We start from the raw sequence: 144179 nt of genomic DNA on the forward strand, positions 1-144179 counted from the left end.
CAACTTTGGGAGGGGGTTTACAAAGGGACATTTAAGGAAATTGCAAACATTTAGGAAATACAGGAAAATTATATATTACCAAAATACACAATGATGATAATTGAAGTTTTGGTACATCATCACTTTGTTACAATCATGTTTTCACCATCAAGTGTTGATTACACATATAATTAAGAATGTGCATACGCCTATATTATACAAAAGAAGAAAATAGGTTACTTTGTACTATGATTGATAGTTATGGGGAGAAGGACATTGACCATGTGGTAAGGCTTGTGGAGAGGCCATCAACACAAAGTTACAAAATGGGAAAGGAACCATTCAAATCATGTGACATCCAAATTATTACTCAAAATCATGTATATAATTGCTATAAGTATAACTTTAAGGACCAATTCTAAAGCTAATTTCAATGGTTTAAGGGTAGGATAACGGGGATGCTATGATATTGAATGTTACGAATTGAAGAATTCATGACAAGTAATGAGCATTTAGATGAAGAGAAGAATGGTTTAAGGGTGGTTAATCACACTGGCACCCTGATCGAAGGACAAGAAATGAACATAAAACACAATTGATGCCCCATACCACTAAATATTTTACCTTATGTTCTACATTGAAAGGAAAGGAAAGATGAACAATTTAAATAGAAGAGAGATTTGTCCCACCAATCAAGATGCTATTGAGAATCCAGTCCCTCCGAATGGGATGGAGAGCCAGTCGAACCGGCCTAAAAATGATCGACTGAAGAGCTAGAAGATAGTCGGCTTGTGCAAATAGGAATTTGGATATTGCGCAATGAGTCGGATTGTTAGGAGGACTAAGGACCGACTAGGGAGAGATAAGCCGAATCAGTCAATAACAAACTTAGTCGAGGCCAAAAATCAATTGATTTCAATTTGACTGATAACCGACTCGGCTAATAGCCAAATCGGCCGAATCGACCGAAGCCGACTCAGGGCTATATTTGGAAATAGCCACATTAGCCCTAATGTGCCTATTGTGGGCTATATTTGTAAATAGTCATATATGTGGAGAAACGCGCGGAATATTGCTCGGCCACAACCGAGTCTTCAATAACTTCAATGAGAATCAAACACAGAAATGGAAATGGGGAGAGAGCACACGTACACACACGGACAATAGAGAGTACACAAGATGTTTACGTGGAAAACCCTAATAGGGGAAAAAACCACAGGAGCCCACAAACTCCAAACTATCACTATATGAGAGGAAGTACAAAGTGGAAACACAAAGGCAACGACCTCATGCTTGCGATCTTCACCAGATGGCGGTTACAACAGAAAGTACTCATAACTACTCTCACGCTCTCTCTCTACAACAATTATGCACATACAACAATATGACAACAACACACTTACTTATGACAACTACTTTACAAAGTGATTGCCCTAAGTCATATTTATACTTATATGAACTTAGGGCTGTTTACAAATATAGACTTCCCTTCCGGTTCTCATCGGGTCCAATCGATCCGGTTTTCGGATCTCTTTCGGTTCTCACTGGGTCCTCTTCATTCATCACCAGATCCCATCTGGAGGGACCGATTTCCCAACAATATATGAGCATGGTTATAAATATTGCTAGGGCAAAAGTGCATTATGATTATCAGTCACGGGTAATTATATGTATGTACAGAGTTGATTAAGTGTGTTGAGAGAGAATGTGAGTGTTGTAGCCGTCTACAAGACGAAGTAGAGCTCAAGATGAAGTACAGTGATTCTGTTTGGAGTTTGTGGGCTCTCGTGTTTTTTCCCTTTCTAGGTTTTCCACGATAACATCTTGTCTCGCTGTCTGTGCCTTTTCAGTTTTCTATCTTTGTTTTGGCTATCATCTTCTTTCATTTTGTATTGGTGAACCGATTGTAGTTGACCTCATTTCGAACAGATGCAATATGGTGTAAACATAACCTTAGGGACTAATTCTAAAGCTAATTTTAATAGTTTAAGGGTAGCACAAAAAGAAAACCAGTTTTCCTAGGACATGGGACAAACCCATAAGAACCGATGGCACGTGGGAACATGTGATGATGATGTGGATTATGCAAAGAAAGAAAAACATGAAAAGGCCAAGTTTTTCTCGAGACTATGGTCAAGGTTATCACTAGAAGAGAAATAGAAAATTTGCAAATAACAAGGGATAAATCAAATGGTATGATCTAGTCTTTGAACTCTAATACATAATTGATGGTTAGGAAACATGTTACTCTTTCTTACTTTGCTTTTGCCCTATGTACCTAGCGTTAAATCCTAGTTTCCAAACTATCCAACCCTTAAACCATTAAAACTAGCTTTAGAATTGGTCCTCAAAGGATCAATTCTACCCTTATATGAAGGGACACACCATACCATGTGCCTAGCCACAATGGTTACCTTATGATAGTTGTCAAACTAGCTAGCCTTGGGTTCTTATCTTTATATTTGCTCCCAAGCAATGTTTACATCAATACTAAGCTCAAACTGACCATTGTATTAGGGAATGGAATATATTTCCCGAATCTTTTATAAGCTGCCAAGTTTCCATATGTACATTGAAGATTTTATTTCCCATTAAATCTATATCCATCGATGTCCCTTTCAACGTGTCTATCTATAATTCATAATTGTTTTTAAAACCTTCTTAATTTATTGCTCTAATTCATTCCCTCTATGAAATATAAAGGCCTTTGCTTGAATAATCTAGAGATCCCCACCAAGTATGCCTTATCCCCATGAATGATGATATTTTCTCCTTTTCCTTATGTCAATGGTTGTTATATTTTGATACCACTCTTTTCAATGTTTTACTTTGGTGTGTATAATTTCATATCAATACCAAAGTCAATATGTGTCCAAAACATTATTTATCTATGGATTTAAACAAGTACATGTATGAACATTTTACTAATAGCTATAAACTAATAAAATTGGGTAAATTGGAGGAACAGAAGGAGAGCGATGGTGGGGTTTAGGGTTGCAGGGAGGGTGTCGAACGCAACAGACTCCTTTCTCCTAACGCGAGTCAACATCATAGGAAGCGATGGAGGGGTTTAGGGTTGCACAGAGCGCCTCGAATGAACCACATCAATGCTGAGTTTCCCTATCCCTACAGTGTAAGGTGTATCTTTTTTATTAGGTTGTAAGATTAATAGTAGAGCATTAGAGGGCAAGGGAGCCAAAGGGCAACAGGCTACAAAAGAACATGTTGGCGAAGAAGCCATCCGAGGGCAGTAAAGCATCAATGTCATCGATTAAAGTACCGGCGGCAAGGGTGCCGACCGTGCGGTGGGTGGAGTCGAGGTATGCACTACAAAGGATGATTAATGGTCGAGAGAAGCAACAGGTTGGGAATTTGGAATACAAGGAAGCAAGTGACGCATGGAAAGACGTAGGGAAACATATTAATGGAGGAGCCGGTAGGATATGTAAGGAATTAGTGAATCAGACAGATAAGAGGGGATGGATGGAAGAGGGGATTAGGGCTCCTTCCAGCAGTACGGCTGCAACCATCTTCACAGTTGATGGCAGTGAGGATTCGCGAGTGTGTGGAGAATAAGATGGTTGGAAAGTATATGTCCGGAAGCAAGAGGCTAGAGGAGATCATTCCAACCTTGCATTATGGCAAATGGACGAAGAGGGAGTAGAAGAGGGGCAACGGGGACTGCAAGGAGGATTGCCTCAAGGGATGGTTATTGTGGAGAGAGAGGCCATGGAGTACACATTGCAAGTGGAAAATCTTTTGCAAGAATGTGGTCAGGCACATAATGCATACCTAAGAGGAAATCTTGATAAGGATCTGGAAATGATGGAGACTTCTGAGATATTAGATGTTTTTTTGTCCGAAGAAGAAAGTACAATCCTAAATGCTGAGATCAAAAGATTAAAGAAGTGTTCGTTCATTTGTAAACTACTTGGTGGTAGGCCCAGTAGAGGTATGGTCCGTGACATGCTACAAGTAGCTTTAATGGATAATATGGGGAGAAGATTGGCACAATTTATCCTTCAAAGGCAACCATGGTAGACAAAATCAGAGACTCCCCTAAGATTAGGGTGCTTGTGCAAAGTTTGTCCACAGTTCCCTCTCTAATTAGGGTGCATGAGGTGGAGGCAAGATTGATAGATGTGGAAGTGGAATACGAGGGTCTACTTGGCCAATGTTTTTATTGTAAAAAAAAGGGCCACATTGCTAAGGAATGTCCAAGGAAGATTAATAGTAATGTAAGGGGGGAGAAGGTTACGGGGCCGCTAGCTAAGCAAGAGAAGATAAGGGAGACAAGATTGAGTACCCTCAATGGGGCTGAGAAGGCGAACATTAGTGCAAATGGTTGGACTTGTGTTTTGGGACGCAAAACTAGCTTACAACGAGAAGTAAACACGGATACGTCTCAGGTAGATTTGAGAAATTGTTTTGAAGTGTTGCAAGAAGAGGAGCACCTAGCACAGGATCCAAAGAAAACTATTGTTGAAGAGGTGGTAGCATGTACACCTGAGGTCCTATTAAAAAGTGCAACACTTAGACAGGAATCTACCATGAGCTCTTGTTCCTCCATTTGGCAAAAGTGGAAATATGGGATTGAGAGCAATGAAAGACTGGTTACGTAATGGGAGGTGTCAAGAAAGCTCATCCATCACTCCCGAAACTCAGAAGTTGCAAGCGTTGGGACAAGGAAATAAGGAGGCAAATTTTAGAGTTCCAATCAAATTTGTTAGGTCAAAAATATTGGAAGGGGACATGTTGGACAAGGGATATAGGTTTAGTCAACAGGCTCTCACAAGACTGACTGATTTGTCTCATGGGGAAGCCCTAGGGCTAAGGGTTTATGTAGTTGTTGCTGAACAAAATAAGCTGCCGGCTATAGGCTTCTCTTTTGATCTAACAAACCTAGAGGTTACAACCAGTAACATGCCACGGATCACCAATCTATAGAAGTCAAGGCGCACAAATACTTTAACAACCTGCCTATCACCTGGAATGGAGATAATTGGATGTTGATGTGGCTTAATGCTGGGATGATATGTGGGAGTTTCGATAATTCTTGCATTAAAAAGCAGCTTCTACTATGCTTAAAGGAGACGGTAGACTCCCTTGATGAGGTGTTACACTTCCATGAGGAGGAAATGGAAGAAGCTACACGGCAAGATGTTGTTTTAGGATGGGAGAGGATCAAGGTGGGAGGTTGGGCATGGGCTCGTAGGGAGGGACTATGTCCGTCTTGGGAGATTTCACAATTGATCTCATGAAATTAATCACGTGGAACATACAAGGCCTAGGCGGCAACAAATGTATGTTGGAGAGGAAGAACCTCAGCCAAGAGTTCAAATCCCCAAGCTTTAAGGGGATCCCAGATATTTTTCTCTTGCGAGAGCACCATTTGAGTGTGAAGAGAATCTTGAGTATTGGCAATCCTCTTGTGGGGGATTGGCATACATTTTGGTCCCCAACGCAGGGTGAGCCTGGTAGAAAAGGAGGTGTTTGTACATCTATCAAGAATAATCTAGATATTATTGTTGTGGGCCAGGGCACCATAGTAGAGGGGCGTGCCATCTATGTGACTGTCAAATGGCAGCAATCTATCATTGGAATAATAAATGTGTACGAGCTGTCGTGAAGATTTTCAGCAACGGTGTGAAAATAGCATGGAATGTACAAAATCAAGTGTGGTTCTTCACACACAATATGAAACAATAATAATAAAGATATTATTTATATCTTGGTATGAAAATATGGATGTCTTCAAGAGCTTCCAAATGCATTTACTACATGTGAAATGGATACCTTAGTGTCAAGTTATGTGAGTGTGAAGTTTGAGAAGAAGAAGAGAAAAACAAAAACTGTGAGATATCCCACATAGATAGGACAAATCAGGATCCCATAGTATATAAGCAGAGCCAGAATTTATTACTTTTTGTCTATGAGTGGAGCACAGAATGTTCTTGGGCTAAACTGTGTCTTAACTACTCGTAATTGTTTTGGGTGACCGGACGACGACGAAACCGGCGACGGAACCGAAACCCAAACCGAACGGTGACGGAACCAGAACCGGACAACGACGACGACGGAACTGGAACCGGTCGGGGATGGCGATCGAACCGGGACCGGCACCAGCACTGGAACCGGACCAGATAGAACGGATCACCGGGTCATATGCGGACCGGATAGACGGATCGATCGGATAGGTTGATCGCGATGATTTCGGTGGGAAGCGAACAAAATATCTAGACTAAAAAACCTAGTAAAAGTTTGTATACAAAGGGATGCAAGCAAGGTTTGAACCTTGCACCTCCAAGATAGAAGACAATAGACTGACCACTAAGCTTAGTCATTTCCTTAGAAATATTTCTTCTATCATTATACTTTTACATGTAAATTCTTATATTAGAGCTTGATTGAGTGACATGGTTATCATGCATCACATGTAATGCATGAGCGGCAAATGGCAAACATGCATTCCATGCATTGTATGCATGTCTTGTACCCTCACATGCATCATATGCATGGGGGTGTCTATAAAAGAGTGGATGAAGAAGAAAAACGGAGCAAGGTATGAATCAAGAATTTAATAAGAAGAAAATTCATTATCCAATTGATGATATATCTTGTTCTTCAAATCTAAGGTCAAGAGTTCAATCTTAATCTCTCTCTCCATTTCAATCTTTCTCAATCTGTTTCAAAATTGGAATCTTAATCTTAATCTCTCTCTCAATCTATCTTAAATCCTTTCTCGCTAAAGCTAGTGCAAACTTTGAATCCTTCTGATCCAAAACCCCGGCGGTTCCACCTCACGATCCGCATGTAGCACTACGGATCGTCACGACAGTGCCCAATTCGACAGCAATGCGAGCCCTTTTTTGGAGGCAATTGGCTGATGGCCTGCCGATTGCAGATACGTGGATCCTCGTAGGGGATTTTAACATGACTTTGCACATATACGACAAGGTTGGTGTCAAGATTCGAACTCTTGACATGACCATGTTATAATATAGTATCATGGGTTAACCAATATATCTAGTACACAGTTATGTATGTAATTGGTCCCTTGTATCATGTGCATAGTTGCTCCCTTGTAGTATTTACACTTGGCACATGCATGCATACCTACATGCTCTATTGTAGATTCACATGCGTGAAACAAGTATGCATGCCATGTAGTATAAATAGAGGAGTTCACCTTGAAGGAATTCAAGGTGAACAACACTAGTTATGGAGTCCTTTTGTGAATACTACTCATCCATTTGTCTATCTTCTTCTTGTCTCTTCAGCTTATGATCTATCCGTGACAGTTTGTTCACCTTCCCATCCTCATAGCTCTCCCTCTCATAAGCCATAGCTATGTCCGACTCAACTAGTGAGTTAGGCCAAATAATGGTAGCTTTACGACAACTCCAGCTTGAAAATGAAGCTCTTTGAAATTCTTTACAAGAACTTCAAGTCGGTGCCTCCCTATCCTCACAACCCTCGAAGCCTAGTCTCCCACAACAACCTAGCCTAGAGCCCGATCTTCTATCAACATCTAGCCTAGCTTCGTCGCATTTTCTTGAGCCTAAGGTTAGCCTCCCAGAATAATTTGATGGAACGAGGTCGCGTTTCCAAGGGTTCATCAACCAAGTTTGACTTATCATTCGGCTATAACCTCAACGTTATGGAGATGGTCTTCGACAAGTCGGCCTTGTGGGCACCCTTCTCTCTGGTCTGGCCCAAGCTTGGTTTGCACCATTGGTAGAAACCTCTTCACCTCTATTGGAGAACTTTCCCGCCTTCCTCGCCGAGTTAGAGGCCACATTTGGAGAGACAGACCGACGACGTACAACTCTTAACAAGATTTATGCACTTGAAGAAGGTTTGCGTGCATCTTCGGTCTATGCTTCAGAATTTCGACAACTAGCATGCGACGTCAATTTGGATGATCAAGCTTTAGTTGATCACTTTTGGCGCGGCCTTCAAAGCAATGTCAAGAATCTTCTCTTAAAATTTCCGGAGCCCACCTCGTTATCCCAAGAGATTTCACAAGCAATCCATTGTGACAATCATCTATTCAAATTTCGCTAGGAAGAGCGCCGAACTTGGGTTCCACCTCATTCACTTCCACAACACGCCCCGGTCATATAACCCCAACCATCCCCCCCACCGATTGCGTCACACTCCCCTACTTTGGCAAATGCTCCTGTCCCCATGGAAATTGATTAAGCCCAATTTTGGCCATTGACTGATGTCGAACGACAATTTCGGTGGGCTAATGGCTTGTGCATGTATTGTGGCGCCTCCGGTCATGTCGTTCATCATTGTCCTAGGAGTAATCGCCCACAATTCCATCGAGCTAACGGACCCCACCATTCGGAAAACGACATCGTTTGGTTGCAATAGGAGCCATGCAACTGGACATCTCCCCTCGCCCACATTCTCTTGGTTCCATTGCCGGACCATCAGGCAATTTCACATTGGAGGTATGGCTTTCATTTAACTCTAATTCCATTCAGTCTGTTGCTTTACTTGATTCTGGGGCATCTTCTTGCTTCATTGACATCGCGTTTGCCCAAGCACATGGCATACCTGTCGTTGGCCTCTCAAAACCCATTCCCGTTGAAGCCATCGACGGGTGCGTCCTCTCGTCAGGTGCAATTACTCAAGCTACAATCCCATTAGGGCTTTGTGTGGGCTCACACCAGGAGGAGCTCGCCTTTTACCTCATCGCATCTCCTCAATATCCGATGGTCTTAGGACTAACGTGGTTGGAGGCGCGCACAATCCAATAGTGGATTGGTGCAACCGCTTGATCACATTTAGCTAGCTAGGATGCTCGTGCAAAAGTATGAAGGTAAATTCAGTTTCCCATCCTTCGGAGAAGGTCGATTCTGATTTGACTACCCCATCATCAGTCCAGGATGGGTTTGTTAGTGGCGCCGTTTCTAACACACTCCATGTTATTCCCGAAAAATACTAACACTTCTCCGACGTATTTGAAAAATGTAATTCTGATCGTTTTCCTGAACACCGGCTCTACGACTATCCGATTGATCTTCAAGAAGGTGCGTGTCCACCCTTTGGTCCTCTATATGCGTTGTCTGCACCAGAGTTGAAGGCCCTTCGTGTGTATCTCGATGAGAATCTTGAGAAAGGATTTATTCAACCTTCTAAGTCACCAACCGGGGCCCCCATTTTATTTGTGAAGAAGAAGGACGGCTCTCTACGCTTATGCGTCGACTACCGAGGTCTCAACAAACTCACTGTGCGCAACCGCTATCCGCTACCTCTGATCCCCGAACTCCTTGATCGGCTCCAAGTTGCGCGTGTCTTCTCCAAAGTTGATCTGCGTGGAGCGTACAATCTAGTTCGCATCAAGCCGGGGGATGAATAGAAAACCGCATTTCGAACACGGTATGGGCATTTCAAATACAAGGTAATGCCTTTTGGTCTTACTAACACTCCATCAATTTTTCAACATATGATGAACGATATATTCCGGGAATATCTTGATCATTTTGTTGTCATTTACCTCGATGATATTTTCATTTTCTCGCCAAACATGGAGGAGCACACTCGCCAAGTCCTAATAGTTCTTGCCAAACTTCGCGAGCATGGCCTTTATGCCAAAGGTGAGAAATGCGAGTTCGACCGTACCTCGATCGAATTTCTGGGCTACATCATCTCGCCCACTGGCATCACCATGGATATGAAGAAGGTCTCTGTCATTCAGGCCTGGGCGACTCCAAGGCAACTTAAAGATGTGCAATCCTTCCTCGGCTTCGCGAATTTTTACCGTCGCTTCATCAAGGGGTTTTCCACCCTAGCACAACCTCTTATCACTCTCACCCATCAAGGCACTCCATTTTTATGGACCTCGAAGGCGCAAAATGCGTTCGACTCACTCAAACACGCATTCATCACTGCCCCGGTGCTACTACATGCCGACCCCACAAAACCCTTCCAAGTCGAAACCAATGCCTCTAACTTTGCCATTGGTGCCATCTTATCCCAAGCATACGACACCAACCTAATGCACCCAGTGGCTTACTACTCCCGGAAATTCACGGCATCCGAAATCAATTATCCCATATACGACAAGGAGCTTGCTGCTATCATTGCTGCCTTTGAAGAATGGCGACCCTACTTGGCCGGCATACAACATCGTGTCCAGGTAGTGACTGATCATAAAAATTTAGTTTATTTTTCCACCACTCGTACTTTGAATCGAAGGCAGGCCCATTGGTCGACATTTCTCACCGACTACGATTTTGAGATCGTATTTCGACCTGGTGACCAACATGGGAAGACCGATGCCCTTTCTCGCCAAGCTGACCTTGCACTTCGCCCTGGGGATGCTGCTTATGCTCAACCATCTAGATGTTTGTTGAAACCTGACCAATTGCATCTTTTTGCCACTTGTATGTTGCAGGATGATTCATTACTCCAATAGATCACTGATGCATCCAAGACCGATGCGTTCGCCAACGAGATTCGAGATAGTCTGCAAAACCCCTCCAAGGCAACCAAAAGGAAGGATCTTGACACCTTCACCATACAAGAGGGTTTGCTGTTCCGAGATCATCTCTTATACGTCCCAGAGGGCCCATGTCGCACTCGGGTGTTGCGGGAATGCCAAAATGACCCACTTGTAGGTCATTTCGGGGTCGCGAAAACCCTCGAGCTAATCTCTCGGGGGTATTGGTGGCCACAACCATGGAAGTTGGTCAAAGAATACATAAAGAGTTGTGAGGTTTGTGCTCGCTCCAAAGCTATTCATCATCGGCCATACGGCTTACTACAACCGCTTCCATGTCCTCGTCGTCCCTGGGCCTCTTTCTCCATGGACCTGATAACTGATCTACCCTTGGACAATAGCTATGACTCGGTGTTGGTCGTTGTTGATCAGTTTACGAATATGGCTCACTTCACTCCATGCTCCAAAACCATTTCCGGAGAAGGAATTGTGCATCTTCTACTCAACAATGTGGTACGCTTGCATGGACTCCCCAATGATGTCATCTCCGACCGCGGACCCCAGTTTGTCTCTCACTTCTGGCAGCGCGTACTACAAACTTTAGGCATCCTCTTATCACCCCCAAACTGATGGGCAAACGGAGCGTGTCAACCAAATCCTTGAGCAGTATCTTCGGTGCTTTGTTAGTTACCAACAAGATGATTGGGTCAACTTACTTTCACTCGCGGAATTCGTCTACAATAATTCTCTCCATGCATCAACTGGCGTCACTCCCTTCTTTGCCAACTATGGTTTACATCCTCGCTTCAACATTTCCCTTCCTACCACTTCCGTGAACCCTTCGGCGGATGATCGTGCTCGCATTTTGGAAGAACTACATCATGATTTATCCTTGGAGCTTAGTCTTGCTAGTGAACGATACAAGCAGCAGGCTGATCGCCATCGATCTGCCACTCCACACTTTGTCGTTGGAGACATGGTCTGGTTGTTACGTCGACACATCTCTACTACTCGTCCATGTGCGAAACTTGATTACACGAAGTTGGGACCATTCCGTATCATCGAGTGCATCAATCCCGTCGCCTTCCGGCTCGCCCTTCCATCCCACTTCCGGATTCATGATGTTTTTCATGTCTCCCTCCTCGAACACCATTATCCTTCACAACTCCCAGGATGTTAGGCCCCTCCACCACCACATGTGCAATTGACGACAGGGGAGGAATATGAGGTTGACCAAATCCTTGACTCGCGTTGGCACCGTCGACACTTGCAATACCTTGTCCTATGGAGGGGTTACCCCATGTTTGAGGCCACGTGGGAACCATAGGAAAATTTACAAAATGTCCCAAAGGTCGTCCAAGATTTTCATCACCGATATCCCCACAAACCAACGGCCGATTTGGGAAGGCGGCATCAGAGGGGAGATAATGTCAAGATTCGAACTCTTGACACGACCATGTTATAATATAGTATCATGGGTTAACCAATATATCTAGTACACAGTTATGTATGTAATTGGTCCTTATTGTTTTGCTAACATCATTGCATAGTTGCTCCCTTATAGTATTTACACTTGGCACATGCATGCATACCTACATGCTCTATTGTAGACTCACATGCGTGCAACAAGTATGCATGCCATGTAGTATAAATAGAGGAGTTCACCTTGAAGGAATTCAAGGTGAACAACACCAGTTATGGAGTCTTTCCGTTAATACTACTCATCCATTTGTCTATCTTCTTCTTGTCTCTTGAGCTTATGATCTATCCGTGACAATGGGGGGCATGCATACGGGGGTGCAGGGGTCAGAGTTAGTTGCATGGGATTTGTTGATGGGCAGAATGGGAGTGAAAGAATTGTGAGGTCTAAGGAAAGAGAGGTGAGATTAAGAAGAGCGATAACGACTGCCCAAAGAATGCTTCAGAAAAATCCCAAGTGTCAATGGTCGAGATCAAGTTTGGAGGTTGCTAAAGAAACACTACAACAGTTGATTGTGTCTAGAAATAAGATGGTATTTAGTAGTTAAGCAACTTGGTGGAGTAGGAATGGGGACAAGGTGAACCGACAATTTTTTAAGTTTAAAAAACTGAGAACAAACAGTAGCTACAATACTAAGCTGATTAAGAAGGATGGTTCACTGTAAGAGGATGTATTGGAGATCATGGAGGCAGTCATAACTCACTATAGTGGGCTACTCTCAAATAGTTATAGTCTCTCAGACGAGTCGTCACTGACAGAATTTGTATTGGAGGGAATGCAACCAAGAATTTCAGAGGTTGCACAAGTTAAGTTGCCAAGGCCTCTCTTAGAAGAGGAGACGTCAGACGCTTTGGCAAGTATATTTAGCATGTCTTGTCTAGGCGTCGACGGATTATCAAAAGATTTGTTTGAAAATTTTTGGGAAGTGATTAAGGTTGACCTTGTTGCTAGTCTAAATGAGGCATGGGATGTTGGGTGTCTCCCTGAGCATTTTAAAGAGGGGCTAATATTTCTAATTCCTAAGGTACATGGTATAGTAACGGATGTGAGGCAATGGAGACCGATTATGTTGCTCAACACAATCTATAAGATTTTTGCAAATATTCTGGCCAAGAGGGTCAAACCCCACTTGCATGCGCTAATTAATGTTGGACAAACAGGATTCATGGAAAATTGATGTATAATTGATAATGTGTTGACCTTTTGGGAGGCGATTGCCTTAGCAAAGAAAACCAAGCAACATATTTCATGTCTCATGCTTGACTTCGAGAAGGCATATGATAGAGTATAGTGGCCTTTTTTAGATAAAATCATGGAGCGGTTGGGACTACCCTCAAAATGGATATCAGCTGCGTTGGCCCTTTACAAAGGAAGCCTGAGTAGGGTGTTGGTGTTAGGGCAACGGGGCCCATTAATTCCATTATGCAGGTCTGTCCGGTAGGGGTGCCTATTGGCCCCCTATCTTTATTTATTTATTTCAGAGGCATTCTCTTTCTTTTTAAATAGACCAAATGCAGGAATTCGGGGATTGGTTGTCCCACATGCTTGCAAGGACTTGTTGGGACTCCATGTATGCATGTTAATAAATAGGTAATTAAGCAAGGGTTAATTAGTACCTAATTATGTGATTAAATTAAGTGGAAGAGTAAGTGATATATGTGTGTATGTGTGTGAGAGGAAGAGAGAGAGAAGAACTCTTATGAGCAACACAAGATGGGGGATGATTAATTCTATATTAAATTAGCATGATCATCGTCAAATACAAAAATACCCACGATGAGGTATACATACATCTCATGTGCAAAGGTGCACATGTGTGAGTAGAATATAGGTACTAAGGTGTAAGTCCTATATTAAATGTACATAGGAGTGGAGGATCTAGAATATCCCACTTAAGTACAAGGTCCTATTTAAGGCGTTATAGTCAACACTTCTAACTAGATTCTATCTAGGTAACTACGAAGTTACATGGTTGACTAACTAACTAAACTAAGTTAAGCTTGATCTCTCAACAATGCAGATGACACTATGCTCTATCTCCAAGGCAATGATGCTAATTTACAGCAGGCTGAAAAACGGATTGAGTTATTTTGTAAAGCATCCGGTGGGAAAATTAATTGGAACAAAAGTAGAGGGTTTTGGGTAAGTCCTAACTCATGGCCACTTTGGCGCCCTAATGCTAATTTTCAATGGGTCCCTAATGGAAGGGTTGTTAAATATTTGGGCTTTTTGGTGGGAGTTGAGATTAAAAAAAATCATCAGCTTGAGAAAGTGAAAGACAAAACTAGAAAAAAGCTTCGGTTATGGGCATTAGTAAAGCTTTCCCTTGTAGGTAGAGTGGTTGTGGTAAACCACATTTTGTTGACCACCATGTGGTACTCGTTGGCATGCTAGATGTTAGATAAAGATTGCATCAAAAACATTAAGGCAATGGTGAGAGGGTTCCTTTGGTTGGGTAGAGACCACGAGATGGCGTCAGCTAAAGTGGCCTGGAGTTGTTTGATCAAGGCGAAAAATCAAGGTGGACTTGGGATGGTCGATCCGGTTCACCAAAGTAAGGCTTTACTCACTAAGCTCTTGGTGTGAAGTCTCCAACCTGAACCAGAATTGTGGAAGTTGCTTCTTAGGGACAGAGCTAGACTCTGGTGTCCGAGGAATGGCGGCCCTTGGAAGGCAAAGAAGTGGTGGTTGTTCAGTCCAGGCCTAAAGTTAAAAGACCCGACTAGCATGGAGGATAGGGTGGCCCGCACCATTATGAGGGCCTGGTCAAGTTTAAGAGAGGGGTTGGTCTTAATGTAGCCAAAAACGATGGAGGAACACCTCCGTCAACCACTATTCTAGAACCCCAGGATTCTAAGCGATGACAATATGATGCTTGGCCAGAAAAAATACTTGCCATGGGAACAAATGGTAGGGTACAATGTTTGTTAAGTAAGAGACTGGGAGGTTTTCAAAAGGAAAAGAAGGGAGGGTCTGGTTGGTGGTACTAAGTTTACTAGCATGCTGGAAAAGGGGGTATGGTTTGGGTGGTTTGTAGGTGAGGGCGATGCACAAATTATCCGGGGCAGGTGCCCATCTAATGAGTATCGTTTGTGGGGCAACTTAACTGCTTTGGCAAGCAATGGCCAGTGGTTGGCAGTGCGAGTGGCAGTGTTGGAAGGTAAGAAGTGGCAAGTAAACCCGGACCCAAGGAAGTTGTAATTTGATTGTAAGCTTTTGATAGTTGACAACAAACCCGTATGTGAGTTGGATTGGGACCCACTAGAGGCGTGGTGACAGAAACTAGGAGCAAACAAAATGGAATGGCCTTTCGAGTACACTACTAAGCTAGGAAGGCAAATCATTGGCTCTAAATCTATGGGTGCTTCTCTAACTTGCAATAGTTGGAAGGATAAAGGCATTTCTGATGACTTGTTGAAGTCGTTTTGGAGGAGACTATGGGCGTTCGATATGCCAGAAAAAATAAAGCTTTGGTTGTGGCTTCTTAGTCATAAAACGATACTAACACCTTTGCATTCACAAGTGGAAGGATTGCGCATTCCACTTATAGATTCCTTTTATAATCTTGTGATTTTAGACAATTTCCAAAAACTTGATACACTAGTATCACATGTTTTAAATAGCATGTAAATTTTGCTAATTTTTTGAGATTTAACAAATTTCAAAATGATAATTTCTAAAATTGAATAGTTTAGGGATAATGTTTAAATGTTGATGGTTTGCAGATATGAAATGTAGTTAACTTAAAGAAAATCACAATTATTGTTAACTCAAGGCACAAGTTAAGATTAATGGTTTCACTGTCTTGAGAAGATTAAGGTTACATCTATTGTTAGACTTGAAAATGTTTCAAGTATAAAAGGTAATATTGCAATCCTTAATGTCATCATCTATAAATTAGTGCTCATTAACATCCATAAATTCACAACTCAAGATATGTAGACAATATTTATAAACAATTTTGATAAATCCACAACTCCTAAAATGTAGACGATATTCATAAATTGTCAAACTTTAGATGTGAACATTAATATATCAATTTGAGCATAACACATAGTTATCAAGGTATCGACAATGTTATAATCTCCTCCCTTATAAGAATTCCCCTTCAAAATTTGTGAAGTAAATGGCATTTGCAAAGTTCAATTACCATCAACACAATTATTAATGGTTTTCTTCTAATAAATGAAGCACATATTTACCATAAGGTATCTTGTTGTGCAACATACATCTTTAAAAAACCTCTTTTATTTGAAAAACAACAAGAGTTTTAAACATGAACACGATATGTTGTATTGAATTGACGTAAAAAATAGAGTTTTCATCATAACTCTATACAATATATTGAATTCATGTTCAAAGTTTTTTTACCGGATTTAAAAAATAATAATAATAATAAATTAAGCTTGAGTTCATAGAAAAACCAGATTTTTCATCACAATTCAATACAATGTATCGAGTTCATGTTTAAAGTAATTTTTTCTAATTTTTAAAAAAACATTTTCAATTTGTTTCAAATTTTTTAATTTGTTTTCAATTTTTTTTTTGTTTTTTTAAAATTTTTAAAATTTTTAAATTTTTTATGGAAAAAATAATAATTTTAAACATGAACTCGATACATTGTATCGACTTGTGATAAAAACTCGATATGGCGTATCGAGTTCATGTTGAAAAGGCGTATCGAGTTCATGTAAAAAAGCTAGCTTAGTTCATGTCATGATATGGTAGGACTCGATTTTATTTTGGTATTTTTTTTTTTTTCTAAAAAACTTTGAGCTTTAATAAGTGATGAAAATAATATTTTATGTATTACAATGTATGGTCTAATGGTCAAGAGCTTGACCCATGTAGCATAAGGTCATGGGTTCGAGTCCTACCATATCATGACATGAACTAAGCTAGATTTTTTACATGAACTCAATTACGACGTATCGAGTTCATGTTTAAAGTTTTATTTTGGATTTTTTTTTAAAATAATTACATTTTTTCCTATTTTATTTTGGTATTTTGTTTTTTTTTCTAAAAAACTTTGAGCTTTAATAAGTGATGAAAATATTATTTCTTGTATTACAATGTATGGTCTAATGGTTGAGAGCTTGACCCATGTAGCATAAGGTCATGGGTTCGAGTCCTACCATATTATGACATGAACTAAGCTAACTTTTTTACATGAACTCGATACGCCTTTTAAACATGAACTCGATACGGCGTATCGAGTTCATGTTGAAAAGCTAACTTTTTTACATGAACCCGATACGGCGTATCGAGTTCATGTTGAATAGCTATCGAGTTCATGTTTAAAGTTTTATTTCAGATTTTTTTAAAAAAATAATTGCATTTTTTCCTATTTTATTATGGTGTTTTGTTTTTTTTCTAAAAAGAAATTGAGCTTTAATAAGTGATAAAAATAAAATTTTATGTATTATAATGTATGGTCTAATGGTCAAGAGCTTGACCCATGTAATATTAGGTCATGGGTTTGAGTCCTACCATATCATGACATGAAAAGTTTAATTTTGGATTTAAAAAAAAAAAAATTACATTTTTTTCTATTTTATTTTGGTATTTTGTTTTTTTTTTCTAAAACAAAATTGAGCTTTAATAAGTGATGAAAAAACCAGAGCTTTTATCACAAGTCGATACAATGTATCAAATTGATGTTTAAAAAATAAAACAAAATCAATAAAAAATTATAAAAAATTGAAAAAAACTTGAAACAAAATTGAAAACAATTAGAAAAAATTACTTTAAGCATGAACTCAATACATTATATCGAATTGTGATGAAAATTATGGTTTTCTAGATGAACTCAAGCACAATTTATTATTATTATTATTTTTTAAATCTAGTAAAAAAAACTTTGAGCAAGAATTCAATACATTGTATGGAATTATGATGAAAACTCTATTTTTTACATCAACTCGATATAATATATCGACTTAATGTTTAAAATCTTGTTGTTTTTCAAATAAAAGAGGTTTTTTAAACATGAACTTGAATCGTACTAAAATGTTTGTTTTAACAAAAGAAAAAGATGCATATCGATAGTGCAAACAAGTATGTTGTACAACAAGATACTTTATGGTGAACATGTGCAGCATTGATTAACAAAAAACTATTAATAATTGTGTTGATGGTAATTGAACCTTGCAAATGCCATTTACATGGTCCATAAAGTGTTCACGTGGTTCTTAATCACTACTTAATGTTAATCTTTATAGTTGGAACGAAGGATGACAACACAAGTATAACTTAGAGGACAAGGAAACTTGCAAGAACTCAAGAGAGGGATATTAATAGCTACACTTGTAGATGGCCATGACCTAGGGTACCAATTCTGCATTGGTAAAGTTTTGGACGTGATGATGTATTAAACGTTTGTAATACATCTATCATTGACATTAATGAGGTGGATATCATTATGTATGACTTTACACAAACAAAAGTTGGATGTATAAGGACAACAATGATATACATAATAAAAGAGATATTAGCAAGTCGAGAAGATATCTCAGATTGAAGGCGAAGAAGATTTATTGCACAAAATTTGGAGATACCATTTGGTGAAGACAATGATTTGATTGGTACATTGGAAGATGAGGAGGAAGAGTCACAATTGTATATTATCTATAGTAGTGATTCTCATGAAAAGAATGATGATAGTCATGCAAATAACTCCCAAATGTATTTGTTGTGCAACTATATGTAACAAATTTAGACAACATTTTATCGAATGGAATAAAACCGTTCATTGTTTTGAAATATTCTACTTTGATTTCTTTAAGATCTAAAAACTTATTAGTTGTCATTTTTCTTTAAAAATCCACAAAGTTACTTTTCATATTTTACCCAAATTTGGCATTTTTCAATTTTACCAAATGGTGAAATTTTCAACTTTTTCATCAAGTTTTGGAGAACATGTGATACTAGTATCAAGATGTTTTGTGAAATGGCAAAAAAAACCCCAAAATCAAACGGAACATTCCTTATCCTTCCACTTGTGCGCAATCCTTCCACTTGTGAACGCAAACGTGTTTACTGGTGGGGGAGTGGCTGAAGTGTCGTGGTGGTGAGGCTAGTTGCAAGATATGTGGACACCCTTTGGAATCAATTCCTCACTGTTTTTGGAATTGCGGAGAGGCTATTAACATTTGGGGTAGAAGTCTCAAGATAGTGGCAGCATGCGGCATGAATGGGAGAGTGGTATGGGGGTCCGTACAGGGACTAAAGTTAACAGGGGAAAGCTGGGCTGAACAATTAAACCCCCATGGTCATGGATTTATAGTGTAGGGTGGCAAGGTGTTTCAACGTGCTGGAGTTCAACCTGGCACTAACTCGGAATTTTTTGAAGAGATATGGATAATGGTGGCTTGTTTATCGGTACGACACATTTGGACCAGGCATTGTAAGTTTGTTTTTCAACAGCAAAAGATCCCTAGCGGTGAGGTGTTGTTAACTATCTAGTTCGAGCTGGTATCTTGGCTGCGGGGACAGTATGACTCGATTCAGGGGGAATCTGATGCAGCTGAAAGAGCTCGATCAAAGTTCTTACTGAAATGGGGTAGTTCTCCTATGGTGGGCAGATCATCATCAGGGCCTAAATGGAACAACCAAGCACCCCGATGGTTGTTTCCCCCAATGGCTTCCATCAGTGCCCAAGTGATGTAACTATGTATAGATATGGTACAAATTACTAGGTTATAGGAGTTGTGGATACTTTTGTTGTAAATGAGGTGGGGACTATGACCACTTTGGTGAGAAGACCAGAGTGAGGATTGCTGAATTTTTTGTGGTCTATGATGTACCTGTTTGCTAACTAATGCGAAGTACTGTTTTTTGTGGAAAAAAAGAAGAAGCTATAAACTACACATGGGTTTAAACAAATTCTCCTGTAGCTAACTTATTAGAGAACATATACTTGTGGGAATCTAATGCTCATCCACTCAAATTTTCTTCCTTTTAACAGAACTCCATATCATATTTATGTGTAAGCTTTGTATAAAACATAAAACAACAACTAACATAGAAACAATGAATATAATATCACCTCATATTTTCCAAACCATGTGCGTCACATGATACACGAGTTTATGCATGGGAAGTTGTGATCCCTTGAGGAAAACAAAGTTATTTTGTTCATAAGAATAGGAGTAATTCTCGTAAAATAAACATGTTAATCTAGACATTTTGTGCCCATGATTGATCCAATATCTTGGGATCTTTTATAACTTAAACCAAGCTATTTTGTTCATAAGAATAGGAGTAATTCCCGTAAAATAAACATGTTAATGAAGACCTTTTGCGCCCATGATTGATCCAATATCTTGGGATCTTATATAACTTAATTCCAAGGTTCCATTACTTCAGGGATTCTTATATAAATTTACCATTAATGTTTTTGCATTCTTACATACAAAATAATCCAAATATCATACACCTTTAATTGTTTGACAATTTTATTCAAATGAACGTTCTGTACAAGGGTACAAACACATCATCACTTCAAAATGAGATAATGAGCATTCATAACTTACAAGATGACAAAGTTATTCCCAACAATGAGGTTTTCTTATCGCTTCTCATGGAACATAATTAATATGCGAGCAATGTTCACATGTTAACATAACATCCGAGATTATATAAAAGATTGTTTGGAATCATTGTTGTTGTAGTTCGTTGAGTCATAGTAGCTCATAAAAATGAAGACTTAAGAGGTCCAATATTGGTTAGAAAGCCAAAGAGAGTCGGCCTTGACAGCTACACCATCTTGATTACGGTGCCAATAATAATATGCATGTGTCCTATTCTTTATCTCAAACATGGCATGTCCAAAGCTAGCCTCCCGGAATGCTGAATATGCCGGTTGCGGCTCGGTAAACCTATAAAACAAACCCATAAAGTCATATATAATGAAATACATGTTATGGACATCTCAAATTCAAATTCAAATTCAAAACATAGAGGAAAACAAGAGAATTACTCTCCGGCAAGACCCTCGGCATTTCCACCATCCCCAATCACTATGTAAACGGGTGCAGAGGGGTTTGCTTTTGGGGTGCAATTCCCATTCACAATGTTGTAGTCAATGTTGGAAAAGCGATACTGCATAAAAAGCTCCCAATTTAGTGAAGATCCAACCAAAAAGTTCAACTTCTTTCTTTGTCAATTCAAAGTTTTACGTTGAATGGCATGAAACCTTAGGCTTTTATTAAAGCAAAACATCATGTGTTGCAATATCAAAGCAATACTCACTGTTCTTTCATATGCATGAACATGGCCGGCAAATACAATGTCCACCTTGGCTTTTACCAACCATGATTCGAATTGGACACGCATTGTTTCACCCTCCATATAATGATATTCATTGCTATTATACCATGGGGAATGCAACAAAACAATGAGCCACGGGGTCTTTGTCCTATCTACCGAAGCTAGCTCCTTCTTGAGCCAAACATATTGTGGGGTATATTTGCCTACATAAAAACTCATTGAATGTGAGCCTACACAAGTCTATTCATAGTTTTATCAAATATGGTAGAGAAGTGTATTATAGTACTAACCATATGCTGAATAAGACGAAAGAACAATGATATGAGCAGATGCTCTCTTGATGGAGTACCACAAGGGTGATGTGCTATTTGAGGCTTTATATGGAACTCGAAAACGGTTCAAGTACGGCTTGAATGCATCAACCTCTCCCTAATTGACAAAATCACCAAAAAACAACCATTGAATTTAAAGGACAATTTGAAATACCCACAAGTGCTTATTTATTTTCCTAAATTCCTCTCAAGTTTTTGTTTTTTCCCAAATGCCCTTGGTTTAGTCCCTCTTGTACAAATAAATATGTTATTGGTGTGATTGTAAGGTCAGGTTACCCCAATATGCACTTTTTAGATTGTTTATAAACATAGACTAACCAACTCAGGTGCAAAATCAAGTTCATGGTTTCCAGCTGTCCAAATCCAAGGTTGATACGCCGTGCTTCGTTCGACAAACCGGCTCCAAGTATCCCATCGGTTGTTGTCATGGAATGGGTAGATGTCTGCATAGGAAAAATCACCTACGTATAGAAGGGTGTCACCATTTGATTTCATGTAATGGTCAAGTGTTTTGTTGGAATCAAATGTTTGACCAAGGTCACCTATAAAAAACAACGTGTATGAGTGAGTTGCTTGTCACTAGTATTTCTTTGAAGAATCTCATCTACATCTCATCACTATTATCATAGACAAAAAAAGAGTGTACTCCTTTGCACATGTTATGAGTAAACACCAAATACAAACTTTCTAAGGGATTCAATGACTTCAACATAAAACATAACCCTTAAGTTTCATTAATTTAAAAGAAATGGATTTTTTTTTATAAATTTTGATTTTTCATACCAATAATCCCAAAAGTGTAGGGAGTATCAGGACCAATAGGTGGAGGTGTCTTAAACCAAAACTCTCGAGCAGAGGATCCCTCACCTAACTTGTAGTAATATTTTGCATTAAGCTGCAAGAAGATGTCCAAACATCAACAATGAAACTATCAATTAAGACAACAAATCTTTGGGTTTTGAGTCTTATTAGTAACAATTGAGCATCAAGTTGCAAATGTGTACACACCTTGAGGTTGTCAATTCTACAATGATGAATGAAACCTGATGTGTAGTTGTAGAATGTGTATCTTGAAACTTTGCCTTTTTTACTGTAACTATACTTTCCTGATTCAAGGCCATACTGTACAACACTAGATCCTGGTTTTGAAGGTGTAGTCCATGATATAAAGACTGCCTTTCCAATGAGGTCCCCTTGTGTGATATGAACCTGAATTCCAAAAGGTTTCCTTCAATGTATAATCAGAATAGTGCCCAGTATATACATTGGATAAATAAACACAATCAAAACAAGATTATCAAATATGAATCTAAATATTGACACATGAATAGCTCAACAATGTACATTATTGTCAATGTCCATAACAATGAAACTCTTATTTCTGCTTATAATGACTATAAGATATGAACCAAAGAGGAAATAAACTATAAATTAGAATCATCGAAAACAAAATGGAAACATGAATTTTGACACATCTATACCTATATACATGTAGTCTTTCACATATAGAATGCACAGCTTTCATACATTACATATGGTACATGGTTTTGAAGATTTAATAATTTTGGACCCATGAGATTTGGTAGAAGTGATGAACACATACTTTATGTACAATATATTATAGGATGAGATAAAAAAATATTTGCCTGTTGTGGAGCATTGTAGCCTTGGGGAACTTTGAAAACGTCACTATCCAAAGGCATGTCCACCGTTGCTGCTAATTTGCGTCTATATGAGCTTGTCACCCCACCGTGCACGCATAGCGTGAAAGTGGACACAACTAACATTCCGTAAAACATGAGAAGAAGGTGCTTGTTTGTCATTGTGTCCCTAAAAAAGGAGACAAAATATGTACCTTAGGATACATGGTTATGCCATATAAATTTGAAGGCACTTTGAGCTTATATTTTTACTTCCATAAAAGAGCTTAGTCATTGAACATGAAAGACATGTCTGTCTCTAAATTGCAAGAGTTTAGTCTTACCCGATGGAGAATAGAAGGAAGATGGGCAAATAGAATTACTAATGAATTGATTACATGGTTGAGGGATAGAGCTCTACTTATATAGATTTGATTCATCCTATATGTAATATATCCACAAGTATATTCTAGCACAAAAAGTCAAACTATTAAATAATTCTAACTTTAAAGGAAGACTAAGTGACAATAATATATCAAACAACAAATTGTCGAGCGATTCCAAGCCTAATGGAGAAGCCTCGTAGAGCATAAACAAAGAGCCAATTTCCATAATGTGAAAATGGAAACAATTGTAATTTGTAAAATGTAAAGAAAGTAAAAGAATAAGCTTTTTACTTCTCCTTCATTTCTTAGTCAATTTCTTAGCTAGAGCTTTCCTCTCGATCTCGTGTTCTTTCATCGTGTTAGCCCTAATCTTGGCCTACTTCCATATGTGTCAAGTTTAAGGCCACAATGCCTAAGAGAGTATCATAGCCATAGTTCGTGTTTTGTTATGCTATCAAGTGGTGTTTACAATTTTCTAATGAGCACAAAGTGGTCATTGTATGGGATATATTTTGTCAACCCTTTTTATTGCCATGTATCTATGTGCACGTTGAAGTGTCATTTTCAACGTGTTCCATTCACTATACATAACAACTTATCCTCACATCAATCTCCTCCACAAATATGCTAAGTATATTCAAGGAATCCCTACTAAATATGCTTCATGGCCACGATGGTTTTCTCCTTTTCTTGCTTCCTTGAGAGTTTTTCTACAATGGATTCTCTTGGAAGCAATCTTTTCAAATGGCCTTCTTCTGTGTGGATAATTTCATTAAATCCATTGAACATGATCTAAAGACATATTTAAATAAAGTATGTATACTTTACCAAAACAATAACTTGTTAATTTACAACTATACTCTTGTCAGCATGCAACATTTATTGGTTAAAATTTTGTTTCCATTAATTTCTTCATTCCATATCAAGGTTATAAGCTCATGGAAAATAGTGCTTCCTTGGGTAAAACAAAGTTGCACCGAATTTTAGAACTAAGTAAATTTGTTTGTCAAAATGGCACACCCTCAAGATTTTGTGAGCATGGTTGGTTCACCCACCTTCAAGGTTCCAATGGTTTAGAAAATTCTTATATTAAATTCTTTTACATACAAAGGTTGACGTATCATATAACCCTATGTAGTAAGAGAACCGGTATTCATTCAAATATATTAATGTTCTCAAATAATAGTTTTGTACAGGAAACCAAGAAAGTCATCTTGAAGTGAGATGACATCCATTACTCGCGAGTCGCATCATCTAATAAAGAGATCCATAAATGTTGAAATTTCGGAGTGTTTTTTACATGGAACAAGTTTATTGTGGTTGTTTTGAGGCATTTTGTAGTTGCATTTCATTTGTGACATCCCATTGATGAAAGGGATTTTCCTTATGAGCTCCAATATTGGTTGGATAGCCAAAGAGAGTCGGCTACAACAGCTTCACCATCTTGGTTGCGATGCCAATAATAATATGCGTGTGTCTTGTTCTTTATTTCAAGCATGGCATGGCCAAAGCTAGCTTCTCGGAACGCGGAATATGTGGGTTGAGGCTCGGTAAATCTATAAGCACAAGACCATTATATCACAAAAAGTTGCATAGACAAGTGTTTGGCAAGATTGGTCTTCATAATTCAAGGGAAAACGGAACATTACTCTGCGGCAAGACCTTCTGCATTTCCACCATCCCCAACCACTATGTAAATGGGCGCGGATGCGTTCGGTTGCGGGGTGCATTTCCCATTCACAATGTTGTAGTTTATGTTGGAAATTCGATACTAATACATCGATACATTTGTAGTGTTAAGTGATGATAGAATAAAAACTTATAATTTTCTCCTTGCAATCCAATCTCAAATCATGTTAAGTGGTGAGAAATATTTGCGAATCGATATTGATGAATGTAAAGAAAGGCAATGAAATGATGGGTTGATGATTACTCACCGTCCTTTCGTATGCGTGGACATGGCCGGAAAACACAATGTCCACCTTGGCATTCACAAACCATGATTCAAATTGAACACGCATCGTTTCGCCCTCCATATAATGATGTTCATTGCTATTATACCATGGGGAATGGAACAAAACAATGAGCCATGGAGTCTTTGTTCTATCCACTGAAGCTAGCTCCTCTTGGAGCCAGGCATATTGTGGGGTGTATTTCCCTACACAAACATTTACATTGTGTGTCTATGAGTCAGGTCGGTCTATTCGAAAAGAGAAAGAGAGAACAATTAGAGTTGTATTAACTTACCATATGAGGAGTAGGATGAAAGAACAATGATATGAGCAGATGCTCTCTTGATGGAGTACCACAATGGAGATGTACTATTTGAGGCTTCATGTGGCACCCAATAGCGGCTCAAATACGGCTTAAACGGCTCCGTCTCTCCCTACACAATCGAAAACAACAAGAAAGTGATGAAGGCTAGGATCTCATTGCAGAAGAAATAATGGAAAAACAGCTAATAATCTTTCTCTCCCTACCCCAATTTATATGTATAAATAAGATTCACATATGCAAATTAATCACTTCATATTGTTAGCATATTTGTGTATACATGAATATGGTATGCAAAGTAACACAAGTATATGCATGTACATACACAAATTCAAATGCAAATGTAACCACTTATTAGATTAGAGTGCATACACATCCTACAACAAATTAATCACTTCTCAAATCCCAACATGCATATATATATATATATATACATACATACATGCATGCATACATATGCAGATGATCTTAGCATGCTTGCATACATAGTTTTGAAAAACTAAAATAGTGTCGATGGTAAAGAAGAAGTTACCACTTTAGGAAGAAAATCAAGCTCATGGTTCCCAGCTGTCCAAATCCAAGGTTGATACGCCGTGCTCCGTTCGACAAACCGGCCCCAAGTGTCCCATCGCTTGTTGTCATGGAATGGATAGTTGTCTACATAGGAAAGGTCACCTACATATAGAATTGTGTCGCCATTTGCTTGTATGTAATGCTCAAGTGTTTTGTTGGAATCAAATGTTTGGCCAAGGTCACCTATTTAAACAATGACATGATTGAATTGTCAAAAATCTACATCCCATCACCGTAACACCTAAACATTAAGTTGTGGTTTAGGATTAGGAGAACCCATATGTTCAAGAAAGGAAACATTTAAAAAAGAAGAGAAAGGAAGGAAAATGAATGGAAATTTTAACCAAAATTAAGATGGATGATGAAGCATTACAAAACATACACCTCTTCATATGAGGGGTTATATTTATTTTTCCTAAAAGTAGAATATTTAGATATGATGATATTAATAATGTTGATCTAATTAAAAACAAAAATGTTTGGCCGAGGGTTCGGGTTCGTGCCGGCCTATGAAGGAGGTGGCACGGGCACAACTGTTGTTTGTAATGTAGTTGTTTCCTCATCCATTCTGTTTATAGGAAGAGCATACAGGGATGTTGTCGTGGTGTGGCATGCGAAGATGGGAAACGTGGCTGAAAATGGGATAAGAGATGAGGGTGAGAGCATGAATGAAAAAGTACGAGAGAGAAAATGTTCCATGTAGAAAAAGGGGCAAAGAAAAAGGGAAGAGAAAAATATGAAATGAATATAAACTTATTAAAAAATTAATAAAATTGGATGTCCTAGTGGATAGAGTCATTTAATTTTTGCAAGAGGTAGCGTTTGACTCCTTTTAGAATGGACGTCTTTAATAATATTCTTTATTCACTTTAAATATTGAGAAATGGACATTTGCATTTAATGCAAATGTGACGGCCCCGCTTCCCCCTTCCTCCCCATAAAAGGAAGTAGGGAGGACTCATTTTCTTCTTCTTCGCTTTAGTATTCCTTGAGCTTTTAGTCTTGAGTACATTTGGGTTTTCTTGTGAGGGTTTCTTCCTTCGTTCTTCCTTTCCTCCTCCCATCTTTCAATGTTCGTGTTCAGTGTTTGTTGTTCGGTGTTCGTGTTCAGTGCGGTCCTCATTGGTGGTTCGTGCGTTTGGTCGTTCGGTGTTCGGATACAACCTTCGTTGAGGAGAGCATACACTATTTTTGCTCCATCTGCCTCCTTACTCTTGTTGAGCTTGTGGTTAACTAAAAGTTAACACTTTTGTAAACCCCCCCTTTTCTTCCCTTGTAATCGAAAGCCCTATTTTGTAAAGGGGCACTCTTGTGTTGTAATCGAGTGTTTGTTTTGTCAGTAAACCTTACTCCCAAATTTTGTGTGTTAACCTTCTTCTCGTGCGTTCGCTTGTCCTTGTGACTTGGGATTGATTCGGGCACGCCCATGCCCTTTCACAAAGGCATCTAGACATTCATGCCTTGTGTGTTAACCTTGTTCTCGTGCGTTACCTTGTCCTTGTGACTTGGGATTGATTCGGGCATGCCCATGCATCCCTTTGCTCCATTTGTTATGAACATATACAAAAAGTCCAAGACTCATAATAAAGATTCGAACCCATGACTTCCTCAAAGAGGATGTGCAACTTCAACCACTAGGATACATTATATTAGATGAATTCTTTAAAATTCTTAGATTAGATCAATAATAACAACATATAATATTATGAAATATTACCACCACAAGACTTCCTTCTCACTTTTCATGACGATCCTAAATCTCTTACTGAGGTGATTAGTCGAGGTGTACGATGTGACCATCGATTATTTGAGCGATACTTTGAACTTCAACAATGGTCTCGACCTCGATCAGAGCAGACATATGCATTGGTGACATTGCTACCTACATCTGGAACTATGCAGGTCCGTATTTCTAACCCAATAAGTGGCCCTACTCCAATGGAAATTGATTCTACATGTCGTTGAGGACTTGTAACAGAAACTGAAAAACAAAGACGTTGGGCTAACCACCTATGTTTATATTGTGGTGGTCCAAGACATATAGCGATAAATTGTCCTCATTGACCTAGGCATCAAGTTAACTATTGAGCGGACAAACTCCACATGATCCAGATCGGCATTCGGAACCAAGCGTTTGTTGAAAAATCGTTTGGTCAAATCACAATAAACGAACTGTGCTGAAATACGAATCACAGATATGCCAGAAAACATGACAACAATGGTGCATAGAGATTTAACGTGGAAACCCTAAAACGGGAGAAAACGACAGGAACAAAGCTTCACTATGTATAGTGGATATACAACACAAAATGTTACAACACTCCTTCGAGTGTATCAGCCACGCAGGGCTCTTGGCTTCTGCTATTACGCACATAGTTATGGCGCCACTCTCACTCACTCTCTTGTCTCACACGCTCTCACGCTACTTCTGTTCTATACACACATATGCAACATTTTGCCCTAAGTATATTTATACTTATACACTGTATAGGCTATTTACAATTGTAGCCACTGCTACATATCATTACTATTATTGCTATAATAATAATAGTCGAACTATTAAGCAGTTGACTCTTTGTTTTCGACTCTTCGACTGTCGGCTATTTCCGAAACAGTCAGCTCCTCCTCCCATTGGAGGGACATATTCCCAACAAACTCCCCCTTCACTCCTGTGGGAGGGAGTTTGTCAATCCTGTCTTTTGTCAACAGACTCTAAGTCTGTCCATAGGTAGGTTCTTCGTGAGCATGTCAGATCCATTATCATCAATATGGATCTTCATAAGAGAAAACTCTTCTTCTTTGACTCTCTCCCGCAACCAATGATGCCTTCTCTGTATGTGCTTGGTCTGGGAGTGGTATGCAACATTCTTGGCAAGGTGTATGGTGCTTTGGCTATCACAGCGAAGCAAGAACTCCTTTTGCTTCATCCCTAATTCGTTGAGAAAGTTTCTCATCCAAATTAGCTCTTTGCCGGCCTCTACCGCTACCATATGCTCTGCCTCTATAGTCGACAAGGCTACAGACTTCTGTAGTCGTGACTTCCATGACATTGCGCCCCCTGCATAGGTGTAAAAAGTAGCGTGCGGAAGCAAGTATGAAGACAGAACAGAAGGAAGAACACTCAGGTTTAATGGAGAGCTTGAGCTTACGCAGTATACGCAGGAGAGACAGAGAGTAAGAGAGAGAGAGAAAACACAAGAACTATATTCAACAACAACTCAAATCTCTATTCACCACTCTATACACATGTGTGTTCCATGAACACTTTTATACAAGTCCTCGAAGGACTGACCGAAGTACTGACGGTACTTCAATGCTCATTAAGAGCTCCTACACTAACTCCCAAACATATTCCTCACGGAATATCTTTCCTAACGGCCTCCCGGTTTACGTACTCGGCCTAACCGATCGGTCCCAACCGATCCGGTCCTTGGCTTCTTCAGCCGATTCGGCCGATGTTGAGCTTGTCTCTCAACACTCCTCCTCAAGCTCAACTCGAGGCTCTTCGGGATCCTCGGGCTCACAGTTCCGGTTTCTCCTGGCTTCACGCCTCGCTCGTGCTCCTCGACCTGTTCGACTCCGCGCGCTTCGACCCTTCCAGTCGGCTTGTCTGCTCATGCGGCCCTTATAAGGTGTTCTGTTGTTGCGGTGTTGACGCTTCTCCTACTGCCTTTTCTTCCGCTTGGGCCTCGGTTGATTCAGCGTGTCTGAATCAAACATCCGAACCGATTCGGCTACCTCCGATCGGTTTTCGCTCTCGTCCGAGTTGGCTGTCTCCAACTCGTCTTCGGTCTTCTCGCCCTCGGTGGCGTCATCTTCGGTGGCGTCATCTTCCCCATGCGTGGTTGGCTTCGGCTCTCTCCTTCGGTTGCTCCCCTTCTGTCCTCTTCTGAGCTTTTCCGCGGGTCCGCCCTCGGCTTCTTCAGTCGATGAGCCAACCGACTCGGTGTCGCGGTCTCCGTTCCTTTCCTGCTGCCTTGCTTAGTCGTTCAGGACTTTTCTCCCCCTCAAGTTTGGCACGTTGTCGTGCCTTTCGGCTCCGGATCGTTTGCGTGAGTCGGGTGGGAACCACCGGGGTTTTGGACTAGGAGAAAGAAGAATATGAGGCTAATCTAGTTATGAATATGAATAGATTATAAGAAAGAGATATAGAAACTTGTGGGATTCACAAGGTTTGATCTCTTTTCTCAATCTACTCTAATCTATTTTAAATTATTTCAATTTATTACTACGATTTAGATAAACTAAAACAATTATACTTGTGGGATTCACTAACTGTGTCGTGCCTTTCGGCTCCGGATCGTTGCGTGAGTCGGGTGGGAACCACCGGGGTTTTGGACTAGGAGGAGGAAGAATTTGAGGCTAATCTAGAAAGAGATATAGAAACTTGTGAATCCCACAAGTATTACATTAATCAATATTTATGTAAGAATATGAATTTAGATTGAAAGAGATAGATTATCTTAAACTTCGTGAATCCCACGAGTATATTTTATTAATTGGTGTTTTAGGAAATATATCCAATTTGCCAAATATTTCACACGCCTATTACATTGTGCTCCCCATCCTTATGTAGTGATGGGAGAGACTAAGCATAGCTACATGCTTTTTTTCTAATATGTTCATGCACACTAAATGTGCATGTGATGCTTTTCTAATCCTTGCTTTTATTTGCTAAATATAGTGCTCATGCACGCTAGATGTGCATGAGTCACTTTTTAGTTGCTTGCGTTTTTCTATAAAATATTCACGCACTCTAAAAATGCACGATTTACCTTTTAATAAAGGTAGGCGCAAATAAAGCAGTTATAGTTATTAAATCTATTTATAGAACACTAAAGATAAGGTAGCATAATGGTAAAGTTGAGGTTTGGCTACGTGGAGGTACAAGGTTCGAATCTTGCCCTATGCACGTGATATGCAATTAAATCGGTTATTTTATTTTTACTTTTTCACGTAGTGTACGAAATACACTACGACACTCGCCCCCTCCGAACCCGCACATCCTCCGGTATGTGCCGAAGTTGCCGATGCTCGTTGTCTCCCCTTCATCCTCCGTTTGTCCCGCTATGTCAACTTTGTCTCTCCATTTTGAGTAGACCCATTCTTTCCACCCGAACCATTGTCGCCATCCGATCCACCATATTCTTTGTTCTCTCTCGTCATATTCTTGGCCCTTGTCATTCGTGGTAGTGTCTTTTACTGGCCTCTTTCTTGTCTTCATCAACCTTGACTTTTTTCCGGATCGCTCTCGTCCGATCGACTTTCGGTTTGATCGGCGTCCGATCGGATTCATATTTGGTCGAATCGGAATCGGTTGTTCGGTTTCGATTGAGTCGGTCTCCTTCCGGCCTTGTTTCGATCTATCAGTTTCGGTTTTGGTTGGCTTTCTTTTCCTCGTTTTCACCAGCCTCGACCGGTCCAACCCCCAGTTGAGTTGGATTAGCTTCTTTCCGGATCGGTCTCGTTTGTGTCGTCTTTCGGCCGAATTCTCTTCCTTTCGGTTCGGCTTTCTTTCGGGTCGACTTTCGGTCGAATCCTCTTTTACCCGGTTCGGCTTTCTTTCGGATCGGAATCCTGTCCGGATCACCTTCCATCCGAACCGGCTTCCGACTTTACCTTTCTTGCCGCCACCTCCTGTCTCTCCGGTCTCACGTTGGTTCTCGAATACAACCGCCGAAGTCTCTAGAATTAGTGGGTAGGAATCCTCGGTATTATCATCCTCCATTGTTTCACCCATAGCCATATTCTCGGCTATCTCTCCGTCGTATGCATCGACTTCGACCTTTGTTTTCTCTCCGCCACCTTCCGTCTCTTCGGTCTCACGTTGCCTTTCAAACGCAACCGCCGGAGTCTCTGGAATCAGTGGTGGGGAAGTCTCGATATGGCAATCCGCCATTGATTCGTCCATAGCCACCTCCGATTCGATTTCGTCTTTTGTGGCTACCTCCTTAATCACATCCGCTTCACACTCTTTATCTGCATCAATTATGCAAACATCTATTATGCTTACCCCTTTTTGACCCGATGTCTCGGGCACTTGTATCCCGAAATTTCCTTCTACACTTGAATTATCGGCCTTATCCTTCGCCATCGTTCTTTCACAAGACGAGTGGGTGTCTTGTTCCACTCTTTCTCCCGTGGTACCATCATGTTGTATTTCGGCCTTCATATTGGCTTCATCGTTTTTCCTCAATCGACCATCCTTCATGGGCCATGTCGTTGTTGACAAGATTCTCAGCTTCCTTTCATCATGTCTTCGGCATACCCTTTCGACTTTGGCCCAATCCTCGGTAAGGCCGTTCGCACCGTCATCATCTTCGAGTTCGATCCCAATGTCCATCCTTTCTTTCCGATCGATCGATCTTACGAACATTAAGACTTTATCTTCTCCCACCAATCTTCGTTCCCGCTCCGAGAGTCGAGCAAAATGATGCTCGAACTCTAGGAACGCTTGCGTTGCACTTCGGTGAGTCTTCTCCGACGCCACCCATTCGTCGAATTCTCGTCGATCTCGTCCCGTCCATCTCTCATAGTCATATGCCTCCCATAAAGCTTCTTCAAAGGACTCCCATGTCGAGTTTTGTTGTTGTATCTTGTGGATTCTCTCTTGTAGTTCGTCCGAGGCCACCCGACTAAAGGATATCACTTGCAATCCTTCCGGTATCCGATATTGCATCATCTCCGCCTTATATTCACGTAGGTAGCGTGACACACCCTTACCGTTGAATTCCCTGTTTCGTCGCAGAAGCCGCTCTACTGCCGCCTTCATCTCCGACATCGCACGTTGTTCTTGTTGCATCCGCTCAAACAGTATCATCATCATGTTCATCGCCTCTTGTTGATTCTCCATCTCCTTGCCACCCGCCTTCACGTCGGGTTCACCAACTGTGTCGTGCCTTTCGGCTCCGGATCGTTGCGTGAGTCGGGTGGGAACCACCGGGGTTTTGGACTAGGAGGAGGAAGAATTTGAGGCTAATCTAGAAAGAGATATAGAAACTTGTGAATCCCACAAGTATTACATTAATCAATATTTATGTAAGAATATGAATTTAGATTGAAAGAGATAGATTATCTTAAACTTCGTGAATCCCACGAGTATATTTTATTAATTGGTGTTTTAGGAAATATATCCAATTTCCCAAATATTTCACACGCCTATTACATTGTGCTCCCCATCCTTATGTAGTGATGGGAGAGACTAAGCATAGCTACATGCTTTTTTTCTAATATGTTCATGCACACTAAATGTGCATGTGATGCTTTTCTAATCCTTGCTTTTATTTGCTAAATATAGTGCTCATGCACGCTAGATGTGCATGAGTCACTTTTTAGTTGCTTGCGTTTTTCTATAAAATATTCACGCACTCTAAAAATGCACGATTTACCTTTTAATAAAGGTAGGCGCAAATAAAGCAGTTATAGTTATTAAATCTATTTATAGAACACTAAAGATAAGGTAGCATAATGGTAAAGTTGAGGTTTGGCTACGTGGAGGTACAAGGTTCGAATCTTGCCCTATGCACGTGATATGCAATTAAATCGGTTATTTTATTTTTACTTTTTCACGTAGTGTACGAAATACACTACGACAACGTCGAGGTGACGCAATCCGAGCGCACCTGAGAATTGCCGCAACTTGTCCAAACCAAGAGGCTTGGTGAAGATGTCGGCAGTCTGCCGATCTGTCGGAACGTTGTCGTGAAGGATTTGCTTCACGATATAAAAATAAACTTGAATATTGTATTAAGTAACATTTGAGAGACTTGAACCCATAACCTCACACACCAAGGACGAAGCATATACCATTAGGATAAGTTATTTTCTATAGTTATATTTTTATCATACTTATGACATGTTTCTTCTACATTAGAGCTTAGATGAGCATGATGGCTATCATGCATCACATGTAAAGCATGTGCGCCAAATGGCGATCATGCATCACATGCATCACATGCATTACATGCATGCCATGCACCCCCATATCATCATATGCATGAGAGAACCTATAAAGAGAGGCAAGGAATTAAGGGATGAAGAGGGGGAAAATAGGGTAATCAATCAAGAGAGAGTGAAAAAAATAATATAATCAATTGAAGAAGACTAGCTCATTGGGTGGAGAACCTCTCGTTTCGAAGTTGAGGTCGTGAGTTCGAATCAAGGGTCGGTAGAGAAAGGGTTCATCTTGCTACCAAACATTGTAAAGTTGGTAAAATCTTGTATTCGTAATACATATCATATACTTTTTTGTCTTAAATCATACTTTGTCTCTATCTTGCGTCTTGAATCATACATTGCCTCTATCTTTTATCTATACTAGTCTCTCTCTCACACATATTACTTTAAACTATTATTCTTCATATCCTTTATCTTCCTAACATTTGCGCGCAAGCCTTATAAAAGTTCCTTCAACTCCCCTTAACCTTAGTCCCTGCAACTTCGCCGCACGAACCACAACTACCTCGACACATTTGGTGAACCCGACGTGAAGGCGGCGACGAGGAGAAATGGAGGAGAAAATGAGGCTTATGTGTACGATGATGGAACGAGTGATGCGGGAACAAGGGATGATGGCAAGTATCGACAAAGCCGTTGACAATATTCTCGCACGAGTAGGAATCTTCGAAGGTATAAATTTAACAAGATTTCTGAAGATTTATAATGAAGAAATGCTTAAACGCGGTGTCGATGAAGCTGCAAAAATTAATAGCTTTAGTCGAGTCGTTGCGATTGGGCTACAAGAAAGGATCCAGGAGCTACAGAGGGAACATCAGACATGGGTGACTTTCGAAAGAGCATTGCTAAATGAATACAACCTCAACGATATGTCAAGGATGACAAGGCGAGCCTTCATGGATTGGGTAGAGTCTAATAAACATTTAAGTGTTTTGGAAGTATTAAAAGAGTTTTCTGAAAGATTTGAGCAACTAAATGTTAGAGATAGAAATATAATAGTGCCAGATAAAGTCATATTGTTTCTACAAGCTACTAATATTAAAGACAGGAAGGACTTAGGAATGCTTTTAGAAGATCAGAATAGTCCAAGTGGACTTACCGAAGACTGGGAGGAGGTGAAAAGGGTGTGCGCCCATTTCTGCAAAAGAAAGTTATGGTTTATGGAGTTGCCCGACAGAAATGATGAAGAAATGGGGAATGAGTCGGGAGAAAAGAAAGTAGAAGAATCACTCTTACACGAATTGGTGAAAGGCATGAAAGACTTGTCGATCAAAGTGACGAAGCTAGAATCAGGACAAAGCTCGACTTCATCAAGGCAAGGAGGTGGAATGGTGCGAAGGTGTATGTGGTGTGATAGTATCGACCACCAGAAGAAAGATTGTCAAGAGCATAGGGATGCTCTTAATCATAATAAAGTCTACTATCAAGATGGCAAGATTCACTCGACAAAGACTCGACAACCACTTCAACTTAACTTCGGGCGAGGAGGAATGAAAAAGCTAATGGAAGATGCCGAGAGAGAAACGACTCAAGCGATACAATCCGTGGCAACCTTAGGATTGCGCGTAGAAGACTCATATGGTGGATCTGGCTTTTGGCAAGATGTGATGGATTATGCAAGAAAAGGGAAGGTTCGAGTGGATGAATTAAAAAGAGCGGGAGATGAAATACGAAACTTCACTGGATGGAATGATCCAGTAGACGCGCTATCAGCATTCGCCCAAGTGAATGCACAAGATGTGCTAGTGGAAGAGAAGCGGAAGAGAGCTGAGGAAGCTAATCCGACAAAGAAACACGAGACACAAGAACAACTTCAGAGAAGAGAGATGGAAAAGAATGCTCATGGGTCGAAAGAAGCTGATAAAGTAAAAGGGAAGACAAACCCAACTTTCCAGCTTGCTTCGGACACAGAAGACGTGACAAATTTAAAACACATCACGGAAGAAGTTACGAGAGTGTGTTCAGCAACACTCCAAGATCTAGATCGTGACACCATCAATGTTGCAAGAGTTAAGAAGATAAATAATATTGCAATTCATGAAGGGGACAAGAGTCATTATACAAGGAACCATTGTGCTCAAGCAACAACGGAGGTGCCTACAAAAATTGGGGAGCAACAGATTCCTTGTATTTCTTTGATAGATCATGGATCGAAAATCAACATGATGTCGTTGAAATGTTATGCTGAAGGAAAGTGGCCAATCAATAAGCACCATGGGTTGAAGATAAGAGTTGTGACAAAGACAATGGAGGATCTATTTGGAGCATGTCCCAGTGTGAAAGTAACAATGGGAGATGTTTCGGTGGATGAAAATTACTATGCGCAAGATGGATCAACCTACCCTGTCATCCTTGGTCAACCATACATCAGCGTAGTGAGTATGGAAACAAAGGATGGTGAACCATACATCAATGTAGTAAGGATGGAAACAACTGTGATTAATGATGATTCAACTTTCGCGAGGATCAAGAGTCAGGATGGAAGGAAGAGGGACCATATCTTAACCATGACGCCTAACCATGAAAGAAACAAAGAATGCTTGAGGGGACATCCAGTTCAGAAACGGAATGAAGAGTTTTTCCAAGACTTTGGATGAACTTTGCTGTAACTAGTGTGCAAGTTCAGAGGGGGTGGGTGTCGTGAAGGATTTGCTTCACGATATAAAAATAAACTTGAATATTGTATTAAGTAACATTTGAGAGACTTGAACCCATAACCTCACACACCAAGGACGAAGCATATACCATTAGGATAAGTTATTTTCTATAGTTATATTTTTATCATACTTATGACATGTTTCTTCCTACATTAAAGCTTAGATGAGCATGATGGCTATCATGCATCACATGTAAAGCATGTGCGCCAAATGGCGATCATGCATCACATGCATCACATGCATTACATGCATGCCATGCACCCCCATATCATCATATGCATGAGAGAACCTATAAAGAGAGGCAAGGAATTAAGGGATGAAGAGGGGGAAAATAGGGTAATCAATCAAGAGAGAGTGAAAAAAATAATATAATCAATTGAAGAAGACTAGCTCATTGGGTGGAGAACCTCTCGTTTCGAAGTTGAGGTCGTGAGTTCGAATCAAGGGTCGGTAGAGAAAGGGTTCATCTTGCTACCAAACATTGTAAAGTTGGTAAAATCTTGTATTCGTAATACATATCATATACTTTTTTGTCTTAAATCATACTTTGTCTCTATCTTGCGTCTTGAATCATACATTGCCTCTATCTTTTATCTATACTAGTCTCTCTCTCACACATATTACTTTAAACTATTATTCTTCATATCCTTTATCTTCCTAACATTTGCGCGCAAGCCTTATAAAAGTTCCTTCAACTCCCCTTAACCTTAGTCCCTGCAACTTCGCCGCACGAACCACAACTACCCCGACAACGTACTGAAGTTCGACTTCACCGGAATGGACACGCTCATGGACGAAATGGTAGTGCACCTCAATGTGCTTGGTCTGTGCGTGGAAAACGGGGTTTTTCGCGAGCTGGATGCTGCTGAGGTTGTCGCAGTAGATCGTCGTCGGATCTGACACCTCCACTTGCAGGTCCTTAAGTAGCCGCTTCAACCATATGGCTTCGCATGTCGCGACAGCCGCTCCTCGGTACTCAGCTTCGGTGCTCGACAGTGCAACTGTCGGCTACTTCTTACTGCTCCACGCGAGCGCGGCACTCCCGAGGGAGAACGCGTATCCGGACGTGGATCGGCGATCGGCGGCGTTGCCAGCCCAATCAACATCGGTGTAGCCGACTAACTACGCGGCTGCACTGGTCCGATATAGCAGTCCTCGGTCCTTAGTGCCGTTGACATACCGAAGTATGCGTTGCGCACACTGAAGGTGCTCCTTGGTAGGTCGCGCCATGAACTGATTGATCACTCCGACCGGATAACTGAGGTCAGGTCGGTTGATGGTCAAGTATATGAGGCTTCCGATAATTTGTCGGAACCTCGTCGGGTCGCATACCTTTCCCGTATCGGGACGAAGCTTGATGGTTCTGTCCAAAGGAGTCGAGACGGACTTACAGTCGGCCATCCCGAATTTGAAGAGCATACTCAGCACGTAATGACGTTGGCTGATCAATATGCCTTCGGGGGAACGGATCACTTCGATCCCGAGGAAGTAATGAAGGTCCCCCAGATCCTTCATGTCGAACGATGCCGCAAGCTGGAGCTTCACGTAGTCGATTTCACGTAGGTCGGCGCCGGTGATGACCAAGTCATCAACATATAGTAAAATACTAACCGGTCCGAGTCGACCTTTCCGGATGAACAGGGAAGAGTCCGATTTGGACGTGACGAAGCCCATCCGACGTAGTTGTTGCGTGATCTTCGCGTTCCAGGCACGCGGGGCTTGCTTTAGTCCGTAAAGGGACTTCTTTAGTGGGCATACTGCCGAGGAGTTCGTTCTAGAGTGAAATCCGGGGGGCTGTACCATGTACACCTGTTCCTCAAGGTCACCTTGTAGGAACGCATTCTTTACATCCATTTGATGTAAGTGCCACCCCTTGGCCGCGGCTACTGCGAGCAAAACACGGACTGTCGTCATTTTCGCGACCGGCGCAAACGTCTCATCGTAGTCGATGCCGTGTTTCTGCGCGTAGCCTTTTGCCACTAGTCGAGCCTTGTACCGGTTGACCAAGCCATCGGTGTTGTACTTGACCTTGTACACCCACCTACACCCGATCGGTTTTACCCCTCTTGGTGCATCAACCAGGTCCCAGGTCTCGTTCTCCACCAATGCGTGCATCTCTTCCTCCATCGCGGCATGCCAATTGGCGTCTTTAGCCGCTTCTGCGTAGCTCTCCGGCTCACGCACTTCCGCTACACGGGTCATGTATGCATAATGATGCACCATGTACTTGTTGTATCCGAACCACAAAACAGGGTTCTTGTGGCGGGTAGATCGGCGTAATCTCACATCAGCCGATGTCGAGGCCTTCTCGGTCGACGCGGACTTCACCTTTAAAGTCCCGTTACCGGTTCCCTCGGAGTCGGACTCGCGTCGGTCTGACTCGTTCCTATCCGTGCCAAAATCCGACACCTTCTTCTTCCCTTTCTCTTTGCGCGTAAGCCGTCTCCTCGGCTTCCTGCGCGGGGAATGCACGACCGAGTCTCCACTACTCGCCGGCTCTTCATCGGACTGGTCGTACCGACTCAGTCGTCCAATTCGTCCACTTAACTGGAGTGAAATCGGACTCTCTTCGCGGGTCTCGATTTCGGGCTCATCCGGAGGCATCTTGGCCTCGCTGACCCCATCGTCAGAGCTCGGATTGGAGGCGAGGTTTGTAATTGGGGGCAGGTACCAGGACGCGAACTCGTCAAACACAACGTCGCAACTGACATGCGCTTGTTTGGTGCGAGGGTTATAGCACTTATAACCCTTCTGCTCGTCCGAGTAACCGACCAAGATGCATTTCTCGGCCTTTGCGTCTAGCTTCCTCCTTTTCTCCTTCAGTATATGCACATACGCAATGCTACCGAACACGCTCAAGTGTTGCAAGTTCGGCTTCGTTCCGAAATATAGCTCGTGCGCCGACACTTTGTCTCCGATCCGGTTCTGGATGTATACCGTGGTCCTTACCGCCTCGGCCCAATAGAACTTGGGCAAGCTCTTCTACTCCAGCATTGCCTGTGCCGCTTCCACAACTGACCGATTCTTCCTCTCGGCCACGCCGTTCTGCTCTAGCGTGTATCTACAACTGAATTCGCGCCGAATTCCCATTTGTTGTAGATAACCGTTGAATTGACCGGAAAAGTACTCTTTCCCGCCATCTGACCGCGGGCACTTGATCTTTCGTCCCGTTTCTGTTTCCACGAACCCTTTGAGGTCACGGAAACAGTCGAAGACTTCGCTCTTCCTCTCAATGAGGTAGACCCACGTGTGCCGCGTGTGGTCGTCGATGAAGGAGACGAAATATCGGCTCCCGCCAAGACTAACATTTTGTGTCGGCCCCCACACATCGGAGTGTATAAGGTCGAGCTTGTTCCGGCTCCGGTTTCGCTCGTTTGGGAAAGGAAGTCGGTGTTGCTTCCCGAGCTGGCAGGCTTCACAAACTTGTGCCTTTCGGCCACTAAATTTGGGCAATCCGAACACTACCTGTTTCGATTGCAGATCTTGAAGCCGCTGGTAGTTGACATGGCCTATCCGCTTGTGCCACAAGTCGATGTCCGACTCGGGTTTTGTTCCCTTCGCGAAGATTGCGGTGCCACCATCAGTGGAGTCGAGGATGAACATCCTCCCGTCTCTGCGCCCTTGCGCAATCACACGACCTTCTTCCTCAATGAAGCACCCGAGGTGTGTAAACCGAACCTCCATCCCTTGGTCGACGATCTGTCCGACCGAGACCAAGTTCTTCATGATTGTCGGAACGTGCAGCACGTTCATGAGTTTCCCTTTCTGCCCGACATGGCTAAGGGGAACTTCTTCGACATTCACGATCAGATGCGGAGTGTCGTCTCCTGTTGCGACTACTCCAGGTTGTATCAGTTTTTCCAGGTACGAGAACCACTCCTTATGGCTCGTCATGAGGTTTGATGCGCCAGAGTCTACGTACCACACCTCGTCCGATCTCAGGGTGGTCCATTTCATTGAGTTTGTTTCGTGTCTCGTCACGAAGGCAGACCCTTCTCCGGCTCTCCCGGAGTCTTCGGCGTAGTGCGATCGCTGCCAATTTCCCTTGTCGGTATGTCCGGAACCGGTTCTCTCCGAATCGGCGCGCTTCTTCCAACACTCACTTTCCCTGTGGCTTTTCTTGCCACATTACCAGCACTCTGCGATGGCCTTCCCTTGCCGGTTCTCATCGCTTCGACTCCCCCTGTTTCCGGAGGGTCCGGAGTTGTTGTCGGCATCACTTCGGTGCCTTCTTCCTTGATCTCGTCGGCCGCCTCCATTGCGTAGCGACTCGCCTCGTCCGCCACGACCACGGGGCCTTTCTCCCTCTGTGTACAACATCTTGCTATCGGTCTGCATGCTCGTCGACGCACCCCTGTGGTTCTCCTCTACCAGGAGCATTGACTGTAAGTCGAAAAAGGACGGCGTATTCTCCCGGGTACACACAGCCGTTCGGAACGCTCCAAACTTCGACGCCAAACCTCCGAGACAGATCTGGACCATCTCGCTCTCCTCGATGTTCACCTCTATGGAGGCGAGGGAGTCGCAGATATCCTTGATCTTCGAGGTATAGTCCGACATCGACAAGTCACGTTGTCGTAGGTTGCTCAACTTCTGTCGGAGCTGGAGCTTCCTGGCTGTGGTGCTCGCGGCGAAAATCTTCTTCAGATTTTCCCACGCACCCTTCAGCGTCTTTGCATCCCGAACATAGCTCAATAGTTGTTCGCCCACACACGATGCGAAGCAGTATAGTACCCTTCTCGCCGATTGCTCCCACGACGGGAAGTCTCTGTGTGTCGATTCGGGTGCCGCGTAATTAGCTCCTTCGACATAACTCCAGTAGCCGTGCCCGAGCAGGTACTGGTGCATCTTGTAGGACCAAGACACGTAGTTGGTTCTATCGAGCTTCTCTGTTGGAAGCGAGCTCGCCATGCCTCTATCCATCGTTCTTCTTGTTCTTCTTCGTCAAGCTGTGTCGGCTGCAGAGAGGTTCTCAACCCTCGCGCTCTGATACCATGTAAAAAGTAGTGTGCGGAAGGAAGTATGAAGACTGAACAGAAGGAAGAACACTCAGGTTTAATGGAGAGCTTGAGCTTACGTAGTATACGCAGGAGAGACAAAGAGTAAGAGAGAGTGAGAAAACACAAGAACTCTATTCAACAACAACTCAAATCTCTATTCACCACTCTATACACATGTGTGTTCCATGAACACTTTTATACAAGTCCTCGAAGGACTGACCGAAGTACTGACGGTACTTCAATGCTCATTAAGAGCTCCTACACTAACTCCCAAACATATTCCTCACGGAATATCTTTCCTAACGGCCTCCCGATTTACATACTCGGCCTAACCGATCAGTCCCAACCGATCCGGTCCTCGGTTTCTTCAGCCGATCCGGCCGATGTTGAGCTTGTCTCTCAACAATAGGTCATCACGTACCTTGACGTGGTTTGGCTCGAGTCGACATCTCCCGACATGACCGAATCGGTAAAACCTTCTAGCACAGGTTTTTCGACACCATACCTTAGGCACACCCCTGGGGTTCCCTTTAAGTACCTGAGTATCCACTTCACTACTGCCCAGTGTTCTCTCCCTAGATTACTCATATATCGGCTTACTGCTCCTACATCAAATGCTATGTCTGGTCTCGTACAGACCATAGCATACATTAGACTGCCGACAGCCGAGGCATACGGTACCTTCCTCATCTCGGTCTTCGCCTTCTCCCCTCTCGGGCACTACTTTGCATTTAACCTACAATTTGTTGGCAACACTGAGCCGACCGTCTTTGCGTCCGACATGTTGAACCTTTCTAAGATCTTCGTCACATACTTTTGTTGTGACAACCATAGCACCCTTTTGGTTCTGTCCCAAACTATGTGCATGCCCAAGATTTGCTTAGTTTTCAAGGCAAACGATTTGCCGAGTGCTTTCTTCAAGCTTCCAAACTTCCTTGTATCTTGACCGAATATCAACATGTCATCAACATATAACAAGAGAATTAAGAAGTCTCCTTCTTCGTACCTTATGACGAACACACAGTGATCGGCCCGTGTTCTCTGGAACCGGTGTTCCATCATGAAGGACTCGAACTTCTTGTACCATTGGTGTGGAGTTTGTTTCAGACCATAAAAGCTTTTTTTCAGTCGACACACCAGGTTCTCTTTCCCTTTCTCCTCAAAGCCTTTAGGTTGCTACATATAGATTTCTTCTTCTAGCTCCCCGTGCAGAAATGTGGTTTTGACATCCAATTGTTCAATCTCCAGATCCATACTGGCCACTATGCTCATAACAGTTCAAATGGATGTCATCTTCATGACTGGTGCAAATATTTCGTCAAAGTCGACGCCCTTTTTCTGTTGAAAACCCTTCACCACTATGCGGGCTTTATACCTGGGGTCACTGTCGGCTTCTCCAGTCTTCACTTTGTAGACCCATTTATTCCTGAGTGCTCTCTTACCTTTCGGCAGCTCTACCAGGTCGTAGGTGTAATTCTCGTGGAAGGATTCCAACTCAACTTGCATCGCGCTCAACCATTTCTCTCTATGCTCGTCGGCAATGGCTTCTTCATAGCACTCTGGTTCACCTTCATGAGTCAAGAGGTTGTATTGGCTACCATATGTAGTCGGTGCTTTCCTCTCCCTGACTGGGTATTTTCTTCCACACGTTGTTGGATCTCTTTTGGTTGTCTCTGCCAACTCTTCTCTCTGTTTGGGATTCTACTCGTCAATCGGCCTCTCCTGGTTGGACAACTCCAACTCATATTCATCAATTGGGCTATCTCGGTTCCTCTCATGATTAGCTCGCACTATCAAGAATTGAACCGACTTTTGACCGTCAAGACTCTTCACCCGAGCGAATGCTGCTCCACTATCAAACACCTTAGTCTCCATCCTTGATGATGTTATGTCGTGTGGAGAATAGACGCGGAATACTGCTCGGCCACAACCGAGTCCTATATCACTTCGTTTAAGGATCAAATACAGAAATGGGAATAGAGATGAATACTTGTACACCAAAAGAAAGTACACATGATGTTTACATGGAAAACCCTAATAGGGAAAAACCACGGGAGCCCACAGACTCCAAACTATCACTACATGAGAAAGGTACAATCAGAGACTCGGAGGCAATGACCTCAAGTTCTGTTTCTTCGCCAAGCGGTGGTTACAATAGAGTATCGCTCTATATCTCCTCTCTCTCTCTCTATTACTCTCTATACAACAGTTATACACATACAACAATATGTTGGGAATATGTGCCTCTAGTGGGAGGAGGAACCGATTATCCAAAAGTTGCTGACAGTCAAAGACTACGAGGAGCCGATTGATCGGACCAAGGAGTGCCGACAGTCGAAGACAGGGAAGATCCGACCATTCGGAAAGCCGACAGTTGAAGAGTCGAAAACAGTGAGTCGAATGTTTGATAATTCGACTATTATTATTATAGTAGTAATAATAATGATACGTAGGAGAGGCTTCATTTGTAAATAGCCCATATAGTGTATAAGTATAAATACTCTTAGGGCAAAACGTGAGAGTAAGTGTAGTAGAACAGAAGTAGTGTGAGAACGTGTGAGACAGAGAGAGTGAGTGAGAGCAGCGCCATAGATGTGTGCGTAACAGCTGACGCCAAGAGCCCTGTGTGGCTGACACACTCGAAGGACTGTTGTAACATTCTCTGTTGTATATCCATTGTATAGTGAAGTTTTGTTCCCCGTGGTTTTTCCCCCGTTTTAGGGTTTCCACGTAAATCTCTGTGCACTATTGTTTATCTTGTCTCTCTCTGGCATACTGATGTGATTCGTATTTCAACACAGTTTGTGTATTGTGATTTGACCGAATGATTTCTCAACAAACTGGTATTAGAGCTTGAGGTGCAAGCATGGAAGGAGGTGTGAGCGGTTTCCCAGGTATGATAGTTCTCAACTCACAGAACTATGTAGACTGGAAGATCAAGATGGAAGACCTTCTCATAGTTAAAGACCTGTACGAGCCAATCGACAGAGCAGAAATACCCAGGGGGGTATTGGAGTCGGACTGGAAGCTTCTGAATAGAAAGGCGGTGGCCACTATCCGACAATGCGTCGATGTAAGTGTCCTTCAACATGTGGCGAATGACACAAATGCTCACGAGATGTGACAGAAGTTGTCGGGTCTGTATGAGAGGAAGAACGCGCTCAATAAAACCTCACTGATGAGAAAAATCGTACGGCTGAAATACAGAGACGATGAGAGCATCGTGGAACACATCAACACATTAATGGGGTATGTAAATCAACTTGCTGCGACCAAGTTTCCCTTGGATCATGGTTGTTTACGTACTCGTATTTAATGTTTAAATACATATAATACCTCATCATTTGTATAGTACGTACTATACCTCAATGTTGTTCAGTCAAATATCATGTATATTTGTCCAATACGGTATTTAAGGTATTTATAAAAAAACAGGTATAATACATATTTATAAAGAAAATGTAAGTAAAACCCTAACAAAAAGCAAAACAAAAAAAAGATTTTAGTGAAAAAGAAGCCAAAGGAAGGAAGAAAGACGAATAGAAGAGACAACGATGAAGAAGATGAAGAAGAAGAAGAAGAAGAAGAAGATGATGATGATGATGATGATGAAGAAAACGAAGAAGATAATCGTAGACGATTCCTCAATCAATGAAGGCATAATTGTAAATAATTACAATTTGAAGTAGAACATCGTGATACACACTTACACTAATTTATAGAATAAGGGAATGTCGACATCCATATTACTAAAAGTATTACTACAAGTATTTTAGGATGTTTTTTACAATATTATAGATATTTTTTAGAAAGGTAAATAATTTTTCGAATTCTAGAAGTATTTAACGTACTATACGTAAAATACGTATTTTATAAGTATTTAATGTATTAAGAAAACGTATTTAACATATTTTTTAATTGGGAGGTACTATATGGGTATTAATACGTTAAATACGTATGGTATCTGTACCGTACCTAACGTACCTAACAACCTTGCCTTGGATGATGCAATGCAGGCCATCTTGCTGATGTGCACACTACTGGACAATTGGGAGGACCTGGTGGTTACTCTCAGCACCTCCTGTCAAGAAGAGAACTTGTCTTTACAGACGGTGAAGACAAGCATCCTAAATGAGGAGGCAAGGAGGAAAGACAAAGGAGTCTTGGCCCAATTAGAGACGAATCTGACTCAACATATGGATAGAGGAAGAGACATGCGAAGACGAAGTCTGCAACGAACGGACAAATCCCATGCCAGATCAAATTCCAGAGGTAAGCCCGTGTGCTTTTATTGTGGAAAGCCTGGACACTTCTAGAAGGACTGTCGACACTTAAAGAAAGATAAGAGTGTCGGAAATAATGTCGAACCGAGGAAGATTCCTAATGAGAAGAACACTTCGGCCATTGCTACGAGCAATGAAGAACTCCTGTTCATTTGTGAACAGACGAGTGCAAATCTTGCAAGTGAAGATTGCACGTGGGTGATTGATTCTAGGGCATCGTTCCACATAACTCTGTCGAGAGAGTATTTCTCGACTTACATAGCCGGGGATCATGGCTATGTAAAGATGGGTGAAAGTGGAGAGTGCAGGGTAACCAGAGTTGGAAGTGTTTGCTTAACAACATTGACAAGGTGTTGATTGACACTGAAGGATGTTCGACACGTCCTCGATATCAGATTGAATCTGATATCGACTGGAAGGTTAGGTGACGAAGGCTATAGTGGTAGCTTTTGAAATGGCAAGTGGAAGTTCTGTCGAGGAAATGTTATAGTGGCCCGAGAATAGAAAGAAGGCACATTGTACGTGATGCATGTCCGACTGTGGAAATAGGAAGTAAATCTGGCAGCTGACTTGGCGGGTGAGATATGGCATAAGAGGCTACACCACATGAGTGAAAAGGCCGACCAGAAACTTTTACCAGACTTCAAGGGCGTGCATCTGGAGAAGTGCGTCAACCATAGTTGGAAGACATGGGCCTTCGTACTGAAGTCGAAGGATCAAGTACTGTTGGTTTTCAAGGAGTTCTAGGCAAGAGCCGAAAGAGAGTCAGGTCGGAAGTTGAAGGTTTTCTGAACCGACAATGGTGGCGAGTACAAAGGGCAGTTCGAGGAATACTGCAAGTGCCAAGATATTCGGATCGAATACACAGTGCCAAATACCCCAGAGTTGAACGGGCTTGTAGAGAGGATGAATCAAACAATCATGGAGAGGGTAAGGAGCATGCTCTCTCATGCGAAACTACTGAAATCCTAGTGGGCTGAGGCGATGTACATAGTTGTTTATCTAATCAATAGGTCTCCCTCAGTACCATTGAAGGATGATGTCCCACAGAGGGTGTGGACAGGGAAGGATGTCTCCTACCAGCGTCTGAGGGTGTTCGGATGTCTGGCGTACATGCATGTACCGAAAGATCAAAGGTCAAAGCTCGACAACAAGTCGAAAGCATGCATTTTCAAGGGATACTCTGAAGATGAGTTCGGCTATAGGCTATGGGACCTAGTCGACAAGAAGGTAGTGAGAAGTCGGGATGTAGTCTTTCTAGAAGATAAGAAGATTGAAGATTGGAAACAACAGAAGTCAAAATCGACTCCCTAGTCAACCTTGACTACCATCGACTTAAGGCCAAGTGAGTTGTCACCGATAGCTGTAAGGAGACAGCTGGCCGATAGAACTGAATCTGAGTCAATCAACTCGGAGAGACCGACTGACTACGAGTCAGAGTCGGCAGAGCTGCAAAGGTCAATTGATGAATATGAGTTGGAGTTGTCCAACCAGGAGAGTCCGATTGACGAGTAGAATCCCGAGCAGAGAGAAGAGTTGGCAGAGACATTTGAAAGAGAGCCAACAACGAGTGGAAGAAGATACCCACTCAGGGAGAGGAAAGCACCGACTACATATGGTAGCCAATACAACCTCTTGACTAATGAAGGTGAACTAGAGTGCTATGAAGAAGCCATTGCCGACGAGCACAGAGAGAAATGGCTGAGCACAATGCAAGATGAGATGGAATGCTTGCACGAGAACTACACCTACGACCTAGTAGAGTTGCCGAAAGGTAAGAGAGCACTCAGGAATAAGTGGGTCTACAAGGTGAAGACTGGAGAAGCTGACACTGATCCTAGGTATAAAGCCCGCATAGTGGTGAAAGGTTTTCAATAGAAAAAGGGTGTCAACTTTGATGAAATATTCACAACAGTCGTGAAGATGAGATCCATTCGAACTAATATGATCATAGTGACCAGTATGGACCTGGAGATCGAATAGTTGGATGTCAAAACCGCCTTTCTGCATGGGGAGCTAGAAGAAGAAATCTATATGCAGCAACCCAAAGGCTTTGAGGAGAAAGGGAAAGAGAATCTGGTGTGTTGACTGAAGAAAATCTTGTACGGTCTGAAACAACCTCCACGCCAATGGTACAAGAAGTTCGAGTCCTTCATGATGGAACACTGGTTCTAGAAAACAGAGGCTGATCATTGTGTGTTCGTCAAAAGGACGAAGAAGGAGACTTCTTGATTCTCGTGCTATATGTTGATGACATGTTGATAGTCCGTCAAGATACAAGGAAGATTGGGCAAAATGTTGCATATGTGTGTTTAGAATAAATGTAGCATGAGAGCGTGTGAGACAGAGAGTGAGTGAGAGTGGCACCATAGCTGTGTGCGTAACAACAGACGCCAAGAGCCCTGCATGGCTGACACACTCGAAGGACTGTTGTAACATTTTCTGCTGTATATCCACGGTATAGTGAAGTTCTGTTCCCCGTGGTTTTACCCTCGTTTTAGGGTTTCCACGTAAATTTCTATGCACTATTGTTTATCTTGTCTCTCTCTAGGATACTGGTATGATTCGTATTTCAGCACAGTTCGTGTATTGTGATTTGACTGAACGATTTCTCAACACAATATGAACCCTCTCTACTTGAGTGATTCCCTAAGTCATATTTATACTTATATGAACTTAGGGCTATTTACAAATATAGCCTCAATAGGCTTACTCAAAACATATTTACAAATATGTCTTCTCTTCCAGTTCTCACCGGGTCCCTTCGATCTGTTCTCCGGATCTCTTCCGGTTCTCACCGGGTCCATCCGATCCGGAGGGACCGATTTCCCAACTTGTAGGGTTGCCCAAGAACCACCGAATGGGAAGCCGAATCTTGCACAAAAAAGGGTTGGTCGATCTCTACATCCCCGATTGTGACTTGAATGTTGGGACATGCTCCATAAAGACCTTTCGTTTCCTTCATCACCGCACGAATCTACCATCCATGGTTCGTGTTGATAGGACATCTTCCCTTCTTGTAGAAATCCTTTGACATGAGGTTAATCTCTGATCCGTGGTCTATAAGAGCCACAACAGTATCTTTTGTCTTAGATCCAATCTTCACCGGAGTTTCCGTTGTCCACTCTCGCCCAATGCGGTCGTGTATAATGATTGTCCACTAGATCTTCTTCTTTCTCTTCCGTTCTTGCCATAGTTATGGCATTGGTTGTCATCTTTGTTGAAATTCCCTCTTCCTCATCCACTTGTTGTCTTTTACGTTTAATAAGATCGACGATGGTGTCATGGAACTCCTTTGCAATTCCAAGTAGTTCTCTCAATGTAAGGTCAATACGGCTATCGAGCACTCTTTCTTAAGTTAGTTGTTTGTTCAATATCCGACCTTAATTTGTATGTTGGCATCGATCTATCCTTCCCCTTCTTGGAATTCTCTTCAATGGTTTGAGTTGGTTCCTCGGCTATCTTGTTTGAGCTTCCATCTTCTTGACGTGTGGCCTTGATCATCTCTTCCTTCTTCTTAAAGCTTCTTGTGTCATGTTTCTTAGAGGGACTTCATCTAGAACCGTCCTCTTCCACTTCTCATCCACAAACACTTCGTGGGTTTCACATATGACCTTTGTGGAGATCGTGTTGTTATCAACTGGATCCGCCCACCCGGTAAGGTCTTGTACATGAAGGTTGGCTAGCTTTGTATCATCCGAATTAAAATTCCCTTTTTTTTCGTATTTGAGGAAGGTTGGCCAAAACCCAGTTCCCGGTTTAATCATTCTAAGCTTCTCCTTCCCAATTCTTATACCGGCGGATGCGGCATAGTGTATAGCTTCGACGTGGCTCACATCGTCCTCATCCATGATTTTCTTTAGACCACCCCAAACGAAATTCACTTGCAAGGGCTTTCGAGTCTCACTTGAGTGTATAATGTTGCCTTCCATGTAGATGAGGTTTTGTCGAATTGCATGATCAACACTACCACACCATACACATCTATATGGGTCTTTCCCCTTTGGCCTTCAACGACTCATATTAGCTAACGAAAACGCTTCAAATTTTCGTGCCAACTCTTCAGTGACAGAGTTCTCCATTGCTCTTTCGATCGGCTCTCTTTGCTTTGTCATCTCAGTTGTTATTGGAGCCTTCCTTCTTTGAACTACTGGGTCCGCCATGTCGGAATCATCTAGCCATCGACTACACTTGCCAAATCAATCACATGCTCTTCTTACCGCTACCCAATCCGTTATGAGACCATTGGGTTGTGCTTCGTCCTCTAATAGACTACCTAGTTCTCGTCTATCTTTTGCATCCACTACCTTTAAGAAGTACAAAACTTTATCTCCTTCGAGAAGTGTTTGGTCGGTTCTCGGGAGACGGTTGTACATTTGGTCAAATTCGGTGTACACTTCCGATGTGTTCATGTTCTTCCCATTCTTCTCGATACACTTCATCAATGTATGAAGAGTCATCCTCGATGCATCTTCAAGCATATATTCAGCCAAAAGCGCCCATTCAAATCCCACCCATGTTCTTTGGGCGTCTTGAATCTCCCTTATACGGCCTTGTAACCCAATTGCTACGACACGCTTGAAGCTTGATATTTCCTTCTCTTCGATGACATCACGTTGTTGCATCTCTGGGTTGTATGTAGAGAGAAAATACGTAATGTTTCTTCCACCAAATTGGCCCACTATCTCAACGGTTCAGTCGATGGCCTTGTCTAAGCTTGCATAAATTACAAAATGTTGACAATAATGCTGCTAATGATCACGAACATGTAACAAATGCAGTCTTTCAGGAACCTGAGGAGACAACGAATGCCGACACACTTGCACCACTCGGCCTTTCCATTGATGAGGCAGAAAACCAGAGAAGAACCAGACGTCCTCGGGTGCCGGGTTTCAAAACAACTCAACGTGATGTGGACGCAATATTGAAAATAAGGGAACGTGAGCTACACCGCCTAGAAGCCATGGCTAGGGCACTCTCTACATTGGAACCCACATCAAGACCCTTTGACCCCCCACTTCTTTTCGAGAGGCTTGGGTGGAAATAAAATTAGGCTTAGTGTATAGTCACTTTCGAGTATACTACATATTGTACACTACTAGAACTCTTTTAGTTTAAGTTCTATTTTTTTTTACTTAATTTTATTTTTAGTTATGATGACTGGATAAATACTCTATTGTTGTAAACCAATTGTCTCATGGGCCAAATTTGGCCTTAGAAGACGTTAATACACCTTTCTTTCTTTCTTTCTTTCTTTCTCATCATATGCTCGAGTATAGCCACCAACTTTGCCACTTCGTCAACTTGGGTGTTTGTCGAAGAAGCCATCTTGTAACCTTCTATTTGAAGCACTTGATCCTTTCTACCGCTTCTTCACGTCGGGTTTACCACTTTATTATGTCGTGAAAATTCATCACTATGTGTGGATCGTGAGGCAGAACCGCCAGGGTTATGGACAGGAAGGAAATAGGGTTCACACACACAACACAAGGAAGGCTTTCACAAACAAGGCACGAGTATTCTCACATGTTTGTGAAAAGGATAGGTGCATGGGCAAGCCCGAATCAACCCTTAGTCACGAGGCGAACAAATGCACGCGAGGAAGGCTTACACACGGACACACAAGGAAGGCTTACACAAACAAGGCACGAGTATTCCAACGTGTTTATGAAAAGGAGAGGTGCATGGGCAAGCCTGAATCAACCCCTAGTTACAAGGCGAACGAATGCACGTTAGGAAGGCTTACACACGGACACACAAGGAAAAAGCTTATTTACACACATGAGAGATAAAGCTTCAAATGCCTTTGTGAAAAGAGAGGTGCATGGGCAAGCCCGAATGCTCCCTTGTTACAAGACATGCGAATACACAAGCAAGGTTTACACACGGGAGATACAATTTCAAACGCCTTTGTGAAAGGACAGGTGCATGGGCAAGCCCAAATGCTCCCTTGCCACAAGTCGCACGAACACACAAGCAAGATTTACACTAACACGCAAGAGACGAAAGTTTGAATGCCTTTGTGAAAGGAGAGGTGCATGGGCAAGACCGAAACTCTCCCTTGTCACAAGACACACAAACAAATAAGCACAAATGACAATAACATATAAGACACATAAGTTTGAATGCCTTTGTGAAAGGAGAGGTGCATGGCACAAACAAATAAGCAAAAATGACGATAACATATAAGATACGTAAGTGAAGCCAAACATTATTTTATTGCAATATAATAAATTTTTTTATAAAATAAGAATCAATTTTACAACGGGTTTGATATGAATATGAGAGATAATTTATAAAGGAACGGGGAAGGGAGGTGGAGGAAAGAAGAGAGTGGAATATAGAGGAAGGTGATTCTTTGTTGATGATGCCTCTCGATGTTGTTGATCCTTCTTCTTTTTCCATCCAATTGAGTAGAGCTTCCGCGTTCCTTCTCTCTCCCCCCCTTCTTCACTAGAATAGGCTCTTATTTATAGGTTTAGGATTGCTAGGACGTAGAAATAGATCAACATTTCTTTGTTCAAGACACGTCCTCGCACCCAGTCATCTTGGATGAACCATACAACACGACGGCTCGCAGGGAGACGAAGGTGCTAGACAACGGGTCGGCATATGCGAGGGTCAAGAGCCAAGATGGGAAGCATTTGGTCCAATTCCTTACGGTGAGGCCCAACCATGAGCGCAATCGAGCCTCCCTCAAAGGGGAGAGCCGAGAGGATTTTTTATGTGGGCGATGAGTTTAGATTCTATTCTACTTCTTATTGAAGAGCTTTAGGGCTTGGATTCCTTCCACAATGGCTTCTTCGGCATCTTGGTGGTAGTTAACTCGGTGGCTGGTGGCGTAAGGGAGGTTGTAGTAGCCGAGAACTACTCCAAATCGAGGCACCATAGCCGTCGGAAGTAGTCGAGCTCAGAGCCCACTAGACTCTCCTTCGCCGGTTTATTTTAGCCCCTTTGGTTTATTTATAACCGATTCTTGTAATAACCACCGAAATTGTGGTGTCAAGCCTAACAATTGTAAAAAAATAAAAACAAAAACCCTAATTTATAACAAAACTTATGTTTCATATTTCCCCATGTCTTTGTCTTAATCTCCCGCTTCCTCTCTACTTTTGTCTCCCCGGTCCAAGGCCCCGACGGTCCCGTTCAACAACGCCATCCGGTTCGAAGCCCAGGTCTTAAGCGAGCAACAATAAGGATACACCCAAGTAAAACGTGAGCTTTGGGGTATTGTGCCCGTAGTGAAGGCTGATAAAGATTACCTAATCGGGTCAGAGGTGGTGATAGAGACGGATTGCCTTCCAATCCTAGGCATGGTTTTGGGATGTGCAACACCTGGCTTAGCTATGCTAAGATGGATTGCTTACATCAAATCAATGAACCGGGAGATTTACCACATTTCAGGGAAGAACAATGGCATGGCAGATATGCTATCGAGGGCGAAAGCGAAATGGTGTCTGAAGATGAGGATGTCGCTCTTGACTTCTTTAAGATGGCCCAAGCGTCTATAGATGATCTTGATGTGCGAGTACTCCACGCCTTCAACAAAAGTGAATACGAAGGGGAGTGGCTACACATTGGCAAGTTCTTAAGCTCAATGATGGTGGATAGTTCATGGTCGAAGGAGGAAGCACAGAGAGTTCGAAAGAAAGCGTACAAGTACTTCCTACAAGGGGGATTCCTGTGGAGGCACCCGAAGAGAAGGATAGGTGTTGTCCGCCGGAATAGTAACCGACGGATAGGAGCGCAGGAATATAATATAGTAAAATTGTAACGCATGTTAACGGTTCATGTCGGAAGCGTGAACGGCTAAAAAGACCCTATGTATATAAAAGGCAGAAATTCTCTGATAGAGGTAGCATGTAATTTTGAATGTAAAATGCGTATCTTAATAGAGTTCTATCTTCTCTAATCCCTGTGCGTATTTGTGGTTAATCTACTGTGTGTTTGTGATTCTTGGTGGCGTAGCGCAGTCGTAAGAGCATAGGCGTGAGTAACAGTGTGGTTGCTAGTCCACTGTCTAAGGAGTTCGGTTGTAGTCATCTCCCTGATACGCTACTAGGATACGGGAGGTATCCCACTAAGTATTACACTACGATGATACCATTCGTTGCAACACAGTCACTTTGAGGACTTGGTCGAAGGTCTGACTGTAGAATGTGTTCCTAATCGGTAACAACAGGGACGCCACAATGAGTGGTCATAAATGAAGAGGACCAGACAACATTGGTGTATGAGTTCCACGAGAGTCCCTGGGCGGGCCATAGAGGAACATGGGCAACATTCGAGAAGTTAAAGGAGAAGTATTGGTGGCCGGGAATGTACAAGGATATCACCCATTTTGTGGGGACGTGTGAAAGATGCCAGATACACTCAAACATACACCATAGGGACGAGTTGCACCTGACCTACCCACTCACCATACACTTCAAATGGATGGTGGATTTGGTTTCAATGCCAATGGGAGTGGGCCAAATGAAATATTTGGTTCTAGCAAGAGAAGACCTAACAAACCAAGTAGAAGGGCGAGCATTAGCAAACAAAACAACGGAGGGGGTGTGTAAATTCTTACTCGAAGATGTCATCTGCCGGTATGGATGTGTGGGAAAGATAGTGGCCGACAGAGGAGAGTTGAACGCTCTCGAAGCCACTGAGCTCTTTGAACAACTTGGAATGGAGCTCTCTCTCACGACCGCTTATAACTTGGAGGCTAATGGAAAGATAGAATGCGGACACGGGCCTATCGTAAAAGTCATTGTAAGAGCTTGCGATGGGCAAGTCGGCAACTGGCCGTACAAGGTAACGAGTGAAAACCATAATGCCACCTACCACCTTGCTGAACTCGATGGGACTAAGCTTGCAGTACCAATAGCAGGGAAGCGAGTCAAAATCTTCAAAAGGCAACACGACAGGGAACCCAACCTCGATGACCTTGACGAAGATAAAGGCGAGCAAACAACAAAACCGTGGGGTCAATGAGGAGGAAATGAACTATTGACCACTCTTAGCCCGCCATTCTTGTCACATACCGGAGGATGTGCGGTTTGGTGGGGGTGGATGTCGTGATGTGTGCTCGACTGTGGGAAAAACCGGCAAAAGGGGGGGTCAAAATGTGCATATGTAATGTATGTGCACACAAAAGCAATTACTTGTGCACATGCAAAAGAAAAAGGAAAAGAAAGGGTGGAAAGGAGGTATAGAAGCTCAAGTAAAAACTAAGACAGAGGAGAGATAAAAAGTAGAGAGGAGACATGCTATGAATTTGTAGATATAGAATTATATAATATATAAGAGAGAGTTAATGGACTAGTGGATAGTCAAATTGGTTCAAATGTGGTCTTACAATGCAACGTGATTTAAGGAATTTTATTTCTTTTGCATCGAAGAAAAAATTGGTTACCCCCTTCCTTTTTTCCTATAAAAGGAGGTCGAGGGGGGCTCATTTGGAGGATGTTTTGGGAGGAGAAGACTATTGCCATTTTTCCTTTGGAGCTCTTCATCTTCTTCTTCACCATTTCTCTTCATCTCATACCCCTTCATCCCCTCATCGCCACGTGCTCTTCTTCTTCGTGTTGGCACTCGAAGTGCTTATTTACGGTGCTCGTGAGCCCGAGCTTCGCTGGTTCGACGTTGCTTCGCCCCCGTTCGTCGTTAAGAGCCCGTGTGCTCACCGTTCGGGTGGTCGTGGTTCGTAGGGATCGGCATTTTTGTGGTGCTCGCGTGTTCATCTTCGTCGTGTTCTTGCTCCGTGTTCGGATTTGCTTTTTTCTCTAAGGGCATTTAGTATTTATGTTTTGTTGAGCTTGTGGTTAACTAGAAGTTGCCACATTGTAATCAAACCCTATTTTATAAAGGGCCCTCTTGCGTTGGAATCGAACACATCTTTATTTCTTTAGCCAATATCATTCGTGTTTTTTCTTTCTTTCTTTCTTTGTTCTTGTCCCCTTGTACATCTGTCCATCTTGTGACGAGGAAGCGTTTCGGGCATGCCCATGCACATCTCCTCCTCATAAAGCCGTGCGAGCATTTGTGCATGTGTTTGTGTCTTCCTTGTACGTTCAACCGTCTTGTGATGAGGGAGCGTTTTGGGCATGCCCATGTACCTCTTGTCCTCAAAAAGGCGTACGAGAATTTGTGTGTGTGCTTGTTTCTTCCTTGTACGTTCGGTCGTCTTGTGACGAGGGAGCGTTTCGGGCATGCCCATGCACCTCTCGTCCTCATAAAGGCATACGAGCATTTTGTGTGTGTGTTTTTGTCTTCCTTGTACGTTCGGCCGTCTTGTAACAAGGGAGCATTTCGGGTGTGCCCATGCACCTCTCCTCCTCATAAAGGTGTACGAGCATTTTGTGCGTGTGTTTGTGTCTTCCTTGTACGTTTGGCCGTCTAGTGGCTACGGAGCCTTCCGGCTGTGCCCATGCACCTCTCGTCCTCATAAAGGCGTACGAGCATTTTGTGTGTGTGTTTTTGTCTTCCTTGTACGTTCGGCCGTCTTGTGACGAGGGAGCGTTTCGGGCATGCCCATGTACCTCTCCTCCTCAAAAATATGTACGAGCATTTGTGAGTGTGTTAGTGTCTTCCTTGTATGTTTGGCCATCTAGTGGCTACGGAGCCTTCCGGGTGTGCCCATGCACCTCTCCTCCTGATAAAGGCGTATGAGCATTTTGTGTGTGTGTTTGTGTCTTCCTTGTAAGTTCGGTCGTCTTGTGACGAGGGAGCATTTCGGGCATGCCCATGTACCTCTCCTCCTCAAAAATATGTACGAGCATTTGTGAGTGTGTTAGTGTCTTCCTTCTACGTTCGGTTGTCTTGTGACGAGGGATCATTCGGGCTTGCCCATGCATCTCTCCTCCTCATAAAGGCGTACGAGCATTTGTGCATGTCTTTTGTGTCTCCCTTGTACCTTCGGTCGTCATGTGACAAGGGAACGTTCGGGCGTGCCCATGTAACTCTCCTCCTCATAAAGACGTACATGCATTCGTTTTGTGTTATTGTCCCCTTGTGCTTTCATCTTGCGTGCTCATCTTTGCTTGTACCCGTTTGATCACTTGGCTTGTGCAGTGATCTCTAAAACTCAAGGAGTCTTGATCAATGAAAGCTACCAGCCCCACAAAAGGGGCAACAAGCCCTTGCTCGGGAAGGGGTCGGGAAGTAGTATTGTCATAAAGATAACATCCGGTCTCCTTTATCCCCTCGTACTCCCTAGTCCAAGACCCCCGTGGTCCCGCCCAAGTAACACACACGCGCGAAACTTCGGTTGTGGCGAACAACCGGTCTATTTGCAGGCTTTCTTCTTCCTCCATCCAGTTCACAACTCCCGACACCTGCTCCCCTAGCCATCTCAACCATTGATTACAGGTGTCGTGTTGTCTCAACGGCACCGACTCCGGCATTGGCTCCTGCTTTGGATCTTTCCCTTGCAGCGCTTGCACATCCAGTTTCGGAAGCCATATCTTGTCTGATTGCGCCTGCCGACCCAGTGAGATATGTTCTGTCGTATCCGGTTCTTGCAGAACCGGTGCCACCATTTCTTGTCATATAGACACAGTTTTCGACGTTGTGTCCTCTACCGCCGAGCGGGGAATCGGGCTCCTTTCCAGATCTGGGCCCAATCCGTCCCCTTGCTACTCCTTGTCGTGCCTTCTGCCAACGTTTGAGGGTTTCAATGAGTTCCTCCACCGCGTCTTCCTCGGCGGTTTCGTGATTGATTCATTGGGCCAAGGTGTCCATCTCCCTGTCCTACCGGCTCAATTTGATCTTGATGGGCTTGGCTAGCTTTTGCACCGACTTTTCTACCGGCACAACAACTTTCTCCACCGACTCTTTCTGGTCTGACTACTCCGTTTCCTATTGAGACGAGCCACCTTCTGTCCAACCGGGGGTGTGCTTGGCAAGGAGCTGTTGCCGTTTCGTCGTTTTATTCGGCGTTGTTTCTGTCGATCGGCCCCGTTTCCTTGCTTGAATGGCTAGTGGCAGTGATACCAACAGGGATAGCCATTGTGCCACTGCGGTCGAGGCCTTCTTCCCATCCTCAATCGAGTGAATGGTAGCCTGCAAGGAATCTGTCACAATGATAAAACCGGCTTTGTTTTTAGGCATAGTCGATAGGTGAGGATGCACAAATCCGTATTCGATTAACACCCATGCCACCTCCCGAAATAGAGGGTCATCGTCGCCTTGTGTGCGGTATGCTTTGCTAGCTATGGAGTACTCGCTAAAGTACTCCGTTAGTGTCTCAGTGGAGGGGTTCTCGATGGAGCAGAGGTCTCCTGCCGGTAGGCCGGTAAGGGCCTGCACTATGCCTTATGTGATCTCCTCGAGGTCAATCTGTAATGCGACCTTCTCGGTTCTTCATGCGGTGGTGCATCTGTTATCCAGAGGAATCCCTCCAATTCGTATCTGCTGAGCCAAGCTTTCGCCATGTCGGATAGAGCCATTGGTCTCGTGTCTTCTTCTTTGCTTTCGTTGCTCTGATGGAGTTCCTTTCTGCTGGTGCTCGCTTGTGCTCTTTTGAAAACCTGTAAACACCTCTGCTCACTAAATATCCTATTTTCACAAAATGACAATGCCTCTGTTAACCGGATGTTTTGTGCCCCCATTCTGTCCAACCGCCTTAACTTGATTCCCGTGCATCCACATCGTGTACCATAATAGTATGTGGACGCCACATGATGCGCTCTAAATGGCTGTTGTCACATCTTTTCATGGTGGCCGTTCATAATTCACGTCTTTTTTTTTGTTTTTGTTCTTTTAAACTTTAACTAGCTACTAGTCCGTCATAGCCGAAGGTACCGGCTCCATTGTCGGCGTAGGTTCCACAGTTACTTCTTCCCTGCCGGGCCCCGGTTGCTCGAACGGATTCTTTGGCATTGGTACATGGTATAGTTTTAACCGGAAACTGTTCACCCACTTGTCCAACACATCGCCGGCTAGCGTGCCCAGTTGGTACGAGCCCTTGAATTCTCTTGTTATCCAATAGGGCCCTGTCCACCGGAACCATAGCTTTCCCTGCATTTTGCCCATCCGGGTCTGGAATACTAAGACCGGCTTGCCGATCCCAAAGTCCTTCTCGTTCCCCCGTTTGTGCCAGTCCACGAAAGCTTTTCTTCGTTGTTGCTCAAGTTCTAATTGTAAGATACTTGCTATCTGGTGCTCTTCCAACTTGCACAGCACTGCTAGGCGGATTTTCTCTTATTCTTTTTTGCTTAACCGTTCCCGAACCTGTATCCTTAAGCTGGGAATTTGGAATTCCATCGGCATTACCACTTCCAACACGAACGTGAACCGGAAGGGTGTTGTCCGAATACTCGTTTTCTACGCCATTCGGTATGCCCATAGCGCGCTTTGTAACTTTGTGTCCCAATCGGTCCGGTTTTCATTGACGATCTTCTCGAGAATATTCTATAGTGTCTTCTTGGTGGATTCCGCCAGCCCGTTGCCTTGTGGATAGTCCGGCATGCTCCGTTTATGCACAACCACGTAGAATGTTGTCAAGCTTTCCACTATCTGGTCGAGGAAAAGACCACCCCGATCACTAATAAGGTCGATCAGGCAACCGTATCTGCACCAAATGTATTCATATAAAACTTTTGTTGTCGATGCGGCGGTGTTGTCTCACAAAGCTTTGGCTTCTACCCACTTTGTATAGTAATCGATCACGACAATAATATACCGGTTGCCGGTTCGCATTGCCGACGGCTTGAATGGTCCTACAAAATCCAAACCCCATTTCTGAAAAGGATCCAATGGCAAGACCGGTTGGTGCGGTATCCGTGCTTGTTCTGTGGGTTGGCCCAACTGTTGACAGAGATCACATTCCTTTGCATACTGGATCGCATCTATCAAGGTTGTCGGCCACCATAATCCACTTCTCCAAATTTTTCCTGTTGTAGTTTCCCCGACATAGTGGCCTCCCGCCACTCCGGAATGGGCTTCCCATAGGATTACATCCTTTTCGTTGCTCCAGACCGCGCGTTGCCATATTCTGTGGGCTCCCTTGTGGTACAACGTGTCCTGTAATACACAAAAATCACGGCTTTGGACTACCCACCATTTCCATTCATCCCGGTTCAATTCGTCAGGAAGGAATCTGGTGCTCAGGAATTGCTGCATGTTAGTGAGCCATTTATCGTCACCGGCCACAGTTTCGTCTACTGTGTTTTCCGCGGTCACCCTAAGTAGTTGTGCATCCGGAAACTCGTCCCGGACTCCATCTCATCCTTCACCAGACTCTAACCGGCTCAAATAGTCGACCACTGCATGTTGCACTCCCGGCCCTTGGTATATCTCAAATTCAAACTCCTATAGGAACAATGTCCACCATGCTAGTTTCCCGGTTAAGGTTGCTTTCGAGACCAAGTATAGTAGTGCCACATGATCCACATGGAATGAAAAATTTCATCCTAGCAGGTAATGGTGGTACTTTGTTACACTATAGATCATCCCAGGGATTCTCTCTCTGTCGTAGACTAGTTTCGTTCGGCCTTCGAGAGTTTTCGGCTGACATAGTATACCAGCCGGTACCACCTAGGTTCAGAAAGCTACATGAGAACGCTACTGATTGCTACATCAGACGCGTCCATCAACACATGAAAATCCTTGGTCCAATCTGTAGGTTGCACAACCAGAGCCTATGACAACATCACCTTCAATGCGTGGTATGCCTTATCTTCTTACCCCGTCCATTGGAATGGAATTCGGTGTACGACCGCATGTAATGGGGTGGCGAAGTTAGCCAAATACCGGAGCATCCAGTTGTGCCATCGGATCTGTCCAAAATACCGACTTAACGCTTTGGCATTTTCCGGGGCCGAAGGTTCCAAGATGGCCTTTACTTTATCCAGGTCGACTGCAATTCTTTCCCTACTCACCATCTGAACTAGTACTGTCCCACTCGTTACTCCAAAAACACAATTTGCTGGGTTTTGGCTCAGCCGGGACCCTCGACACTTTTCTAGACACATTCGGAGATGGTCCACGTGTTCTCCCTTCCGGCTATAGATTGTGAAATCATCTAGAAACACCAGCATAAAGGCCGGAATGTATTCCCCAAATATTTCCATAATGATCCATTGGAACGTTGCCGGTGTCGTCTTGAGTCCGAACATCATCAGCACCGTGACGAACACTCCCCATTTAGTAACAAATGTTGTTTTTTCCTAATCTACGGGGTGCATCCAGATCTGATTGTATCCGCTAAATCCATCGAGAAAACTGTACATCTCATGACCGGGTACTGCGTCTAAGACCCCATCCGTAAATGGTTGCGGAAACCCGTCCGTCATTGTAGCCGCATTTAACTTCGGTAGTCGACAGTCCCGTATCTTTCCGTTTTTCTTGGGTACAACCACGATTGAGCTTAGCCATGTCTCTTGTTTCACCCGTCGGATAAAACCACTCTAAGCAGCTTATCGATTTCTTCTTTAACTTTCGTCACATCGTTCGGATTCATCTGGTATCGTCGCTGGGCTACCAGCTTTGCATCCTTGTTTAGATGGATCTGATGTTGGTACAATTGGGGTGTAATCCTCGCATGTCTTCATATGACCAAACAAATACATCCCGAAACTCTTTAAGTAATTCCACCATTCCAAATTTTTCTGCTGGTGGCCTTTCTTTCGCGACGTTTACTAGTTTCGGTGCTTCACCGGTCCCAAGGTTTACCTCCTCTGACTGGGATGCCTTCACTCGTTGTGAGACCACCATTTCCTGTTCCAAAGATTCCTAGGCTTGTCGTAGTTCCCGGATTGCCTCCAGATCCGGCTCATCCCCGACTTCTTCCGGGTGCACTATATACAGGGCAACGGGCCCAACAACATCTACTTCAAATAGTGGCACTATCTTTGAATGCTCATTGAGGTACCGGTCCATGTCCTCCTCCGCTAGTCCCTCCAGCATATTAATGCTTTCGGCATACAGGGGCATTAGCTTCTTACGTGTGCTCGTGCGTGGTTGTGTTGGCATTCATACTTTTGTCTTGCCCCTTCAAAGGGTAATGATATTTTTCTACCAGTTTTGCTTGATATGTGCCGTCCGCAGCCATGGTCGTCCTAACAGCAAGGGATATGTCCCTTGTGCGTTTAGTTGTAGGACCACTGCGGATATCCGGAATGCATGTCCTTTGATTGTAATTTCTAATTCCCGGATTAGTCCGGTTGGCCAAACCAAACTTGTATCCGCCATCCGTAACCAGAATGGGCATGGTTCCCATTCCCGGATACCTAGGGTATCACATAAGTGTTGAATAATCACGTTCATGCCGGATCCACTGTCCACCACTGTTTTGGTATTTCTTTGCCTTTAAAGATTGTCGTAATGGTTGGGCTACTAGTGTCGACCACTGCCGGTCCTTCCTCCGGATTGGAGAAAAATGTTGGTGTTGGCTCGGTGTTTTGTGGTGCTACCACCGATTTCAACCTTCCGTAAATTGGGGAACTAATTGCAATAACTATCTTAGTGGTAGAATAATTTGACATTCTTGTAACGCTTGCCAGGAGTTTGATCTGCTCACGCAAGTCGGCCATGTTCTGTTCATTGGCCTTCTATACCTATTCGGTGGCCTGTTTCCGAACGGCCTCTTGAGTCTCCCACTCTATAGTTTTGGCCTTCAATCTGGTTGTAACTTGTTGCGCATTGGTAACTTCTGCAGCAACCATATTGACGGCTAGTTGCTTTCCATTTGTCTTAGTCGGACATTGGCTGCTATAGTGACCTTCCTTCCAGCAGTATAGCAATAAACCCTCTGGTTACTACTTGATTCTCCTTTCTCCATTGTTCCCTGCTTACTTCCGGAATTCATCCGGTTGGTTTCGTCCAGCCTACGTTGCTCTGGTTGTGGAACTGGGATGGTCGTTTTTGTATTCATCTCCCTTCGGTATTCCTTGGCCGGTTCCCAACGTCATTCTTTCCCTTCCGGTTGTGGCAGTGGTGGTTCCAGTTCCCTAGACATTCTGAGTACCTTCTATCCTGATCGGGGTACTCCCGTCATTCTGAGTATCATCTCTCGTCTCTTCTACAGTCATAATCTAGGGAATAGTCGCGATCGTAACGCTCTCGATTGTAGTCTCCTCCTCGCCATACCTATAGTTGTCCCTGAAACCTATTGCACGAAATGGATTATAAATAGAACGTCAACAAAATATCTCTCTCCCACTCTCAAAAAAGAAGATCTTACTTTATGCATAAGAAGAAGATGATGGACAAGTTGTCATAATGAGTGAGGGTGTCACTTATAAATAGATATCACATCAAAGTATTACTTAACTCATTTATTTATTTCCATTTGAATTGGAGAGCATATATATGAGTTATTCATGGAATATACTTAGAAATGCAAACTCTTATTAATTTAATTTCCACATAGAAGCGAAGACTATGCTAAAGTTATATTATAAAAGGGTATTTAGATTATGGTTTACGCATGACATAGACTTTAAGAAAATTCATACCGTATATTACAAATTCGATTTAAAATCCTTGAGTTGTGGATAATATATTCGACTTCATTTCAACTCTAATTTTTTTGTATTTCTCCAAATGCCCTCAATTAACCCTCAATAGAGAGGAAAGGGAATGAATCGACTATATCATTACTCAAATAATATAAGGAACAACTTTGGGAGGGGGTTTACAAAGGGACATTTAAGGAAATTGCAAACATTTAGGAAATAAAGGAAAATTATATATTACCAAAATACACAATGATGAAAATTGAAGTTTTGGTACATCATCACTCTGTTACAATCATGTTCACCATCAAGTGTTGATTACACATATAATTAAGAATGTGCATACACTGATATTGTACAAAAGAAGAAAATAGGTTACCTTGTACTATAATTGATAGTTATGGGGAGAAGGACATTGACCATGTGGTAAGGCTTGTGTAGAGGCCATCAACACAAAGTTACAAAATGGGAAAGGAACTATTCAAATCATGTGACATCCAAATTATTACTCAAAATCATGTATATACTTGCTATAAGTATAACTTTAAGTACCAATTCTAAAGCTAATTTCAATGGTTTAAGGGTAGGATAACGGGGATGCTATGATATTGAATGTTACGAATTGAAGAATTCATGACAAGTAATGAGCATTTAGATTAAGAGAAGAATGGTTTAAGGGTGGTTAATCACACTGGCACCCTGATCGAAGGACAAGAAGTGAACATAAAACACAATTGATGCCCCATACCACTAAATATTTTACCTTATGTTCTACATTGAAAGGAAAGGGAAGATGAACAAATTAAATAGAAGAGAGATTTGTCCCACCAATCAAGATGCTATTGAGAATCTAGTCCCTCCGAATGGGATGGAGAGCCAGTCGAACCGGCCTAAAAATGATCGAACACGTTCGCGTTCACAAGTGGAAGGATCGCGCATAAATGGAAGGATAAGGGTAATTTTAGGGGTTTTTCAATGATTTTACAAAACACATTGATACCAGTATCATACAAGTTCAAACATACTATGAAAAAGGTTAAAAATCCACTATTTCCGTGATTTAGAAGTAACTAAAAAAAGACGAATTTCAAAAACGTACATTCTCAATTTATATCACAAACTTTACAACCAATGTTATTTTATAAGAAACGATTTTTGGGAAATCATAAGAATTCAAAACACATGATTTTATATTACTCGATTTGTTACAAGCGGAATGTAGTTACACTTAATAACCAAATATACATTCATGATAGAGTCCTTTACGGAGAATCACTACTATAACTAATATACAATGACGATTCCTCCTCATCATCCTCGGATGTACCAATCAGTGCATTATCTTCGTCATAAACCAAATGGTTTGACTCTAGATTATATGTAGCAGATCTCGTTTGCCTTTGACTCGAGCCACCTTGTAGACCTGGTAATTTTTCTTTTATTATATCTATTGTTGACTTCCTTAATCGTCCGGCTTTTGTAAGTGTGAAGTCGTACACGATGATATCCACATCAGAGATATCAAGGGTCGAGGTGTTACGAATGTTTCGCTTCCTCTTCCTACCTCCCCTTCTTGTTTGGCATTCAATCATCTCCAATGTATACTTACCTGTAAAAGCATTTGCACTTCTAGTGTTGTACCAATGAACATTTATAGACTTGATCGTGTTTTCTATTTCATGCATTAGCACTTCTAGAATTTTACCAACCCAAAATTGGTGGCCATGTGAGTTCTCATCAGCCGGCGTTGCAATCAACATCCCCGCGGTGAGCTCTTGCAAATTTCCTTGCCATCTAGCTTCGGCTGCTTTGGTCATCCTTGGTCCCACATAAATGTCTCTTTGTTGTGGATGGACCAAGCTGTCATTAATCGCATTTACTAGTCGCTTCGGACTTCTATTTACGCGATCATGTTGCAGCGACCATGTGAATGGCGTTTCCAAATTCCAATTATCAACAGATACACAATTGTCTATAATTTCTTTCTGATCACTATAAAATACATCCCACCATGACGTGTCTTGTTGTGCGGCATATTTCTTGGCGGCCTCAATATGCTTTCTTTTTTCTTCTAAGGCTTGGAGCCATGACCGTTTTTGTTCTGATACCAAGTCGCTCTGCAACTGTCCTTTCTTCTCAATTGGCATTTGCTTAGCTCCATGGACAATTGTACTCGGCATACAAAGTAATAACAGGCAACCACCTTCAGGTTCCCATGTTGTAGAAGATGAATATTGTTTAGCATACAAAAGTGTAGAACCACTTATTCCATTTTTCTTTATCAAAAAAATGTGATTGAAACTTATATTGTTTAACTGAGCAAGCACTTTAACATTCCCACCACCCCCATCTAATATATATCTCTTAAAGTCATATACCTCCTTCAAGTGTAACACTTTTGGGCGTGGTGTATATGCATCACAAATGACATCAAATAGTTTAGGTAAAGTGAAAGCATCATGTCGAGACAACTATCTGGAGAATGTGCTAAACATCTGATCTATATGGTCATGTGTGTGGCCAACCAAAAGGAAATTGACTTTCACTTTCCTAAACAATTCTAGGTTGACCAACATACTTAGATAGCCAAATACAGTTGAATTTTTGTTCTCTCTAGCAGTATTGTCCAATTGAATGTATAGAACAGGGGGGAAAGGTTGTCCCCAAGACATCAAAACTCGGTGAATCACTGTAACTGTTAGGTTAGGGTCATTGTGAACATTGGGGTAAGTAATGAAGACGTAAGGTCGAACAGACCTATTATAAGCCAAGCATCCCACCAAGTGCATTTGAACAAGGCACTCATCATTGACATCTTTGGGGAGCCTCCGCATATGCGGCAAGCATGTCTTCTTCTGGTCCATGCCATCTATCATTAAGCACATGTATTGTTCAGGCCTCTTCAAACACTTCTCTCTATGATGCATCGCCTTCCTTCGTTCTAAGGATTGTGCCTCACGATGCTCTTGTAGTAACTTCTTACTCGTATCCTTTTCCATTGATGTCTTTGCACCTTTAGCCAAACTTTTAAGATTTGCACAAATGGAGCAATACCCCATACGTACTTTACGAGGAATAATAACATTTGAAAACCGAGCTCTCCATAATCTTGTGAATTGGCTATAGGTGATAGACTTATTACGTGAGCCCAGCATTTCAGATCGATAGACATCATAAACTTCCCGACGGGTATAATTATCAGAAAGATGCATCCTCCCTGTAGTGGGCATTACTTCACAATTTAACTGAAAGTAAGTTTTCATCCAGCCAATAGCTAGTCTTCCAATTGCACCTTTCATACTTGGAACCTCTTTACAATTGAGCATCTGATCCCCGCTAAGTAGACGTTGTTGTACTCTATGTAGCCGCATGTTACTAACACATAACGCAATTTTGAATGCAACTCTACATATCTGTTGCGCATGGAAGATATAATACTCGAATGATACTTTGATCCCCGTACATTTGTCAGATACTAGCTGCATATGTGATCCGAGGTAAGTGTCTTGCTCATCACCGGTCATCGAAAAATAGTATCGCCTTAATTCTCGCAACTTTGATTTTCCAATCATAGACATACAACCACGGGCACAACATATTTTGTTGACATCAAATCCAATCTGTTTATCTGATGTCACCAAGCTAAATCTAGCCAGACGAATTCTTCGTGGGATTCTTCTAATATGCATAGGGCTCCCAGATTTCTCTTCCTGCATAGAGGTTGGTGTAACCTTGTTACAGTCTAATTCTCTGTTCTGACCATCGCCAATGTTATTCAATGTTTCCTGGGCACTTCCTTCATTCTCGGTATCTTTATTAATATCGTATTCTTCAATAGAGAACTCTTCACATGTGTCATTATTTACATTCCCTGTAGATGAGCTCAGACAATATTCTTCGATAGAATATGGTGAGTCGGTCGAAAGACAATATTCTTCAATCGAATATGGTGACTCTGTTGACAAACAATACTCTTCAGTAGAAAACGATGGGTCTGATGACAAACAATATTCTTCAATCGAGAACGGTGAATCTTCACTCATGGCTTAAGGTCTAGATAGGGCTCTCTAAGTTATACTCCTCTCTAAACATGTACTCCTCCCTAAACATAAACTTCTCTCTAAACAAAAGCCAAATCAATAGAATGTCTATATTATGTAATATTCTATTAATACAATACATCTAAAAATTATTTTTAATAAAGTAATTTTACTTAAATTATCAAACATTATATAAACTAGATCTAAATGATATTAAATCAAGTAAAATATAAAACTAATCATTAACAAGCCTTGAATATGTTGGATTAATGTTAAAATCATTGGCTAATTAATGGCACCCATTTTGATATAGAACGTCTCACGCATTGGTTCTTTAATGCTCACCATTTTAAATATTAGACTTATCAATCATTGGTTAATTCATGCCCACATCTTTAATACATAACATTTGAGAGTCATAAAAATTGTTGCTTTTAGTAACCAATCATTGGTACATTCATGAACCTCTATCATTGTCTCCTTCATAACCTTTGAAGTCATTGTAGGTTGTTATGACTATAAAAGATTGATCAATATGTTAGTTTGACTTTGTAATCATTAATACAATCATAAGTTACTCTAGTTAATGTGACTATGGTTACCAACTAACTATCCTCAAAGTTACCAACATTGGTTAAGGTGACTATGGTTACTTTAACCATGTGTTCAATCCCTATAAATAGGAAGACCTCATCATATTTCACTCACCAGAGCGTACAGAGCGTACAGAGCACACAGAACGTAGAGAGCACACAGAGCACACAAAGCACTCAGAGCACAAAGCACGAAAGCGCGATCTCCGCCTCCACTTCAACACGATCAACCATGTCTTCAAAGAGAATCGAGCGCGAGGACTCCAGGTAGGCCTCTGACACTGTGGACATTTTTGTAAATATGTTTCGTTTCTCAAGAACTCGATACGGCGTATCGAGTTCATGTATACAATACAAATATTTATACACGAACTCGATACGCCGTATCGAGTTCTTGTTTAAAGTGTAGGTTTTAAACAGGGACTCGATACGCCGTATCGAGTTCGTGTTTAAAGTGTAGGTTTTAAACACGAACTCGATACGGCGTATCGAGTCCCTGTATATAAGAAGGCTTTGAGAGAGAAAAATCGTTTATAGGGTGGAAATGATATCAAATTGTCTGGCAAAATCAGTCTTTTCTATGTTGACTTTACTTACTTTTAAAGAAATACATGCTCTAATTATAGGTGTTTTATGACCTAGTTTAGCTTAAAATAGTAGAAAAGGATCTACAAATTGCCTTTACTATGGCAAATTCTCCTCAATATAGGTTTAGAATCTATATAAGTCATACCTACTAGTTAAAAGAATATATAACCCGTTTTACTTATTACGATATATATTTTCTAGGTTGAATAGCCCTGCCTATAATAGATTTTTGAATATGTTACTGCTCCTGGAAACTGTTCTTCATTATAATATACAACTTCAATCTACGTGACTGTCTAACTTATGTTTTTGCATATACTTTCTTAAATAGGTCGTTTGAGAACCTGTCAGACCGACCCGTGAAGAAAATTAAGCTTCGCATACAAGGTTCTCCAATCGAAGCCCAGACCAAGGTAGCTCCTGAGACCATGAAGAGAGGAAAAAAGCTTCTCTTTAACGAAGAGACAAAATCTCAGCCACATAGTGATGTTAGGCAAAAGAAACTTGTCGCCGCTACTGGAGGCGAAGACCTTCCTGACCGAGATCTAACGGACAAGGAATGGTGTATGCAATATGTCGACTCAAAGAAAAAAGTCGTATTGTATACAGCAAAAAAGAAGGGTGAGGGGCAGCTTGGAAAAGAAACCCCATTTATGTATGGCCGTATTCTACGATTTGACTACGAAGATGCAGATTCGGCCAACATACTGGTAATGATAGAGTGCTCCAAGGGGGTACGTAAAGTGTTCCTTTCAGAAGACCTTTTAGTAAAGGAATCTTGTGGGCCTGAAGTGTTCAAAAAAGCACTTGATAACTCACAAAACCTGATTGTTACCTTGAGGCCTTATATACAAGGCCATGTAACTCTAAGAGATGAAGAGCCCTCCCCCTTGAAGGCCACAAAAAAGGTATCCAAAGTCCAGTCTAGACCAGCCAAGAAGAAGACAACGAAAATGTCGGATACGGATTCAACAAGTGAAAATGAAGAAGAGGATAATAAGGGGACGCCAGGAGCCGAGCTGGCCTCGGGTGTTTTGTCATCCGAGCAGAATAAAATAAGGAGAGAGTTAATGCAACGGAAGCTGGTCAGGAAAGGGCAAGTATTTAATTTGCCTATAACACACATCCATCGGCCCCCTATTGATGAAAAAACAGGTCGAAGACCACTTGAGATTAGAGAGCCTAACCGCATGCATGTTCAAAATCTCAAGAAAAAAATGAAAATTAATCCTCATGCCACTGTGGTGCCTTTTATTGTTATGGTAGATCCTGAAGAATGTGAAACCATTGAAGATTTTGATATTAGAAAGCATGATCAATATAATTATTTTGTCATTGGTGGATCGCATTCAGCAGAGGCACGTCGGCAACTTGTGAGAGAACATCCAACGACTTTCTTCTTCAAGTATGCCGAGTGCAAAATTTATGTTGGGCTCACAACCGAAGAGGCTAAGCTATTGGCATGGGACCATAATAATGATAATGACTCTAGGCAGAAAATGTCGTCTATTGAGCGTATACGGTTCTTCCACCACGAGTATTTAGATGTGAAACAAAAGTTTGGTGTGAAGTTACATCCAGGCCTTCGACGTCAATGCCTGCATGAAGTCAGCATTGTGGTAGATGATAATGTTAGGTCCGATGGTCTTCGAAAGTATGAGTCTTGGTTTCAATTGGCGTTTAGAGATGGAGAAGTATGGGACCTCCAAGATCAAATCTTCTCAATGTGGGAGAATAAGGAGGTAAAGGGTCAACGACAAAAGAAATGTAGGGTTGACCCTCAACTAGAATTAAAGTCACAAGCCGCCAAGAAAATTGACTTGACAATTGAAGAAGCGGCAGACGACATGAAGCTGTCTCTATGGAGAGCGATGCAAGGTATTAAGGACGAGCAGCTTCTTGTGTCGGTTTTGTCAAGGGTTGTGGCGAAAGATTTAAGCCTTGAAGAAATGGTCACTGAGTTCAATAAGTAAGTCTTTCAAATACTGAAATTGTAGTCTATCTGGTGTAATTCAAAGTTCTAATCTTGATTTCTAATTTTACAGTCATAAGGTGTACATGAAGATCCAAGAAGTTATGATGAAACAACTTGGATGTATAACTTGGGAACAAGTGACCGAGGATTATCCTCTAACGTCTTCGTATAAGGCGTTATCAGAGTATTTTATTGCATTCAAGGATTGGGTTAGTATTCATGTTTTTTCATTACCCTTTCATCATATGCAGAGCTTGTATAATAATACCTGATGTCCTATTGCTTCTATTAGAAACCGTGTCGAGGCAAGAAACAAGGAGAAGTTAAGGATATACACGATTTCCCTACATCCTTCCTTGCACATCTCGAGCGAGCCAGAAAAGAAAAGGATCGTTGCTTAGTCAAGGCGTACGAAATGGAGGAAGATGGCTCGTTTAAAAATTTTAGCCACAAAAAAGATATTACGAGAGATCTTTACTACAATGTGGTTTGCGGTGATGTCATCGACTTGATCCAGAAGGTGCCAAAGAAGGAATATACGCTAATGATTGCGGATATTCCTTACGGATTTCGAATGGCTGGGTCATCATACGACGATGAACCGTTTAGGTTTAAACAATTGGAGAAGATGGTCAAGGATTTCGCTGAGCTAACGACCGCATCCTTGTGGCGAATAGTTGTCTTTCATAGTATGGACCAAGGGTACTCGGTAGCTCAAGCTTTGAGATCTCGTTGCCATGGCATCGAGAACCTTGCATGGTAAGGATTATTTATAGGTGTCTTTCATTATATTGCAATTCTTAAGGTTGTTGAATCTATTCTTAACTCGATGAATTATTTTTTATAGGACCAAGACCAATGTAAATAGAGGGCCAACTTTTCGGTTCGTTAATGCCATTGAATACATAACGGTTGGCTACTTCGATGAAATTAAAAAACAGAGAATCAAAGAGCATTCTAATGAAGTGGGAGGTTCAAATCTGTTGGTATATCTAGCAGTGACTCGGAAATTGCGACATGTCACCACGACAGAACGGGGACTTGTCAACCCATACCAAAAACCTCAACGACTTATGATGCGCTTGATCGAGATGTTTTCTGTCGAAGGAGACTGGATATTAGATCTCTTTTCTGGCACAGGTATTCCTCGAACTAGGGTAACGATCTTGAGATAACCAATCACTTTTTTTTCGTTTGACAACTAAATCTTCTTGTTACTTACATCATAGGAACTACGTCAGCATGTGCATTGAAGCTGTTTAGAAATACAGTTGCATTGGAGAAGGACGAGGACCAAGTTATATTTATTAATATGCGGATTAAGGCTTTGTGGGAGTGCCCAGACCAGGATGAGGAGGTCGGTGCAAAGAACCTCGCCAATACAGAAAGGTTTCAACCTGCTTCGCGAGAGCCTATTCCTCCGTTAGCCGGCGAACCGGGGGAGCTAATAGAGCTTGATGATGAGCTTATAGAAGATATTTTGTTGGCTCGGCTAACAGGGGAAACCAATGCACGTATAGCCGAAGACAGTTCTACACAAGATGATGAAGAAAATGACGTTGATGAATTGATTGCTATGTAATAGACTCTATAAAGAATATGACACTGACGATTTGTTAAGATTTCACATTATTAATACAAATTTTGGGTTTTACCTAGTTGATTCTATTCTTTATAATCTTCTATATGTTTCAATTTTATTTTTATATACTTGATTAGTAGATTTATGATATTGGTTTCACCGCGTGCATAGCTGACTACCAAACTTATGGAGAAACATGAACTAGCTTAAATGGAGGCTGATTTTGGTCCAAGCTAACCTTAACAGAACATGGCCCTATAATTGTTGCCATGACTGTCCATGTTGTTATTATGGATCTTTGTCTTATATTGTTAAAACTATTATGTTTCTATTCCATTGCTACTTAGATTGTGTAGTGTGTTGATAATGGTTCCAGTTGCGTTATCGTTCGGAGTTTGATCTTGTGTGAATCACCTAAGCAATAGAGTAGATCAATTTTAAATACAGGTATGAAAGCCTAATAGGTTTGTTATTTCCACGACATTATCCTAAAGTTCACTGCCTTACATTGTGCACAATTATATACACATATGGTTTGATCCCATATGAACAAACTGAGGAATAGATTAGATCAACTTTTAATACAACTATTGAATACTTTAATAAGTTAGTTATTCCAACCACTTATCCTAATGTGCACTATCCTACATTTTCCACAATTACATACATGCACGTATGGGTCAAAGTATAAATTATATCTCATTTTATTAGTATGGATACAAGTACACCTCATATTTTTGTAAAACCTACCTAATTAATATAAGTCTTTAAGTTAGTGTTTCCCTTGTCGCACAATCGTGCCATATTGAGCCATAGTTGAACTTTATTATGCCTACATTAACTTATCAACATGTCTAAACTTGCATGATTTCTAATGATCTCCACTCGTAGATCTATCATGTATTTTTATATTTGCAAATTCTTATCAAGTTGAGGAACATGTGATACTAGTGCATCCAATTATTGTAGAGAGTGTGTATTTGCTTCGTTTTAAGAAGATTCTACAAGTGGAATGCGCAATCCTTCCACTTGTGAACACGAACGTGTTATCGACTGAAGAGCTAGAAGATAGTCGGCTTGTGCAAATAGGAATTTGGATATTGCGCAAGGAGTCGGATTGTTAGGAGGACTAAGGACCGACTAGGGAGAGATAAGCCGAATCAGTCAATAACAGACTCAGTCGAGGCCAAAAATCAATTGATTTCAATTTGACTGATAACCGACTCGGCTAATAGCCCAATCGGCCGAATCGACTGAAGCCGACTCAGGGCTATATTTGGAAATAGCCACATTAGCCCTAATGTGCCTATTGTGGGCTATATTTGTAAATAGTCATATATGTGGAGAAACGCGCTGAATATTGCTCGGCCACAACCGATTCTTCAATAACTTCAATCACAATCAAACACAGAAATGGAAATGGGGAGAGAGCACACGTACACACACGGACAATAGAGAGTACACAAGATGTTTACGTGGAAAACCCTAATAGGGGAAAAAACCACAGGAGCCCACAGACTCCAAACTATCACTATATGAAAGGAAGTACAAAGTGGAAACATAGAGGCAACGACCTCGTGCTTGCGATCTTCGCCAGATGGCGGTTACAACAGAAACTGCTCCTAGCTACTCTCACGCTCTCTCTCTCTACAGCAGTTATGCACATACAACAATATGACAACAACACACTTACTTATGACAACTACTTTACAAAGTGATTGCCTTAAGTCATATTTATAATTATATGAACTTAGGGCTATTTACAAATATAGACTTCCCTTCTAGTTCTCCCCGGGTCCAACCGATCCGGTTTTCGGATTTCTTCCGGTTCTCACCAGGTCCTCTTCATTCATCACCAGATCCCATCTGGAGGGACCAATTTCCCAACAATATATGAACATGGTTATAAATATTGCTAGGGCAAAAGTGCATTATGATTATCAGTCACGGATAATTATATATATGTACAGAGTTGATTAAGTGTGTTGAGAGAGAATGTGAGTGTTGTAGCCGTCTACAAGACGAAGTAGAGCTCAAGATGAAGTATAGTGATTCTGTTTGGAGTTTGTGGGCTCTCGTGTTTTTTCCCTTTCCAGGTTTTCCACAATAACATCTTGTCTCGCTGTCTGTGGCCTTTCAGTTTTCTATCTTTGTTTTGGCTATCGTCTTCTCTCATTTTGTATTGGTGAACCGATTGTAGTTGACCTCATTTCGAACAGATGCAATATGGTGTAAACATAAACTTAGGGACTAATTCTAAAGCTAATTTTAATAGTTTAAGGGTAGCACAAAAAGAAAACCAGTTTTCCTAGGACATGGGACACACCCATAACAACCGATGACACATGGGAACATGTGGTGATGATGTGGATTATGCAAAGAAAGAAAAACATGAAAAGGCCAAGTTTTTCTCGAGACTATGGTCAAGGTTATCACTAGAAGAGAAATAGAAATTTTTGTAAATAACAAGGGATAAATCAAATGGCATGATCTAGTCTTTGAACTCTAATACATAATTGATGGTCAAGAAACATGTTACCCTTTCTTACTTTGCTTTTGCCCTATGTACCTAGCGTTAAATCCTAGTTTCCAAACTATCCAACCCTTAAACCATTAAAACTAGCTTTAGAATTGGTCCTCAAAGGATCAATTCTACCCTTATATGAAGGGACACACCATACCATGTGCCTAGCCACAATGGCTACCTTATCATAGTTGTCAAACTATCTAGCCTTGGGTTCTTATCTTTATATTTTCTCCCAAGCAATGTTTACATCAATACTGAGCTCAAACTGACCATTGTATTAGGGAATGGAATATATTTCCCCAATCTTTTATAAGCTGCCAAGTTTCCATATGTACGTTGAAGATTTTATTTCCCATTAAATCAATATCCATGGATGTCCCTTTCAATGTGTCTATATATAATTCATAATTGTTTTTAAAACCTTCTTAGTTTATTGCTCTAATTCATTCCCTCTATGAAATATAAAGGCCTTTGCTTGAATAATCTAGAGATCCCCATCAAGTATGCCTTATCCCCATGAATGATGATATTTCTCCTTTTCCTTATGTCAATGGTTGTTATATTTTGATACCACTCTTTTCCAATGTTTTACTTTGGTGTGTATAATTTCATATCAACACCAAAGTCAATGTGTCCAAAACATTATTTATCCATGGATTTAAACAAAGTACATGTATGAACATTTTACTAATAGCTATAAACTAATAAAATTGGGTAAACTAGAGGAACAGAAGGAGAGCGATGGTGGGGTTTAGGGTTGAAGGGAGGGTGTCGAACGCAACAGACTCCTTTCTCCTAACGCGAGTCAACATCATAGGAAGCGATGGAGGGGTTTAGGGTTGCATAGAGCGCCTCGAATGAACCACATCGATGCTGAGTTTCCCTATCCCTACAGTGTCAGGTGTATCTTTTTTATTAGGTTGTAAGATTAATAGTAGAGCATTAGAGGGCAAGGGAGCCAAAGGGCAACGGGCTACAAAAGAACATGTTGGCAAAGGAGCCATCCGAGGGCAGTAAACCATCAATGTCATCGATTAAAGTACCGGTGGCAAGGGTGCCGACTGTGCGATGGGTGGAGTCGAGGTATGCACTACAAAGGATGATTAATGGTCGGGAGAGGCAACAGGTTGGGAATTTGGAATAAAAGGAAGCAAGTGACACAAGGAAAGATGTAGGGAAACATATTAATGGAGGAGCCAGTAGGATATGTAAGGAATTGGTGAATCAGACAGATAAGAGGGGATGGATGGAAGAGGGGATTAGGGCTCTTTCCAGCAGTACGGCTGCAGCCATCTTCACAGTTGATGGCAGTGAGGATTCGCGAGTGTGGGGAGAATAAGATGTTTAGAAAGTAGATGTCCGGAAGCAAGAGGTTAGGGGAGATCATTCCAACCTTGCATTATGGCAAATGGACGAAGAGGGAGTAGAAGAGGGGCAACGGGGACTGCAAGGAGGATTGCCTCAAGGGCTGGTTATTGTGGAGAGAGAGGCCATGGAGTACACATTGCAAGTGGAAAATCTTTTGCAAGAATGTGGTCAGGCACATAATGCATACCTAAGAGGAAATCTTGATAAGGATCTGGAAATGATGGAGACTTCTGAGATATTAGATGTTTATTTGTCCGAAGAAGAAAGTACAATCCTAAATGCCGAGATCAAAAGATTAAAGAAGTGTTCGTTCATTTGTAAACTACTTGGTGGTAGGCCCAATAGAGGTATGGTCCGTGACATGCTACAAGTAGCTTTAATGGATAATATGGGGAGAAGATTGGCACAATTTGTCCTTCAAAGGCAACCATGGTAGACAAAATCAGAGAATCCCCTAAGATTAAGGTGCTTGTGCAAAGTTTGTCCACAGTTCCCTCTCTAATTAGGGTGCATGAGGTGGAGGCAAGATTGATAGATGTGGAAGTGGAATACGAGGGTCTACCTGGCCAATGTTTTTATTGTAAAAAAAAGGGCCACATTGCTAAGGAATGTCCAAGGAAGATTAATAGTAATGTAAGGGGGGAGAAGGTTACGGGGCCGCTAGCTAAGAAAGAGAAGATAAGGGAGACAAGATTGAGTACCCTCAATGGGGCTGAGAAGGCGAACATTAGTGCAAATGGTTGGACTTGTGGTTTGGGACGCAAAACTACCTTACAACGAGAAGTAAACACAGATACGTCTCAGGTAGATTTGAGAAATCGTTTTGAAGTGTTGCAAGAAGAGGAGCACCTAGCACAGGATCCAAAGAAAACTATTGTTGAAGAGGTGGTAGCATGTACACCCGAGGTCCTATTAAAAAGTGCAACACTTAGACTGGAATCTACCATGAGCTCCTGTTCCTCCATTTGGCAAAAGTGGAAGTATGGGATTGAGAGCAATGAAAGACGGGTTACGTAATGGGAGGTGTCAAGAAAGCTCATCCATCACTCCCGAAACTCAGAAGTTGCAAGCGTTGGGACAAGGAAGTAAGGAGGCAAATCTTAGAGTTCCAATCAAATTTGTTAAGTCAAAAATATTGGAAGCAGACATGTTGGACAAGGGATATAGGTTTAGTCAACAGGCTCTCACAAGACTGACTGATTTGTCTCATGGGGAAGCCCTAGGGCTAAGGGTTTATGTAGTTGTTGCTGAACGAAACAAGCTGCTGGCTATAGGCTTCTGTTTTGATCTAACAAACCTAGAGGTTACAGCCAGTAACATGCCACGGATCACCAACTCTATACAAGTCAAGCCGCACAAATACTTTAACAGCCTGCCTATCACCTGGAGTGGAGATAATTGGATGTTGATGTGGCTGAATGTTGGAATCATATGTGGGAGTTTCGATAATTCTTGCATTAAAAAGCAACTTCTACTATGCTTAGAGGAGACGGTAGACTCCCTTGATGAGGTGTTACACTTCCATGAGGAGGAAATGGAAGAAGCTACAAGGCAAGATGTTGTTTTAGGATGGGAGAGGATCAAGGTGGGAGGTTGGGCATGGGCTCGTAGGGAGGGACTATGTCCGTCTTGGGAGATTTCACAATTGATCTCATGAAATTAATCACGTGGAACATACAAGGCCTATGTGGCAACAAATGTATGTTGGAGAGGAAGAACCTCAGCCAAGAGTTCAAATCCCCAAGCTTTAAGGGGATCCCAAATATTTTGCTCTTGCGAGAGCACCATTTGAGTGTGAACAGAATCTTGAGTATTGGCAATCCTCTTGCGGGGGATTGACATACTTTTTGGTTCCCAATGTAGGGTGAGCATGGTAGAAAAGGAGGTGTTTGTACATCTATCAAGAATAATCCAGATATTATTGTTGTGGGCTAGGGCACCATAGTGGAGGGGTGTGCCATCTATGTGATTGTCAAATGGTAGCAATCTATCATTGGAATAATAAATGTGTACGAGCTGTTGTGAAGATTTTCGGCAACGGTGTGAAAATTGCATGGAATGTACAAAATCAAGTGTGGTTCTTTACACATAATATTAAACAATAATAATAAAGATATTATTTTATATCTTGGTACGAAAAGATGGATGTCTTCAAGAGCTTCCGAATGCATTTTACTGCATGTGAAATGGATACCTTAGTGTCAAGTTATGTGAGTGTGAAGTTTGAGAAGAAGAAGAGAAAAACAAAAACTGTGAGATATCCCACATAGATAGGACAAATCAGGATCCCATAGTATATAAGGAGAGCCAGAACTTATTATATTTTGTCTATGAGTGAAGCACAAAATTGGGCTAAATTGTGGCTTAACTACTCATAATTGTTTTCGGTGACCAGACGATGACGAAACCGGCGACGAAACCGAAACCGAAACCGGACGGTGATGGAACCAGAACTAGACGAAGACGGCTACGGAACCGGAACCGGTCGGGGATGGGGATCGAACCGGGACCGGCACCAACACTAGAACCAGACCGGATAGACTGGATCACCGGGTCGGATGCGGACCGGATAGACGGATCGATCGGATAGGTTGATCACGACGATTTCATTGGGAAGCGAAAAAAATATCTAGACTAAAAAACCTAGTAAAAGTTTGTATACAAAGGGATGCAAGCAAGGTTTGAACCTTGCACCTCCAAGATAGAAGGCAATAGACTTACCACCAAGCTTAGTCATTTCCTTAGAAATATTTTTTCTATCATTATACTTTTACATGTAAATTCTCATATTAGAGCTTGATTGAGTGACATGGTTATCATGCATCACATGTAATGCATGAGTGCCAAATGGCAAACATGCATTCCATGCATTGTATGCATGTCTTGTACCCTCACATGCATCATATGCATGGGGGTGTCTATAAAAGAGTGGATGAAGAAGAAAAACAGAGCAAGGTATGAATCAAGAATTTAATAAGAAGAAAATTCGTTATCCAATTGATGATATATCTTGTTCTTCAAATCTAATCTCTCTCTCGATTTCAATCTTTCTCAATCTATTTCAAAATTGGAATCTTAATCTTAATCTCTCTCTCAATCTATCTTAAATCCTTTCTCGCTAAAGCTAGTGCAAACTTCGAATCCTTCCGATCCAGAACCCCGACGGTTCCGCCTCACGATCCGCACGTAGTGACGGATCGTCACGACAGTGCCCAATTCGACAGCAATGCGGGCCCTTTTTTGGAGGCAATTGGCTGATGGCCTACCGATTGCAGATACGTGGATCCTCGTAGGGGATTTTAACATGACTTTGCACATATACGACAAGGTGGGCGTCAAGATTCGAACTCTTAACACGACCATGTTATAATATAGTATCATGGGTTAACCATTATATCTATTACACAGTTATATATGTAATTGGTCCTTATTGTTTTGCTAGCATCATGTGCATAGTTGCTCCCTTGTAGTATTTACACTTGGCACATGCATGCATACCTACATGCTCTATTGTAGATTCACATGTGTGCAACAAGTATGCATGCCATGTATTCTAAATAGAGGAGTTCACCTTGAAGGAATTCAAGGTGAACAACACCAGTTATGGAGTCTTTTCGTTAATACTACTCATCCATTTGTCTATCTTCTTCTTGTCTCTTCAGCTTATGATCTATCCGTGACAGTTTGTTCACCTTCCCATCCTCATAGCTCTCCCTCTCATAAGCCATAGCTATGTCCGACTCAACTAGTGAGTTAGGCCAAATAATGGTAGCTTTACGACAACTCTAGCTTGAAAATGAAGCTCTTCGAAATTCTTTACAAGAACTTCAAGTCGGTGCCTCCCTATCCTCACAACCCCCGAAGCCTAGTCTCCCATAGCAACCTAGCCCAGAGCCCGATCTTCTACCAGCATCTAGCCTAGCTTCGTCACATTTTCTTGAGCCTAAGGTTAGCCTCCCAGAAAAATTTGATGGAAAGAGGTTGCATTTCCAAGGGTTCATCAACCAAGTGTGGGCTCACCTCCCATTAGGGCTTTGTGTGGGCTCACACCAGGAGGAGCTCGCCTTTTACCTCATCGCATCTCCTCGACATCCGATGGTCTTAGGACTAACGTGGTTGGAGGCGCGCACAATCCAATAATGGATTGGTGCAACCGCTTGATCACATTTAGCAAGCCAGGATGCTCGTGCAAAAGTATGAAGGTAAATTCAGTTTCCCATACTTCGGAGAAGGTCGATTCTGATTTGACTACCCCATCATCGGTCTAGGATGGGTTTGTTAGTGGCGCCGTTTCTAGCACACTCCATGTTATTCTCGACAAATACCAACACTTCTCCGACGTATTTGAAAAATGTAATGTTAATCGTTTGCTTGAACACCGGCTCTACGATTGTCCGATTGATCTCCAAGAAGGTGCGTGTCCACCCTTTGGTCCTCTATATGCGTTGTCTGCACCAGAGTTGAAGGCCCTTCATGTGTATCTCGATGAGAACCTCGAGAAAGGATTTATTCAACCTTCTAAGTCACCAACCGGGGCCCCCATTTTATTTGTGAAGAAGAAGGACGACTCTCTACGCTTATGCGTCGACTACCGAGGTCTCAACAAACTCACTGTGCACAACCGCTATCCGCTACCTTTGATCCCCGAACTCCTTGATCGGCTCCAAGTTGTGTGTGTCTTCTCCAAAGTTAATCTGCGTGAAGTGTACAATCTAGTTCGCATCAAGCCGGGGGATGAATGGAAAACCGCATTTCGAACACGGTATGGGCATTTCGAATACAAGGTAATGCCTTTTGGTCTTACTAACACTCCAACATTTTTTCAACATATGATGAATGATATATTCCGGGAATATCTTGATCTTTTTGTTGTCATTTACCTCAATGATATTCTCATTTTCTCGCCAAACATGGAGGAGCACACTCGCCAAGTCCTATTAGTTCTTGCCAAAATTCGTGAGCATGGCCTTTATGCCAAAGGCGAGAAATGCGAGTTCGACCGTACCTCGATCGAATTTCTGGGCTACATCATCTCGCCCACTGGCATCACCATGGATATGAAGAAGGTCTCTGTCATTCAAGCCTGGGCGACTCCAAGGCGACTTAAAGATGTGCAATCCTTCCTCGGCTTCGCGAATTTTTACCGTCGCTTCATCAAGAGGTTTTCCACCCCAGCACAACCTCTTATCGCTCTCACCCGTCAAGGCACTCCATTTTTATGGACCTCGGAGGCGCAAAATGCGTTCGACTCACTCAAACACACATTAATCATTGCCGCGGTGCTACTACATGCCGACCCCACAAAACCCTTCCAAGTCGAAACCGGTGCCTCTGACTTCGCCATTGGTGCCATCTTATCCCAAGCAGACGACACCAACCTAATGCACCCAGTGGCTTACTACTCCCGGAAATTCACGGCATCCGAAATCAATTATCCCATATACGACAGGGAGCTTGCTGCTATCATTGCTGCCTTTGAAAAATGGTGACCCTACTTGGCCGGCGCACAACATCGTGTCCAAGTAGTGACTGATCATAAAAATTTAGTTTATTTTTCCACCACTCGTACTTTGAATCGAAGGCAAGCCCGGTGGTCGACATTTCTCGCCGACTACGATTTTGAGATCGTATTTCGACCTGGTGACCAACATGGGAAGGCCGATGCCCTTTCTTGCCAAGCTGACCTTGCACTTCGCCCTGGGGATGTTGCTTATGCTCAACCATCTAGACGTTTGTTGAAACCCAACCAATTGCATCTTTTTGCCACTTGTATGTTGTAGGATGATTCATTACTCCAACAGATCACTGATGCATCCAAGACCAATGCGTTCGCCAACGAGATTCGAGATAGTCTGCAAAACCCCTCCAAGGCGACCAAAAGGAAGGATCTTGACACCTTCACCATACAAGAGGGTTTGTTGTTCCGAGATCATCTCTTATACGTCCCAGAGGGCCCATGTCGCACCCGGGTGTTGCGGGAATGCCACGATGACCCACTTGCACGTCATTTCGGGGTCGCGAAAACCCTCGAGCTAATTTCTCGAGGGTATTGGTGGCCACAACCATGGAAGTTGGTCAAAGAATACATAAAGAGTTGTGAGGTTTGTGCTCACTCCAAAGCCATTCATCATCGGCCATACGGCTTACTACAGCCGCTTCCATGTCCTCGTCGTCCCTGGGCCTCTATCTCTATGAACCTGATAACTTATCTACCCTTGGTCAATAGCTATGACTCGGTGTTGGTCGTTGTCGATCGGTTTACGAAGATGGCTCACTTCACTCCATGCTCCAAAACCATTTCCAGAGAAGGAATGGTGCATCTACTACTCAACAATGTGGTATGCTTGCATGGACTCCCCGATGATGTCATCTCCGATCGCGGACCCCAATTTGTCTCTCACTTCTAGCAGCGCCTGCTACAAACTTTAAGCATCTCTGTCAAGTTCTCATCTGCTTATCCCCCCCAAACTGATGGGCAAATGGAGCGTGTCAACCAAATCCTTGAGCAGTATCTTCGGTGCTCTATTAGTTACCAACAAGATGATTGGGTCAACTTACTTTCGCTTGCGGAATTCGCCTACAATAATTCTCTCCATGCATCGACTAGCATCACTCCCTTCTTTGCCAACTATGGTTTACATCCTCGCTTCAACATTTCCCTTCCTACCACTTCCGTGAACCCTTCGGCGGAGGATCGTGCTCACATTTTGGAAGAACTACATCATGATTTATCCTTGGAGCTTAGTCTTGCTAGTGAACGATACAAGCAGCAGGCTGATCGCCATCGATCTACCACTCCACACTTTGTCGTTGGAGACATGGTCTGGTTGTTACGTCGACACATCTCTACTACTCGTCCCTATGCGAAACTTGATTACAAGAAGTTAGGACCATTCCATATCATCGAGTGCATCAATCTCGTCGCCTTCCGGCTCGCCCTTCCATCCCACTTCCGGATTCATGATGTTTTTCAAGTCTCCCTCCTCGAACCCCATTATGCTTCACAACTCCTAGGATGTCAGGCCCCTCCATCACCACATGTGTAATTGACGACAGGGGAGGAATACGAGGTCGACCAAATCCTTGACTCACGTTGGCACCATCGACACTTGCAATACCTTGTCCTATGGAGGGGTTACCCTATGTCTGAGGCCACGTGGGAACCATAGGAAAATTTACAAAATGCCCCAAAGGTTGTCCAAGATTTTCATCACCGATATCCCCACAAACCAGTGGCCGATTTGGGAAGGCGGCGTCAGAGGGGAGATAATGTCAAGATTCGAACTCTTGACACGACCATGTTATAATATAGTATCATGGATTAACCATTATATCTAGTACACAATTATGTATGTAATTGTTCCTTATTGTTTTGCTAGCATCATGTGCATAGTTGCTCCCTTGTAGTATTTACACTTGGCACATGCATGCATACCTACATGCTCTATTGTAGATTCACATGCGTGCAACAAGTATGCATGCCATGTAGTATAAATAGAGGAGTTCACCTTGAAGGAATTCAAGGTGAACAACACCAATTATGGAGTTTTTCCGTTAATACTACTCATCCATTTGTCTATCTTCTTCTTGTCTCTTGAACTTATGATCTATCCGTGACAGTGGGGGGCATGCATACGGGGGTGCAGGGGTCAGAGTTAGTTGCATGGGATTTGTTGATGGGCAGAATGGGAGTGAAAGAATTGTGAGGTCTAAGGAAAGAGAGGTGAGATTAAGAAGAGCGATAATAGCTACCCAAAGAATGCTTCAGAAAAATCCCAAGTGTCAATGGTCAAGATCAAGTTTGGAGGTTGCTAAAGAAACACTACAACGGTTTATTGTGTCTAGAAATAAGATGGTATTCAGGAGTTAAGCAACTTGGTGGAGTAGGAATGGGGATAAGGTGAACCAACAATTTTTAAGTTTAGAAAACTAAGAACAAATGGTAGCTACAATCCTAAGCTGATTAAGAAGGATGGTTCACTGTAAGACGATGTATTGGAGATCATGGAGGCAGTCATAACTCACTATACTGGGCTACTCTCAAAAGTTATAGTCTCTTAGACCAGCCGTCATTGACAGAATTTGTATTGGAGGGAATGCAACCAAGAATTTCAGAGGTTGCACAAGTTAAGTTGCTAAGGCCTCTCTTGGAAGAGGAGATGTCAGACGCGTTGGCAAGTATATGTAGCATGTCTTGTCTAGGCGTCGACGGATTATCAAAAGATTTGTTTGAATTTTTTTGGGAAGTGATTAAGGTTGATCTTGTTGCTGGTCTAAATGAGGCATGGGATGTTGGGTGTCTCCCTGAGCATTTTAAGGAGGGGGGTAATATTTCTAATTCCTAAGGTACATGGTATAGTAACGGATGTGAGGCAATGGAGACCGATTATGTTGCTCAACACAATCTATAAGATTTTTGCAAATATTCTGGACAAGACGGTCAAACCCCACTTACATGCGCTAATTAATGTTGGACAAACAAGATTCATGGAAAATAGATGTATAATTGATAATGTGTTGACCTTTTGGGAGGCAATTGCCTTAGCAAAGAATACCAAGCAACATATTTCATGTCTCATGCTTGACTTCGAGAAGGCATATGATAGAGTATAGTGGCCTTTTTTAGATAAAGTCATGGAGCGGTTGGGACTACCCTCAAAATGGATATCAGTTGCGTTTGCCCTTTACAAAGGAAGCTTGAGTAGGGTGTTGGTGTTAGGGCAACGGGGCCCATCAATTCCATTATTGCAGGTATGTCCGGTAGGGGTGCCTATTGGCCCCCTATCTTTATTTATTTATTTCAGAGGCATTCTCTTTCTTTTTAAATAGACCGAATGCAGGAATTCGGGGATTGGTTGTCCCACATGCTTGCAAGGACTTGTTGGGACTCCATGTATGCATGTTAATAATTAGGTAATTAAGCAAGGGTTAATTAGTACCTAATTATGTGATTAAGTTAAGTGGAAGATTAAGTGATATATGTGTGTATGTGTGTGAGAGGAAGAGAGAGAGAAGTACACTTATGAGCAACACAAGATGGGGGATGATTAACTCTATATTAAATTAGCATGATGATCATCAAATACGAAAATACCCACAATGAGGTATACATACATCTCATGTGCAAAGGTGCACATGTATGAGTAGAATATACGTACTAAGGTGTAAGTCCTATATTAAATGTACTTAGGAGTGGAGGATCTAGCATATCCCACTTAAGTACAAGGTCCTATTTAAGGCGTTATAGTCAACACTTCTAACTAGATTCTATCTAGGTAACTACGAAGTTACATGGTTGACTAACTAACTAAACTAAGTTGACCTTGATCTCTCAACAATGCAAATGACACTATGCTCTATCTGCAAGGCAATGATGCTAATTTACAACAGGCTGAAAAACGAATTGAGTTGTTTTGTAAAGCATCCGGTGGGAAAATTAATTGGAACAAAAGTAGAGGGTTTTGGGTAAGTCCTAACTCATGGCCGCTTTGGCGCCCTAATGCTAATTTTCAATGGGTCCCTAATGGAAGGGTTGTTAAATATTTGGGCTTTTTGGTGGGAGTTGAGATTCAAAAAAATCATCAGCTTGAGCAAGTGAAAGACAAAACTAGAAAAAAGCTTCGGTTATAGGCATCAGTAAAGCTTTCCCTTGCAGGTAGAGTGGTTGTGGTAAACCACATTTTGTTGACCACCATGTGGTACTCGTTGGCATGCTAGATGTTAGATAAAGATTGCATCAAAAACATTAAGGCAATGGTGAGAGGGTTCTTTTGGTCGGGTAGAGACCACGAGATGGCGTCAGCTAAAGTGGCCTGGAGTTGTTTGATCAAGGCAAAAAGTCAAGGTGGGCTTGGGATGGTCGATCCGGTTCACCAAAGTAAGGTTTTACTCGCTAAGCTCCTGGTGCGAAGTCTCCAACCTGAACCAAAATTGTGGAAGTTGCTTCTTAGGGACAGAGCTGGACTTTGGTGTCCAAGCAATGGCGGCCCTTGGAAGGCAAAGAAGTGGTGGTTGTTCAGTCCAGGCCTAAAGTTAAAAGAACCAACTAGCATGGAGGATAGGGTGGCCCGCACCATTATGAGGGCCTGGTCAAGTTTGAAAGAGGGGTTGGTCTTAATGTAGCCAAAAACGATGTTGGAACACCTCCGTCAACCACTATTCTAGAACCCCAGGATTCTAAACGATGACAGTATGATGCTTGGCCAAAAAAAATACTTGCCATGGGAACAAATGGAAGGGTACAATGTTTGTTCAGTAAGAGACTAGGAGATTTTCAAAAGGAAAAGAAGGGAGGGTCTGGTTGGTGGTACTAAGTTTACTGGCAGGCTGGAAAAGGGGGTATGGTTTGGGTGGTTTGTAGGTGAGGGCGATGCACAAATTATCCGGGGCAGGTGCCCATCTAATGAGTATCGTTTGTGGGGAAACCTAACTGCTTTGGCAAGCAATGGCCAGTGGTTGGTAGTGTGAGTGGCAGTGTTGGAAGGTAAGAAGTGGCAAGTAAACCCGGACCCAGGGAAGTTGGAATCTGATTGTAAGCTTTGGATAGTTGACAACAAGCACGTATATGAGTTGGATTGGGACCCACTAGAGGTGTGGTGACAGAAACTAGGAACAGACAAAATGGAACGGTTTTTCGAGTACACTACTAAGCTGGGAAGGCAAATCATTGGCTCTAAATATATGGGTGCTTCTCTAACTTGTAATAGTTGGAAGGATAAAGGCATTTCGATGACTTGTTGAAGTCGTTTCGGAGGAGACTATGGGCGTTCGATATGCCAGAAAAAATAAAGCTTTGGTTGTGGCTTCTTAGTCATAAAGCGATACCGGTGGGGGAGTGGCTCAAGTGTTGTGGTGGTGAGGCTAGTTGCAAGATATGTGGACACCCTTTGGAATCAATTCCTCACTGTTTTTGGAATTGCGGAGAGGCTATTAACATTTGGGGTAGAAGTCTCAGGATAGTGGCAGCATGCGGCATGAATGGGAGAGTGGTATGGGGGTCCGTACAGGGACTGAAGTTAACAAGGGAAAGCTGGGCTGAACAGTTAAACCCCCATGGTCATGGATTTATAGTGTAGGGTGGCAAGGTGTTTCAACGTGCTGGAGTTCGACCTGGCACTAACTCGGAATTTTTTGAAGAGATATGGATGATGGTGGCTTGTTTATCGGTCCGGCACATTTGGACCAGGAATTGTAAGTTTGTTTTTCAACAGCAAAAGATCCCTAGCGGTGAGGTGTTGTTAACTATCTGGTTCAAGCTAGTATCTTGGTTGCGGGGACAATACGACTCGATTCAGGGGGAATCTGATGCAGCTCAAAGAGCTCGATCAAAGTTCCTGCTTAAATGGGGTAGTTCTCCTATGGTAGGCAGATCATCATCAAGGCCTAAACGGAACAACCAAGCATCCCGATGGTTGTTTCCCCCAATAGCTTCCATCAATGCCCAGGTGATGTAACTATGTATAGATATGGTACAAATTACTAGGTTATAGGAGTTGTGGATACTTTTGTTATAAATGAGGTGGGGACTATGACCACTTTGGTGAGAAGGCCAGAGTGAGGGTTGTTGAATTTTTGGTGGTCTATGATGTAACTATTTGCTAACTAATGCGAAGTAGTGTTTTTTGTGGAAAAAAAGAAGAAGCTATAAACTACGCATGGGTTTAAACAAATTCTCCTATAGCTAACTTATTAAAGAACATATACTTGTGGGAATCTAATGCTCATCCACTCAAATTTTCTTCCTTTTAACCAAACTCCATATCATATTTATGTGTAAGCTTTGTATAAAACATAAAACAACAACTAACATAGAAACAATGAATATAATATCATCTCATATTTTCCAAACCATGTGTGTCACATGATACACGAGTTTATGCATGGGAAGTTGTGATCCCTTGAGGAAAACAAAGTTATTTTGTTCATAAGTAAAATAAACATGTTAATCTAGACATTTTGTGCCCATGATTGATCCAATATCTTGGGATCTTTTATAATTTAAACCAAGCTATTTTGTTCATAAGAATAGGAGTAATTCCCGTAAAATAAACATGTTAATAAAGACCTTTTGCGCCCATGATTGATCCAATATCTTGGGATCTTATATAATTTAATTCCAAGGTTCCATTACTTCAGGGAATCTTATATAAATTTACCATTAATGTTTTTGCATTCTTACATACAAAATAATCCAAATATCATACACCTTTAATTGTTTGACAATTTTATTCAAATGAACGTTCTGTACAAGGGTACAAACACATCATCACTTCAAAATGAGATAATGAGCATTCATAACTTACAAGATGACAAAGTTATTCCCAACAATGAGGTTTTATTATCGCTTCTCATGGAACATAATTAATATGCAAGCAATATTCACCACATGTTAACATTACATCTGAGATTATATAAAAGATTGTTTGGAATCATTTTTGTTGTAGTTCGTTAAGTTATAGTAGCTCATAAAAATGAAGACTTAGGAGGTCCAATATTGGTTAGAAAGCCAAAGAGAGTCGGCCTTGACAGCTACACCATCTTGATTACGGTGCCAGTAATAATATGCATGTGTCCTATTCTTTATCTCAAGCATGGCATGTCCAAAGCTAGCCTCACGGAATGCTGAATATGCCGGTTGTGGCTCGGTAAACCTATAAAACAAACCCATAAAGTCATATATAATGAAATACATGTTATGGACATCTCAAATTCAAATTCAAATTCAAAACATAGAGGAAGACAAGAGAATTACTCTCCGGCAAGACCCTCGGCATTTCCACCATCCCCAACCACTACGTAAACGGGTGCAGAGGGGTTTGCTTTTGGGGTGCAATTCCCATTCACAATGTTGTAGTTTATGTTGGAAAAGCGATACTGCATAAAAAGCTCCCAATTTAGTGAAGATCCAACCAAAAAGTTCAACTTCTTTCTTTGTCAATTCAAAGTTTTACGTTGAATGGCATGAAACCTTAGGCTTTTATTAAAACAAAACATCATGTGTTGCAATCTCAAAGCAATACTCACTGTTCTTTCATATGCATGAACATGGCCGGCAAATACAATGTCCACCTTGGCTTTTACCAACCATGATTCGAATTGGACACGCATTGTTTCACCCTCCATATAATGATATTCATTGCTATTATACCATGGGGAATGCAACAAAACAATGAGCCACGGGGTCTTTGTCCTATCTACCGAAGCTAGCTCCTGCTTGAGCCAAACATATTGTGGGGTATATTTGCCTACATAAAAACTCATTGAATGTGAGCCTACACAAGTCTATTCATAGTTTTATCAAATATGGTAGAGAAGTGTAGTATAGTACTAACCATATGCTGAATAAGACGAAAGAACAATGATATGAGCAGATGCTCTCTTGATGGAGTACCACAAGGGTGATGTGCTATTTGAGGCTTTATATGGAACTCGAAAACGGTTCAAGTACGGCTTGAATGCATCAACCTCTCCCTAATTGACAAAATCACCAGAAAAGAACCATTGAATTTAAAGGACAATTTGAAATACCCACAAGTGCTTATTTATTTTCCTAAATTCCTCTCAAGTTTTTGTTTTTTCCCAAATGCCCTTGGTTTAGTCCCTCTTGTACAAATAAATATGTTATTGGTGTGATTGTAAGGTCAGGTTACCCCAATATGCACTTTTTAGATTGTTTATAAACATAGACTAACCAACTCAGGTGCAAAATCAAGTTCATGGTTTCCAGCTGTCCAAATCCAAGGTTGATACGCCGTGCTTCGTTCGACAAACCGGCTCCAAGTATCCCATCGGTTGTTGTCATGGAATGGGTAGATGTCTGCATAGGAAAAATCACCTACGTATAGAAGGGTGTCACCATTTGATTTCATGTAATGGTCAAGTGTTTTGTTGGAATCAAATGTTTGACCAAGGTCACCTATAAAAAACAACGTGTATGAGTGAGTTGCTTGTCACTAGTATTTCTTTGAAGAATCTCATCTACATCTCATCACTATTATCATAGACAAAAAAAGAGTGTACTCCTTTGCACATGTTATGAGTAAACACCAAATACAAACTTTCTAAGGGATTCAATGACTTCAACATAAAACATAACCCTTAAGTTTCATTAATTTAAAAGAAATGGATTTTTTTTTATAAATTTTGATTTTTCATACCAATAATCCCAAAAGTGTAGGGAGTATCAGGACCAATAGGTGGAGGTGTCTTAAACCAAAACTCTCGAGCAGAGGATCCCTCACCTAACTTGTAGTAATATTTTGCATTAAGCTGCAAGAAGATGTCCAAACATCAACAATGAAACTATCAATTAAGACAACAAATCTTTGGGTTTTGAGTCTTATTAGTAACAATTGAGCATCAAGTTGCAAATGTGTACACACCTTGAGGTTGTCAATTCTACAATGATGAATGAAACCTGATGTGTAGTTGTAGAATGTGTATCTTGAAACTTTGCCTTTTTTACTGTAACTATACTTTCCTGATTCAAGGCCATACTGTACAACACTAGATCCTGGTTTTGAAGGTGTAGTCCATGATATAAAGACTGCCTTTCCAATGAGGTCCCCTTGTGTGATATGAACCTGAATTCCAAAAGGTATCCTTCAATGTATAATCAGAATAGTGCCCAGTATATACATTGGATAATGTAAACACAATCAAAACAAGATTATCAAATATGAATCTAAATATTGACACATGAATAGGTCAACAATGTACATTATTGTCTATGTCCATACCAATGAAACTCTTATTTCTGCTTATAATGACTATAAGATATGAACCAAAGAGGAAATAAACTATAAATTAGAAAAACATCGAAAACAAAATGGAAACATGAATTTTGACACATCTATACCTATATACATGTAGTCTTTCACATATAGAATGCACAGCTTTCATACATTACATATGGTACATGGTTTTGAAGATTTAATAATTTTGGACCCATGAGATTTGGTAGAAGTGATGAACACATACTTTATGTACAATATATTATAGGACAAGATAAAAAAATATTTGCCTGTTGTGGAGCATTGTAGCCTTGGGGAACTTTGAAAACGTCACTATCCAAAGGCATGTCCACCGTTGCTGCTAATTTGCGTCTATATGAGCTTGTCACCCCACCGTGCACGCATAGCGTGAAAGTGGACACAACTAACATTCCGTAAAACATGAGAAGAAGGTGCTTGCTTGTCATTGTGTCCCTAAAAAAGGAGACAAAATATTTACCTTAGGATACTTGGTTATGCCATATAAATTTGAAGGCACTTTGAGCTTATATTTTTACTTCCTTAAAAGAGCTTAATCATTGAACATGAAAGACATATCTGTCTCTAAATTGCAAGAGTTTAGTCTTACCCGATGGAGAATAGAAGGAAGATGGGCAAATAGAATTACTAATGAATTGATTACATGGTTGAGAGATAGAGCTCTACTTATATAGATTTGATTCATCCTATTTGTAATATATCCACAAGTATATTCTAGCACAAAAAGTCAAACTATTAAATAATTCTAAGTTTAAAGGAAGACTAAGTGATAGTAATATATCAAACAACAAACTGTCGAGCAATTCCAAGCCTAATGGAGAAGCCTCGTAGAGCATAAACAAAGAGCTAATTTCCATAATGTGAAAACGGAAACAATTGTAATTTGTAAAATGTAAAGAAAGTAAAAGAATAAGCTTTTTACTTCTCCTTCATTTCTTAGTCAATTTCTTAGCTAGAGCTTTCCTCTCGATCTCATGTTCTTTCATCGTGTTAGCCCTAATCTTGGCCTACTTCCATATGTGTCAAGTTTAAGGTCACAATGCCTAAGAGAGTATCATAGCCATAGTTCGTGTTTTGTTATGCTATCAAGTGGTGTTTAAAATTTTCTAATGAGCACAAAGTGGTCATTGTATGGGATATATTTTGTCAACCCTTTTTATTGCCATGTATCTATGTGCACGTTGAAGTGTCATTTTCAACTTGTTCAATTCACTATACATAACAACTTATCCTCACATCAATCTCCTCCACAAATATGCTAAGTATATTCGAGGAATCCCTACTAAATATGCTTCATGGCCACGATGGTTTTTTCCTTTTCTTGCTTCCTTGAGAGTTTTTCTACAATGGATTCTCTTGGAAGCAATCTTTTCAAATGGCCTTCTTTTGTGTGGATAATTTCATTCAATCCATTGAACATGATCTAAAGACATATTTAAATAAAGTATGTATACTTTACCAAAACAATAACTTGTAATTAACAACTATACTCTTGTCGGCATGCAACATTTATTTGTTAAAATTTTGTTTCCATTATTTTCTTCATTCCATATCAAGGTTATAAGCTCATGGAAAATAGTGCTTCCTTGGGTAAAACAAAGTTGCACCAAATTTTAGAACAAAGTAAATTTGTTTGTCAAAATGGCACACCCTCAAGATTTTGTGAGCATGGTTGGTTCACCCACCTTCAAGGTTCCAATGGTTTAGAAAATTCTTATATTAAATTCTCTTACATACAAAGGTTGACGTATCATATAACCCTATGTAGTAAGAGAACCGGTATTCATTCAAATATATTAATGTTCTCAAATAATAGTTTTGTACAAGAAACCAAGAAAGTCATCTAGAAGTGAGATGACATCCATTACTCGCGAGTCGCAGCATCTAATAAAGAGATCCATAAATGTTGAAATTTCGGATTGTTTTTTACATGGAAAAAGTTTATTGTGGTTGTTTTGAGGCATTTTGTAATTGCATTTCATTTGTGACATCCCATTGATGAAAGGGATTTTCCTTATGAGCTCCAATATTGGTTGGATAGCCAAAGAGAGTCGGCTACAACGGCTTCACCATCTTGGTTGCGATGCCAATAATAATACGCGTGTGTCTTGTTCTTTATTTCAAGCATGGCATGGCCAAAGCTAGCTTCTCGGAACGCGGAATATGTGGGTTGAGGCTCGGTAAATCTATAAACACAAGACCATTATATCACAAAAAGTTGCATAGACAAGTGTTTGGCAAGATTGGTCTTCATAATTCAAGGGAAAACGGAACATTACTCTGCGGCAAGACCTTCTGCATTTCCACCATCCCCGACGACTATGTAAATGGGCGCGGATGCGTTCGGTTGCGGGGTGCATTCCCCATTCACAATGTTGTAGTTTATGTTGGAAATTCGATACTAATACACCGATACATTTGTAGTGTTAAGTGATGATAGAATAAAAACCTATAATTTTCTCCTTGCAATCAAATCTCAAATCATGTTAAGTGGTGAGAAATATTTGCGAATCGATATTGATGAATGTAAAGAAAGGCAATGAAATGATGGGTTGATGATTACTCACCGTCCTTTCGTATGCGTGGACATGGCCGGAAAACACAATGTCCACCTTGGCATTCACAAACCATAATTCGAATTGAACACGCATCGTTTCGCCCTCCATATAATGATGTTCATTGCTATTATACCATGGGGAATGGAACAAAACAATGAGCCATGGAGTCTTTGTTCTATCCACTAAAGCTAGCTCCTCTTGGAGCCAGACATATTGTGGGGTGTATTTCCCTACACAAACATTTACATTGTGTGTCTATGAGTCGGGTCGGTCTATTCGAAAAGAGAAAGAGAGAACAATTAGAGTTGTATTAACTTACCATATGAGGAGTAGGATGAAAGAACAATGATATGAGCAGATGCTCTCTTGATGGAGTACCACAATGGAGATGTACTGTTTGAGGCTTCATGTGGCACCCAATAGCGGCTCAAATACGGCTTAAACGGCTCCGTCTCTCCCTACACAATCGAAAACAACAAGAAAGTGATGAAGGCCAGGATCTCATTGCAGAAGAAATAATGGAAAAATAGCTAATAATCTTTCTCTCCCTACCCCAATTTATATGTATAAATAAGATTCACATATGCAAATTAATCACTTCATATTGTTAACATATTTGTGTATACATAAATATGGTATGCAAAGTAGCACAAGTACATGCATGTACATACACAAATTCAAATGCAAATGTAACCACTTTTTAGATTAGAGTGCATACACATCCTACAGCAAATTAACCACTTCTCAAATCCCAACATGCATATATATATACATACATGCATGCATGCATACATATGCAGATGATCCTAGCATGCTTGCATACATAGTTTTGAAAAACTAAAATAGTGTCGATGGAAAAGAAGAAGTTACCACTTTAGGAAGAAAATCAAGCTCATGGTTCCCAGCTGTCCAAATCCAAGGTTGATACGCCGTGCTCCGTTCGACAAACCGGCCCCAAGTGTCCCATCGGTTGTTGTCATGGAATGGATAGTTGTCTGCATAGGAAAGGTCACCTACATATAGAATCGTGTCGCCATTTGCTTGTATGTAATGCTCAAGTGTTTTGTTGGAATCAAATGTTTGGCCAAGGTCACCTATTTAAACAATGACATGATTGAATTGTCACAAATGTACATCCCATCACTCTAACACCTAAACATTAAGTTGTGGTTTAGGATTAGGAGAACCCATATGTTCAAGAAAGGAAACATTTAAAAAAGAAGAGAAAGGAAGGAAAATGAATGGAAATTTTAACCAAAATTAAGATGCATGATGAAGCATTACTCCATACCAATGATTCCAAAAGTGTATGGAGTATCTGGGCCAAGAGGTGGAGGTGTATGGAACCAAAACTCCCGAGCTGAGGCTCCCTCGCCAAGTTTGTAATAATATTTGGTATTAGGCTACAATAACATCATATGTACATATTAATTATAAAGCAATGAAGGAATCAAATAATCACATGATATGTTATGTATCTTTACGCACCTTGAGGTTGTCAATTGTACAATGATGAATAAATCCGGATGTATAGTTGTAATATGTGTATGTTATGACTTTGCTTTTTTTAGTGTGACTATAATTTCCTGATGCAAGACCATATTGTACAAGCTTAGATCCTGGATTTGATGGTGTGATCCATGATATGATGATTGCCTCTCCAATGAGATCCCCTTGTGTGATATGAACCTAAATTAATTATATAATTTTAGAAGCACATGACATTAAGCCTTCACCATCTTAATTTTTTTGGGGTTTTTCTTTATTACCGCACCCTTTAGTTTTCATTATTTTCCTGACACCCTTGGTCAAGACTCCCCTAGGAGAGAAACTATGAATGAATTGACCATATAATTGTTCTTTTGAGAGTGTTGTCCAAGGGCATAATATGGAAACTTTAGTGGTTAATTGGTTTGATTTCTAGCAAAAATATTTGGAATGTTTGAGAAAATTAAACGAAAATCTAGAGAAGTATTTGTTGGGATTTGTTGGGCCTTGATTTTATTCATATACAAACAAACTTCTTTGGTATGAAAAAACATCAAATTGCCCACAAACTTGTCGGTTTTTCTCATAAAGGATGCTCTTCGATCTTCCAACACTTTCACAACTACTACATAAAAGATTCAACATAAAGTAACTTGCCTGTTGGGGAGCATTGTAGCCCGGGGGTACTTTGAATACGTCGCTATCCAAAGGCATGTCGACAGTGGCTTCTAATTTGCGTCGGAATGGGCTTGTCACTCCATTACCAACACTAATAGAACTCTCTATGCAAGACATGGAAATGAGCAATACATGAAGCATGAGTGATATGGTGGTGGTGAGATTCCAACTATTAATAAGGGCCATCGAGGTTGCCAAGTTCCTCATGAAATGGAAGCAAAGAGATTAGGGTACTAAGAAGGGAAGAGACCCAAGTGAGTGAGAGTGAGTTTAGATAATGGTGCAAGAGCCCAATTCATAGAGAGAGAGAGAGTCTCAATTTTAAAGGAAAGGAGCATGATGGTACGTTCGAAAAGCAAAGCAAAATGCATTCCTCATCTTTTTCAAAGTGTTTTGTTGGTCCAATCAAAGCGTGCTTAAAAAAAACAAATAAATAAAGCATTTATTTGTTGGTTTTTTTACCTCTACTTTTTGTTCCCCTTGTGGATTTTACTTTAGTGGTAGGCCATGTATTTCATGTACCCATGCACCTAGGTTCAAATCTCATTAATTGCACTCCAAATGTAGGATTTGAATACATGATCTCTCTCTCTCTCTCTTTGCGGAATGGGGAAATCGTACACGTTGATACATGGTAGAGTTCATCCCGTTGTCTGCCATTCGAACCATGGTTTCCATGTGACTTAGCTTACATGCATTGCGATGTGAGACGGTGTTGGGGCACAATTGATTAGAGTGGTCGACTATGCACACTTTGCTCTAAACAAATTTGAGAGTATGAGTATTACACTTTGATACAATGCTCTACCGTTGATCATATTTGACCATTCTTTCTACATATATACAATCTAGCCCAATCCTTGCACGAATTTCTCTCACAACTACAATGTGCACTTTGGATTGCAACATTCATAGGTAAAGTTCTTGAACATCGAGAGTCATTACTCACTTTCACATGTATAATGTGAAATATAATATTTTTGGTCTCATAGGTCATATTTGACCTCCGAAAACGATATTAGAATCTATCTATCTACCTATCTCCATATATAATGTATATTGGCAATACCCTTTTAATGAACATATTGTATGGAGGGGGGGAATGAGAATTGATTTTGTAGTAATACTGAAAACAAGCAGTTTGACAAGTTTAATCTTGAGATACAAAAAGGGAGGATTTGTTGAAAAATAAAACTCAATTGTTTAGTATAAGCTTTACAATAAATCTCAAACATCAATGGCGGTGCCCCTCAAATCCATTACTACAAAGTTGTGGGGTCTCACAAGGAAAATATTGTGTTTCTCTACCCTAAGGTGAACGCATTCTTTGAAATGTGAGACTGGGATCGATTGTACAAAAACACTTTTTGATAACCTTTCGATGACTTATTTTAGGTGCTTTCACACTCTTCAAATGTGCCAATCTCTCTCTCTCTCTCTCTCTCTCTATTTTTTACTTTCAAGGAATGGGTATATATCCCATTTTTTGTTGTAAACCATTTGTCTCATGGGCCAATTTTGGCCTTAGAAGACATTAATATATCTTTCTTTCTTTCTTTCTTTCTCATCCTTTTCAAAGAAGATCACTAAGCGTACAACATGATTGTATTTTTCATTACATAACATTAATGATGTTTTTGAAACGTGAGGCTTTTTGTTGAACAAACACACTTTTGTTGGATTCTCAACAAGTAGTCAAGTCAAAAGGTGTTGCTTCATCCACCATGAAAGCGTGACACTTGCAAGGTGCATCTTAGATTCAAATGGCTATCACATATATGTGGTTCATTTGGAATTGTGAGTCTTATGGCTTACAAAAGCACACTTTTTACTCCCTTCAACCAATGTACTGCTTAATCCTAGCAATCTCATCCAAATTATTTAGCTATATGAAAATCATATCATGATATATTATTAGTAGATTGACCATTAAATTAATAACACCATAAATTGGCAACCTAAGTACCTAAATTATGTAACTCATAATTGGAATTCCAAAATTAATGGGTTTCATTGATATTTGATTGAGATTGGGATAATTAGAACAATAAATTCTATGTTTCCTTTTCCCAAGAAATTATAGATGTAAAAAACATGAAAAGTGATAGACAGAAAACCAAAACAAAAGGAGAGAGGGTGTCAAGAATATATTGTATGTGCAATAGAATATTCACATGAAAAGGTGTTCATATGTTTACTTTGAAATGGATTTTACCTTTCCATGAAGTATTCATCTTTTATTTTCAAATCATATCTGCATTATTCTTCGTAAAGAATTGGTTTTACACTTTCACTTTCACTTTTCATAGCCCAAGAATAGCATTGACTAGTTAAAAAAGGGTATGCTAATAAGTTTTGCCAAATGCATGATGTTGACACAACATGGTCATTCAGGTACATAATAGATAGAGCAACATTGAAGGTAATTGTCCATTGTGGATTAGCATGTCATGGATTTTTTTGAATAAAACTAGTGAATGACATCTTCATAGTCCGTGTAGACCTGAGTTCACAACTCTAATGCAAAACCATACATGAACTTGGTTTTCATATGGCTCTCTATTAGATTGATCTTTCTTTTTGTGCGGATTAAAGAAGAAAGAATTGGGAGAATAGAAAATACTATTAGTATGCAAATTTTGAATTATCTATGTTTCATGGTTAATGTAGTTTCTTGTGCAATTACAAAACATACACCTCTTCATATGAGGGGTTATATTTATTTTTCCTAAAAGTAGAATATTTAGATATGATGATACTAATAATGTTGATCTAATTAAAAACAAAAATGTTTGGCCGAGGGTTTGGGTTCGTGCCGGCCTATGAAGGAGGTGGCACGAGCACAACTGTTGTTTGTAATGTAGTTGTTTCCTCAGCCATTCTGTTTATAGGAAGAGCATACAAGGATGTTGTCGTGGTGTGGCATGTGAAGATGGGAAACGTGGCTGAAAATGGGATAAGAGATGAGGGTGAAAGCATGAATGAAAAAGTATGAGAGAGAAAAGGTTCCATGTAGAAAAAGGGGCAAAGAAAAAGGGAAGAGAAAAATATGAAATGAACATAAACTTATTAAAAAATTAATAAAATTGGATGGCCTAGTGGATAGAGTCATTTAATTTTTGCAAGAGGTAGCGTTTGACTCCTTTTAGAATGGATGCCCTTAATACTATTCTTTATTCACTTTAAATATTGAGAAATGGACATTTGCATTTAATGCAAATGTGGCGGCCCCGCGGCCCCGCTTCCCCCTTCCTCCCCATAAAAGGAAGTAGGGAGGACTCATTTTCTTCTTCTTCGCCTTCTAGTATTCCTTGAGCTTTTAGTCTTGAGTACATTTGGGTTTTCTTGTGAGGGTTTCTTCCTTCATTCTTCCTTTCCTCCCCCCATCTTTCAATGTTCGTGTTCAGTGTTTGTTGTTCGGTGTTCGTGTTCAGTGTGGTCCTCATTGGTGGTTCGTGTGTTTGGTCGTTCGATGTTCGGATACAATCTTCATAGAGGAGAGCATACACTATTTTTGCTCCATCTGCCTCCTTACTCTTGTTGAGCTTGTGGTTAACTAAAAGTTAACACTTTTGTAACCCCCCCCTTTTCTTCCCTTGTAATCGAAAGCCCTATTTTGTAAAGGGCACTCTTGTGTTGTAATCGAGTGTTTGTTTTGTCAGTCAACCTTATTCCCAATTTTTGTGTGTTAACCTTCTTCTCGTGCGTTCGCTTGTCCTTGTGACTTGGGATTGATTCGGGCACGCCCATGCCCTTTCACAAAGGCATCTGGACATTCATGCCTTGTGTGTTAACCTTGTTCTTGTGCGTTACCTTGTCCTTGTGACTTGGGATTGATTCGGGCATGCCCATGCATCCCTTTGCTCCATCTGTTATGAACATATACAAAAAGTCCAAGACTCATAATAAAGATTCGAACCCATGACTTCCTCAAAGAGGATGTGCAACTTCAACCACTAGGATACATTATATTAGACGAATTCTTTAAAATTCTTAGATTAGATCAATAATAACAACATATAATATTATCAAATGTCACCACCACAAGACTTCCTTCTCACTTTTCATGACGATCCTAAATCTCTTACTGAGGTGATTAGTCGAGGTGTACGATGTGACCATCGATTATTCGAGTGATACTTTGAGCTTCAACAATGGTCTCGACCTCGATCAGAGCAGACATATGCATTGGTGACATTGTTACCTACATCTGGAACTATGCAGGTCCATATTTCTAACCCAATAAGTGGCCCTATTCCAATGGAAATTGATTCTACATGTTGTTGAGGACTTGTAACAAAAACTGAAAAACAGAGACATTGGGCTAACCACCTATGTTTATATTGTGGTGGTCCAAGACATATAGCGATAAATTGTCCTCATTGACCTAGGCATCAAGTTAACTGTTGAGTGGACAAACTCCACATGATCCAGATCGGCATTCGGAACCAAGCGTTTGTTGAAAAATCGTTCGGTCAAATCACAATAAACAAACTGTGTTGAAATACGAATCACAGATATGCTAGAAAACATGACAACAATGGTTCATAGAGATTTAATGTGGAAACCCTAAAACGGGAGAAAACGACAGGAACAGAGCTTCACTATGTATAGTGGATATACAACACAGAATGTTACAACACTCCTTCGAGTGTATCAGCCACGCAGGGCTCTTGGCGTCTACTGTTACGCACACAGTTATGGCGCCGCTCTCACTCACTGTCTCACACGCTCTCACGCTACTTCTGTTCTATACACACATATGCAACATTTTGCCCTAAGTATATTTATACTTATACACTGTATAGGCTATTTATAATTGTAGCCACTGCTACATATCATTACTATTATTGCTATAATAATAATAATCGAACTATTAAGCAGTTGACTCTTTATTTTCGACTCTTCGACTGTTGGCTATTTCCGAAACAGTCGGCTCCTCCTCCCACTAGAGGGACATATTCCCAACAAACTCCCCCTTCACTCCTGTGGGAGGGAGTTTGTCAATCCTGTCTTCTATCGACAGACTCTAAGTCTGTCCATAGGTAGGTTCTTCGTGAGCATGTCAGATCCACTATCATCAATATGGAACTTCATAAGAGAAAACTCTTCTTCTTCAACTCTCTCCCGCAACCAATGATGCCTTCTCTGTATGTGCTTGGTCTGGGAGTGGTATGCAACATTCTTGGCAAGGTGTATGGTGCTTTGGCTATCACAGTGAAGCAAGAACTCCTTTTGCTTCATCCCTAATTCGTTGGGAAAGTTTCTCATCCAAATTAGCTCTTTGCCGGCCTCTATTGCTGCCATATACTCTGCCTCTATAGTCGACAAGGCTACAAACTTCTGCAGTCGTGACTGCCATGACACTGCTCCCCCTGGATAGGTCATCACGTACCCTGACGTGGATTGGCTCGAGTCGACATCTCCCGACATGTCCGAATCGGTAAAACCTTCTAGCACAGGTTTTTTGACACCATACCTTAGGCACACCCCCAGGGTTCCCTTTAAGTACCTGAGTATCCACTTCACTACTGCCCAATATTCTCTCCCTGGATTACTCATATATCGGCTTACTGCTCCTACATCAAATGCTATGTCTGGTCTCGTACAGACCATAACATACATTAGACTGCCTACGGCCGAGGCGTACGGTGCCTTCCTCATCTCGGCCTTCGCCTTCTCCCCTCTCGGGCACTACTTCGCATTTAACCTGCAATTTGTTGGCAACTTTGAGCCGACTGTCTTTGCGTCCGACATGTTGAACCTTTCTAAGATCTTTGTCACATACTTTTGTTGTGACAACCATAGCACCCTTTTGGTTCTGTCCCGAACTATGTGCATGCCCAAGATTTGCTTAGCCGGTTCAAGGTTTTTCATGGCAAACGATTTGTCGAGTGCTTTCTTCAAGCTTTCAATCTTCCTTGTATCTTGACCGAGTATCAACATGTCATCAACATATAACAAGAGAATTAAGAAGTCTCCTTCTTCGTACCTTTTGACAAACACACAGTGATCGACCTGTGTTCTCTGGAACGGGTGTTCCATCATGAAGGACTCGAACTTCTTGTACCATTGGCGTGGAGCTTGTTTCAGACTGTACAAGCTTTTCTTCAGTCGACACACTAGGTTCTCTTTCCCTTTCTCCTCAAAGCCTTCAGGTTGCTGCATATAGATTTCTTCTTCTAGCTCCCCGTGCAGAAATGTGGTTTTGACATCCAATTGTTCAATCTCCAGATCCATACTGGCCACTATGCTCATAACAGTTCGAATGGATGTCATCTTCATGATTGGTGCGAATATTTCGTCAAAGTCGACGCCCTTTTTCTGTTGAAAACCCTTCACCACTATGCAGGCTTTATACCTGGGGTCACTGTCGGCTTCTCCAGTCTTCACTTTGTAGACCCATTTATTCCCGAGTGCTCTCTTACCTTTCGGCAGCTCTACTAGGTCGTAGGTGTAATTCTCATGGAAGGATTCCAACTCATCTTGCATCGCACTCAACCATTTCTCTCTATGCTCGTCGGCAATGGCTTCTTCATAGCACTCTGGTTCACCTTCATCAGTCAAGAGGTTGTATTGGCTAGCATATGTAGTCGGTGCTTTGCTCTCCCTGAGTGGGTATCTTTTTCCACTCGTTGTTGGCTCTCTTTTGGATGTCTCAGCCAACTCTTCTCTATGCTCGGGATTCTGCTCGTCAATGGGCCTCTCCTGGTTGGACAACTCCAACTCATATTCATCAGTTGGGCTATCTCAGTTCCTCTCATGATTAGCTCGCACTGTCAAGAATTGAACCGACTTTTGACCGTCAAGACTCTTCACCCGAGCGAATGCTGCTCCACTATCAAACACCTTAGTCTCCATCCTTGATGATGTTATGTCGTGTGGAGAATAGATGTGGAATACTGCTCGGCCACAACCGAGTCTTATATCACTTCGATTAAGGATCAAACATAGAAATGGGAATAGAGATGAATACTTGTACACCAAAAGAAAGTACATAGGATGTTTACATGGAAAACCCTAATAGGGAAAAACCACAGGAGCCCACAGACTCCAAAATATCACTATATGAGAAAGGTACAATCAGAGACTCGGAGGCAACGACCTCAAGCTTTGTTTCTTCGCCAAGCGGCGGTTACAATAGAGTATCACTCTATATTTCCTCTCTCTCTCTATCTATTACTCTCTATACAACAATTATACACATACAACAATATGTTGGGAATATGTGCCTCTAGTGGGAGGAGGAACCGACTGTCCAGAAGTTGCTGACAGTCGATGACTACAAGGAGCCGACTGATCTGACCAAGGAGTGCCGATAGTCGAAGACAGGGAAGATCCGACTATTCGGAAAGTCGACAGTTGAAGAGTCGAAAACAGTGAGTCGAATGTTTGATAATTCAACTATTATTATTATAGCAATAATAATAATGATACGTAGTAGAGGCTACATTTGTAAATAGCCCATATAGTGTATAAGTATAAATACACTTAGGGCAAAACGTGAGAGTAAGTGTAGTAGAACAGAAGTAGCGTGAGAGCATGTGAGACAAAGAGAGTGAGTGAGAGCAGCGCCATAGCTGTGTGCATAAACAGCTGACGCCAAGAGCCCTGCGTGGCTGACACACTCGAAGGACTGTTGTAACATTCTCTATTGTATATCCACTATATAGTGAAGTTCTGTTCCCCGTGGTTTTTCCCCCGTTTTAGGGTTTCCACGTAAATCTCTGTGCACTATTGTTTATCTTGTCTCTCTCTGGCATACTGGTGTGATTCGTATTTCAACACAGTTCGTGTATTGTGATTTGACCGAACGATTTCTCAACAAACTGGTATTAGAGCTTGAGGTGCAAGCATGGAAGGAGGTGTGAGCGGTATCCCAGGTATGATAGTTCTCAACTCACAGAACAATGCAGACTAGAAGATCAAGATGGAAGACCTTCTCATAGTTAAAGACCTGTACGAGCCAGTCGACAGAGCAGAAATACCCATGGGGGTATTGGAGTCAGACTGGAAGCTTCGGAATAGAAAGGCGGTGGCCACTATCCGACAATGCGTCGATGTAAGTGTCCTTCAGCATGTGGCGAATGACACAAATGCTCACGAGATGTGACAGAAGCTGTCGGGTCTATATGAGAGGAAGAACGCGCTCAATAAAACCTCGCTGATGAGAAAAATCGTGTGGCTGAAATACAGAGATGATGAGAGCATCGTCGAACACATCAACACATTCATGGGGTATGTAAATCAACTTGCTGCGACCAAGTTTCCCTTGGATCATGGTTGTTTACGTACCCGTATTTAATGTTTAAATACGTATAGCACCTCATCATTTGTATAGTACATACTATACCTCAATGTTGTTAAGGCAAATATCATGTACATTTGTCCAATACGGTATTTAAGGTATTTATAAAAAAACAAGTATAATACGTATTTATAAAGAAAATGTAAGTAAAACCCTAACAAAAAGCAAAAGAAAAAAAAGCTTTTAGTGAAAAAGAAGCCAAAGGAAGGAAGAAAGACGAATAGAAGAGACAACGATGAAGAAGATGAAGAAGAAGAAGAAGAAGAAAACGAAGAAAAGAGAAACCTATGATGAGTGTGATAATCGCACACGATTCCTCAATCAATGAAGGCATAATTGTAAATAATTACAATTTGAAGTAGAACATTGTGATACACACTTACACTGATTTATAGAATAAGGGAATGTCGACATCCATATTACTACAAGTATTTTAGGATGTTTTTTACAATATTATAGATATTTTTTAGAAAGGTAAATAATTTTTCAAATTCTAGAAGTATTTAACGTACTATACGTAAAATACGTAAAATACGTATTTTATAAGTATTTAATGTATTAAGAAAACGTATTTAACATATTTTTTAATTGGGAGGTACTATACGGGTATTAATACGTTAAATACGTATGGTATCCGTACCGTGCCTAACATACCTAACAACCTTGCCTTGGATGATGCAATGCAGGCCATCCTGCTGATGTGCACACTACCGGACAGCTGGGAGAACCTGGTGGTTACTCTCAGCACCTCCTGTCAAGAAGAGAACTTGTCTTTACAGACGGTGAAGACAAGCATCCTAAATGAGGAGGCAAGGAGGAAAGACAAAGGAGTCCTATCCCAATTAGAGACAAATCTAACTCAACATATGGACAGAGGAAGAGACCGGCGAAGATGAATTCCGCAACGAACGGACAAATCGCATGCCAGATCGAAGTCCAGAGGTAAGCTTGTGTGCTTTTATTGTGGAAAGCCTGGACACTTCTAGAAGGACTGTCGACACTTAAAGAAAGATAAGAGTGTCGGAAATAATGTCGAACCGAGGAAGATTCCTGATGAGAAGAACACTTCGGCCATTGCTACGAGCAATGAAGAATTCCTGTTCATTTGTGAACAGAAGAGTGCAAATCTTGCAAGTGAAGATTGCACGTGGGTGATTAATTCTAGGGCATCGTTCCACATAACTCCGTCGAGAGAGTATTTCTCGACTTACATAGCCGGGGATCATGGCTATGTAAAGATGGGTGACAGTGGAGAGTGCAGGGTAACCAGAGTTGGAAGTGTTTGCTTAACAACGTCGATTGACACTGAAGGATGTTTGACACGTCCTCGATATCAGATTGAATCTGATATCGACTGGAAGGTTAGGTGACGAAGGCTATAGTGGTAGCTTTTGAAATGGCAAGTGGAAGTTCTGTCGAGGAAATCTTATAGTGGCCCGAGAACAGAAAGAAGGCACATTGTACATGATGCATGCCCGAATGGGGAAATCGGAAGTAAATGTGGCAGCTGACTCGGCAGGTGAGATATGGCATAAGAGGCTACACCACATGAGTGAGAAGGGAATGTACCTGTTAGCCGACCAGAAACTTCTACCAGACGTCAAGGGCGTGCATCTGGAGAAGTGCGTCAACCATAGTCGGAAGACATGGGCCTTCGTACTGAAGTCGAAGGATCAAGTATTGTTGGTTTTCAAGGAGTTCTAGGCAAGAATCGAAAGAGAGTCGGGTCGGAAGTTGAAGGTTTTCCGAACCGACAATGGTGGCGAGTACAAAGGGCAGTTCGAGGAATACTGCAAGTGCCAAGGTATTCGGATCGAATACACAGTGCCAAATACCCCAGAGTTGAACGGGCTTGTAGAGAGGATGAATTGAACAATCATGGAGATGGTAAGGAGCATGGTCTCTCATGCGAAACTGCTGAAATCCTATTGGGCTGAGGCGATGTACATAGTTGTTTATCTAATCAATAGGTCTCCCTCAGTACCATTAAAGAATGATGTCCCACAGAGGGTGTGGACAGGGAAGGATGTCTCCTACTGGCATCTGAGGGTGTTCGGATGTCTGGCGTACATGCATGTACCAAAAGATCAGAGGTCAAAGCTCGACAACAAGTCGAAAGCATGCATATTCAAGGGATACTCTGAAGATGAGTTCGGCTATAGGCTATGGGACCTAGTCGACAAGAAGGTAGTGAGAAGTCGGGATGTAGTCTTTCTAGAAGATAAGACGATTGAAGAATGGAAATCACAGAAGTCAGAATCAACTCCCTAGTCAACCTCGACTACCATCGACTTAAGGCCAAGTGAGTTGTCTGTTGAAGACAAGGCCGTCAATGCGGAAGATCAAATAGCATTCGATTGGTGTTGAGTACCTGTGTATGACAGTTTCCAAGATCGTGCATAGAGAGAGAGAGTGAGAGAGAGAGACAAAAGACTTTCTATTCAATAGAAACAGTAATACAACCAATAATACAACCAACCTTACAAAAAGGTTACTAGGTCACTTTATATAGTGACAAACTTAGGGCAACTACCCTTTATGCTAATTACACAAATGGCCCAAACTTGAGCTATACAAAAGGGATAGTGTGAATACGTCCATTATATACTTGTATTCGACACTCCCCCGTAATGGGCGTATACATGGGTTATCTAAGATTACAGGTATAAACGTAGGTTCTCGGACATATCAGTTTTGTTCGAGTCGGCAGGGTCCGAAGGCAGAAGACCGAACTGGTCGGGTCGGAAGAGTTGAAGCCGATCATTAAGGAACTGATGTCGGTTGTCTGAGACCATCCTGCGCTGTGTCCGGCTCTAACCGGACTGGTTTGTCGTTACGCCCATCTGATGCCGAAGGGACCGAAAGCGGTCTGCCGAAAGACACTTGGTCATTCCATCTGCGACATTGTCGGTTGTGGATATTTTCTCTAGACCGATTTTCCCTGAAATGACGCAGTCCCGAACGAAGTGATATCGAACGTCGATATGTTTGGAGGCGTTGTGGTGAACCGGATTTTTCGACAAGGCAACAGCACCTTGACTGTCACTATATACAACTGGAGCCGAGTCATGGTCGACTTGCCGAAACGTGTGCGCCAGCCGGCCGAGCCACAAAACTTCTTTTGCAGCGTCGGACGCAGCTACATATTCTGCTTCGGTCGTTGAGGTCGTTGTGCACTCCTGAAGTTTCGACTTCCACGAAATTGCTCCATTGCCGAATTTGAAGCAGTATCCGGTTGTTGATTTCCGACTGTTTATACAGCCGGCGAAGTCCGAGTCGGTGTAACCGACTACGCCTGAGGTTGAGTTCGGACCGAAAAGAATGCCGTGATCTTTTGTGCCAGCCAGATATTTGAACACATGCTTGACTGCGTTCCAATGCGATCAGCCAGGATTGTGCATAAATCTGCTAACGACTCCTACGGCATGAGAAATATCAGGCCGTGTCGCGACCATCAGGTACATAAGGGAGCCGACTGCCGGTGCATACGGTACCGACTTCATATCTTCCCCCTCCGAACCGGATGTCGGGCAGTCTCGCTGAGAGAGCCGAAGATTCATGGGGAGCGGGGTTGAAGCAGATTTGGCTGATTGCATGTTGAAGCGTTCCAAGACACGTCCGATATAGTCGGTCTGAGACAAAAAAAGATGTCGTTTATCGAGATGCCGACTAATCTTCATGCCGAGTATGTGTCGTGCCGGACCGAGGTCCTTCATGGCAAACTTCAACCGCAATTGCCGAATGAGATCGGCAAGTTCGCCCGCGTGGCGTCCAGAAATTAGCATGTCGTCCACGTAAATGATGAGGAAGATGGGTGATCCATCTTGAGCTATGTGGGTAAAAAGACAATGGTCCTCATCGCTTTTTGAGAAGCCGATCGATTGGATGAAGTCGTCGAACTTCTTGTAACATTGTCGCGGTGCCTGTTTGAGGCCGTATAGACTCTTCCTGAGTTGGCAGACTAGATGTTCTTGGCCAGTTGCCACGAAGCCTTTTGGCTGCTCCATATAAATTTCCTCTTCAAGATCACCATGGAGGAAGGCTGTTTTGACATCTACTTGAATCAGCTCCAAGTTGTCGGCTGCCACTACGCCGAGTAGAAAACGAAGGGTTGTCATTTTCACCACTGGTGAAAAAATCTCGTCGAAGTCGACGCCATATTCTTGTCGGAAGCCCTTCGCAACTAATCTGGCCTTGTACTTTGGTGTGGTCGAATCAGACGTCTCTTTTAGTCGATAAACCCACTTGCCCGAATGGAGTGCATTTCCGACTCCATCGCCAGATGCCAGGTGGCTGAATCGACAGATGTCGATGCTTCTTCGTAAGACGTTGGTTCGCCGGCGTCGGTGAAGAAAATTCCAGGAGAATACCTCTCCGGAGGTTGCGACAGTCTCTCGGATCGTCGAGGTATGATTGGACTGGTCGTATCGGGTATCGAGGTCGGATGGTCCGAAAGCGGATTATTCTGCTGTGCCGAGTCAGAGTTGTCCGAGTCGGTAGTGGAAGGTTCAGCTACCCGTGAAGCTGACCGTGTGTTAAGAGCGGGGCCTTCTTGAAGGGTCGGCACATCGGAAAATGTTACCCTTCGGACTTCGATCGGTGTTTTGACTGATGGATTCATAGCCGACTCGTTGAACACAACGTCCGAACTTCGAACGATTTGTCTGCGTTCGGGGTCCCAGAGTCGGTATCCCATTTCGCCGTCTGATCCATATCCAAGGAAGATGCATTTCCTGGACCGAGGTGCAAGTTTTCGGCGATCATCTTTCGGAATAAGGGCGTACGCCTCGCATCCGAAGATCCTCAGCTTGTCGTAATTCGGCTTACTGCCGATCCATAGTTCCTGAGGAATTTGAAGTCCTAGAGGTCTGCTTGGCGACATATTGATTATGTGTACTGCCGTGAGTAGAGCCTCTGCCCAGAAGCCATCCGACAGTCCGGAGTGTTGGAGCATGGAAACTATCCGTTCTTGGATTGTCCGATTCATGCGTTCTGCAATCCCGTTTTGCTCCGGACTGTGTGGTGCCGTAAATTCACGTCGGATGCCGCGTTGTCGGCAGAATTTGACGAATTCTTCTGATTTGAACTCTCCCCCATTGTCGGTCCGAAAGCATTTCAGTTTTCGGTCGGTTTGATTTTCTACCATAGCGAGCCAATCGGAGAAGATCGAGAAGACACGATCTTTGGTGCGAATTGGATAAGCCCACACCTTTCGAGTCGAATCGTCAATAAAACTGACGAAGTAAGAGGCACCGCCGAGAGACTGATGCGGCATTGGGCCACAGACGTCCGAGTGGACTAAATCGAGAGGTCTCGTTTCTCTTGGTGCTGATGTCGGGTGTGATGCGGCTGCTTGTTTGCCATACTGGCAATGTTCGCAGAATTGATGATCCGAGAAGGAGAGTTTAGGGATGTATCCGGCTCTAGATAGGTGCGTAATGCCGGCCTTGCTGAGGTGTCCTAATCTTCTGTGCCATAGTGATGACACAGGAATATCCACCAAAAACAGGTTACCCTCTCTGAGCGTAACATGTAACGGATACAGTGAGTGTATCTTGGGTCCTCTAGCAAGCAGGAGGTTCCCCCTGTGGAGTGTCCACCCTCCCGAAGAAAAACCGGCACGAATGCCGTCTTCATCTAGTTGTCCGACTGAGATCAATGGCCTTGAGAGCTCGGGTACATGTCGGACATTGTGAAGTACAAGTGTAGAGCCACCTGCAAGGTTGAGCTCTACTGTGCCGATTCCAATGATGTCACAGTGTTGCGAGTTGCCGACTCGAACTGAGTCGGAGTGACGGATCGTATATTGCCGAAATTGGGATCGATGAGGAGTCACGTGAAATGACGCGCCCGAATCTAAGAGCCATGTGCTCGATTCTTCAGTCGTGAGCAGAACTTCTGATCCGACTAGATTTTCGATCGATAGTATATTCGGGTCGTTTGGTAGCACATCAGCTGAGAAGCTGACGTAGTTGATCTCCTCATGCCGGCCACTCTTCTTGTCTGATTTCTGAGACTTGTTGTTCTTGTTCTTGAGTGCGCGGCAGTCGGCTTTGATGTGTCCGGGTTTCTTGCAATAGTTGCAGATTCGATTATCCCGTGACTGGCTCCGTCTTCGCTGATTGTTCGGCTGCCGTGAGGAATCTCTTCCTCGTATGTTCGATCGGTCTGTCGAACCTTGTACTACATAAGCGTCGTCTGTTGAGTCTTTGGCGAAAGACTTTCTCCGAGCTGCTTCGGTCAGGATTGCGCTCGTGACTTCGGAGTATTTAACAGCCGTGGTTGACGCATTGCACACGGTTGTGACGAAAGTTTCCCATGATGAGGGAAGGCTGCTCATGAGTATCATTGCTCTGAGTTCATCCTCGATTGCCGTCCCCTGAGATGAGATTTGGGAACTTATGCTTTCGTACTCATTGAGATGTGCTTGAACCGAATCTGATTCTTTCATCCGCAAGTTGTAGAGGCGCCGGATCAGAAACATCTTCGTTGCGGCGACCTTCTTTTCGTAGGTGTCCGACAGTGTTTTCCACAGTTCGAATGCTGTCGTACACGATTGCACCGTAAAGTATACCGATTCCGATAGGTGCATCCGAATCGTGGCGCGGACGATTCTGTCCAGCTTCTGCCACTCAATTGGTTTGTATCCTTCTGGAGGTTCTTCATTTTCGATGGGATCGATTTGCCCCTTGACTATGAGATAGTCCTGCATTTGCTCCTTCCAGAAGTTGAAGTTCGATCCATCGAACTTTCGTAGACTCATTTCTGACGAGCCGGATGTTGATGCCATCAAATTTGGTTTCGGTTGACGAAGCTCGGTTCGGAGTTGACTACGAACCTTGTTGGAGTGCAGCCGGTTGGCTCACCCGATATCGTTCTAGTCGGATTTGAACCCGAGTCGGTTCGGCTTCGGATATATGTATTGTTGAACTTGCTCGAATTGACTCCGGTAACTCGAGGGACAGAACCAACTGGTCTTCCCGAATGTTGCCGAGTCGGAGTGAGCCCGGTTCGCTTCCGAATATATATGCCAAATACCGATTATTGAAACCGATTGTCTGGACCGATTCTGCTTCGGGTGACTGCAGCGACGAGAGAGACGGATCCAACTGATCCTCCCGAATGTCGATCAGCCGGATGAAGCACGAATTGGGGTTGTTGTCTTGAGACCGATCTGCACCGAGTGGTTACAATGAGCGGCGAGCAGCGTTTGATGACCTCTTCGGATGCCGTTTAACCGAGTGGAGCACGATCGTGTCAGTGTTGCACAAGGGGATTTCACCTCGAGCGGTTACGATCACAAGGAACAGAGTACAACCGGCTGGCTTACTCCAAGCGAAGATGATCTAACGCGATGAGATGCAAGCCTCGTTTTTCTTCTTCTTCTCTCTTCTTCGAATGACGCAAGAAACCGAATGCTGTGCAGGCTGAGACGACGGCCGACAGCGGGTTGAAGGACCGAATACTGTGCAGGCTCTGATACCAGATGTTGAAGACAAGGCCGTCAATGCGGAAGATCAAATAGCATTCGATTGGTGTTGAGTACCTGCGTATGACAGTTTCCAAGATCGTGCACAGAGAGAGAGAGAGAGAGAGAGACACAAAAGACTTTCTATTCAATAGAAACAGTAATACAACCAATAATACAACCAACCTTACAAAAAGGTTACTAGGTCACTTTATATAGTGACAAACTTAGGGCAACTACCCTTTATGCTAATTACACAAATGGCCCAAACTTGAGCTATACAAAAGGGATAGTGTGAATACGTCCATTATACACTTGTATTCGACATTGTCACCAATAGCTATAAGGAGACAGCTGGCCGATAGAGCCGAATCTGAATCGATCGACTCGGAGAGACCGGCTAACTATGAGTCAAAGTCGACAGAGCTGCAAAGGTCAATTGATGAATATGATTGGAATTGTCCAACTAGGAGAGGCCGATTGACGAGTAGAATCCCGAGCAGAGAGAATAGTTGGTAGAGACATTTGAAAGAGAGCCAACAACGAGTGGAAGAAGATACCCACTTAGGGAGAGGAAAGCACCGACTACATACGCCGGTCAATACATCCTCTTGACTGATGAAGGTGAACTAGAGTGCTACGAAGAAGCCATTGCCGATGAGCACAGAGAGAAATGGCTGAGCACAATGCAAGATGAGATGGAATCCTTGCACGAGAACTACACCTACGACCTAGTAGAGTTGCCGAAAGGTAAGAGAGCACTTAGGAATAAGTGGGTCTACAAGGTGAAGACTGGAGAAGCTGACAGTGATCCTAGGTATAAAGCCCACATAGTGGTGAAGGGTTTTCAATAGAAAAAGGGTGTCGACTTTGATGAAATATTCGCAACAGTCGTGAAGATGACATCCATTCGAACTAATATGAGCATAGTGGCCAGTATGGATCTGGAGATCGAACAGCTGGATGTCAAAACCGCCTTTCTGCATGGGGAGCTAGAAGAAGAAATCTATATGCAGCAACCCAAAGGCTTTGAGGAGAAAGGGAAAGAAAATCTGGTGTGTTGAATGAAGAAAATCTTGTACGGTCTGAAATAAGCTCCACGCCAATGGTACAAGAAGTTCGAGTCCTTCATGATGGAACACTGGTTCTAGAAAACACAGGCTGATCACTGTGTGTTCGTCAAAAGGACGAAGAAGGAGACTTCTTGATTCTCGTGCTATATGTTGATGACATGCTGATAGTCCGTCAAGATACAAGGAAGATTGGAAGCTTGAAGAAAGCTCTTGGCAAATCATTTGCCATGAAAGACCTTGGACCGGCTAAACAGATCTTAGGAATGCGCATAGTTCGAGACAGAACTCAAAAGGTGCTATGGTTGTCACAGCAGAAGTATGTGATGAAGATCCTAGAGAGATTTAACATGTCAGATGCAAAGACGATCGGCTCGGTGTTGCCGAAAAATTGCAGATTGAATGCGAAGCAGTGCTTGAAAGGGGAGAAGGAAAAGGCGGAGATGAGGAAGGTACCGTATGCCTCGGCTGTCGGCAGTCTAATGTATTCTATGGTCTGTACGAAACCAGACATAGCATTTGCTATAGGAGCAGTAAGCTGATATATGAGTAATCTAGGGAGAGAACACTGGGCAATAGTGAATTGGATACTCAGGTACTTAAAGGGAACCTCGGGGGTGTGCCTAAGGTATGGTGTCGGAAAACCACTGCTAGAAGGTTTTACCGATTCGGACATGTCGGGAGATGTCGACTCGAGCCGATTCACGTCAGGGTACGTGATGACCTATGCAGGGGGAGCAGTGTCATGGCAGTCATGACTGTAGAAGTCTATAGCCTTGTCGACTACAAAGGCAGAGTATATGGCAGCGGTAGAGCCCGACAAAGAGATGATCTGGATGAGAAGTTTTCTCACCGAATTAGGGATGAAGCAAAAGGAGCTCTTGCTTCACTATGATAGCCAGAGTGCCATACATCTTACCAAGAATGCTGCATACCACTACCGGACCAAGCATATATAGAGGAGGTATCACTGGTTGCGGGTGAGAATCGAAGAAGGAGAGTTTTCCTTGGTGAAGATCCATACTGATGACAATGGATCCGACATGCCGACAAAGAACCTACCTATGGATAGACTCATAGTCTGTTGATAGAAGACAAGACTGACTAACTTCCTCCCATAGGAGTGAAGGGGGAGTTTGTTGGGAATATGTCCCTCCAGTGGGAGGAGGAATCGACTATCTAGAAGTTGCTAACAGTCGATGACTATGAGGAGACGACTGATCGGACCGAGGAGTGCCGATAGTCGAAGACAAGGAAGATTCGACTGTTCGGAAAGCCGACAATCGAAGAATCGAAAACAGTGAGTCAACTGTTTAATAATTCGACTATTATTATTATAGCAATAATAGTAATGATATGTAGCAGTGGCTACAATTGTAAATAGCCTATACAATGTATAAGTATTTAGGGCAAAATGTTGCATATGTGTGTATAGAATAGAAGTAGCGTGAGAGCGTGTGAGACAGAGAGTGAGTGAGGGCGGCAACATAGCTGTGTGCGTAACAACAGACGCCAAGAGCCTTGCGTGGCTGACACACTCGAAGGACTGTTGTAACATTCTCTGTTGTATATCCACGATATAGTGAAGTTCTGTTCCCCGTGGTTTTCCCCCATTTTAGGGTTTCCACGTAAATTTCTGTGCACTATTGTTTATCTTGTTTGTCTCTGGGATACTGGTATGATTCGTATTTCAGCACAGTTCGTGTATTGTGATTTGACTGAACGATTTCTCAACATAATATGAACCCTCTCTACTTGAGTGATTGCCCTCAGTCATATTTATACTTATATGAACTTAGGGCTATTTACAAATATAGCCTCAATAGGCTTACTCAAAACATATTTACAAATATGTCTTCTCTTACAGTTCTCACCGGGTCCCTTCGATCTGGTTTCCGGATCTCTTGTGGTTCTCACCGGGTCTATCTGATCGGGAGGGACCGATATTCCAACATGTAGGGTTGCCCAAGAACCACCGAATGGGAAGTCGAATCTTGCACAAAAAAGGGTTGATCGATCTCTATATCCCCGATTGTGACTTGAATGTTGGGACACGCTCCATAAAGATCTTCTGTTTCGTTCGTCACCGCACGAATCTACCATCCATGGTTCGTGTTGATAGGACATCTTCCCTTCTTGTAGAAATCCTTCAACATGAGGTTAATCTCTGATCCGTGGTCTATAAGAGCCACAATTGTCTCTTTCTTCTTAGATCCAATCTTGACCAGAGTTTCCATTGTTACTCTTGCCCAATGCGGTCATGTATAATGATTGTTCACTAGATCTTCTTCTTTCTCTTCCGTTCTTGCCATAGTTATGGCATTGGTTGTCATCTTTGTTGAAATTCCCTCTTCCTCATCCACTTGTTGTCGTTTACATTTAATAAGATCGATGATGGTGTCATGGAACTCCTTTGCAATTCCAAGTTGTTCTCTCAATGTAAGGTCAATACGGCTATCAAGCACTCTTTCTTCAAGAACCTTTCTTAAGTTGGTTGTTTGTTCAATATCCGACCTTAATTTGTATGTTGGCATCGATCTATCCTTCCCCTTCTTGGCATTCTCTTCAATGGGTTGAGTCGGTTCCTCGGCTCTCTTGTTTGAGGTTCCATCTTCTTGACGTGTGGTCTTGATCATCTCTTCCTTCTTCTTAAAGCTTCTTGTGTCATGTTTCTTAGAGGGACTTCATCTAGATCCGTCCTCTTCTGCTTCTCATCCACAAACACTTCGTGGGTTTCACATATGACCTCTGCGGAGATCGTGTTGTTATCAACTGGATCTGCCCACCCGGTAAGGTCTTGTACATGAAGGTTGGCTAGCTTTGCATCATCCGAATTAAAATTCCCTTTTTTTCGTATTTGAGGAAGGTTGGCCAAAACCCAGTTCCCGGTTTAATCATTCCAAGCTTCTCCTTCCCAATTCTTATACCGGCGGATGCGGCATAGTGTATAGCTTCGACATGGCTCACATCGGCCTCATCCATGATTTTCTTTAGACCACCCCAAACGAAATTCACTTGCAAGGGCTTTCGAGTCTCACTTCGGCCATTGCTACGGGCAATGAAGAACTCCTGTTCATTTGTGAACAGACGAGTGCAAATCTTGCAAGTGAAGATTGCACGTGGGTGATTGATTCTAGGGCATCGTTCCACATAACTCTGTCGAGAGAGTATTTCTCGACTTACATAGCCGGGGATCATGGCTATGTAAATATGGGTGATAGTGGAGAGTGCAGGGTAACCAGAGTTGGAAGTGTTTGCTTAACAACATTGACAGGGTGTCGACTGACACTGAAGGATGTTCGACACGTCCTCGATATCAGATTGAATCTGATATCGACTGGAAGGTTAGGTGACGAAGGCTATAGTGGTAGCTTTTGAAATGGCAAGTGGAAGTTCTGTCGAGGAAATGTTATAGTGGCCCGAGAACAGAAAGAAGGCACATTGTACGTGATAGTGGCCCGACTGTGGAAATCGGAAGTAAATGTGGCAGCTGACTCGGCAGGTGAGATATGGCATAAGAGGCTACACCACATGAGTGAGAAGGCCGACCAGAAACTTCTACCAGACTTCAAGGGCGTGCATCTGGAGAAGTGTGTCAACCATAGTTGGAAGACATGGGCCTTCGTACTGAAGTCGAAGGATCAAGTACTGTTGGTTTTCAAGGAGTTCTAGGCAAGAGCCGAAAGAGAGTCGGGTCGGAAGTTGAAGGTTTTCTGAACCGACAATGGTGGCGAGTACAAAGGGCAGTTCGAGGAATACTGCAAGTGCCAAGGTATTCGGATCGAATACACAAGAAGGTAGGCTATAGGCTATGGGACCTAGTCGACAAGAAGGTAGTGAGAAGTCGGGATGTAGTCTTTCTAGAAGATAAGACGATTGAAGAATGGAAATCACAGAAGTCAGAATCAACTCCCTAGTCAACCTCGACTACCATCGACTTAAGGCCAAGTGAGTTGTCACCGATAGCTATAAGGAGACAGCTGGCCGATAGAGCCGAATCTGAATCGATCGACTCGGAGAGACCGGCTAACTATGAGTCAAAGTCGACAGAGCTGCAAAGATCAATTGATGAATATGAGTTGGAGTTGTCCAACCAGGAGAGGCCGATTGACGAGTAGAATCCCGAGCAGAGAGAAGAGTTGGCAGAGACATTTGAAAGAGAGCCAACAACGAGTGGAAGAAGATACCCACTCAGGGAGAGGAAAGCACCGTCTACATATGGTAGCCAATACAACCTCTTGACTGATGAAGGTGAACTAGAGTGCTATGAAGAAGCCATTGCCGACGAGCACAGAGAGAAATGGCTGAGCACAATGCAAGATGAGATGGAATGCTTGCACGAGAACTACACCTACGACCTAGTAGAGTTGCCGAAAGGTAAGAGAGCACTCAGGAATAAGTGGGTCTAGAAGGTGAAGACTGGAGAAGCTGACACTGATCCTAGGTATAAAGCTCACATAGTGGTGAAAGGTTTTCATTAGAAAAAGGGTGTCGACTTTGATGAAATATTCGCAACAGTCGTGAAGATGACATCCATTCGAACTAATATGAGCATAGTAGCCAGTATGGATCTGGAGATCGAATAGTTGGATGTCAAAACCGCCTTTCTGCATGGGGAGCTAGAAGAAGAAATCTATATGCAGCAACCCAAAGGCTTTTAGGAGAAAGGGATAGAGAATCTGGTGTGTTGACTGAAGAAAATCATGTACGGTCTGAAACAAGCTCCACGCGAATGGTACGAGAAGTTCGAGTCCTTCATGATCGAACACTGGTTCTAGAAAACACAGGCTGATCAATGTGTGTTCGTCAAAAGGACGAAGAAGGAGACTTCTTGATTCTCGTGCTATATGTTGATGACATGTTGATAGTCCGTCAAGATACAAGGAAGATTGGGCAAAATGTTGCATATGTGTGTTTAGAATAGATGTAGCGTGAGAGCGTGTGAGACAGAGAGTGAGTGAGAGTGGCACCATAGCTGTGTGCGTAACAACAGACGCCAAGAGCCCTGCATGGCTGACACACTCGAAGGACTGTTGTAACATTTTCTGTTGTGACTTGAATGTTGGGACATGCTCCATAAAGATCTTTCGTTTCCTTCATCACCGCACGAATCTACCATCCATGGTTCGTGTTGATAGGACATCTTCCCTTCTTGTAGAAATCCTTTGACATGAGGTTAATCTCTGATCCGTGGTCTATAAGAGCCACAACAGTCTCTTTTGTCTTAGATCCAATCTTCACCGGAGTTTCCATTGTCCACTCTCGCCCAATGCGGTCGTGTATAATGATTGTCCACTAGATCTTCTTCGTTCTCTTCCGTTCTTGCTATAGTTATGGCATTGGTTGTCATCTTTGTTGAAATTCCCTCTTCCTCATCCACTTGTTGTCTTTTACGTTTAATAAGATCGACGATGGTGTAATGGAACTCCTTTGCAACTCCGAGTAGTTCTCTCAATGTAAGGTCAATACGGCTATCGAGCACTCTTTCTTAAGTTAGTTGTTTGTTCAATATCCGACCTTAATTTGTATGTTGGCATCGATCTATCCTTCCCCTTCTTGGAATTCTCTTCAATGGTTTGAGTTGGTTCCTCGGCTCTCTTGTTTGAGCTTCCATCTTCTTGATGTGTGGCCTTGATCATCTCTTCCTTCTTCTTAAAGCTTCTTGTGTCATGTTTCTTAGAGGGACTTCATCTAGATCCGTCCTCTTCCACTTCTCATCCACAAACACTTCGTGGGTTTCACATATGACCTTTGTGGAGATCGTGTTGTTATCAACTGGATCCGCCCACCCGGTAAGGTCTTGTACATGAAGGTTGGCTAGCTTTGTATCATCCGAATTAAAATTCCCTTTTTTTTCGTATTTGAGGAAGGTTGGCCAATTCCCAGTTCCCGGTTTAACCATTCCAAGCTTCTCCTTCCCAATTCTTATACCGGCGGATGCGGCATAGTGTATAGCTTCGACGTGGCTCAGATCGGCCTTATCCATGATTTTCTTTAGACCACCCCAAACGAGATTCACTTGCAAGGGCTTTCGAGTCTCACTTGAGTGTATAATGTTGCCTTCCATGTAGACGAGGTTTTGTTGAATTGCATGATCAACACTACCACACCATACACATCTATATGGGTCTTTCCCCTTTGGCCTTCAACGACTTATATTAGCTAACGAAAACACTTCAAATTTTCGTGCCAACTCTTTAGTGACAGAGTTCTCCATTGCTCTTTCGATCGGCTCTCTTTGCTTTGTCATCTCAGTTGTTATTGGAGCCTTCCTTCTTTGAACTATGTCGGAATCATCTAGCCATCAACGACGCTTGCCAAATCGATCACATGCTCTTCTTACCGCTACCCAATCCGTTATGAGACCATTGGGTTGTGCTTCGTCCTCTAATAGACTACCTAGTTCTCGTCTATCTTTTGCATCCACTACCTTTAAGAAGTACAAAACTTTATCTCCTTCGAGAAGTGTTTGGTCGGTTCTCGGGAGACGGTTGTACATTTGGTCAAATTCAGTGTACACTCCCAATGTGTTCATGTTCTTCCCCTTCTTCTCGATACACTTCATCAATGTATGAAGAGTCATCCTCGATGCATCTTCAAGCATATATTCAGCCAAAAGCGCTCATTCAAATCCCACCCATGTTGTTTGGGCGGCTTGAATCTCCCTTATACGGCCTTGTAACCCAATTGCTATGACACGCTTGAAGCTTGATATTTCCTTCTCTTCGATGACATCATGTTGTTGCATCTCTGTCTTGTATGTAGAGAGAAAATACCTAATGTTTCTTCCACCAAATTGGCCCGCTATCTCAACGGTTCAGTCGATGGCCTTGTCTAAGCTTGCATCATTATCTCAAGCTCTCATCATATGCTCGAGTATAGCCACCAACTTTGCCACTTCGTCAACTTGGGTGTTTGTCGAAGAAGCCATCTTGTAACCTTCTATTTGAAGCACTTGATCCTTTCTACCGCTTCTTCACGTCGGGTTTACCACTTTATTATGTTGTGAAAATTCGTCACTATGTGTGGATCGTGAGGCAGAACCGCCAGGGTTATGGACGGGAAGGAAATAGGGTTCACACACACAACACAAGGAAGGCTTACACAAACAAGGCACGAGTATTCGAACGTGTTTGTGAAAAGGAGAGGTGCATGAGCAAGCCCGAATCAACCCTTAGTCACAAGGCGAACAAATACATGCGAGGAAGGCTTACACAAGGACACACAAGGAAGGCTTACACAAACAAGGCACGAGTATTTGAACGTGTTTATGAAAAGGAGAGGTGCATGGGCACGCCTGAATCAACCCCTAGTCACAAGGCGAACGAATGCACGTTAGGAAGGCTTACACACGGACACACAAGGAAAAGGCTTATTTACACACATGAGAGATAAAGTTTCAAATGCCTTTGTGAAAAGAGAGGTGCATGGGCAAGCACGAACACTCCCTTGTTACAAGACATGCGAACACACAAGCAAGGTTTACACACGGGAGATACAATTTCAAACGCCTTTGTGAAAGGAGAGGTGCATGGGCAAGCCCAAATGCTCCCTTGCCACAAGTCACACGAACACACAAGCAAGATTTACACTAACACGCAAGACACGAAAGTTTGAATGCCTTTGTGAAAGGAGAGGTCCATGGGCAAGACCGAAACGCTCCCTTGTCACAAGACACAAAAACAAATAAGCACAAATGACAATAACATATAAGACACATAAGTTTGAATGCCTTTGTAAAAGGAGAGGTGCATGGCACAAATAAATAAGCAAAAATGACGATAACTTATAAGATACGTAGGTGAAACCAAACATTATTTTATTGCAATATAATAAATTCTTTTATAAAATAAGAATAAATTTTACAACGGGTTTGATATGAATATGAGAGATAATTTATAAAGGATCGGGGAAGAGAGGTGGAGGAAAGAAGAGAGTGGAATATAAAGGAAGGTGATTCTTTGTTGATGATGCCTCTCAATGTTGTTGATCCTTCTTCTTTTTCCATCCAATTGAGTAGAGCTTCCGCGTTCCTTCTCTCTCCCCCCCTTCTTCACTAGAATAGGCTCTTATTTATAGGTTTAGGATTGCTTGCTTTTTTCCCCTTCAAAAAATGCTTGTCTATATCAATCAACCTTTCTTTTCCTCACTAATTTTGTTTTCTAGTCCCAAATTTCACATGCAAGATATTCTTGGAAATCTCTTTTGGTTAGCTTTCTTATGCATATTTTCTTTTCTAATTTGGATATCTGACGAGGAAATTATGAGTTTTTTTCTCTACTGTGCTCCTCATATTCACGCATGCTTTTCTTTTTCTCCGGATCTTTTTCTCTACTTTTGTCTACTTTTGAAAACTGCCTCTAACTTAATATTCATCATTATTTATAGTAAGGTTCAATCCTTTGACCTTTTATTTATAAGGAATTATCTTTGGCAAATGTAAAAGTATTTTTGCTACCAATAAAGTTGACTTTGTGACAATACTAGTTTATTTGAACTACTATTTTACTTCTTTTCGAGAGTGGTTTCACATTATGTGTTAGAAACATCACGACATTGGTAGCCTAGGCCTGCACTTCGTATTCAAGCAGTTGGTTCTGATAAGTCGGTTGAACCCTATTTAGAGCCTTTTTTGCTCGTTCCATTTCCTCGTAGTGTTGTCGGGTCAGCTTCATCCTTTCTCTCGCCATCTCTTCCAGCAGCATTGCCGACTCTATCGCCTTTGTCCGTTCTTTTGCCAACGCGTCCGATTTCTAATCTACCTCTGCCCGGAGTTCCCTCAACTTCTGTTGTTTCCCGTCCAATTTTGCCCCAAGATTTTCATGCTGCGCATCTAGGTACTTCTGGTCTTGGTGCAGTTTATTGAAGTCTTCTGTTTTCTGTTTTAGCCAGCGGTTAATTTGCGAGCGACCACGGTCCTCCCTGTCCTTCTGCTGCCGGAGTTCCTCTTTGAGCCGTTCTATTTCTGTTTCCGCACCACACTAGACCTTGTCGTTTTCCTGCAACAATTTTTGGGATTCCTCTTTTAGTCGGTCGTTAGCGGCCTGCCTCTTCTAGAGAGCTTCTTCTATTCTCCATTTTTCCTCCTCGACTGCTTTCTTTTGCTCTCCTTCTCTGCCCCTTGGGGTCTCTTGAGTGGCCAATTCCTCTTTCAAGGTTGCTAGTTCCTGGTCTTGCTCAGTAATATTTACCGGGGCTGTGCTGGCCACAGGTTCCTTTGGCGTTGGTGTGTTAGCCGGTGCCACCAACTCTATGGTTGTGTTTGGCCCTATCTAGGCTATATTGGTCGCATGTTCCTTGGCCTTCTTCAACTCTTCTTCTAAGCTCCGGATCCGTTGTCCTAATGTGGCATGCTCGATTGTAGGAAAAACCGGCGAAAGGGGAGGTCAAAATGTGCATGTACAATGTGTGTGCACACAAAGGCAATTAAATGTGCACATGCAAAAGAAAAGGGAAAAGAAAGGGTGGAAAGGAGATATAGAAGCTCGTGTAAAAAGTAAGAGAGAGGAGAGATAAAAAGTAGAGACAAGACATGCTATGAATTTGTAGATATAGAATTATATAGTATATAAGAGAGAGTTAATGGACTAGTGGATAATAAAATTGACTTCTAGCTAGATGTGCACGGTTCAAATGTGGTCTTACAATGCAGCGTGATTTAACGAATTTTATTTCTTTTGCATTGAAGACAAAATTGGTGACCCCCTTCCTTTTTTCCTATAAAAGGAGGTCGAGGGGGGCTCATTTGAAGGACGTTTTGGGAGGAGGAGACTATCGCCATTTCTCCTTTGGAGCTCTTCATCTTCTTTTTCACCATTTCTCTTCATCTCATACCCCTTCATCCCCTAATTGCCACGTGCTCGTCTTCTTCGTGTTGGCACTCGAAGTGCTCGTTTATGGTGCTTGTGAGCCCCAGCTTTATTGGTTCGACGTTGCTTCGTTTCCATTTCTCGTTGCGAGCCTGTGTGCTTGTTGTTCGAGTGGTCGTGGTTTGTAGGCGTCGGCATTTTTGTGGTGCTCATGTGTTCGTCTTCGTCGTGTTTGTGCTCCGTGTTCAGATTTGCTTTTGTCTCTAAGGGCATTTAGTATTTATGTATTGTTGAGCCTGTGGTTAACTAGAACTTCCTACATTGTAATCAAACCCTATTTAATAAAGGGCCCTCTTGCGTTGGAATTGAACACATATTTATTTCTTTAGACAATATCATTCATGTTCTTTCTTTCTTTCTTTCTTTGTTCTCGTCCCCCTGTATGTTCGGCAATCTTGTGATGAGGGAGCGTTTTGAGCATGCCCATGCACCTCTCCTCCTCGTAAACGCGTACGAGCATGTGTGTGCGTTTGTGTCTTCCTTGTACGTTCGACTGTCTTGGGACGAGGGAACGTTTTGGGCGTGGCCATGTACCCTTCCTCATAAAGGCGTACGAGCATTTGTGCATGTGCTTGTGTCTTCCTTGTACGTTTGATTGTTTTGTGATGAGGGAGGGTTTCAGGCGTGCCCATGCACTTGTCCTCCTCATAAAGGCGTACAAACATTTTGTGTGTGTGTTTGGGTTATTCTTGTCTGTTCGGCCATCTTGTGATGAGGTAGCGTTTCGGGCGTGCCCATGCACCTCTCCTCCTCATAAAGGCGTACGAGCATTTGTGCATGTGTTTGTGTCTTCCTTGTACATTCGGTCGTCTTGTGACAAGGGAGCGTTTCGGGCGTGCACATGCACCTCTCGTCCTCATAAAGGTGTACGAGCATTTTGTGCATGTGTTTGTGTCTTCCTTGTACGTTAGGTCTTCTTGTGACGAGGGAGCGTTTTAGGTGTGCCCATGCACCAATCCTGCTCATAAAGATGTACGAGCATTTGTGCGTGTGTTTGTGTCTTCCCTGTACGTTTGGTCGTCTAGTGACGAGGGAGCGTTTCGGGCGTGCCCATGCACCTGTCCTCCTCATAAAGGAGTACGAGCCTTTTCTGTGTGTGTTTGTGTTATTCTTGTCTGTTCGGCCGTCTTGTGATGAGGGGGCGTTTCAGGCGTGCCCATGCACCTCTCCTGCTCATAAAGGCATACGAGCATTTGTGCATGTGTTTGTGTCTTCCTTGTACGTTCAGTCATCTTGTGACGAGGGAGCGTTTCGGGCGTGCACATGCACCTCTCGTCCTCAGAAAGGTGTACGAGCATGTTGTGCATGTGTTTGTGTCTTCCTTGTACGTTCGGTCGTCTTGTGATGAGGGAGCGTTTCAGGTGTGCCCATGCACCACTCTTGCTCATAAAGATGTATGAGCATTTGTGCGTGTGTTTGTGTCTTCCTTGTACGTTTGGTCGTCTTGTGACGAGGGAGCATTCGGGCTTTTGCCCATGCACCTCTCCTCCTCATAAAGGCGTACGAGCATTTGTGCTTGTGTTTTGTGTTTTCCTTGTATGTTCGACGTCTTGTGACAAGGGAGCATTCAGGCGTGCCCATGCACCTCTCCGCCTCATAAAGATGCATGGGCATTCGTGTTTGTGTTATCATCCCATTGTGCGTTCATCTTGTGTGCTCACCTTTGCTTGTACCTGTTTGATCACTTGGCTGGTGCAGTGATCTCAAAAACTCGACGACTCGTGATCAGCAAAAGACACTGGCCCCACAAAAGGGGCAAGGAGCCCTTGATCAGGAAGGGTCGGGATGTGGTATTGTCGTAAAGCAAACCTCGGGTCTTGTCTATCCCTTCGTACTCTCTAGTCCAAGACCCTCGTGGTCCCACCCAAGTAACACACACGTGGGAATCTTCGCGACATAAATTGGTGAACCCAACGTGAAAGGGTGGCAAGGGAGAACCAAGATGCGAGGAGGAGAACTCGTTGAAGCGATGGCGGGGGCGGCGGATCGCTTGGTAAATGCCCGAGAAGGCATCACCGGCCTAGACCGGGCCATAGAGACAATGGTTAGCACAACGGGTCACTTCAATGGAGGGGATACCACGAGCTACCTGGATGCCTATAAGGCCGAAATGCTTATGTGAAACGTCCCCAAAGATAGGCGGCTAACTGGATTCACTAGAGTGGTAACACCGAGTATCCACGTAGAGGTACTCGAGATCCAAGCAAACTGTTGCAATTGGGAGGAGTTCGAAGAATGACTCCTCGAGAAGTACGACCTTGATGACTTACTCAGAATTTTGAAAAGGGATCTAATGGAGTGGGTTGAGATTCCCGAGAAGGGGAGAAATACTATGGCACTTCTACAAGAATTTGAGAAGTGCTTCGCGAGACTCTCGACTCTCGATAGAACGGTGCTTGACACAAGGAAGGTCCTACTATTCATAAAAGCTATTGATGCACGAGACCGAGAGAATGTGGGGCTTCTCCTCGAAACTGATGATGGGCTCACGATGGATTGGGCTATGGTAAAACGGGTTTGTAGTCGCTTCGATAAGAGAAGGGAATGGAACGGCAGGTCTCCGTTGAGCGGGCAAACATCGACAGGCTCCATTAGTGAGACACACAAACCCAGGGGTGGTAGAGCACCTCAAGAAAGAGAGCAAGCAAATGCAAGGTTTTTCCCCAAGAGAAACGTGGTTGAAGCACCGTTTGGAGGGTTGGCAATAGACGAGCTCACAAAGATGGTGCGAGATCTCCAAATAGTGCAAGCTAGGAGAGAGAGTGGCGACTGTCAAGATCGACATCCCCTATTCGCGCAAATATGTATGTGGTGCGACAATCCCGACCACCTACGAAGGGAGTGTGGAGACTTTCAAGAGGCCCTAATAAGGGATATTATCTATCTTTGGAACAATATAGTCTATTCGACGGAGACAAAGCGCACCTAGAGATTGAATCAAGGCCGAGGGGGCATGAGAAGGCTAATGGAGGAGGCCAAAGCATGACATGTTGAAGCCATCCACTACTCGGCGTCGGCTGGGATCCGAGTGGGGAAAGAGGTGAGGAGGCAAGAGGAGAAAGAGTTTGAATTGTGGCCGTCAATCCTTGGAAGACTCTCTAGGGGAATGTTCAAAAGACAAGAAGTGGACAAAGCGGAAAGAAGGGTCCAAGAAGCAACCGGGTGGAAGGATCCTGTGGAAGAAAAGACAGGCTTAATGGAAGCCGCTTGCCAAAACTACGAAGTAATGGTAGAAGAGAAGAAGGTAGCAGATGACGAGGGAGCCGGTCCATCAAGAAAATACGACGCTCGAGGTGCACGAAGAAGGGATGAACCGAACCAGTCTCAAGCACGCGACGAAAGATAGAAAGAGAAGGAGAACCCCTCCAACTTCAAGCTTTTCTCGGAGATCGAATAAGCAATGGACTTGAAGAAGGTAATGGAGGAAAGGATCCTCGATAGTCACGTAGAGTTACTCTATGAGAGGTCCTCGGAATTCACAAGAAAGAATTCCACGAGGTCATCATCGACCTAATGAAGAGGAAGCGGCTCTCGACGGAGCAAGAAGTGGCAAAGCCCGCGATTGTAAATGCATTCTCAACTAAGGTGCCCGAGGAAGACAAACTCTATGCGGACAATCACTACACGAGGCCGCATTGGGCGAGAGCGACAACGGAGACACCGGTACTGGTCCGAGATGTAAAAGAGCTGGTTGTAGGATTGATCAACCATGGCTCTGAGATCAACCTTATGTCCATGGACTTTTATAAAAAGGGAAATTGGCCGATCAACATGAAGCATGGGTGGAAGATTAGAGCGTTGACCCGAGCAATCGAGGAGCTATACGGGGCTTGCCTGAATGTACAGGTGAAGGTGGGGGACGTAGAAATAGATCAACATTTCTTTGTTCAAGACACGTCCTCGAACCCGGTCATCTTGGGTGAACCATACAACACGGCGGCTCACATGGAGACGAAGGTGCTAGACAACGGGTCGGCATATGCGAGGGTCAAGAGCCAAGATGGGAAGCATTTGGTCCAATTCCTTACGGTGAGGCCCAACCATGAGCGCAATCGAGCCTCCCTCAAAGGGGAGAGCCGAGAGGATTTTTTATGTGGGCTATTAAAGAGTGGGACCGCAATAGCCCGAGGCAAACTAAGACCCTAAACCCTTGCAAAACTATTAAATGTAATAGGAAACAATTTTGTTTCTCTGAAAATGGAGCTTGTAAAATTACTAGTTTAAGTGATACAGATAAGCCTAGGGCTAAGAGATAAGAAAGGTATCTCAAACAATGTAATTTATTAGGGGAAAATGACACCATAAGCGGCACCATGGAGGCGGTCTCATTGGAGGACACTCTCGGAGAGATGGAGAGGATAGTTGCTTCGGACGTCAATGAAGACAAGGTAATTCTAGTCAACTCAGTTGACATGTACACCGCCATCGAAGAGCTTGGGCGGTTGATCGAGGAAGCGAGGACGGTCAAGGTGCAAAGTACAAGACCATGGACAAGAAGTTGAAGCATGTGGCTGCCCCATTGCCTAACGATAGTTGGGATCGGATAAAGGGGGTAGCGGTTGATCCGAGCTTGCGGGACCCACGAGGCATAGGGCATCAGTTCACCGACGAGACACGACAGAAGCTCCGGATTGGTGGGGGTGGCTTTCTATTTCCTAGGGAGGAGGAAAGATTTAGAAGGATGATCGAAAACCACGAAAGGGCTTTTGCCTTCTTGTTGGGTGAGATAGGGTGCGTAAACCCTAAGATCGTGTAGCCAATGGTGATCTTTACGGTACCGCATGTACCATGGAACATCAAACCAATCCCGGTTCCGAGAGCTCACATCCCGAAATTGATTGAGCTACTCAAGAAAAAGATCGAGATGGGTATTCTCAAGCCCTCAAGTGCCCCATACTCGAATCAGTGGTTCACTATGCCAAAGAAGAACGACACCTTATGCTTCATCCAAGATCTACAACATGTTAGTCAAGTGACAATTCAAAATGCAGCGGTTGGGCTGAGCATTGACGAATTCGTCGAGGCCTTCGCTAGAAGGTCTATTTATTCAATCGATGATCTATACTCGAGGTATGATCAATTCCAACTAGTTGTGGAGAGTACGAACATCATAACAATGTGGACCCCTATCGGCCTAGTGCGAATGTGTACCTTGCCACAAGGAGGCACTAACTCTGTAGCCCACATGGTAAATGCAATGAACAAGGTATTGAGAGATTGCATCCCCGACATCACTATGTCATTCCTCGATGACATCCCCATAAATGGGTGCTCTTAAGAGGAGAAAGATGAAACCTTGGACGAGGATGGGTGCAGATGTTTTGTGGCAGATCACATCTCCAATTGTGAGAAGGTTCTACAAAGACTCGAAGATGCACGCTTGACCTTCTTGGGTGAGAAATCGGCATTCGGGCAATCAGAGATTCTTGTGGTGGGACACTTGTGCGGGAAATATGGACGGAAGCCATCCCCGGCAAAGGTGGACGCCATCACAGACATGAGGGAAGAATGTAAATCGCAAATAGAGGTGAGGTGATTTCTTGGTGCCTATGCATTCTACCACGTTTGGATCCTGCACTACGCTCACCTCACCGAGCCCGTGTAGGGGCTACTCAAGAAGGGGTGGAAGTTCAAGTGCGAGGAAGAGCACACAGAGGCAATGAAGAGGCTCAAAGGAATGTTGGTAGTGGCACCAGCTTTACGAAAAGCCGTATACAAGGAAGGGGTGCCCATGTACGTGACGGTAGATACGAGTCCAATAGGGATTGGATGGGTCATCAACCAAGAAGGAGAGGATTGTGCACGCTACGCTGTCGTGGTGTGGCGTGTGCACTGTGAGCAAAAGCAAGGTTCCACACACATGTCATGAAATAATACATAGGCTAATAATAATAATAATAAGTAACTTGTAGTAGCTTATTGGTTAAGGTGTATAAGTATATGTAGAGAGGTGTAGAGCTCAAGTTTCCCTTTCTACAAATGATTTTGCTTCCCTTCCATTTTTGTGATAAAGAAAGAAAGAAAGAAAAGCATGTAATGTTAAAATAAGCTCCTCTTTCCTCTATAAGAGAGGAGCCATATGGCTTATTTGAGGGTCACCCATTTTGGCTTAGGGGTGTACCACTAGGGTTTCATCTTCTTCTCCTCTTCTTCTAGGGTTAGGGTTTTGTAGCCTCCCTTTTTCTTTCATCTTTTCCTTCTAGGGTTAGGTTTTGAGAGCTTCTTCTTTCTCCTCAACATACTAGAGGACTTAGGTTTTTAGGGTCTATGAGTTTAGATTCTATTCTACTTCTTATTGAAGAGATTTAGGGCTTGGATTCCTTCCACAATGGCTTCTTCGGCATCTCGGTGGTAGTCAACTCGGTGGCCGGTGGCATAAGGGAGGTTGTAGTGGCACGAGAACTACTCCGAATCGAGGCAACATAGCTGTCGGAAGTAGTCGAGCTCGGAGCCCACTAGACTCTCCTTCACCGGTTTATTTTAGCCCCTTTTGTTTATTTATAACCAATTATTGTAATAACCACCGAAATTGTGGTGTCAAGCCTAACAATTGTAAAAAAATAAAAACAAAACCCCTAATTTATAACAAAACTTATGTTTCATATTTCCCCATGTCTTTGTCTTAATCTCCCGCTTCCTCTCTACTTTTGTCTCCCCGGTCCAAGGCCCCGGCGGTTCCGTTCAACAACGCCATCGGGTTCGGAGCCTAGGTCTTAAGTGAGCAACAACGAGGATATGCCCAAGTAAAACGTGAGCTTTGGGGTATTGTGCCTGTAGTGAAGGCTGATAAAGATTACCTAATCGGGTCAGAGGTGGTGATACAAATGGATTGCCTTCCAATCCTAGGCATGGTTTCGGGATGTGCAACACATGGCTTAGCTATGCTAAGATGGATTGCTTACATCAAATCAATGAACCGGGAGATTTATCACATTTCAGGGAAGAACAATGCCATGGCAGATACGCTATCGAGGGCAAGATTCGAAGGCGAAAGCGAAATGGTGTCTGAAGATGAGGATGTCACTCTTGACTTCTTGAAGATGGCCCAAGCGTTTATAGATGATCTTGATGTGCAAGTACTCCACGCCTTCAACAAAAGTGAATACAAAGGGGAGTGACTACACATTGGCAAGTTCTTAAGCTCAATGATGGTGGATAGTTCATGGTCGAAGGAGGAAGCACAGAGAGTCTGAAAGAAAGCGTACAAGTACTTCCTACGAGGGGGATTCTTGTGGAGGCACCCGAAGAGAAGGATAGGTGTTGTCCGCTGGAATAGTAACCGACGGACAGGAGCGCAGAAATATAATATAGTAATATTGTAACGCATGTTTACTGTTCACGCGGGAAGCGTGAACGGCTAAAAAGACCCTGTGTATATAAAGGGAAAAAATCCTCTAATAGAGGTAGCGTGTAATTTTGAATGTAAAAGGCGTATCTTAATAAAGTTCTATCTTCTCTGATCCCTGTGCGTATTTGTGGTTAATCTACTGTGTGTTTGTGATTCTTGGTGGCGTAGCGCAGTCATAAGACCATAGGCGTGAGTAACAGTGTGGTTGCTAGTCCACTGTCTAAGGAGTTCGGTTGTAGCCCTCTCCCTTATACGCTACTAGGATACGGGAGGTATCCCACTAAGTATTACGCTACGATGATACCATTCGTTGCAACACAGTCACTTTGAGGACTTGGTCGAAGGTCTGACTGTAGAATGTGTTCCTAATCGGTAACAACACGGACGCCACAATGAGTGGTCATAAATGAAGAGGACCAGACAACATTGGTGTATGAGTTCCACGAGAGTCCCTGGGCGGGCCATAGAGGAACATGGGCAACATTCGAGAAGTTAAAGGAGAAGTATTGGTGCCGAGGAATGTACAAGGATATCATCCATTTTGTGGGGACGTTGTCGTGTGAATCTTCACACACTATGTAAAAAAATAATGAAATAATTATTATAGATTAGATTAGTAGCTTACTATAGAAAGATGGATATACTCAAGAGCTTCAAAATGTATTTTACTATATACAAAATGGAGAAATACATATCAAGTTATGAGAAAATGAAGTTTGATTAGATAGAGAAATTAGAACTATCCCACATAGATAGGAAAGTTAAGGCCCTGGCTATATAAACACCTTGAGCTCCCTCATTTTTCATTTGTGCTAAGAGCACTTTGGCCACTTTGTCTTGATGGATGATGGTGGCCAAATTCCTTAAAACCGGAAACCGGCCGGTAAGCAAAATCGGAACCGGAATCGGCAAGCAAACCGGAACCGGAACCGGCAAGCAAACTGGAACCGGTCGGCAAGCAAAACTGGAACCGGAACCGGAAAGCAAACCGGAACCGGCCGACAAGCAAAACCGGAAACCGCCCGGCAAGCAAAACTAGAACCGGAATCGGCAAGCAAACTGGAACCGGCCGGCAAGCAAAACCGGAACCGAAACCGGCAAGCAAACCGGAACCGGAATCGGCAAGCAAACCGGAACCGGTCGGCAAGCAAAATCGGAACCGGAACCGACCGGCAAGCAAAATGGAATCGGCTACCGGACGATGTTGGACGCGGACGGATGAAAGATTGGATCATGCAACAAACTAAAGTAAAGTGAAGAGAACTAAAGTAAAGGCCATGTGGACGCAAGCAACTAAAGAAGGGAGTGCATGGAAAAAGTAAAGGTCATGTGGACAGTCACATGCAACCAAAAGAAAAAGCTAGGCAACTAAAAGTAGAGGCCATGCAACAAAAAGTGAAAAAGTTATGATCAAGGGAGAACTCCATTTTTATTCCATTTTTTTTTCTACATGAGGACTCTCCATATTATCTTAATTTTTCTTGTCCTTCTCAACTCTCTTATCTTAGGGAAGCCATAACTCTCATAAACCCAAAAAAATTCCCTACGGAAGCCATAACACTCAAAAACCCTAATCTTCCCTACGGAAGCCATAATACTCATATAACCTAATCCTAATCTTCCCTACGGAAGCCATATCTCTCAAAACCCCTAATTTTTCTTTTCTATTAATCTTAGTAAACCTAAAACTTCTAAATCCCAATCTTGGGACATATTGTAATTTCTTTTTCCTTTGTTAATGAAAATTATTAAATTTCTTCTTTTTGTTAATTGTTAAAAATATAAACGTACACATGTGATTATCCTCTGGTCGGAGGCCCCGGGGTCTTGCCTCAAAGTTCACGTATCCTCGTCGTATTTTCGCGACAACGTGTGAAAGATGCCAAATACACTCAAACATAGACCATAGGGATGAGTTGCACCTGACCTACCCACTCACCATACACTTCAAATGGATGGTGGATTTGGTTTCAATGCCAATGGGAGTGGGCCAAATGAAATATTTGGTTCTAGCAAGAGAAGACCTAACAAACCAAGTAGAAGGGCGAGCGTTAGCAAACAAAACGACGGCGGGGGTGTGTAAATTTCCTTTTTTCCTATAAAAGGAGGTCGAGGGGGGTTCATTTGGAGGACGGTTTGGGAGGAGGAGACTATTGCCATTTCTCCTTTGGAGCTCTTCATCTTCTTCTTCACCATTTCTCGTCATCTCATACCCCTTCATCCCCTCATCACCATGTGCTCGTCCTCTTCGTGTTGGCACTCGAAGTGCTTGTTTACGGTGCTCGTGAGCTCGAGCTTTGCTGGTTTGACGTTGCTTCGCTTCCATTTGTCATTAAGAGCCCTTGTGCTCGCCGTTCGGGTGGTCGTGGTTCGTAGGGATCGGCATTTTTGTGGTGCTCTTGTGTTCATCTTCGTCGTGTTCGTGCTCCATGTTCGGATTTTCTTTTGTCTCTAAGGGCATTTAGTATTTATGTTTTGTTGAGCTTGTCGTTAACTAGAAGTTGCCACATTGTAATCAAACCCTATTTTATAAAGGGCCCTCTTGCGTTGGAATGGAACACATATTTATTTCTTTAGCCAATATCATTCGTGTTTTTTCTTTCTTTCTTTCTTTGTTCTTGTCCCCTTGTACGTCCGTCCATCTTGTGATGAGGGAGCGTTTCGGGCATGCCCATGCACATCTCCTCCTCATAAAACCGTACGAGCATTTGTGCGTGTGTTTGTGTCTTCCTTGTACGTTCAGCCGTCTTGTGATGAGGGAGCATTTTGGGCGTGCCCATGCACCTCTTGTCCTCAAAAAGGCGTACGAGAATTTGTGTGTGTGCTTGTTTCTTCCTTGTACGTTCAGTCGTCTTGTGACGAGGGAGCGTTTCAAGCATGCCCATGCACCTCTCGTCCTCATAAAGGCGTACGAGCATTTTGTGTGTGTGTTTGTGTCTTCCTTGTACGTTCGGCCGTCTTGTGATGAGGGAGCATTTCGGGTGTGCCCATGCACCTCTCCTCCTCATAAAGGTGTACGAGCATTTTGTGCATCCAGTTTTGGAAGCCATATCTCGTCTGACTGCGCCTGCCGACCCAGTGAGATATGTTTTGTCGTATCCGGTTCGTGCAGAACCGGTGCCACCAGTTCTTGTCATATAGAGACAGTTTTCGACGTTCTGCCCTCTACCGCCAAGCGGGGAATCAGGCTCCTTTCCAGATCTGGGCCCGATCCGTCCCCTTGCTACTCCTTGTCGTGCCTTCTGCCAACGTTCGAGGGTTTCAACGAGTTCCTCCACCGCGTCTTCCTCGGCGGTTTCGTGATTGATTCGTTGGGCCAAAGTGTCCATCTCCCTATCATGCCGGCTCAGTTTGATCTTGATGGGCTTGGCTAGTTTTTCCACCAAGTTTTCTACCGGCACAACTTTCTCCACCGGCTCTTTCTGGCCTGACTGCTCCGTTTCCTGTTGAGACGAGCCACCTTCTGTCCAACCGGGGGTGTGCTTGGCGAGGAGCTGCTACCGTTTCGTCGTTTTATTCGGCGTTGTTTTTGTCGATCGGCCTCGTTTCCTTGCTTGAATGGCTAGTGGCAGTGATACCAATAGGAATAGCCATTGTGCCACTGCAGTCGAGGCCTTCTTCCCATCCTCAATCAAGTGAATGGTAGCCCGCAAGGAATCTGTCACTATAACCAGCCAGTCGACCTTCAGGCCTTCATACGTCGCAATGATAAAACTGACTTTGTTTTTAGGCATAGTTGGTGGGCGATGATGCACAAATCCGTATTCGATTAACACCCATGCCACCTCCCAAAATAGAGGGCCATCGTTGCCTTGTGTGCGGTATGCTTTGCTAGCTATGGAGTACTCACTAAAGTACTCTATCAGTGTCTCAATGGAGGGGTTCTCGATGGAGCAGAGGTCTCCTTCCGGTAGGCCGGTAAGGGCCTGCACCATGGCTTATGTGATCTCCTCGAGGTCAATCTGTAATGCGACCTTCTCGGTTCTTCATGCGATGGTGCCTCTGCTATACGGAGGAATCCCTCCAATTCGTATCTGCTGAGCCAATCTTTCGCCATATCGGATAGAGCCATTGGTCTCGTGTCTTCTTCTTCGCTTACGTTGCTCTGATAGAGTTCCTTTCTGCTGGTGCACGTTTGTGCTCTTTTGAAAACCTGTAAACACCTCTACTCATTGAATATCCTATTTTCTAGAAATAACAATGCCTTTGTTAACCGGATGTTTTGTGCCCCCATTCTGTCCAGCCACCTTATCTTGATTCCCGCGCATCCACGTCGTGTACCATAATAGTGACAGGAACTACATGCTCCCGATGAACGATGCTCGGCCACAACCGAGCTTAGAATCATACACAGAAAACAGGAAATGATAGCACGACACAATGGAGAGAAGAGTACACAAGATGTTTACGTGGAAAACCCAAACACGGGAAAAACCACGGCAGTCCACTAACTGCTAACTATCACTATGTAACAATATACAATAGATGAACACAGAGGCAAGGACCTCTTGTTCACTGTCTTCGCCATAGGCGGCGGTTACAACAGAGATACGAACTCTTCGTCTCTTTCTCTCTCTCTCTCTCTCTCTCTCTGTACACAGTTGCGCGCTCTAATCTTGCGCCAACAAGAATGACAATAACTATATTCTTCTCTGTTTGCCCTAAGTCATATTTATACTAATATGACTTTTTAGCTATTTACAAATATAGCCCCGATGAACTCTCAGAAACATATTTACAAATATGTCCCTTCATCTGGTGAGCACTTCTCACCGGGCCTTCACCATCCGGGTCTTGCCGGGTACTCCTCATCCGGTGCTTGCCGGGTACACCACATCCGGTTCACACCGGGTCTTCCGTAACCGGGTACTCCTCATCCGGCACTTGCAGAGTACACCACATTTGGAGGGACCTGTTTCCCAACAAACTCCCCCTTCACTCCGGCATGGGGTGTCTTAACTGTCTGATCCGCTTCCGGCATGCATCCAGCTTGTGAGGTATCAATACTTTGGTCAGCATATCTAACCCGTTCTCGGCCGTGTGGATCTTCGTCAGCGCGAACTCTCGATCTTCTACTCGCTCCCGGATCTAGTGATACCTTCGCTGGATATGCTTCGTCCAGGAATGGTAGGTCGCATTCTTAGCAAGGTGGATGGCACTTTGACTGTCACAATAGATACGGTATTCATCTTGCCGGATACCGAGCTCTCCGATGAAGTCCTTCATCCATAATATTTCCTTGCCGGCTTCCACAGCCGCCATGTACTCCGCCTTCGTGGTTGACAATGCAACCGTCTTCTGCAGCCTCGACTGCCACAAAACAGTTCCCCCTGCATATGTCATTACATACTCGGATGTAGACCGGCTGGTATCCACATCAGCCGACATGTCCGAATCGGTAAAATCGTCAAGTTGAGGTTTTCCGGAGCCGAATCGTAGACACATATTCGAAGTGTCCTTCAAGTACCGGAGTATCCATTTGACTGCGTTCCAGTGCTCCTTGCCGGGATTGCTCATGAACCGGTTCACCACTCCGACAGCGTATCCAATATCTGGTCGAGTACACACCATTGCGTACATTAAGCTCCCGACAGCAGAGGCATATGGAAACTTCATCATATCCGCCTTCTCTGCTTTCGTCTTCGGGCTTTCCTTACTAGATAATCCGCAGTTTGTCGGCAGTGTCGATCCGACCGGTTTCGCATCTGACATGTTGAACCGCTGAACCACCTTTGTCACGTATTTCTCCTGTGACAGCCACAATTGCTTCGTTTGCCGGTTTCGGATGATATGCATCCCCAGCATTTGTCCTGCCGGACCCAAGTCTTTCATTGAGAAGGTCCGGTTGAGAGCCTTTTTCAACATCTGTATTTTGGCTTGGTCCTGCCCGACGATCAACATGTCGTCCACGTACAAAAGGAGTATCAGGAAGTCGTCTCCTTCGAACTTCTTCACAAACACGTAGTGATCGGCTTGCGTCTTGTGGTACCCTTGATCGGTCATGAAGGAGTCAAACTTCCGGTACCATTGCCGGGGGGCCTGCTTCAACCCGTAGAGGCTCTTCTTCGACCGGAAAACCAAGTGTTCCTTCCCTTTCTCCACGAATCCTTCCGGTTGCTGCATGTAGATCTCCTCTTCGAGGTCACCGTGAAGGAATGCCATCTTCACGTCTAGCTGCTCTACCTCGAGGTCCATGCTTGCCGCTATACTTAGCACCGTCCGGATGGAGGTCATCTTTACTACTGGGGCAAATATCTCGTCGAAGTCCATGCCCTTCTTCTGTTGGAACCCCTTCACCATGATCCTGGCTTTGTATCTCGGGGGGTTGCCGGCATCTCCCGGTTTCAACTTGTACACCCACTTGTTTCGGAGTGCCCGCTTTCCTTTCGGCAACTCCACCAGTTCGTACATATGGTTCTCATGCAGGGAATCCATCTCATCCTGCATGGCACTTAACCATTTTCGGCTGTGGGTGTCATCCTTCGTTTCTTTGAAGCTTTCTGGCTCCCCCTCATCGGTTAGCAGTACATGCTTTGCATCCGGAAATCTCCGGGGGGACCTCTCTCTAAGAGGATATCTCCGTCTCTGGGCTTCGGTAACCAGCTCCTCCATTTTCTCTTCATCTGAATCCGATTCGGGGTCTTGGTCGGTTCGGGTTCCAGCTTCCTCTACTTCTTCTTCTGCCGGTTCGGTATCCTCACCGTAACCGGCTGGTTCCTCGAGTGTTAACCGGTCTCTTGCCAATTGGGTCTGCTCATCGTAGAATCGATCCTTACCGGTCGACTCGGAGTTCATTATCTTCTTCTCCGACTCCCAGTCAGCGACCGTCTTGTCCTCCATGAAGATAATATCTCGACTCCGGAATACCTTTTTGTCGACCGGGTCCCACACTCGGTAGCCGAACTCATCGTCGCCGTAACCGAGGAATATGCATGGCCGGGTCTTTGGATCTAACTTTCCTCTCCGGTCCTTAGTTACATGCACGTACGCGAGACACCCGAATACCTTCAGATGCTGGTAGGACACTTCCTTACCGGTCCAGACTCTCTGTGGCGTGTCTCCGTCCAAGGGTATTGAGGGTGATCTGTTTATCACATATGTTGCCGTCGACAGTGCCTCAGTCCAAAACTTCTTGGGTAGTTTTGCATGCGCAAGCATACTCCAGACCCTCTCCATTATGGTCCGGTTCATCCTCTCGGCCAACCCGTTTAGTTCCGACGTCTTCGGCACGGTAAATTCCAGTCGGATTCCCTTCGAGTGACAGTACTCCTCGAACTGCCCCCGGTATTCACCTCCGTTATCTGCTCGAACCACCTTCAGCTTCCAGCCGGTTTCTCTTTCCAGTCTAGCGTGGAGCTCTTCGAAGACGGATAGCACCTAATCCTTCGTCTTCAATGGTGTGGCCCACAACTTCCGGCTGTGGTCATTTATGAACGTCACAAAGTACTGCGATCCTACATGTGACTTCGTGTCCAATTGACACACATCAGTATGCACCAACTCCAGTGGTGCATTACGTCTCATCGGTGGCCTTGGTCGGAAGGAGGTCCGGTTTTGCTTACCGGCCAGACAATCAGTGCACTTCTCCAAGTGCACGTTCTTCACGGGAATGAGGTTGTCGTCTGCAAGCCTCTTCATCCCCTTCTCGCTCATGTGACATAGCCTTTTGTGCCACAGCTCACCGGTAGTGTCGGATGCCACGTTCACTTCCTCCGGACATAACCGGGCATTCATCAGGTACAACGTGTTTACCTTCCGGGCCCAAGCCACAATCAGGCTCCCTTTGCTGAACTTCATAACACCGTTCTGGATGCTACCCGTGTAGCCTTCATCATCTAGCCGACCGGCTGATATCAGGTTTAGATGAACCTCCGGAACGTGTCAGACATCCTTCAGCAGCATCTTGCATCTGGTTGGTGTTGACAACCACACGTCTCCTATGCCGACAATTCGGCATGTACCTTCATTCCCCATCCGGACACAGCCGTGATCAACGGCTGAGTAGGATGAGAAGCATTTCTAGTCCGGGGTAAGGTGGAACGACGCTCCGAAGTCGCTGCCAAGGTTTATCTCACTCTCCTCGGTGATGAGAATCAACTCTTCTTCACTTGCCGCGATTGCCGTCGTTCCCTTCCGGTCCGTTCCCCTCCGGTCTTTACCGTTCCGGTTCGGTGTCCGCTTCGAATCGGTACCATCGGTTTCCTTGTCTTTCCGGAAATGCCGACAGTTCTTCTGGAAGTGTCCCGGCTTGCCGCAATAGAAGCAAGTAGGCCTCCCCCTTGACTTTGACCGTGTCCCCGACTTTTCCCCGTTCTGGGGACTACGGTTCCCTTGTCTTCTGCGTTCCTATTCGGTAAGGAGCGCTTTGGAGTCGGAGCTCGTATCCTTATCTTTCCGACGTGCCTCCTCCTCTAGCAAGCTCGACTTCACTCTTGCTAGGGATAACCGTTTCCCTTCCGGCCCGGCGTTGCCCAAAGTGACAACCAACGTCTCCCAGCTATCCGGGAGGGAACCGAGCAGGAGTAGCGCTGGTACCTCATCGGCGAGAGGTACTTCCAATGATGTTGCCTGGTGGATCAGCCCCTGGAAGGCAATCATGTGCTCCGCCATGCTAGAGCCATCTCGGTACCGGAGTCTTACTAGCTTCCGGAATACCGAAACCTGATTAACAACATTTTTGTTTTGAAACATAATGCCGATCTTCTCCCAGAGCTCATGAGCCTTGCTCTCTTCATTGAAGTTGTTGTATAGGCTCATGTCGATGAAGCACCGTATGTACGCCGTTGTCTTCATGTGCATCACCTCCCATATCGTGGCGTCGATTTTGTCCGGTCTCTTGTCCCCGAACTGAACCGGCAACCAAAGATCTTTAACCACGAGCATGTCCCTCATCTTCGACTTCCACACTGAATAGTTGGAGCCGGTGAGCTTGAACATGCCACCCAACGATTCGTCCATTGTCTGTGTCGCTTCTCTCTGATACCACTTTGACAGGAACTACACGCTCCCGATGAACGATGCTCGGCCACAACCGAGCTTAGAATCATACACTGAAAACGGGAAATGATAGCAAGACACAATGGAGAGAAGAGTACACAGGATGTTTACGTGGAAAACCCAAACACGGGAAAAACCACGGCAGTCCATTGACTGCTAACTATCACTATGTAACAATATACAACAGATGAACACAGAGGCAGCAACCTCTTGTTCACTGTCTTCGCCACAGGCGGCGGTTACAACAGAGATACGAACTCTTCGTCTCTTTCTCTCTCTCTCTCTGTACACAGTTGCGCGCTCTAATCTTGCGCCAACAAGAATGACAACAACTATATTCTTCTCTGTTTGCCCTAAGTCATATTTATACTAATATGACTTTTCAGCTATTTACAAATATAGCCCCGATGGACTCTCAGAAACATATTTACAAATATGTCCCTTCATCCGGTCAGCACTTCTCACCGAGTCTTCACCATCCGGCTCTTGCCGGGCACTCCTCATCCGGTTCACACCGGGTCTTCCGTAGTTGGGTACTCCTCATCCGGCGCTTGTCGGGTACACCACATCCGGAGGGACCTGTTTCCCAACAAATAGTATGTGTACACCGCATGGTGCGCTGTAAATGGCTGTTGTCACATATTTTCATGGTGGCCGTTCATAATTCACGTCTTTTTTTCTTTGTTGTTTTTTTAAACTTTAACCAGCTACTCATCTGTCATAGTCGAAGGTACCGGCTCCGTTGTCGGCGTAGGTTCCACAGTTACTTCTTCCCCGCCGGGCCCCGGTTGCTCGAACCCATTCTTTGGCATTGGTCTGTGGTATAGTTTTAACCGGAAATTGTTCAGCCACTTGTCCAACACATCGCCTGCTAGCGTGCCCAGTTGGTACGAGCCCTTGAATTCTCTTGTTATCCAATAGGACCCTATCCACCGGAACCATAGCTTTCCCTGCATTTTGCCCATCTGGGTCTAGAATACTAAGACGGGCTTGCCGATCCCAAAGTCCTCGTTCCCCCGTCAGTGCCGATCCACGAAAGCTTTTCTTCGTTGTTGCTCAAGTTCTAATTGTAAGATACTTGCTATCCGGTGCTCTTCCAACTTGCACAGCGCCGCTAGGCGGATTTTCTCTTATTCTTTTTTGCTTAACCGTTCCTGAACCTGTATCCTTAAGCTAGGAATTTGGAATTCCATCGGCATTACCACTTCCAACACGGACGCGAACCGGAAGGGTCATGTCCGAATACTCGTTTTGTACGTCGTCCGGTATGCCCATAGCGCGCTTTGTAACTTTGTGTCCCAATTGGTCCGGTTTTCATTGATGATCTTCTGGAGAATATTCTATAGTGTCTTCTTGGTGGATTCTGCCAGCCCGTTGGCTTGTGGATAGTCCGGCATGCTCCGTTTATGCACAACCACGTAGAATGTTGTCAAGCTTTCCACTATCTAGTCGAGGAAAAGATCACCCTGATCACTAATAAGCTCGATCGGGCAACCGTATCTACACCAAATGTATTCATATAAAACTTTTGTTGTCGATGCGGCGGTGTTGTCTCACAAAGCTTTGGCTTCTACCCACTTTGTACAGTAATCGGTCATGACAATAATATACCGGTTTCCGGTTCACATTGCCGACGGCTTGAATGGTCCTACAAAATCCAAACCCCATTTCTGAAAAGGATCCAATGGCAAGACCGGTTGGTGTGGTATCCGTGCTTGTTCGATGGGTTGGCCCATCCGTTGACAAAGATCACATTCCTTTGCATATTGGATCACGTCTTTCAAGGTTGTCGGCCACCATAATCCACTTCTCCAAATTTTTCGTATTGTAGCGTCCCCGGCATAGTGGCCTCCCACCACTCCGCAATGGGCTTCCCATAGGATTGCATCCTTTTCGTCGCTCCGGACTGCGCGTTGCCATATTCTGTCGGCTCCCTTGTGGTACAACGTGTCCTGTAATACACAAAAATCACGGCTTTGGACTACCCACCATTTCCGTTCGTCCCGGTTCAATTCGTCAGGAAGCAATCTGGTGCTCAGGAATTGTTGCATGTTAGTGAGCCATTTATCGTCACCGGCCACAGTTTCGTCTACTATGTTTTCCGCGGTCACCCTAAATAGTTGCGCATCCGGAAACTCGTCCCGGACTCCATCTCCTCCTTCACCAGACTCTAACCGGCTCAAATAGTCGGCTACTGCATGTTGCACTCCGGGCCCGTGGTATATCTCAAATTCAAACTCCTGTAGGAACAATGTCCACCGTGCAAGTTTCCGGTTAAGGTTGCTTTCGAGACCAAGTATAGTAGCGCCGAATGATCCACATGGAATGAAAAATTTTGTCCTAGCAGGTAATGGTGGTACTTTGTTACACTATAGATCATCCCCAGGGATTCTCTCTCCGTCGTAGACTAGTTTCGTTCGGTCTTCGAGAGTTTTTGGCTGGCATAGTATACCAACCGGTACCACCTAGGTTCGGAGAGCTACATGAGAACGCTACCGATTGCTACATCGGACACGTCCATCAACACATGAAAATCCTTGGTCCAATCTGCAAGTTGCACAACCGGAGCTTGTGACAACATCACCTTCAACGCGTGGTATGCCTTATCTTCTTGCCCCGTCTATTGGAATGGATTCAATGTACGACCGCATGTAATGGGGTGGCGAAGTCAACCAGATACCGGAGCATCCAGTTGTGCCACCGGATTTGTCCAAAATACCGACTTAACGCTTTGGCATTTTCCGGGGCCGGAGGTTCCAAGATGGCCTTTACTTTATCCAGGTTGACCGCAATTCTTTCCCTACTCACGATGTGAACGAGTAGTGTCCCACTCGTTACTCCAAAAACACAATTTGTCGGGTTTAGGCTCAGCTGGGAACCTCGGCACTTTTCCAGACACATTCGAAGATGGTCCACGTGTTCTCCCTTCTAGCTATAGACTGTGAAATCGTCTAGAAACACCAGCATAAAGGCCGGAATGTATTCCCCAAATATTTCCATAATGACCCGCTGGAACGTTGCCGGTGCGTCTTGAGTCCGAACATCATCAGCACCGCGACGAACACTCCCCATTCAGTAACAAATGTCGTTTTCTCCTTATCTGCGGGGTGCATCCGGATCTGATTGTATCCGTTAAATCCATCGAGAAAACTATACATCTCATGACCAGGTACTGCGTCTAAGACCACATCCGTAAGTGGTGGCGGAAACCCGTCTGTCACTGTAGCCGCATTTAACTTCAGTAGTCGACACAATCCTGTATCTTTCCGTTTTTCTTGGGTACAACCACGATCGGGCTTAGCCATGTCTCTTGTTTCACCTGTCAGATAAAACTAACTCTAAGCAGCTTATCGATTTCTTCTTTCACTTTCGTCGCATAGTTCGAATTCATCTAGTATCGTCGCTGGGCTACCGGCATTGCATGCTTGTTTAGATGGATCTGATGTTGGTACAATTGGGGTGTAATCCTCGCATGTCTTCATATGACCACACAAATACATCCCGAAACTCTTTAAGTAATTTCACCATTCGAAATTTTTCTGCCGGTGGCCTTTCTTTCGCGACGTTTACTAGTTTCGGTGTTTCACCGGTCCCAAGGTTTACCTCCTCTAACTGGGATGCCTTCACTCATTGTGAGACCACCATTTCTTGTTCCAAGGATTCCTAGGCTTGCCGTAGTTCCCGAATTGCCTCCAGATCCCGCTCATCCCCGACTTCTTATGGGTGCACTATATACAGGGCAACAGGCCCAACAACGTCTACTTCGAATAGTGGCACTATCTCTGAATGCTCATTGAGGTTCCGGTCCATGTCCTCCTCCGCTAGTCCCTCCAGCATATTAATGCTTTCGGCATATAAGGGCATCAGCTTCTTACGTGTGCACGTGCGTGGTTGTGTTGGCATTCATACTTTTGTCTTGCCCCTTCAGAGGGTAATGATATTTTTCTGCCAGTTTTGCTTGATGTGTGTCGTCCGCAGCCATGGTCGTCCTAACGTCAAGGGATATGTCCTTTGTGCGTTTAGTTGCAGGACAATTGCGGATATCCGGAATGCATGTCCTTTGATTCTTTCCCTTCTGGTTGTGGTAGCGGTGGTTCTGGTTCCCTAGACATTCCGGGTACCTTCTATCCTGATCGGGGTACTCCCGTCGTTCCGAGTATCATCTCTCGTCTCTTCTACGGTCATAATCTGGGGAATAGTCGCGATCGTAACACTCTCGATTGTAGTCTCCTCCTCGCCGGTAGTTGCGTTCTTCATCGTAATCCTCTCTTCTTATTTCGTCATACCGGTCCCTTTGTTCCTGTCAATATCAATCTTCCCTCCGGAATCGTCCCTCTTATGGTTGTTGTTCACTCCGGGGCTCCATGTGTCAGACTAGTGCCGCTTGTCGGTTGAGCAGGTTGTACTCGCACAGGTCCATCGTATGGGACCGGGAGTGGCACAACATGCACTGTGTCCGCATCGTGCATTCTAAAATCAAGTGACCTGGGTTGAGGCACGTTGTACATTGGACTACCTGTCGGAACCGTAAGTCCTCTTCCTTGGGTAGCGCTTACTGTAAAGCTCCCATCTCCATGTGATTGCTCTACTGAGCCCTATCCATTTCTAGCATCCAGTCCATGGTGCTTGTCCAGAAGTCGAATACTGTTAGCATCGTTCGTAGCGGTTCCCGGAGTGCGGCCAAAAAGACCGCTTTTCCCTCATCTTCCGGAGCTGCCCTTGTAAGCTCGTTGTGCAGGGTCTGAAAGCGGCACGAATTGATGCGGAAGCGAACGTATATGCTTTTCTATAAACATGGGAAGCGAACCATGTCTCGCACCGGCTAACAAAAGCAAAGGTCGAATGATCAAAGATAGCTGAGTTCAGGATGACATTGGAGGGACCAACGACAAACTGGCACAAGAAGCACCTTCCCGGGAGCTTCACCACATTTGAAGTTTTGCAGGATAAGTTCCTACGATTGTTTCACCGAAAGGTGCTTCTTGTGCAAAACTTATCCAGTTCATCCTGGTGCTTCAGGTATGGGTATGGCATGGTGTCGTCGGCGAAGGGTAGTACCACCTCTTCATTTTTCGCCTTTGTGTTCAATGGTTGCGTTGGTACGCTATCGTTCGTGTTCTTGGATTGTTGATCCAGTGGTGGTGTGGATATGCTCCCGGCCTTTTTCTCTGACCGCTAGTCTTCGTTTGTTTCGTAATGTTTCTTGTTTGGATAAACATTT

The 144179-nt window shown here is 43.0% G+C and overlaps 3 protein-coding genes across 4 annotated transcripts; all 3 read right to left on the minus strand.

Moving 5' to 3' along the window:
- Positions 1–20355: 20355 nt before the first annotated feature.
- On the minus strand, positions 20356–23534 carry LOC147855989 (purple acid phosphatase 2-like). The gene is made up of 9 exons (XM_087329759.1): positions 23502–23534; positions 23164–23347; positions 22526–22726; positions 22301–22412; positions 21836–22059; positions 21476–21614; positions 21168–21388; positions 20896–21017; positions 20356–20794 (listed from the first exon to the last, which is right to left on the minus strand). The coding sequence occupies exons 2-9, from the start codon at positions 23338–23340 to the stop codon at positions 20623–20625; spliced, it is 1368 nt and encodes a 455-aa protein (XP_087185885.1). The 5' UTR covers positions 23341–23347; positions 23502–23534; the 3' UTR covers positions 20356–20622.
- A 1262-nt stretch (positions 23535–24796) lies between these two features.
- On the minus strand, positions 24797–91733 carry LOC147855990 (purple acid phosphatase 2-like). 2 transcript variants are annotated; one of them, XM_087329757.1, is made up of 8 exons: positions 91426–91717; positions 90785–90985; positions 90560–90671; positions 26350–26573; positions 25791–25929; positions 25481–25701; positions 25193–25314; positions 24797–25099 (listed from the first exon to the last, which is right to left on the minus strand). In XM_087329757.1, exons 1-8 carry the CDS (start codon positions 91600–91602, stop codon positions 24928–24930), a joined length of 1368 nt encoding a protein of 455 aa, XP_087185883.1. In that variant the 5' UTR covers positions 91603–91717; the 3' UTR covers positions 24797–24927. The 2 variants fall into 2 exon arrangements, with proteins under 2 accessions (XP_087185883.1, XP_087185884.1); XM_087329758.1 differs by lacking the exons at positions 24797–25099; positions 25193–25314; positions 25481–25701; positions 25791–25929; positions 26350–26573 and adding exons at positions 88659–89053; positions 89155–89276; positions 89427–89647; positions 89735–89873; positions 90095–90318 and having other exon boundaries at positions 91426–91733.
- A 1143-nt stretch (positions 91734–92876) lies between these two features.
- On the minus strand, positions 92877–96159 carry LOC147855991 (purple acid phosphatase 2-like). The gene is made up of 8 exons (XM_087329296.1): positions 95878–96159; positions 95221–95421; positions 95024–95135; positions 94603–94826; positions 94052–94190; positions 93742–93962; positions 93454–93575; positions 92877–93360 (listed from the first exon to the last, which is right to left on the minus strand). Exons 1-8 carry the CDS (start codon positions 96103–96105, stop codon positions 93189–93191), a joined length of 1419 nt encoding a protein of 472 aa, XP_087185422.1. The 5' UTR covers positions 96106–96159; the 3' UTR covers positions 92877–93188.
- Positions 96160–144179: the final 48020 nt, after the last annotated feature.

Source organism: Azolla caroliniana, unplaced genomic scaffold (assembly GCF_043228905.1).
Source record: "Azolla caroliniana isolate FFs.n. ecotype wild unplaced genomic scaffold, voAzoCaro1.0.p SCAF_13, whole genome shotgun sequence".
Lineage (NCBI taxonomy): Eukaryota > Viridiplantae > Streptophyta > Polypodiopsida > Salviniales > Salviniaceae > Azolla > Azolla caroliniana.

Coding starts and splice junctions, on each gene's coding strand:
- LOC147855991 (XM_087329296.1), bottom strand. CDS start 96,105: ATGAGGAACTTGGCAACCTCGATGGCCCTTATTAATAGTTGGAATCTC. Junction 95,136..95,220: donor GTACAATTGACAACCTCAAG/GTGCGTAAAGAT, acceptor ATGTTATTGTAG/CCTAATACCAAATATTATTA. Junction 93,361..93,453: donor GCAGAAGGTCTTGCCGCAGA/GTAATGTTCCGT, acceptor TTGTGTTTATAG/ATTTACCGAGCCTCAACCCA.
- LOC147855990 (XM_087329757.1), bottom strand. CDS start 91,602: ATGACAAGCAAGCACCTTCTTCTCATGTTTTACGGAATGTTAGTTGTG. Junction 25,315..25,480: donor TCCACGCATACGAAAGGACG/GTGAGTAATCAT, acceptor TCGATGTATTAG/TATCGAATTTCCAACATAAA. Junction 25,100..25,192: donor GCAGAAGGTCTTGCCGCAGA/GTAATGTTCCGT, acceptor TTGTGCTTATAG/ATTTACCGAGCCTCAACCCA.
- LOC147855989 (XM_087329759.1), bottom strand. CDS start 23,340: ATGACAAACAAGCACCTTCTTCTCATGTTTTACGGAATGTTAGTTGTG. Junction 22,060..22,300: donor CTACACTTTTGGGATTATTG/GTATGAAAAATC, acceptor TGTTTTTTATAG/GTGACCTTGGTCAAACATTT. Junction 21,615..21,835: donor TTGATTTTGCACCTGAGTTG/GTTAGTCTATGT, acceptor TTTGTCAATTAG/GGAGAGGTTGATGCATTCAA.